Source organism: Cnephaeus nilssonii (assembly GCF_951640355.1).
Source record: "Cnephaeus nilssonii genome assembly, contig: SUPER_18_unloc_1, whole genome shotgun sequence".
Taxonomy (NCBI): Eukaryota; Metazoa; Chordata; class Mammalia; order Chiroptera; family Vespertilionidae; genus Cnephaeus; species Cnephaeus nilssonii.
This window is the reverse complement of record NW_027645572.1, coordinates 27,632-153,173: the sequence shown is the minus strand read 5'-3', so window position 1 is coordinate 153,173 and position 125,542 is coordinate 27,632. Positions and strand designations below refer to the sequence as shown.

The 125,542-nt window shown below is 45.4% G+C and overlaps 3 protein-coding genes across 5 annotated transcripts; all 3 read right to left on the bottom strand.

Annotated features, from left to right (window-relative positions):
- Positions 1-6: 6 nt before the first annotated feature.
- On the bottom strand, positions 7-2,351 carry LOC307114381 (TERF1-interacting nuclear factor 2-like). Its single transcript, XM_079800976.1, is given in 7 exon segments — positions 7-278; positions 281-591; positions 775-871; positions 957-1,064; positions 1,144-1,245; positions 1,326-1,433; positions 1,586-2,351. Coding segments are annotated over 7 exon segments (1,080 nt in total). The 5' UTR covers positions 1,778-2,351; the 3' UTR covers positions 7-116.
- Positions 2,352-4,062: 1,711 nt separating this feature from the next.
- Positions 4,063-27,319, bottom strand: LOC307114379 (cytoplasmic FMR1-interacting protein 1-like; the record flags this gene model as incomplete). The annotated part of the gene is made up of 10 exons (XM_079800972.1): positions 4,063-4,714; positions 5,389-5,536; positions 6,144-6,382; positions 7,075-7,169; positions 7,573-7,645; positions 8,296-8,426; positions 8,659-8,749; positions 9,831-9,880; positions 25,165-25,249; positions 27,296-27,319. The coding sequence occupies 10 exons, from the start codon at positions 27,317-27,319 to the stop codon at positions 4,550-4,552; spliced, it is 1,101 nt and encodes a 366-aa protein (XP_079657098.1). The 3' UTR covers positions 4,063-4,549.
- An 8,732-nt stretch (positions 27,320-36,051) lies between these two features.
- Positions 36,052-115,975, bottom strand: LOC307114380 (recQ-like DNA helicase BLM). Of its 3 annotated transcripts, none has more exons than XM_079800974.1 (22): positions 115,881-115,975; positions 103,807-103,908; positions 102,731-102,963; positions 101,524-101,686; positions 97,794-97,918; positions 93,543-93,675; positions 92,322-93,001; positions 87,987-88,178; positions 85,411-85,529; positions 84,110-84,223; positions 81,328-81,426; positions 80,949-81,097; positions 66,178-66,284; positions 64,535-64,695; positions 58,495-58,690; positions 57,658-57,848; positions 53,331-53,478; positions 47,372-47,571; positions 46,491-46,683; positions 43,462-43,584; positions 40,446-40,647; positions 36,052-36,377 (listed from the first exon to the last, which is right to left on the bottom strand). In XM_079800974.1, the coding sequence occupies exons 2-22, from the start codon at positions 103,902-103,904 to the stop codon at positions 36,200-36,202; spliced, it is 3,804 nt and encodes a 1,267-aa protein (XP_079657100.1). In that variant the 5' UTR covers positions 103,905-103,908; positions 115,881-115,975; the 3' UTR covers positions 36,052-36,199. The 3 variants fall into 3 exon arrangements, with proteins under 3 accessions (XP_079657100.1, XP_079657099.1, XP_079657101.1); XM_079800973.1 differs by lacking the exon at positions 115,881-115,975 and adding an exon at positions 105,285-105,688; XM_079800975.1 differs by lacking the exons at positions 97,794-97,918; positions 102,731-102,963; positions 103,807-103,908; positions 115,881-115,975 and having other exon boundaries at positions 101,524-101,628.
- Between the last annotated feature and the right edge of the window lie 9,567 nt (positions 115,976-125,542).

Genomic DNA, 125,542 nt, shown 5'->3' with positions numbered 1-125,542 from the left:
ATAAAAAGCACTGTATTACTAATAAAAGTTGCCAGAGCTTCTCGAGAGTTCTGGACCTCCTGACCCCGCTGTTGTTTCTCTTATTCTTTCTATTTCTCAATTCCCACCTCCCTACCTCAGCCCGGTTCAATCGTCAGGCTGGACCTGACAACGTCACCTGGGTTCTCCTTCACAGTCCTTCCGCCCAGGGTCTGGGACGGACTCCTGGACTTCCCAGTGGAGGCTGCTTCTGTGCCTCCATCACCTGCTGGAACTGCTATGCGTGTCCCTTGTTCTTTCCTGTTCTTGGTTGACAGATTACCTGGGTGGGTGAACTCAGATTCCGAAAGGTGAACAGCATGACTGTGAGGGGCTCCACATGGCCTACCCTCCTGGATGCCCACGGGGCCTGGGTTCTTCGCTGGCCCAGAGGGCCCAGATTGAAGTGGTGGCCAGCCAGAGGTTCTGGGTGCTTTCTTGAGGCTGGTCCCTGAGGAAGGGGTGGGGCGGGGCTGGTTTTTGGCGCAGGTTGATGGTGTGCTGGTCTTGGTTGCTGAGGAGGACTGGGTTCCATGGGCTCTGACATGTTCATTGGGTTAGTAACAGAGCACTCTAAAAAGAAAAGAATGTTCCTTATAAAGAGAACAGACAGTAACACATAAACTCAGTCTGGAAAAATCAGGAATTTTGGGGTCTCAAGCCCATGTAATCCTTCTAGTGGGCTGGCTGTCTCAAAAGATCTCAGGCTACATATTCCACCCCCAAATTCCTAATTTTTCCAGATGGTCCTGGTACCTGGAAGTGGCCACCCCATGTCCACACTATATTGGCTCAAAGCAAAGGAAGACGTGATAGACATCCAAGGCTGCATCCAGCTCAGCACATCCTGAAGCTGTGGGCAAGGAGAGAGCATGAAGACCACAGTCCTGGATCCAACCACCCCACTCTCTGCCCTCTGTGCTTTGCCCTAGGAAAACCTGCTGTGTCTGTGGGGTAGGCAGCGCTTTTTCCAGCCGACACAGGTATTCAAAAAACAGCTTTTCTATAGCAGCCAGAAAGGGCTCCCCATACTCTTGTTCAAGTTCCTGCAGACAGAAAAAAGCTGGTCAGAAAAGGACTAGAAAAGAAAGCCACATCACAGCTTCCAAAATTAGTTAGTCTCACCAGCAACTTCCAATCCAAATCCTCAGGGGCCTCTGCCAGCAGCTTTACCTGCCGGTGAAAGGCTTCCTGTGCCTCTGAGATGATCTTCAGATCCTGCTCTGTCTGTGGAAGGCAAAGAAGGCAGACAAATTAGGGGCACCAAGGATTAACCGTGGGTGGGGACTGTTCCAGGGATTACTCACAGCTTTGGGGTCCCGCACGACAGCAGGTCCAGACACTGGAAAGTGGAGATACAAGGCATTCAGGACTTGGGCCCAACGCTGGCCCTGAAGGATCAGCTCCACCACCACCTGGAAAGGCGGCTGAGCTCAGAATTCCCACTTCGGAGCGGGCTTCCCTTTCGCAGCCGCTCCCACCCCACAAGCGGCTTTTTTCCCCCAGTCGGATCCTTGCACCCCGCCCCTTCCCCTCGGCGCGTTCCCGGTCCCAGTGGCTCTAACACCTTGGCCTTCAGGCCCATACACAGGCGCTCGTGGTGGCGGTAGGGAACCAAGCCAGGAGCAGCAGCGCGCAGGGTCCGCAGAAACTCCAACACTTGCGGGAAATACTCCACGTGGCGTCCGCGCACGACACTCCAGCTGGCAGCGGCAGCCAAGCGCAGGGCGGCGGAGCCTGCGCCCGGGGACTCAGCCATGGCGGGAGCGGGACTTCGGTTGTTTCCTCCGAGAGGCGCTCTGGCCCCGAGGCGCGGGCGTCGTAAGCTTCGCGGTCCTCAGCGCCCTTCTATAGGCCGCCAGGACTTTGTAGGGTTTTTTCCAATTTGGGCCGGAGCCCGGGTGAAGAACCTAGCGGCTCCTATGGTACCAGGATGCTCGCTCTCCCTTAAACGGCGCCGTTGTCTCGAACCCGAGGGCTACCGCGCTTCCGCTTCCGGCCGTGCCACCAGTTTTTCTTGCCCCGGAAAAGGGCGATAATGGAAAACCAATGGGTCCCCCCGGAGGCGGGGGAACGTGAGCGCGCGTCCGGAAGCCCCGCCCCGGCGGCCGGCCCTGCGGCTCTTGGCGAACGTGCATAGAAGTCACGTCCCTCTCTTGGGAGGCTTGACTTTCTCTTCTGTACAGCGGGATCATACGGCTTGTCCTCTCCACCATCATCATCACCCACGGAAATTCCTTAAATCCCAGACCTCCACCCGGAGCTGCATCTCCCGGAACTGAATGGCTGCCTCATTAATGGCGGCCTTCAGGGTACGGACTGCCTCAATAATGGCCGCCTCCAGGCCACTGGTTGCCTCATAATTGCGCCCTCCAGGGTACTGGCTGCCTCAATAATGCTCGCCCCCAAGGCATCGGCGGCCTCAATACTTGGCGGCCTGCAGGTTACTGGCTGCCTCATTAAGAGCGTCCTGTTTGGTACTGGCCGCTTTCGTTAGCGGCGGCTTCCCCCGTGCGGAACACTTCAATAATGGCGGCTTCCGTGTTACGGCATGCCCCCAAAATGGCGGCCTCTCGCGAGGACGCTGAGTCTCGCGACACTCCCAGCACCTCGCTGTACGGACTGGCTGCCTCAATAATGGCGGCCTCCGAGGTACTGACGGCAGACTCTAGGTTACGGACTGACATCGCGAACGCAGCTTCCTGATGTCAGTGCAGCAGCCAAGGCTCCCTTTGTAGGGCTGGGGCGGGAAGGGGTGCACAATCCAGACCCGTGGCTTCAGTCCAATCATAAATAAATAAAAATGATTGCCGCCCTGGACAGCCTCGATGATTTTGTGGGTGGTTTTTTTTTTTTTCCTTTCCCACCCCGCCCCTTCCCCCCTCCCCCCCGGTAGAATTTTTCGTCGTGTTCACAGGTCAATAGCTGGGGTTTCAGCACCACGGACAGAAGCACAAGGTGTCATTCCTTGAATGGCCGCAAGAGGGTAGCAGAGGACCGTGTTTGCAAAGGAATTGGCTGAGGTTTGTGTAGTAAGTACAGGGCACATCCCCGGTGGGAGGTGTGCAGGAGGCAGCCGATGGATGTTTCTCTCTCATTGATGTTTCTAACTCTATCCCTCTCCCTTTTTCTCTGTAAAAAATCAATAAAATATATTTTAAAAAATTTTATCTTTGGATTTGTGTCTCTTATTACACCTTCTATTCTGTTCCATTAATTTTTCTATTGGGCCCTGCCAGTGTGGCTCAGTGGTTGAGCATCAACCTATAACCAGGAGGTTCAATTAGCATCTTAGAGCACTTGTGTTTTCCCTAAGTGATTACTACCTTTGGTTTGGTTTCTAACACTGCTAAAACGCAGGAATCTGAGTTAGGTCATGATCACAGTCATTTTTTCATGAGATTCTAGCCTTTCACTATGCGCTGAGGACAGATACTGCCTCCATCAGAATGCGGGTCGGTCCCAAGGTTAGCAGTTCACATCGAGAAAACACTTCCATGTCGAGCGGCACAGGGAACATCTCACCTTGCATTTCCAGTAGCACGTGCCTTGTTCCTGGAGTCGGTGCTGTGTTCACAGACACAGATAACTTGCTCCTTCTCCCAGGCCATGGTGGCCGAGACTCAGACTCCAAGGGCCCAGGTAAGCAGACAAAGTGGCTTGTCCAAGCCCACACACACAGGTGGTCACAGCACATGAAGGAAAGCAAGGAGATTCCATTCCTTTCATTTCTACATCCTTTAAATCAGGGGTCCTCAAACTTTTTAAACAGGGGGTCAGTTCACTGTCCTTCAGACCGTTGGAGGGCCGGACTATAGTTAAAAAACAAAACAAAACTATGAACAAATTCCTATGCACACTGCACATATCTTATTTTGAAGTAAAAAAACAAAACGGCAAAAATACCCGCATGTGGCCTGCGGGCCGTAGTTTGAGGACGTCTGCTTTAAATCATCCCTCGCAAATTAGACGTTGTTACCAGTGGATTTAGTAGAAACAAGGAGTCAGGTTCACTATTTTCTTAAAGAATTGACACAAATAGAGAAGGAAAGAATGACTTTAATTCATAAAAGACCATTAGCAAAAGGCCTAACAAAAGCTAAAGAATCATTAACTTCCATTCTAATTGGTAACGACTTTTATTACAATTAGCTATCCACGTTCCCTTGCTGAAGTTCATGAATCTTTCCCTGAACGTCTCTGACCCCTTGCCGAGGAATACGGGGATGACCCCGGCGGCACTTGGACATTACACAGGAAAACAGAAAATAAATGTAAGAATGGGAAGGCAGCAATCGGCAGCCGACAGTCTCAGACTTCCTAATTACCAAAAGCATAGACAATTTTAGGCTAGAAAAATAAGTCGATTTTATAAATTTAGGTTTTCTGATCGAAAAGTGCCCTTACACAGGTACAAGGACACCGGCAAATAGTCCCTACAAATCTCACTGGCTTGTGACAAGAAAAACATGCCCTGCAGTTACAAACGCAGCCGGGCCCGGGACTCCCAACGCAGGCCACAGGCGCGTCCTCAGCTGCTGGCCAGCGACTGGTGGATCGGGGGCCGGAAGCAGCGCACGTGCTCCACGGGCGTGCTCTCCCCATCGCTCGACTTCAGGTACTTGTCCAAGACGGTGATGATCTCGTCGTTCAGGATCTGGAACTTGCGAATTCTCTCCACCATCTTCTTCAAAGGCTGCAACAGGGAAATGAGATAGATACTTAGATAAATAGATAATGTCTGAGTGTTTTCGAGAATTTAATGACAAACATTTCAGAAAATGAAAAAGACAAAAAGATCTAAAGAGCAGCCAAAAAGCACACGCCGACGACCACAAAGCAAGCCAGGAGACCCGGCGGGAGGCCAAGGGCATGAGCGCAGGTCCCAGGAGGCTCCACATTGAGACACAGACCCAAGAACCCCGAAGAGGATAAAAATGGGCGACTTGGCATTTTCACGGTCAGACTGCTCGACTCTACAATTTCATGACGATGCATTTTTAAAAAAAATATACATTTTATTGATTTTTTACAGAGAGGAAGGGAGAGAGACAGTTAGAAACATCGATGAGAGAGAAACATCGACCAGCTGCCTCCTGCACACCCCCCACTGGGGACGTGCCCGCAACCAAGGTACATGCCCTTGACCGGAATCGGACCTGGGACCCTTCAGTCCGCAGGCCAACGCTCTATCCACTGAGCCAAACTGGTTTCGGCATGACGATGCATTTTGAGAATGAAAGGGAAGCTTCACTCGGCGGCACCTTATGTGCTGGGATGGAAAACATCGCCCGAGGAAGAAGCTGTCATAGACAGAAAGCATTTTACCGTGAAACTTCACCGCAGGACACAGGGCTTTCGTCCACGTACCACGTTTTTGATAATCTCGTCTTTGCCATCGTGTTTCTGGACTTTAAGCAGATGGTAGCAGAAATCCAGGACAGCAAAGCGCCGCTGCTGCCCGAGGAGAACGATGATCATGCAGCCGGCCCAGTGCAGTCCATCGCCAAAGCACTGCCTGCAAACAAGAAGCCGTAAGCACCCGGCCGGTGTGGCTCGGTGGTTGAGGACCGATCTGTGAACCAGGAGGTCAGGGTTCGATTCCCGCCAGGTCACATGCCAGGGTTGCAGGCTCGATCCCCACTGAGGGGTTCGCAGGAGGCAGCCGATCAACGATTCTCTCCTTGTTGATGTTTCTCTCTCTCTCTCAATTTCCCTTCCACTCTCTCTAAAATGAATGGAAAAATATCAAGTGAGGACTAAAAAACAAGAAGCCCTGAGCAGAATGGGCGACCAATGAAAGTCTTTCCTGCATCTGACTGTCTCCAGACGTCCACGATCCAGCCACCTGCTGGGGAAACTGGGCAGGCGGCGGCGTGTCCATTTCTGGTGAAGACCCCTCCGGGTTCCTCTGGCACCCCATTTCCTAACCCATTTTTAGATCGCAGACCCTCCTGGAAGGACTTCATGAGGCTGGGGCCCTGGCTGGAGGAATGCACACCCACGTGCCAAAGTTTCCAGGGTCGACCCCCAGAGGCCGAGCCCCGAGCCACGCGAGAACCTGCACCGAAGTAGCTTTAAAGCAGCTCAGCACCCACCTCCCCGTGCCCAGAGCGCACACTTACTCGACCGTGAACTCGTGCGTGCCCACGGGGATGCAGTACACAAACTGCATGGCGCTCCACAGCCTGTGGAACTCGACACACTCGTCCACGTGCATGACCCCGTTGCTGGGCAGAGGCCCGCGCCAGATGGGGTCGTCCAGGAAGGTCCGGATCCGCGTCAGGATGACCTCGAACATGGACAGGCCGCAGCACAGACGCTCCTTGGTCAGCAGGTCCCCCTCTTTCGCTATGGCGATTTGCTGCGGGAAGGACAGCACGCCATGGGGCCCCACGGGAGGTCGTGGGCTGAACCCACGAGCCCCGTTTTCCTTCTGACTTCGTGGAAAACGATCTTCACTCGCAGAAGCATCAGACAAGAGAAAGGTCAGGATTCCCCGTCTTACAAGATTCAGTGGGGTGCCCGGTGGAGGACAGAACGATGGCGCCTGCAGAGCACCGTGGCCACGTGTGCAGACACGTTCCTCGCCACCACACGGGGCGAGTCTAGGGGCGGCTTGCGGGCAGAGGCCAGGGACACGGCGTCACAGCCGACAAGTCACGGGAAAGCCCCACAACAAAGCACCGTCTGGTCCGAAAGGGTGACGTGCTGAGACCAAGGACCGTGGACCAGCGGAGAATGCCCCCCCCCCCCCCGCCTGTTCTTAAACGCCCGGGACCAAGCCTTCGTCACGAGAGATGGACCCCGGAGCGGGCGACCCCTCTGCAGGCGTCTCACCTGCCGGGAGGGGTTCTACACCCATTCCAGACGCAGCGATTCGAAATGCCCCGGGGCCAGGTCCTGTGACGGACCCGCTGGAGACCCTGGGCCGAGTGGAGCCATCCAGCCGCCTGCAGATGCCTCCTGGTCCAGGCCCCCGGAGCCTGCCCACCCACCTCACCCAGGCCCGGCGTGGACGCCCCATGAACAACAGCGGCTGCCGACCCAGATTACCTGGGGGGTCCCCAGCCTCTCAATCAGAGGGACGAGGTGCAGGGGCGCGTACTTGGCTTCCAGCCGCTTCATCTTGGCATCGAGTCGCTCGCCCTCTGCAGCGGGAAAAGCGGCGGACACTCTGTCCGTGTGTGAAAAGCGGTCACGGCGGTCACAGTTTACACACACAGACCCGGGAAGGTTGTGAAAGGGACACGGCACATGCAGGTTATCGCTGGAAATGCACGCACAGAACCGACCCCTTCGCTGTTTTAATTCACAGCGGCAGGAATGAGTTTCTGTGCAACCTTCACTTTTGGAAATTTACTGAAAAATACAAATGTAAGAAACAGCAAAGCCCAGGAGAGGGACCTTCTGCATCTCCAACTCCAGTCACGCTGGGCTCACACCCCGCACCCAGCCCGTCTGCTCTGAAGCCCGCGGAAGAGATCACATCACAGAGAGCCTGGCACGCTTCCGTGTTCCACACTCACGTCACTGCGCGGTGTCCCAGCTCACCTTTCACGTGGACCCGCGGCAGGATGTTCTGGAAGGGGGCTGCGTGCAGCAGGTCACACACTTCTTCTAGAGACTGGGACGGAGGAGAAGGTGGCGTGAGGGGGTCAGTTCGCAGGAGACGGGCAGAGCCGTCGGGGGCTGGTGGCGGGGGGGGGGGGGGTGGTGGGCGCTGATCGGGTGTGAGCGACGCGGTCTGCTGACACGCAGACTTCTCCGCGGAGACGCCCAGTTCACACCCATGTTGAGGGTCAGCTCCATATATGGGGGCCCTGTGTTGCTGTTCACCATGCTCACGCACTAAAACGTTCTCACGCGCACTACACGGCACTTTGGGGTTTCCAGGGCAGGAACGTAATTAAAATGAGAGTCTAAAGCAGGGGTCCTCCAACTTTTTAAACAGGGGCCAGCTCACTGTCCCTCAGACCGTTGGAGGGCCGGACTATAGTTTAAAAAAAACTAAGAACAAATCCCTATGCACGCTGCACATATCTTATTTTGAAGTAAAAAAACAAAACGGCAAAAACACCCGCATGTGGCCTGCGGGCCGTAGTTTGAGGACGCCTGGTCTAAAGCGTTGTGAATAAGAGGGTGCTGTCCTGCCTTCCCCCCGAATGACCCCATAGACGAAGCCTCTCCCAACGCCCTCTGTCCCCCTGGGGGTGACGGCCGTGCTGGGGGGGGGGTGACGGCCGTGCTGGGGGGGGGGGGGGCGCGTTCGCTCACCAGGCTCTGCTCGATGAGCAGGCAGAAGAGGACGGCGTTGCCCACCTCCCGCAGGTTCTGGAAGCACACGGTCTTCAGCTCCGCGTACTCCACGATGTCCTTCAGCTGGTGGTGGAAGAACTCCAGGATGCCTGGGGGCGAGGGGGGCAGGTTAGGGGGTGTTGGAGGGGCCGAACCCCCCACGGCACAGCTGGGCCCACAGAGCGCCCTCTGGCACCGCCCCCAGGCCCGGGAAGGAGACGCCGCTGCCCCGACACCAACCTCTCCCGCAGGGGGGGTCCGTGTAGGCCGGGCACCGCCCCTGGGCTCCACAGCCTCTCTCCCCATCCACCCCACGCCTTCCAGGGAGACGCCCGCACTCACCCGGGGAGCCGTACTCGTGCTGGGGCAGGCGGCAGATCTTGGGCATCACCTCCATCAGCGTCTTCACGTACTGCAGGATGGTGCCCTGCAGCTGCGGAGACAGGGGCTGTGTCCGCCACGGGCTGGGCCTGTCCCCAAGGGGGGACAGCCCACGGGACCCGTGACACGGGGTCTAAGACGCAGGGCGATGCGAAGGACTGACAGCCCTCCGCGCTGTGAAACTGGGGAGGGCAGGGCGCGAGGAAGCGGCACCCACCAGGCCCGTGTCTGGATTCCTCAGCTAAGACCAGAGACCGGGTCACCTTGGGCCCCAACCACCTGCCAAGGGACACAGCTTTGAGAGAGGCCACACGGGAGTCCTGGTGGGGGTCTGTCATGGGTCACGGCTGAGGCCAGCGACCCCGCTCATCTGTATTCTAACTGCTTCTGGGTCCTGACCCACATAGCTTAGATTCTGTCATCTTAGAATTCCATCTGCTTCTGCGTTAACAACTGTAATTACATGGTCAGAAACAGAGCATCAAGCTTCCTCTTGGTTAGTTTATAACACATGCATGTCTAGTTGTTAGTATGTGCTTGGTGCAGTTGTTGTGCTAATATAGGTAGGGTGTGCCAGTGCCTCCTATCTCACTGTCCTGCCACCTATCCTGAACTCCCTACATTTTCTAGGTGTTGCTTCCTGCTGTGCAACTGTGTGGAAAGCTTGTCGTATCATGTGGGCTTTGTCCTCTTTATAGCTGTATCAACTTGAATGATCCCCTCCCCATACTATTTTCCCGTTGGCGAGCTGTCAGTGCTGCCCCTGTGTTGTTACTGCCGCAAGCCTGACATGTGTGCTGATTTTCAGACCTTAGGTATCCTGCCATGGAGTGCCCTGTCTCATGGGGAGCTTTTCCTGGACTATGGACTCTAGCAGGCTAGAATCTGGAGTTAAAAGTGCTGCGTTAGAAAGTAGCAGTATCCATAATGGCAGCAGCCTTTTCCTCCCCTCCCTGAAGAGTATCATCCCAGCTGCATGTTTGGTGTCGTCATGCTCACCTGCGGCATCATGGGCTCCCCTCCCCACCAAACAAACCCTTTTGTGTGCCATCTGATTTCTGTGGCTTAGTTTAAACAACCTTGCAGTCCCTCCAGGTTCCCACTATCCTTTATTCCAGGGGAGAATGACTCACCTCTGATTGTTTTCCTGCATGTCCATTACCAGCGGGTACAGCGTTCTCCACTCACTATGATCCTGCCAAAAGGATTGGACCATTCTCAAAGCACTGATAGTTCCGCTTGCACGATGCAGGAAGTTCCCACCATGATTCTACACCCATTGTGTGATCCTTAGTCTGGTAGAGAAGGCCCCCCTCTCAGTCTTTTCGGCATGCATGTTTCATTCTCCTTTCTCTTACAGAGGTCCCACCCGAGTCCTCACTTTTTTCCTTCAATACTCTTAGTGGTGGTCTGTTCCTGCTTTCACATTATGCTTTTTTTTTTAATATATTTTATTGATTTTTACAGAGATGAAGGGAGAGGGATAGAGAGTTAGAAACATCAATCAGCTGCCTCCTGCACACCCCTTACTGGGGATGTGTCCACAACCAAGGTACATGCCCTTGACCGGAATCGAACCTGGAACCCTTTAGTCCACAGGCCGACTCTCTATCCACTGAGCCAAACCGGTTAGGGCCCTTTCTTTCTCTTTAAAATATATTTTTATTGATTTCAGAGAGGAAGGAATAGGGAGAGACAGATAAAAACATCAACGATGAGAGAGAATCATGGATCAGCTGCCTCCTGCACATCCTCCACTGGGGATGGAGCCCGCAACCTGGGCATGTGCCCTGACCATGAATCAAACCGGGACCTCCTGGTTCACCGGTCGACGCTCCACCACTGAGCTGTGCCAGCTGGGCTCTCTCTCTCTCTCTCTTTCTGAGCCCGCCCACCATGCTGTGAGGAAGCCCAGCACACATGGCCGAGCCCCATGGAGCATTCCAGCCGATGCCCAGCTGCTGCTGAATCATCCCCTGCGAGTAAAGGCACCTTCAGGATTGCAGCCCCCGGCTTTCAAGGCTTCCAGCTGAGGCCCCAGATGTCGCGGAGCCAACACAAGCTGTTCGTTCTGGGCCCTGTCCCGATGCTTGGCCCACAGAGCCTGTGAGCCGAGTAACAGTTGTTTCGCTCCCCGGAAAAGGAGAACACGACGAGTTTGGACTTAGCGTCGGGAGCGCTGAGAGCTGCTGGGCGCTTCTGGGTAGGGAGCGGTGTGACCACGGCGCTGGGCTAAGAAAGCCTCTCTGCTCATGTGCAGAGTAGAGAAGAAGCGGGGTGGTCAAAGGAGGCTGCTGCACCAGTCCAGGCCTTTGGGAGGAGGGGCCACAGCACCAGGAGGAGGGGGGAAAGGGAGTAATAGAAAGGAAACAGAGTCAGCCCGGCCGGCGTGGCTCAGTGGTTGAGCGTCGACCTAAGAACCAGGAGGTCACGGTTCCATTCCCAGCGGAGGTACGTGCCGGAGTTGCGGGCTCGATCCCCAGCGTGGGGCGTGCAGGAGGCAGCTGATCCATTCGCTCTCATCATGGATGTTTCTAGCTCCCTCTCCCTCTCTGAAATCAATAAAAATATTTTTTTAAAAAGTAAGAAAGGAGATAGAATCGCTTCTCAGCTTGAGCACCAGTACGGCAAGTCATTCTCCTTCTTGGAGCTTACCTTTGCCACCTGGGAAATGAGTGAGGCAAAAATAAATAAATGGTGGTGTTTCTTTGAGCAAAAATTCTCCCCCAGTGGTAAGCCCTTTCAGGCGTGGGGCGGCGGGGTGCGGGGAGGGCAGGGGGCAGGGGGCGGGATGGTTGTCTCCTCTCTCTTCCCAAAGGCTCTCTGGTCTTGCCACCTTTGCACACATGTCCTAGTTGAACTTGACTACTCACCTTTTTTTTTTAAAAATTGATTTTTTACAGAGAGGAGGAGAGAGGGAGAGAGAGTCAGAAACATCGATGAGAGAGAAACATTGATCAGTTGCCTCCTGCACACTCCCCACTGGGGATGTGCCTGCAACCAAGGTACATGCCCTTGACCGGAATCGAACCTGGGACCCTTGAGTCCGCAGGCTGACGCTCTATCCACTGAGCCAAACCAGTTAGGGCTTGAGTACTCACTTTTATTGTGTTTAACCGCCAGGCCATCTCCATTGCATGACTGTGACCGAATCAGAATTCAGCGATGTGTCCAGTTTCCCTCCAGCTGCACTCATGCGAGAGTCGGTACCTGGAGAAAGAAGACCTGAGTCACAGATACGCTCACTTCCAATCTGGCAAGATGCCACCTTGTACCACTCCCAAGTGGCTTTACCAATCCACTCCACCCACCGTGTTTAAGGCTGGAGTCCACATGTGGTGGCATCAACTTTTTTTTTTTTTTGGTCAATCTGGTGAATAAGACATAATCTCTCGTTGTTCTTTTAATTTACATTTCTCTGATACCTCTTCTTACATGATTACTAGAGGCCCAGTGCACGAATTCGTGCACCAGTGGGGTCCCTCGGCCTGGCCTGTGGGATCGGGCCGAAACCAGCTCTCCGACATCCCCCAAGGGGTCCCAGGTTGCGAGAGATCACAAGCCAATCTAAGGGACCCCACCGGTGCACGATCGGGGCCAGGGAGGGATGCGGGAGGTTGGTCAGCTGGGGAGGGGTTGCGGGAGGGCTCCAGGGCAAGTCTGGCCCGTCTTGCTCAGTCCCGATCGGCCAGACCCCAGCAGCAAGCTAACCTACCAGTCAGAGCGTCTGCGCCCTGGTGGTCAGTGCATGTCATAGCGAGCAGTTGAGCGGCCTTAGCATATCATTAGCATATTATGCTTTGATTGGTTGAACGGACAACCAGACGACTGGACACTTAGCATATTAGGCTTTTATTATATAGGATTGGCCATCTGGGTTTCTTTTTTTAAAATTTATTTTTATTGATTTCAGAAAGGAAGGGAGAGGGAGAGATAGAAACATCAATGATGAGAGAGAATCACGGATCAGCTGCCTCCTGCATGCCCTCCACTGGAGATGGAGCCGCAACTTGGGCATATGCCCTTGACTGGAATCGAACCCGGGACCCTTCAGTTTGCAGGCTGATTCTCAATCCACTGAGCCAAACTGGCTAGGGCCCTCCGGGTTTCTTTTTCTATGAGGTGCTTGTTCACAACTTACGCTGAATTGGCTTTTGGGTCCTTTGTCTTTCTTCTTGATTTGCAGAAGTTCTTTACATATTCTGGAAACTAAACTCCTGCTGGTGGTATGTCTTGCATTTGGATTCTCTTTCCAGATTGTGAAATTTTACTGAGCTGCACACTTATGACATGCATTTTTGTTGTGCCTATTGTAACTAACAAGAAATTTATTTAAAAATCATTCCTTATCCCGAGGCCACAAAGATATTCTCCTGGATTTTCTTCTCAATGTGTTAAATTTTGTTATTCACATGTAAGCCTGGAGTGCACCTGGAGATGTGTGTGGGCGTAGTTGGGATCTAATTTTACTTTCTCCATATGGATCGCCGCTTGTTTTCATACCGTTTATACGAGTCGGTCTTTTCCTCACTGGTTGGTGATGACTGTCATGTAGCAAGTTCTCATCTGTGCACAGTTCTGCCTCTGGGCCATTCCTCTGTCCATCTCATCTCTTTATCGCCGGATGCCAAAGTGGGTCTGCTTGATTTCTTTAAAAAGTTTCATTCTTTGGGCCCGGCTGGCATGGCTCAGTGGTTAAGCACTAATCTATGAACCAGGAGGTCACGGTTCGATTCCCGGTCAGGGCACATGCCCGGGTTGTGGGCTCAATCTCTGCAGGAGGCAGCCAATCGATGATTCTCTCTCATCATTGATGTTTCTCTCTCTCTCTCCCTCTCCCTTCCTCTCTCAAATCAATATAGAAGGTAAACAAATCCAAGCGGCAGCCACGGATCCAGCAGGAGGCTTGGCTCCGCTCCAGGCTACAAAGTTTCAATTGTAGAAGGTAAATAAATTCCAGATACCAGGGCCTCTGCTTGGGTCACCAGCAGCTTGGCTGGCCTGCAAACCACCACAGGCCCCTTGCTCAGGCCTCTCCACGCCCCAAGGGAACCCCCACCCTGATCTAGGACACCCTTCAGGGCAAACCAGCTGGCCCCCACCCGTGCACCAGGCCTCTGTCCTCCTATCTAATAAAAGAGTAATATGCAGATTGACCATCAACCCAACACACAATATGGCTGCCCCCATGTGGTCAAAGATCCTGTCCCTATGTGGACACAAGATGGCCAGCAGGGGAGGGCAGTTGGGAGGCACCAGGCCTGCAAGGGAGGGCAGTTGGAGGCAATCAACCCTGCAGGGGAGGGCAGTTAGGGGTGACCAGGCCGGCAGAGGAGGGAAGTTGGGGGCAAACAGGCTGGCAGGGGAGCAGTTAGACATCAATCAGGCTGGCATGGGAGTGGTTAGGGGGTGATCAGGCTGGCAGGCAGAAGTGATTTAGGGGCAATCAGGAAGGCAGGCAGGCGAGCAGTTGGGAGCCAGCAGTCCTGGATTGTGAGAGGGATGTCCGACTGCCTGTTTAGGCCCGATCCCCAGTGGGAATCGGGCCTAAACGGGCGGTTGAACATCTCTCTAGGGGTCCCAGATTGGAGAGGATGTAGGCTGGGCTGAGGGACACCCCCCTTCCGTGCACGAATTTCGTGCACTGGGCCTCTAGTATATATATATGTATATATGTGTATATATATATATATTTTTTTTTTTAAAAATATATTTTATTGATTTTTTACAGAGAGGAAGAGAGAGGGATAAAGAGTTAGAAACCTCGATGAGGAAGAAACATCGATCAGCTGCCTTCTGCACACCCCCTACTGGGGATGTGCCCTCAACCAAGGTACATGCCCTTGACCGGAATCAAACTTGGGACCTTTCAGTCCGAAGGCCGACGCTCTATCCACTGAGCCAAACCGGTTTCGGCAATAAAAATATATTTTTAAAAAGTTTCATTATTTGGTAAGATTCAATGGAGGACTCGAAGACAGGAAATAGAGTTAGAATGATGACAAGGCAACTCTGATGACTTGGAGATGGGTTTCAGAGGCCAAGGCCAAAGGTCAAGAGTCCAGTTGGTGGCTGCTGCAGTGTCCAAGCGAGAGGTGAGAGCCGGCCGCGGTGGAGGCTGAGAAGTGGGCTGATGTTGGGTGTGTGGTGGAGGCAAAGCAGACTGGATTTGCTGATGGGGTCAGGAAAAATGGCGATCAAAGATGACTCCTTGGGTTTTTGCTCAAACTAGCTGGGAGGATGGTGATGCCATTTGCTGAGATGAGAAAGCCTGGGGTGAAGCGGGCAGGTCGGCCCCTAGAAAATGCCCAATAAAGGACTGAAAGGGTGAATGAGGAGTGGGGGGCGGGTGGTGGTGAGTGAGGGCGCTGCCGCCCACTCCCCGCAGCCCTGACTTCTGAGTCTTCAGGTAGGATAAAGCACCACCCTTCTTGTTTCACAACATTAGCTCTTTCGGCGCATCTGTGTCATGGTCCCCAAGGATGACTGTCATTGATGTGGGGGGGGGGGGGCATCTTCCCTGCCTGGGTGGGGCGCTGGGTGAGCCTGTGTTTATCCTGCGGACAGCCTCAGGTGGCCTGGCAGGCCCACTCAAGGCCCAGAACACTGGCTTCCTTCCTTCATGCGTGGGATCAATCCTGACTTTAAGCCCCTTTTCGGTGTTTTGAGAGTGGAGCCCTGTCATGGCTGAAGAGGAGGGACCCCTGGGTTCTCACATCCCCAGATACCTGAGGGAGTACACAGAGGGTGAGGCATGAGGAAGAGGAGGCAGAGGAGGGAAGGGTGGACCTCAGCTGGGATGGAAGTCAGGTTTAGCCTACGTCTTGCCCTGCCCAACCACCTGGGAGCCTTGGCCTCAAGCACTGTCCATCCACCTTAGCCCTGGCCAGAGGTGACCCTCAGATGGGGGCCCGCATGACTGTTGGCTGGAAGGGAAGGAGGGAGAAGGGCAGGATGGAAAAAATACAGTCTTTATTCAGCTACCTCCTTCATGCCAAGCCCTCAGCTAGCTTGTTCTCAGGGCCTTGAGTCTGGTCCAAGAACTTGGGCCATTTGCCGGCTCTAAGGCCTCGGGCCAGGGACTTCGCCTCCAAAGGTTCCTATCCTCCTCTGCCTCATCTTCCTCCCCCGGCCTCAGGGTTGTGGCGAGGGTCAAGCAAGAGGAGGCAGTCAATAAATGGTACCTTGTGCTCTCATGAATAGCGACAGCATGGCTGACATTTATTGAATACACACTGTACCGGGCTCTGTGCTGAGCGTTCCCCTCACAGCAACTCACTGAACCCTCCCAGCAGCATGGAGGCCAGTTCTCTCTCCGGCTCCACGTTGTAGACCCGTGGTCGGCAAACTGCGGCTCGCGAGCCACATGCGGCTCTTTGGCCCCTTGAGTGTGGCTCTTCCACAAAATACCACGGCCTGGGCGAGTCTATGTTGAAGGAGTGGCGTTAGAAGAAGTTTACGTTTAAAAAATGTGGCTCTCCAAAGAAATTTCAATCGTTGTCCTGTTGATATTTGGCTCTGCGGACGAATGAGTTTGCCGACCACTGTTACAGACGAAGACAGTGGGTGGTGGAGACACTAGGGAACTGATCCGAGGCCTCAGGAGTGCTGATGAGGCACACAGCGTCCTGACCTAGGCACTCACAGTGTACGTATTAAGTCAATCAGGCAGGTTGGATGGAATTGGTGTTTCTCAATGTAAATTCTCCAGAACATTCATCTTTGCTCCAATTAAAAAAAAAGCCTGACCACCAGATAAGCTTGGAAAACGCTGGAACGTTGCATTTTCCTTCTGAGAGGTTCACAGGTCACTTTGATACACTGAAGGCTCCCAGGAGTGCTGTAGCTCAAAGGAAAAACAGCAAACAACATGGGTGGGTTCGACCCAGCATGTCCAAGCTCCCTGGCTCTTGGGACCCTCTTTCTGAGGAGCCCTTATTAGGTTCAAGCCTGAAACCTCCACACATGCATGAGGCCCTACTGACCTTCACTGCTGCCTCCCAGTTTCACTGCCTTTGGGGGCACACCATGGACCATCCTAGTTTTAGGAATCCATATTGTTCCTTTGTTCTCTAATTCAGTCAACAAATGTCTTTGAGCCCTGGCCCGGTAGAGCGTTGTCCCAATACAACAAGGTTGTGGGTTCTATCCCTGGTCAGGGCACATTTAAGAATCAACCAGCCCTGACTGGTTTGGCTCAAGTGGATGGAGCATTGGGCTGCGGACGGAAGGGTCCCGGGTTCGATTCCGGTCAAGGGCATGTACCTTGGTTGCGGGCACATCCCCAGTAGGGGGTGTGCAGGAGGCAGCTGATCGATGTTGCTGTCTCATCGATGTTTTTAACTCTCTGTCCCTCTCCCTTCCTCTCTGTAAAAATTAATAAAACGTATTTTTTTAAAAAAAGAATCAACCAATGAACCCTTGCCGGTTTGGCTCAGTGGATAGAGCGTCGGCCTGCGGACGGAAGGGTCCCAGGTTTGATTCTGGTCAAGGGCACATGCCTGGGTTGCGGGCTTGGTCCAATGTGCAGGAGGCAGCCCATCAATGATTCCCTCTCATCATTGATGTTTCTACCTCTCTCTTCCTCTCCCTTCCTCTCTGAAATCAATAAAAATATATTTAACAAACAAAAAAAGAATCAACCAATGAATGCATCAATAAGTGGAACAACAAATCAATGTTTTTCACACTCTCACTCTCTCTTTCAAATCAATACATTTTAAAAAAATATATATATTTTATTGATTTTTTACAGAGAGGAAAGGAGAGGGATAGAGAGCCAGAAACATTGATGAGAGAGAAACATCGATTCAGCTGCCTCTTGCACACTCCCTACTGGGGATGTGCCCGCAACCAAGGTACATGCCCTTGACTGGAATCGAACCTGGGACCCTTCAGTCCGCAGGCCGACGCTCTATCCACTGAGCCAAACCGGCTAGGGCTCAAATCAATACATTTTTTTAAAAAATGTCTTCTCGAGTTTTCACAGGCACAATGAAAGATGGAGAAGACACAGCTGATTTTAAGAATCTCCTAAGTCTGATGGGGAAGACAGAACAGTGATCAGAAGTTCAAGGACTGGGGGAGACCAGTGGGTGTCACCTACCCCAGTCTGGAGCCAGGGAGGATTCCTGGATGAGATGTGGGCTGATGTGGCCAGGCGAAGGACTTCAGTGGTTAGGGTTGTAAGAAAATATTCATATATCTGTGCAAAAGCTATGTGTTATTTCAACTCTGTGGGGCACTCCTGGGATTACCTGATTCTAATCTATGAACTCTGAAGATTGTAGGAATTGCTAGTCATGCCAAACCATTCTTGTCTATAGACTGCAGATTCTGAGCTGTCCTATGGAACACCAACTGACTCTCCCTCCCCAGTTTTGCCTCCATTTGCACATTCATTTCAATATTCCTGATCAAGCCCTGACCGGTTTGGCTCAGTGGATAGAGCGTCGGCCTGCAGACTGAAGGGTCCCAGGTTCGATTCCGGTCAAGGGCATGTGCCTTGGTTGCTGGCACATCCCCATCAGGAGGTGTGCAGGAGGCAACTGATCGATGTTTCTAACTCTCTATTCCTCTCCCTTCCTCTCTGTAAAAAAATCAATAAAATATATTTTAAAAAATATTCCTGATCAATAAATGTGTCTGTTCTTCACATTCGATAATATCTGCTTGATTCTCTCACCAATTTAGGACTATAATAAACTCTTTAACACGTGTTCACTTTATGTATGACAGTCACGATTTTACCCCTCTTTTTAATATATATATTTTTTTATTTCAGAGAGGAAGGGAGATGGAGAGAGAGAAACATCAAAGATGAGAGCGAATCATTGATTGGCTGCCTCCTGCACACCCCACACTGGGGATCGAGCCCGTAACCCGGGCCATGTGCCCTGACTGGAATTGAACCCGGGACCCTTCAGTCCACAGGCCAGCGCTCTGTCCTCTGAGACAAACCAGCTCGGGTGATTTTATCTACTTTTAAAGGATGACAGTGAGAGGCTCCTTGGGCAGAGAAACCACTGTCTTCCTGAAAATGCACTTACACTGAGGTATCAGTGAGATATACAGCTTAAAATGTAGTGGTTCTCAACTCTGGCTGTTTGGAACAATCATCTGAGGAGTGTGTGTGTGTGTGTGTGTGTGTGTGTGTGTGTGTGTGTATGAAAGCAGTGAACATTGTTTTTATAAAAATGATACATGCTCAATTCTCAAAAAAAAAACAAGCAATATAGGAAAGTACAAAGAAGGAAGCAACATATACCTCCCTCTTTAGAAAGCCGCTTCCTGAGGTAGGATTTTTATCTGTTCTGTTCTCTGCCGTCTTCCCAGCACCTCGGCCTCCTTGGCACAGAGTAGATGCTTCATACGGCCTATCACGCAGACTGTCATTTACACAGAGCACTTTGGAGAGGAAAAGAGGTATAGGTAGAGAGAAAGGTAAGTAGGTCCAAATATTATTAAAAGATGGGATTGTTGCCAAAACCGGTGTTGCTCAGTGGATAGAGCATCGGCCTGCAGACTGAAAGGTCCCGGGTTCGATTCCGGTCAAGGGCATGTACCTTGGTTGCGGGCACATCCCCAGTGGGGGATGTGTAGGAGGCGGCTGATCGATGTTTCTCTCTCATCGATGTTTCTAACTCTCTGTCCCTCTCTCTTCCTCTCTGTAAAAAAAAATCAAAATATGTTAAAAAAAAAAAAAAGATGGGATTGTACCACATCTACGATATTTTAAGCTAAAAGTATTTAATTTTTCTTGAGTTTAACAGGGAAGAAAATCTTGAAAAATTGCTGAATTTTAGATAAATTTTTACTTTCTACAAAAGAGATTAGTTCATAATGAATTTCTCTGATGTTAAGAAAAAATGATTATGAAAATCATTACGAGAATGGAGTCTTAGGGAAGACGAAGAATTGCTTCACTTGGGGCAGGCTCAATCATTTCTTGAGGTGAAAAGGTCAAACTCCTGATTTTGATTCTAATATGTTCACTTGGTCAAGGCTTATAACACTTCTACTCTGTTCTGCAACCATAATTCTCCTAGCATTTCATCTTAGTCCTGTATTTAAGCAGATTCCATTGCATTTTTAATTTTATTTTTTGTTGTTAATCCTCACCTGAGGATATTTTTTCTGTTGATTTTTAGGGAGTACAAGGGAGAGAGACAGAGGAAGAGAAACACCGATGTAAGAGAGACACATCGATTTTTTGCCTCCCACACGCCCCCCAACCAGGGCTGGGGATCCAGCCTGCAACTGGGTCCATGTCCCTGACCGGAATCGAAGCCAGGACCCTTCCTTGGGCCGATGCTCATCCACTGAGCCAAACCAGCTCGGGTGATTCCATTGCATTTTTAAAGCACGTTTTGTCCCTGAGTTTTGCATTTGGAGTCATCTCTTTTTTTTTTTTTAATATATATTTTATTGATTTTTCAGAGAGGAAAGGAGAGGGAGAGAGAGTTAGAAACATCGATGAGAGAGAAACGTCGATCAGCTGCCTCCTGCACAGCTCCTACTGGGGATGTGCCCGCAACCAAGGTACATACCCTTGACCGGAATCGAACCTGGGACCTTTCAGTTAGGGCTGGAGTTATCTCCTGTGCAACAGGAAAAACTGGACTGACTTTGAAATGGACCAAAAAAGACTCCTGGGTGTGCTCTTTATTTAGGGCCCCATGCCTTTAATGATTGTTTTTGGTCTTTGAGCAAATCTAAGTTGTAAAAAACTTATTGCAATGCAAATTATTCCTGTCCATAGAAACGCCAATGACTTTTGTCCAGTGGAATGCAACTGATGGTTGCCCTGTGATTACTGATCCGTGTTGACATTCCTTATCCACCTGTGTATGTGTGTTGTTCCAATTTCCTTTGAACCACTTGGAACATACTACTTGTTCCCTAATTATTTGACTAGTTAAATAAAAATTTTGATATGTATTAATTTCATACTGTATGAGAGTCATGATTTTGCCTTTTAAAAAACTGACCCTTGCCCTAGTCCAGTGGTCGGCAAACCGCGGCTCGCGAGCCACATGCGGCTCTTTGGCCCCTTGAGTGTGGCTCGGCGTTAGAACCACTTCTTCAAAACAGACTCGCCCAGGCTGAAAACCGACTTCTGCGCATGGGCCACGAAGTTTCAATCGCACTGTACGTGCGCGCCCGCGCGTGGTATTTTGTGGAAGAGCCACACTCAAGGGGCCAAAGAGCCGCATGTGGCTCGCGAGCCGCGGTTTGCCGACCACTGCCCTAGCCAGTTTTGCTCAGTATATACAGCATCGGCCTGAGGACTGAAGGGTCCCAGGTTTGATTCCCATCAAGGGCACATGCTCACCCACTGAGCCAAACCAGCTGGCTTGATCCCCAGTAGGGGCCGTGCAGGAGGCAGCCAATCAATGATTCTCTCTCATCATTGATGTTTCTCTCTCTCTCTCTCTCCCCCTCTTCCTTCCGCTCTGAAATAAATAAAAATATATTAAAAAATAAAAAACTGGCCGAAACCGGTTTGGCTCAGTGGATAGAGCGTTGGTCTGTGGACTGACAGGTCCCAGGTTTGATTCCGGTCAAGGGCATGTACATTGGTTGCGGGCACATTCCCGGTGTGGGGTGTGCAGGAGGCAGCTGATCGATGTATCTCTCTCATCGATGTTTCTAGCTCTCTATCCTTCTCCCTTTCTCTCTGTGAAAAATCAATAAAATATATTTAAAAAAAAAAACTGACCCTTTTCCTCACCTGGGGCACCATGCCAAGAATCAAACAGTGGTGCCCTACCTGGTTTGGTTCAGTGGATAAAGCGTTGGCCTGTGGACTGAAAGGTCCCGGGTTCGATTCCGGTCAAGGGCACATGCCCAGGTTGTGGGCTCGATCCTCAGTCGGGGGCATGCAGGAGGCAGCCGATCCATGATTCTCTCTCATCATTGATATTTCTATCTCTCTCTCCCTCTCTCTTCCGCTCTGAAATCAATTAAAAATATATGCATATTAAAAAAAAAAAAAAAAAAGAACCACACAGTGGGAAGACCTGAAATCCGTGCTTCCCAGGGACTTCCTGTAGAAACAAACAAACAGGAAAAGACTAAGACAACTCTGGGAGCACAGACCTACATGTGACTTCCAGGAAGGAGAAGGGTGAGTGCTGGCGGGGAAATGGCGCCATCGGCTCCAGCAGCGGAGGACAGTTCAAGGCCTGCCGTACGGAAAAGACTCTGCTTCCCCCTCTCTTTCTGGGGACTCACATCTCAACACCGCGGCTATCCAGGGTGTCCCAAAAGTCAACACACTTAAACCGCTGATAGTTCAATTGTGAAAATGAAATGTATTTTAATAAACACCGCCTTTATAATTTAATATATTTTATTGATTTTTTACAGAGAGGAAGGGAGAGGAGGGATAGAGAGCTAGAAACACCGATGAGAGAGAAACATCGATCAGCTGCCTCCTGCACACCCCCCACTGGGGATGTGCCCGCAACCAAGGTACATGCCCTTGACCGGAATCGAACCCGGGACCCTTGAGTCTGCAGGCCGACGCTCTATCCACTGAGCCAAACCAGCCAGGGCTGCCTTTATAATTAAAAAACAAAACAAAACAAAAAACACAACAAAACACCACAAAACACCTGACCCTGGTAATGGTCAGATAGATTTCACTGGTCGGTAATTTCATTTTGGAAAAGGCTCCTCGGTGCTATTTTCCCTGACCTTTTCCACATTGTCTATAGATTGGAACCTCTCTGGGTGTAATAGTCTTGGTTTCCCCTTTTCCACACAACTCTGAAGACTCAGCTCCCTTGTCTTCCGGTATTGACTGTTGCTGTGGGAAAACCTGACGCCAGATTGATTTTTCTTCCCTTGCTGGTGACTTGGTGTTTCCTTCTGGTGCCTGAAGAGGTGTTTTCTTTTCTTTTCTTTTTTTAATATAACTTTTTATTGATTTCAGAGAGGAAGGGAGGGAGAGAGAGAGAAACATCAATGATGAGAGAGAATCATTGATTGGCTGCCTCCTGCATGCCCCACGCTGGGGATCAAGCCCGCAACCTGAGCATGTGCCCTTGACCGGAATCGAACCTGGGACCCTCCAGTCCGCAGGCCGATGCTCTCTCCACTGAGTCAAATCAGCTAGGGCGAGGTGTTTTCTTTATCTTCACATTTAGTAACTCAGCCGGATTCAGTCTGTTCCTGATGTTGATCACTCTTCTGTACCTCTCAGTCCATACACTGGGTCCTTCCTTTGTTTCAGGGAGAGGCTCTCCAACTATTCTTCTGCTTTAGCTGCTGGTCAAGCTACTTCAGGGACTCCAACCCCTTGCATGCTGGAAGGTCTGGGTCCCACGGTCATCTTCTCTCACACTGTTTGATTGTATTTGTCCCTTTTCTCTGAATTCATTGTGATCATTTCTAGTTTCTCTCCATGTCATTAATTTGCTTTTCAGACGTGTGCACCACGTTGTAACTCAGTTTTTATTTTTATTTATTTTATTTATTTTTTAAAAAATATATTTTATTGATTCTTTACAGAGAGGAAGAGAGAGGGATAGAGAGTTAGAAACATCCATCAGCTGCCTCTTGCACACCCCCTACTGGGGATGTGCCCGCAACCAAGGTACATGCCCTTGACCGGAATCGAACCTGGGACCTTTCAGTCCGCAGGCCGACGCTCTATCCACTGAGCCAAACTGGTTTCGGCGTAACTCAGTTTTTAGATGTGCAATGGTCCTGTTTTGGTCCTCAATGTGTGTCCTTCCTCTGCAAGTTCTCTTTGCATCTCCTGATGTTATTATTATTTTTAAAAAATTTTGTTGTTGTTGTTTATTCTTATCAGAAGATATTTTTCCATTGATTTTTAGGGAGAGTGGAAGAGAGAGGGCAAGACAGAGAGAAACATCGACGTGAGAGAAAGACATCGATTGGCTGCCTCCTGCACGAGCCCCAACCAGGGCCCGGGCCGGGGAGGAGCCTGCAATCAAGGTCCATGCCCTTGACTGGAATCGAACCCGGGACCCTTTGGTCTGCAGGCCGACGCTCTATCCACTAAGCCAAACCGGCCAGGGCCTGATGTTATTTTTCAAACTGTCTCTTCCTAGGTCTAAGTCATACTCGTGTTAACTTGTCTCTACCCTGAAGCCATTAGTTTCGAGGAAGCTGCTTTTGATCCCTTTCAACTCATGCCCTCATGTGATTTCCTTTCCTTTCCTGGCAGTTGGCGGGGTGGCCTTGCACGTCCTTTCCATCTTGCTCAGTTAATTTAGCAACTCCTGCAGGCACTCTACTCATTCTAATACAGGAACCAGACTTCATTCCCCTCGAATGTACCGGAGGAGGGGAGAGGAGAGCCACCCACGGAGGCCACCCTTGTGTGGTCTACGTGTCTTCTCTTTCCTGCCATCCCCGACACGCTCCGCACCCCAGGCCCCCTGTCCAGCGGGCGGCGTGTCCTGCTCGCGCACAGTGCGGCCAGGACCGGGCGGATGGAGGGCCCCGGAGGCCACTGCTGTGGAAATGGTCTCTTGGTTCATTAGCACATTCTTTTCATAAACAATTTATCATTGTGACTCGCTGTGGCAGGTACTGAGATAGGGAGAGCATGTTCTCCCCTCACTCTGCCTTCTCAAGTCTGTACCCCTCTGCTAGGCGGCCTCTTACAAATGCACATCCCGCCCGAGCTGGTTTGGCTCAGTAGACAGAGCACCGGCCTGCGGGCTGAAGGGTCCCGGGTTTGATTCTGGTCAAGGGCATGTGCCCAGGGTTGTGGGCTCGATCCCCAGTAGGGGGCGTGCAGGAGGCAGCCGATGAATGATTCTCTGTCATCACTGATGTTTCTGTATCTCTCCCCCTCTCCCTTCCTCTCTGAAGTCAATAAAAATATATTTAAAAACAAAACAAACAAAAAACCAAATGCACATCTTCAGGTGCTGCTCACCCAGAGGCCCAGAGAGATTCTGATCTTGTGGTTCTGGGTGGGGCCTGTCCCTCCACACCCAGAGCAATGTGGGTGTGCAGGCTTGGGGCTGGGGACTGCTGAGTCATCTACCAGAGCCATTTGCATTTTTGTCCAATTAAAGGAATGCGGCTCTGATTACGTAAAAGGACATGACTCTGAACATCTCACAGTTCTGGAATGTCCCGGTGGGTGGGCAAATGGGACCATTCATCCTACTGGTGAGGCACAGAGAGGGGAAGTGACTTGCCCAAGATCACACAGCGAATTAGCGACAGACAGGCTTGAAAAGTTGGAAATGCCAACCCCAGAGCTAGAGACTGGGGATCAGCGTACCCTAAGCCCGAGGGCAGGAAGAGCTCTGTCCATGGCATGAAGACCTCTCATCTCTGGGTCTCCAAGAGAGGAAACAGTTGTAGCCCTGCCCCTAGGGAATTCTGAGCCCCACTGGGGTGTGGCCAGACAGGAGGCAACCACTAAGCTCAACCCTCCCCGGAAGAATGACCCCCTTCCCCTCATGCCTGCCTCACCCCATTCACCCACTGCCTGGCAGCCCTGCTCTGAGCACGAGGAGGGCCTGGCGATGACCTCGGGCCAGGTGGCAATGGAGCCATCCTGTTGAGAAAGCAGCATCAGAAAAGTGGGGGAGGGAGCCCGGTCAGCGTGGCTCAGAGGTTGAGCGTCAACCTATGAACCAGGAGGTCACGGTTCGATTACCGGTCAAGGGCACATGCCCTGGTTACAGGCTCGATCCCCAGTGTGGGGCATGCAGGAGGCAGCCAATCAATGATTCTCTCTCATCACTGATGTTTCTCTCTCTCTCTCTCCCTCTCCTTTCCTCTATGAAATCAATAGAAATATATTAAAAAAAGAAAAAGAAAAGTGGGGGATGTGGGGTTAGCACTGGAGAGGGGTTGGGTCAGGGAGGGCCCCCATCTCCCCAGGGAAGGGGCTGCAGAGCAGTTGGGGCCGTGACTGGGCAGTGAAGATTGATCCTCTGATGAGAGGACTGGGCTGGGGCCCTCACGCCATTGGGCCAGGCTGCTGGGGGTGTCCTGGGTATTGTCAGCCCCTGGCTGTGTCCTCATTCTGCCCCATTAGCCTGGTGACAGATACCAGGAAGCCCAGAACAACCCCTTAATGGGTCCATCTCTCACTCATTTCAGGGCCCTCCACGCCCCAGCTACCTCAAGAAAAATAAAGGGCTCTCTCCACAGGTTGCGGTGAGGACTATTTCCTGGAAAGGCATGCAAGCAGCACCAGCGCTCAGTAACGGAGGCACTGGGATCAGAACAGATCCATTCCGCTAGGTACGGGGAAAGAGTTCATTGGAGATTTTTGTGAGGGGTTGAGAAGAGGAACCTCACCATTGCCACAAAGCTGCGATTTCATTTCTCTCTGGGACATCTCTTTCCCCGCTAACTTTCCCCTCTTCAGCCTCTCCCGCCCCACCTGTCCCCAGAGGCACTTCTATTGGCCAATCCCAGCCCTCCGTTTGTACAGCATCTGCCAAAAGAGGGCAGACAGAGCCCCCCAAAGTGTGTCCTGGGAGTGAGTAAATCCTGACGATGGCTACGGCTTGTGTGGTGCACCGGGAAGTGCTCGAAGCCACCTTGAGGCAGGGACTCACCTGACCCGTCAGAGACGGTGCAGCCAGGGAGGAAGTACGAACTCTGGACTTTCCTCAGGCCACTTCTGCAGCAGACACTGAACACATCGCCCAGGTTCACGGGCTTCCTGGCTCTTCACAGCATCCTGGGGAGGGAGACAGGCCACATGGCCACCAATGTCCCAGGATCCCTAATGGGTCCACTTCTTGATATGATCCTTTGAGGACTCCTAGACACAGGGGCAAGGCTGCCTGGCCAGTGTGGCTCAGAGGTTGAGCATTGACCTATGAACCAGGAGGTCGAGGTTCGATTCCTGGTCAGGGCACATGCCCAGATTGTAAGCTTGATCCCTAGTGTGGGGTGTGCAGGAGGCAGCCAATCTGTGATTCTCTCTCATCATTAATGTTTCAATTTCTCTCCCTTTTCTTTCTTCACTGAAATCAATAAAATATATATCTACACTAATAAAAGAAAAAGATGCAAATTGACCATACCTTCATGACACCCACCAGCCAATCAGGAGTGAGTATGCAAATTAACCCAACAAACATTGGCCATGGCGACGACGCAGGCGTTCCGCACCACCCCAGCCACTCCGGGCCTCTGGGCAGAGTGGGAAAGCAGAAAGGTGGTTCCGGCCAGAGCGAAGGTGGTGTGGGCAGCCAGGGGAAGGAAGGCCCATTCATGTATCGGGCCTCTAGTACATATATATATATATATATATATATATATATATATATATATATATATTTAAATATATTTTATTGATTTTTTACAGAGAGGAAGAGAGAGGGACAGAGAGTCAGAAACATCGATGAGAGAGAAGAGAAACATCGATCAGCTGCCTCCTGCACACCCCCCACTGGGGATGTGCCTGCAACCAAGGTACATGCCCTTGACCGGAATCGAACCTGGGACCCCTGAGTCCGCAGGCCGACGCTCTATCCACTGAGCCAAACTGGTTTCGGCAGTACATATATATTAAAAAGAAAGAAAGGCTAAGAGAAGCTAAGGGCTCATGTGCCTGAGGAGCGACAGAGCCGGGACTCACCCATTCTGCCAGTCCTTTGGCCATTTTTGCAGAAGCTGCACCATGGACTCCACACGCCCTTCCAGGTCCGATTCTTGGCCTCTGTGGCCACCCCGCCCTGCACTCCCTTCGCTGGGTCTGCGTTGGGGCAGGTCTGCTCACTGATCCACGAGTCTTATCTCCCTGACAACATTGCAGACGGTTTGTTATTATGGCTAATTGTCATCACATTTTTGCCAGAGGCTTTACACTTCCTAATTTGCTCTCACTGTTTTCTTGTGTTAAGTTCTCTCCTCACTTTGGAGAAAGCCTTGCCCCCTCATGGGAGGAGATGCAGATCTGAGCTGCTCCCGGCTTTGGCTCAGTGTCTTGGTTTTGGAAAGGCCCTGGTATTTGTGGGCGTGGCTGCACTGTCCAGGGAACCTGATGGGGCCAGTTTAATGAAAGCCGTGGCCCCTCTTCCAGAAACCTGCATAGACACACAAAACCAGTGCATACAATTTAAGGGTTTAGACACCCTCTCATGCCTATCTTTTGATCACCCAGGGGTCTGGATCAAGACCTCCTAGGTTATGGGGTATCATTTGCCAATCTCTGGAATCCAGATGCTTATGATGGTTTGATAGCTGGATGTGACCATGCCTGAAGGAGGCTTCTTTTTCTAAGAGAGATCTTATAAAAGGATGAATTCGAGAATGGTGAACCCACTAAGTGAAAACTATGTCCAGTTCACTCACCAGTCAACTTCTGCACAAATACGTGCAACCAACAACTAATATGTAGAGTGGGTCTACGCCAGTGGTCAGCAAACTCATTAGTCAACAGAGCCAAATACCAACAGGACAACGATTGAAATTTCTTTTGAGAGCCACATTTTTTAAACTTAAACTTCTTCTAACACCACTTCTTCAAAATAGACTCGCCCAGGCCGTGGTATTTTGTGGAAGAGCCACACTCAAGGGACCAAAGAGCCGCATGTGGCTCGCGAGCCGCAGTTTGCTGACCACGGATCTACGCTATAACAACAGCTCATGCTCAGAGAGTGGCAGGCACTGTGCTACATGCTGACCACTCAGTGTCTTGCTTAAAACCAATGCCATAGGGTTATGCTATTATGATCTCTGAGGAACAGAGAAGTTAAGTAACTTACTCAAGGTCACACAGTAAGTCGACTCCCCTGGCCTTTACCCTCAAGCACTCTGACTGCAGAGCCATAGTCCTTCTGCCTATGAACTGGGGGCACTCACAGCTCGGGGAGGCTGGCCCCATGCTGTTCTGAGACTTTGTTCCCAGTTGGGCAGCTGGGTCCTATTGGATCTAGGTAAAGGGCAGGCTTTAAGTAAACACAAAAAAGATGTTTTTCCAGCCTTAGATGGTATGGCTCAGTGGAGAGTGTAGGCCTGCAGACCAAAGGGTCCTGGGTTCGATTCCAGTCAAGGGTACATACCTCGGTTTCAGGGTCCTCCCAGGCCTGGGTCCTAGTTAGGGCGTGTGCAGGAGACAACCAATTGATGTGTTTCTCTCAAATGGATGTTTCTCTCTGTCTTTCCCTCTCTCTTCCACTCTCTCTAAAAATCAAATATCCTTGGGTGAGGATTAAAAAAAAAAAAAAAAAGATGTTTTTCTGGAAAGCCTCTATAACACATTGGCACCCCACGCCCCCTGTCAGGGAGTCCTCAAAGGATCATATCATGATGTGGCATTTGCCTGGCCTGGCAGGGAGAGAGAACTCCACTCTCAGGCAAATTTGGGGGGGTAATATGACCCCATTTGACCCCACAGGCTGGCGAGGCCTGGGAAATGTCAGCTTATACTCATTCCTGCCCCTCCTGCCTCCGGTTCGCTCAGCAAAGCGCCTGCTGGGAGGGGAGGCTCTGCTTCCATTCCTGTGGCCGTGTCCCTTTAAGATGCACTCGGCTGCTGGAAGCGGCTTTGGAGCCCCGGCTCTCTCGTGACACCAGACCCTTTCCTGCTAATGGCTCCCACCGAGCGAGGCTGTTCCACATCCTTAAACACCTTGCACACAGCTCCGTCTCGCCGACCGCAGAGGGAGGCAGCTTAGCCGTCCCGGGAAACCAGGGACGAAGGAGAGGACACCTTCCCAAGGCCCAAAGCGAAAATTCCCAGAAGCCGAGGTTTGCACTCACCCCGGGGGCTGACACCAGGTTCCCTTTCTCTGCGGACGCCAGTGGTTCTGAACACGGGGGCCGAGGTGGCGCGGGCAGCAGCACCAGCAGGAGCCTGTCAGGAGCACAGGCCCTCGGGCCCCACCGCAGACCCGCTGCCTCCAAAGCTGGGTTTTACGGGCCCTCCTGTCACGCCGAAGCTGTTAAACCTGCTGCCTGGGCCTCTGCCCTCTCGGCTGGGAATGTGAAGCTCTGCACGGGTAGGAACGGTAGGAACGACTGAAGTTTGAGTCCCCCCCACCCCCCCGGCATGCATCTTGGTCCCCCCAAAGCCTTCCCCCCACAGGAGTGGACGCCAGGCACAAAGGAGACCAGGGAGCTGGAAAAAACCAAAGCTGGTGATTGTGCAGGTCTTAGCACCTCCAAGTGAATAAATGGGGAAACTGGCATTTCTGAGAGTAAGACAGTAATAAGCCAAAACATCAACACACACACACACACACACACACACACACACACACACACACACACACACACATCTAAGTGAATACTGAGGCCCCGTTCACTTGTCTGGGGAAAGCCAACTTAAGTGGTGATGGGGCGAAGCCTTCAATGACCAGCCTGCCACCGTGCTCCACAGGCCTGGCACTGCCACGTGGGCTGCGAGTCTAAGGTCCAGCAGGCCCCAGGCGCTGCCCCATCCCCCCCTGGGGAGGACAGTCTAGGCCAGTGGTCGGCAAACTCATGAGTCCACAGAGCCAAATATCAACAGCACAACGATGGAAATTTCTTTGGAGAGCCACAATGTTTAAACTTAAACTTCTTCTAACGCCACTTCTTCAACATAGACTCGCCCAGGCCGTGGTGTTTTGTGGAAGAGCCACACTCAAGGGGCCAAAGAGCCGCATGGGGCTCGCGAGCCGCAGTTTGCCGACCATGGGTCTAGGCGGATGCCTTCAGGGGTTTTCTCCGTTTACCCAGCCACCCAACAAATGCAGTCTGGCACTGCTGTGAGGCAGGCCCTCCCGGCCCCAGTGCGGAGAGGGGCAGAGCGCAGACTTCAGCTCAGGCCAGTGGAGGAAGTGCAGGACCTGTGGGGGGGGCGGGGGAGGTGAGGAGTCCTTGGAGGCTGGCTGGCCCCCCTTCCCCTGTGCAGCACCCTCTTCTTTAGCCAGGGCTCCTACTGTGCTCCCCAGTGTCCCTGGGCAGGTGACCCAGCCCAGGACACTTGTCCCCTCAAAGTGAGGAGGGTGGCCAACTGGCTGTCCCCCGGCTTTATTCTGATTATAAAAATGACAGAGCTTGTTGTGAAAAGTTAAGCCATTCAGAAAAGTAAAAATCACCACTGTTAATATTTCAGTGAGCAATATCTCCCTCTCTCCCCCCTCCACAAACACACACATAGATAAAGTCACAAATAAAATCTTTACTAGCCATGCTGTCTGTAGCCTGCTTTTTTCTTTTTTTTAAGGAGCTGTCTTTTAGGAGACATAGAACTGCTGATCACCGTGTGTGCACGGCCCTCCCTGCAGCCCAGGTGGGGACCAGGGTCCGGGGCTGGGCTGCATGGCAGCAGTAGGACAGTGGCATGTCCTGCTCAGCCACACGCTGTGGGTGACTGCCCAGGTCAGTAAGCAGCGCAGTCATCACATGCTCTTAAGTAAAAAATAAGCTGTTACAGAGTTAGCTTTGGGGAGTGTGTGGGGGAAGTGTGCAGTTGAGAAATTACTTGCCAAGCATGGAGGCAGTGAGTGCGTACACGTGCACTCCATACGTTGTAGGAGATCCTCTGTCTGGGGGGCTGAAATAGGACCTGGAGCAGAGGCCCCCAAATGGACCACTCAGGCAACATAGCGTTCTCCTGACTGGGAGGGACAGGGACTGCTGGTCTCACTGATGAGGAACATCATCTCTTGGGGTGTCTTCAAAGCATGAGACAGCCCCACCCTCCCCCTTATCCCCTCCATGGCCAGAGGGATCTGTCCATTCCTGTCACCTGTTACCCTGAAGGCTGCTGGGACTCTCGCTGGACAAATGAGAGCCTGCTGCCCGCTTGCAGGTGTCCAGCCCCACCCTCTTCAATTCCTTTGCGACCCTGGGTCAGAGCAATTTTTCTAATTGCTCCGATCAGACCTTGTCTCTCCTGTTTTGGGGCCTCCCCTGGGGACCAGTCCACATTCCTCAGCGGGGACCAATTCCGCAGGCTCATCTGCCCCCTCCGGCCTGTCCTGAGCCCTAGGCGGTCCCCTCATGGGCCCTGCTCCCTCCTACCTCCAGCCCTTTACCTCTGCACTTCCCTTTCGCCCGAAGTCTCCTCTTGTTCTCAACTCCTCCCCATTCTTCAAGGCTCCAACTTCACTTCTTGTGACTCCCAGACTGGACTGGGTCTCAGCTGGGGGCTCCCACTGCACCCCAACTCCCCAAATACTGCTTCTCTTCTTCTCCCGGGGTGTTAGAGCATTGGCCGTTGCCCTCGCTGACTGTGACCTCACCGAGGACCAGGGCTATGCCTGGGTCTCCGTGTCCTGGCCACCAAATGTTGATGGAGTATCTGACCACGAGAGTGCCCACAACCACTTTGGGAGGCAGGGACCTGGCATGATGTTCATTGTACGGATGAGACATGGAGGCTCAGAGAGGCCTGAGCTTGCAAAGATCACTCAGCTAGTTCGGAAGGAGCAGGGCCGCTGGGCTGGGTGCTGGGAACGTTGGGGACAGACGGCGCGTGGTCTCTGCTCACAGAGCGCGTGCAGTCATGCAGGCGGCGAGTCGCAGTGGGGCTCACGTGGGCGGCCTTGTGTCTGGCACGAACTGTTAAACCACGGCCGCCGCAGACACTCACGCTTCTGTCTTGAGGTTAGCAGGGTTACTGCCTCCCAGGTCACGAAAGGCTCACGGCCGCTCACTGAGAAGGCCTGAGGGTGCTGGGTGCGAGCAAGACTCCAACCATAGGTCTGTTTCTCAATCCTCCCAGGTTGAGATTTCTTTAAAAAAAAATTGTGTGTTTTTTTTAAAATTGATTTCAGAGAGGGAGAGATAGAAACATCAATGATGAGAGAGAATCGATCAGCTGCCTCCTGCACGCCCCACTCTGAGGCTCGAGCCTGAAACCTGGGCATGTGCCCTCGACTGGAATTGAATCTGAGACCCTTCAGTCCGCAGGCCGACGCTTTAGTCACTGAGTCAAACCAGCCAGGGCAGGTGGAGATTTCAAAGTCTGTTAGCAGAAGCTTTTCATATCCTTCCTGACTGCAGTGAAGGTCACCACTGAGGCTCATGGCTGTTCTCTGTCCCACGAAGGGTCCCCATGGGAGGCAGCAGGGACCAGTGAGCTCCCCCAGGATCTGACCATTGCGCAGCCTGGAGGCTCCTGGCAGAGACTGAGTACATGGGGCCAGGACAGGCTGCGGGATGCCTGCGGCCTGGGTGGGGACCCACAGGGACAGACATCTGGGCTGAACTGCATCCTGAACAGGGCTAGGCCTAGGGGCCATCAGGTCACTGAATCTTCTGTGGGAGGCAGAACCATGCTGTGATGACGCCAACACCCCATGTGTCACACCTGCAGGCCACAGGGACCCAGCCTCTGGCCCTCAGCCCTGCCTGGGGGGTGCCTCCTCTCCTGGGGGTTCTGTCTACCTTCTTGTCCTGTCCTCTCTGCAGCGACCAGAACAGGGGCCCATTCCCTGGGAATTTGTTCCCTCCCTCCCTCCTTCCTCTTCTGCCAACAGAGAACACGGGTCTTGGAGAGGGAAGAACAGGGAAATGAGGGCTTTCTAAAGGCTAACTTTATCCTAGAGATTCTGGTGGTGCCCTGCCCAGATGCAGAAATGGAATCCTTGCCTCGAAGCAACCGAGGGCTGAGCCCGTGGACTGAAGCCCCTAGCGGGACCGGCTCAGCGAGTGGGTCTCCGGGGACATCCCACTAGCCCGCCGCTCTGAACCCTGTGAGGCCACACGGAGGCCATGGCTGCTGCAGCATCTAGTGGATTCTACCCTGGCCTCCATGGAGGGCCCACAGGCCATTGTCCTCTGCCAAGGCAGGAGCCTGGGGTTTGGTGAACCCCAGGGCTGCTGCTTCGAGCTGGAGAGTCCGGGCTGGGACTCTGGGAGCCTCCCAAAGACAGGGCGGGCCTCTGAGCACCCCCAGCTGTGGGAGGAGCAGCAGCAGTTTCTTATGAAGACCAAGGGGACCTGGACCACAGCCCCCGCTTCCTCTTCTGGGGAAAAACCGCAGCTCAGCTGGGCTGCAGAATTCTGAAGCTTGCCCCAGGGGCCTACAGTGCTGAGCAGGGAGTCCCTGGGGCTCTGGATGGAAAACTGGGGGTGGGAGAGGAGGTTGGATTGTCCAGAGAAAGAGCACAGACTTGGATTCCTTATCTTGTCCAAACTGAGGACTTCTGAGAATGAAAAGGCACTGTTTTAACTATTACACCAGGACAGCAGATGTAAACCGGGGCTCTTCAGGGCAAACGGGGATGTAGGTTACCCTACTTACTACCGCTTCCTAGCTGTGTGGGTATGGGCAATTACATAACCTCTCTGAACTGGTTTTTTTTTTTGGGAAAAAAAAAAAAAAGAGGCCAATATCCTGTGCTTGCCTCCCAGGGCTATTGGGGCAGGGGGGAGAGGGGGGCAGGGAGAGAAAAAGAGTAAATTATGTGCAATTCCTGGGAACAGCCCTTGGCATGGAGTAGGCTCTCCGTGTTTCTCCTCTTCCCGTGAGGCAGTGGGTCCCCTGTCCCTAAGGGTAAAAGCAAGGACCTGTCAGCTCTCGAGAGTGAGTTCCTGTGGTGGGAGAAGGTGTATAGAGCTGGAGTCAAATTCCAGTCCTCCCAGGGAATTCCAGAGGGGGATGACGAGGGTGGGTCAGTGAACCGTCCTAGGCTGGAAGCCCCTGGTGGACTTGGCCCCTCCCCTCTTCCCAGGCGGTGACCTCTGCACCCACAGAGGGCCCTGGAGCGGCTTTGCGGTCACCATCTCTGTGGCTGCCAGAGACCCCAGTTTTGGTCAGGGCAAGTCAGTACGCTTCGGTCTTCCTGCGATCGCCCCGAGTGGGCGCAGCCACGTGATCTGTGTTCTCTGTGCCTGCAGGAATCCAAGAGCCTGTTCCAACCCAGCAATTTTGAAAAAGAGCTGGGTGCTGGGCTTGGCTCTGCCATCTGATCCTGGTCAAAGGTCTCCAGGCCTCGGATTCCTACCGGAGGGTGGGGATGAGCTGGCTCTGTCCTGGGGGATGGGATGAAAGATGTAGGTGACAGTGCTGGCTGCTCAAAGCCTCTACACTCCCATCACTTGGGGCTCCCACTGCACTGCCTTTACCCATCTTCCCCTTGCCTGGGAGCCCCTCGAGGCAGAGTGGACACTCCTGAGGGGATAGCAGTCTCCACTGTCCAGGCAGATGAGGTCCTTAATCCAGGAATGAGTGAGGTCCGAGCCGGGAAGTGACTCAACATCTGTGACGGGGCTGACCCTGACCCCTCGAAGCCAGCACTGCTGTCGGCGGAAGGCTCTGACCTCCTGCCAGATGTCCTCGGGCACTGCCAACTCTGGAAGGTGACCTCACACGGGGGACATTATCCCAGCAGCCTCATCTACTGGCGACTTTGCCCTCCATTTCCTTTCCTCACTCCAAGAAGGTTCTTCTGGCCACTGGCCAGGACTTGCTGGAAGGTTGGTTTCTCGAAAACTGTCAGCTGTGGGAGGCATCCTGAGGCAACAGTGCACAGCCCTCAGCGGACTCCCGTCCAGCCAGTCTCCTCCGTCAAATGGGTCAAACGCAGGTCCCGTGTGGCAGTCAGTAGGTGTGCAGCTCCAAGGGCGGTCCCTTAGAGTGGGTGCAGGGTCTACCCCAATCCTGAGTCTCCAGGCAGAGGCCACAGGCTCCCAGTCACTCTGGCCTTAACATCTTTGGTCCAGTCAGGACCTCCCCACCTCTATGCTCTTGACTCCGGTCAAGAAGTGGGACACTCAAGTTACCTACAGCTCAGGAACAAGATTTCTCCAAAAATGGGGTACTGGAGCTCCGATGAGAGGTGCCCAATTCCACTTTAAGACTTTCTGGCCAACCAGCCTATTCATGAAGGGTCTTATAAGGTAAGGCCCCCTAATACCGAAGGACTACGCCGACATTTAACGTATTCTCACCAGCAGAATGTCTGACCATTTTCTTGTTGTTCCCAGGTTTTGGGGTATTATTCAGTGCTAACAATTCCATGGGCAAAAGAAATGGCAACTTATTGTGCTACTTTATATTTTTTAACTAGGCAGATTGAGCATTTCCCAGATATTTGTGGGTCGTTTTTATTTCTTCTTCTGAGGAGAGCCTACTCACCCTTTTTTCTACTGGTCTGTCTTTTCTTAATGATTTAGAGGTGCTCTTTGTATATTGCAGATATTACTCCTTTGTCATATTTTTTTTCCCTATTTTCTCTGTCTTCTCATTTTGTTTACGTCTTCTACAGAAAGTTTCACAGTTTTACAACGTCCCATGCGTGTCTTTTCCTTCAGCTTCTGTGTTTCACGCGTGCTTCGAATTTCTCTCACTGAGATGATTCAGCTGCTGCCTCAGAGGTTCTCCGAATCAGCAGCCACAAGGCTTGCAGCGGCAGCAAATCATGCTTATTCAAAAGAAAATGTTTACTGTAAAAATAGAACTGTCACCCCAAGCATTTATTGAAACATTAATAGATACGGGTAAAAATTATACATGGCATAACAAAAGTAACAGCTTTATATTCACAGATGGTCAGATGCTGACAAACCAGAAACAAGATCTCTGTACATTGAGATTTGGTTGTTAGGAAAAGGCATACGTCGGCCTGAGGAAGAATCTATTCACAGGCTTTGGTGGAGCCATAATCCCCAGTTTTCTACTGATTCCTGCTGCCATCTGAGAACCACGTGCAGTTGATGCCGGCCCGGGGATGCTGGAGGATTTAGTCTTAGGAGATACCTTTCTGCATGTGGTGGATCTCCTAAAATATGACAAAGAAAATGGAAATGTTATATAAACCCCCCCAAAACAGTCTTTTTTTTCTCTTAACCTGAAAGAGCTACATAACCCATGGTTTTCTTTGGTCTTACGGGTCTCTCTGCCGGTAACCCCCCGGGTAAGGTCAGTTTCCTTTACAATTCAAGGAGGAAAGGACGCTGCTGTTCTTCAGACAAATTTATCTCCCTAAAATGTCAAGGACTGTTTCTGAATTCTGTGACTTGAGGCCAAATCATGTGCCTTCTCTCCACCTACACCTTTCATAGCTGATAATCAGGCCCCTCCCTTGGGACAACAGAGCCCAGATCCATTCTGATCATATAAGAAAAGTACGGGGACCTTGTTTTAAGGCCCCAAATGCTGGACAATACACTCTGGAATTGCCCGGTCCAGAGAAAGGTGGCTGGGTGCATGGAGATGGGGCAGAGCAGAGCAGAGCTGAGCCGAGCCTCTTCCTGCCCAGCCCCCGCCAGATGTGGTTCCCTGGGGAGGCCTGTGAGGGCTCGGGTCTGGCACGTCGCTGTCACCACCACGTCGCCAGCAGCTCGCTGGATCGCCTGCACTCCCAGATCTGTGTTCTTGTACCTCCCACTCGCTGCCTTTACAGTCAAGGAAGCAGCCCTGGCCACAGCCTATTACAAAGTCCTTCAAGCACCTCACTTCTCTGAAGATAATAGCGATTCTTTCCTCCTCCCTCCCACCCCCAATAAAATGTAAAATAAATAAATTAATTAAAAAAAAACCCACAGGGCCGTATGTTTACAAGGATAACAGCAGGCAGCATTCTCTATAGAAGCCTTTTTCTTACACAAGTATTTCCTGCCGCTTTGTTACCCGGCTGAATTCATGCCCACCACGAATTCCACAGCATCATCGGGGGCTGGCAAGTGGCCTCCCACCTCTGAATTCGGGGGCTGCCGGTCTGTGGTAATGACATTCTGGTGGGACTAGGTGAAGAGTGGTTTTGCAACATCTTCCACTCTTGCTCCAGGCAGTATGACCACAGAACTGGCAAAGATGTGCTAAGCCTGCGGAGCAGCAGCCTGAATTTCCCTATGCAGATTTCCTGCTGAGGTATTAAGTCCAGAGCAAAAACCGGCTGTTTCTGTTCATTTACAGAATGAATCTGCCAACAGCAGCTTCCATCTCGCCCAGCCCATCCATTTTACTCCCACTTAGGGAGCCGGGAACAAAATTCGTTCCTTGTGTGTTCTTCTCAAGTGGTAAAGTTCCGGTAGGGTGGCGAGTTAAGGACCCTGGCAAAGAGCCATGTTTATTCTGCCATTGTGCAGAGACCTTCAACCAGGTGAGCAGTCGAAACGGAGGGAATCTTTCAGAGAGGCTCTGGGGAAATGAGGAGAATGAAGCACAGACACAAAGAGGCTGTGACAAAGGTAAAAGAAAGTAACAAATCGTACTGGTTTTTGGCTCTAGGGATCAAAGAATCCCATCATAGACACACAGGCTAATTAAAAACCAGCATCAAAACTGGGACTGGCTTTGAACTGACTGAGCTTTCCTACTTCTTATTATATATAACTTTTTTTTATTATTGTTTATATTTTACAGAGAGGAAGAGAGAGGGATAGAGAGTTAGAAACATCGATCAGCTGCCTCTTGCACATTCCCTACTGGGGATGTGCCCGCAACCAAGGTACATGCCCTTGATGGGAATTGAACCTGGGACCCTTGAGTCCACAGGCCGACGCTCTATCCACTGAGCCAAATCAGTCAGGGCTTTCCTACTTCTGATTAGATTAGGTTGTAGGCCACAGGGCAAAGTGCTTCACTCTTACAGACCAAAGTTGTGAAAACAGAATAAGGAAGCCAATGGCAATGATCACTTAAAATATGGTTTGCTTTGTTCTAACAAGTAAAAATGAAATCACAACCATTCCTAAGGTCTTCCCAGGTACTCCATGTAGAAATGAAAATGCTCTGGGCCCTAGCTGGTTTGGTGCATTGGATAGAGCGTCGGCCTGAGAACCGAAAGGTCCTGAGTTCGATTCTGGTCAAGGGCACGTACCTCAGTTGCAGACTCCTCTCGGGCCCAGGCCCTGGTCAGGGCTCGTGCAGGAGGCAACCAATTGATGTGTTTCTCTCACATCAATATTTCTTTCTGTCTTTCCCTCTCTATTCCACTCTCTCTAAAAAAAAAAAAAAAAAAAAAAAAAAAAAAAAAAAAAAAAAATCAATGGAAAAATAGCCTCGGGTTAGGATTGAAAAAAAATAAAAAAAAAGCTCTGGGCAAGTGTGGGCGAGCCACTGTCCAGTCCTACCTATAAAATTGAGACCAGGCTGGTACAACCTTGCAGAAGCCTCCCACAGGCCAGGCCTTAGTTTCCTCATCATAAACCCCAGGGGACTGGACCACATGCCTTTTAAGGACTCTTACTCTGTGTGGGCTCCTGAGGAAATGAGTATTTCCCAAAACGAAGGAATAAATGAAGAAAATAAAATGTCCCCACTGAAGAACATCTGCTGGTCACTTGCACATTAAAAACCACAAAATTAAACTAACATTTACTAATGCTTTTAATTTCTGTATCCTGGCAGAATAATTAGCACATGCAAGATGTTTGTTTGTAGACTTAACAAGAAAGTGACAATTTGGTCACATTTGCCTTCCCCTTTCTTCCCTCACTCAAAAAAATTTTTTTTTTATTGCCCAGAAGGAAGAGAGTTACAAAAAACTGCCAAAGAAAAAACACAACAGCTTCCAGAAATTTACCGAGGACTTCTTTCCCTTTTCTGCAAGCATCTCTGTGACAACATGCAGTTATGTGGGAGGCGGCCATCCAGACTGATGGGATGGTCGCGATCCTGCCAGACCTTACTTTCCTGGTGAGGACAGAGAGTGCCCTTGCAGAAGACAGGGAGGGGGTTGTGTGAAGCAGTGCAATTATGAAGAAATCCGAACGCCGCCCAGATCATCACCCAGCACCTGACAATACTACCTTTGTCCCCCATTGGTGTGCTAACAGCGCCCACAGCAGATGAGTCCCCGCCCAGGGGGCAGGCACATGTGGGAAAGGGAGGACGGAGGCCATTCGCGCAGTCTCTCGGAGCCTGGCTTGCCTGACCTTTTGGTTTTCCTGTTGTGGACTCTTCCCTGCTGCCCTGCAGACTGGGAGGCCGGCTTTCCCAGGTATGGATGGATGGCAGGGAGTGTGCAGGGCCTCCAGGTGGAGGCCCGTAGATTCTGCGGCAATATAATATAGCAGTAGAGCAAGTACTGACAGAATCATAAAAGTTTCTGTTTATTCAGCTAGTATATGATTTATAGTATTTTAGGTGGAAAAGACTCTTAAGAAGAGCAATTATAAAATTTTTTTTTCTAAGTTCGAGTCAAAATTGGAGTTTTTGCAAACTAAAAAATTTTAGTGATAATCGACTTAGGAGTAGATTATTTTTATTTATTTATTTAAAAAAAAATTTTCAGATATATTTTATTGATTTTCTACAGAGAGGAAGGGAGAGGAAGAGGGATAGTTAGAAACATTGATGAGAGAGAAACACTGATTCAGCTGCCTCCTGCACACTCCCCACTGGGGATGTGCCCGCAACCAAGGTACATGCCCTTGACTGGAATCGAACCTGGGACCCCTCAGTCCGAAGGCCGACGCTCTATCCACTGAGCCAAGCCGGTTTCGGCAGTAGATTATTTTTAAAAACTAAAGCAGCCCAGCCGGCACGGCTCAGTGGTTAAGTGTTGACCTATGAACCAGGAAGTTGCGATTGGATTCCCAGTCAGGGCACATACCCCAGTTGCAGGCTTGATCCCCAGTGTGGGGCATGCAGGAGGCAGCTGATCCATGATTCTCTCACAACATTGATGTTTCTATATCTCTCTCCCTCTCCCTTCCTCTCTGAAATCAATAAAAATATGTTAAAAAATAAATAAAGAAAATGAAAGCTAAAGCAAATGTTGGATCAGGCGACATTTACTAATGGCTTATTTTACTAAATGCTTCAAAGGACCCCAAAGCAGCTGCACTTTTGTACCTTCCTCCCTTACACCCTGGGTTGCAGAATGTGTTGCAGAACTTACCCTCTTGCCTTGAAATCACCAAAACCAGATTTTCTCCTTTCAGACCTTTGGCAGGCTGGCATCCTTTTCCTCTTTCTTTCATTTTTGGTTTGATTTGCAAAGTAATGAGAAGATATCGGTGTCTCCTCATCGCACTCCTCCGAGCCATTTCTAGCAGCGCTTCTGCTGCTGGATGGGCTCACTGGTGGGGAGCTGTCCTCAACTGCAAATGGACAACACAGACATTTACCGCTGACGCCTGCTGGGCCCAGTGTCATTCGTCACAACACACACAGTTCAGCTGACACCTACCTGCGTTCCTGGTGTCTTGCCACATGGGTTTGACAATTCCGCAGGAACTGAACATTTCTTTTTCTTTAATTTCACAAAGCCCCAAAGTGCTCAATGGCAATTTATTTTTTTTAAAGGCAGAGGATAAGCATTCATTTAAAAAAATCTGTAAGCCTGGCCAGCGTGGCTCAGTGGTTGAGCATCAACCTATGAACCAGGAGGTCACTGTTCGATTCCCGGTCGGGGCACATGCCCAGGTTGCAAGCTTGATCCCTAGTGTGGGGCGTGCAGGAGGCAGCTGATCAATGATCATCTCTCATCATTGATGTTTCTCTCTTTCTCTCTCCCTCTCCTTTCCTCTCTGAAATCAATAAAAATATATATTTTAAAAAAAAATCTGTGATACTCTTTAACTCAACTAGAGACCTCCGGTTTAGCTCCTACTCTGTGTGTATGACCTACACCTGTTACTATTTGGGCAGCTAATCCTGTTAAGCTCTTTTAAAAGTATGATGTGCTATATAAAAGATAAATCTTATTTATCAACTTACATATGCTGAAAATATAACCCAATATAAGAGAAACAAATTATGCTCTGTACCTCACTTCTGAACAACAGTTACTTAGTGAGTGAGTGTCAGAAACTTCCAGGCCATATTTTGCTCTTCAAAGACAAAACACCTCTTTGTTTTTGGGAACATTTCACACACCATGCAGCAAATGGGTCTGTATGGAAGCACACACTTAAAGAAATGGTAACTTCCACAGGTATTGGCACCCCAACACACGGAAAGAACATGAAACCTCCGCAGATAAATTCATTCCTCCATTTTCTGAAGGAAGGTATTTCCTGGCTGGTTTGGCTGGTTCACCCTCAGGCTACCTCGCTGCCCAATAAAAGGACAGGTCGGGCCTTGTCCCTCCAACACTGGTTCCCACAGAAAGGCCCTGTAGCTGGGGCCAAGAGCGCTGTCAGCCCAGCTGTGGGATTTGGAGATATGAAAAGGCCTCACCCATTTCCACCTGTAAAATGGGTGTTGAGAGGACTGAGGGATACAAAACAGACAAAGCTCTTGGCACAGTGCCCGTCCCTCAATAGTGGCAGCAATTCTCACCAGGCTGGCTGCTTCCACAGAGCAGCCCTGTCTCACGTGGGAAAAACCCTTCCAAACAAGTTACTATAGTAAACAAGCATGAAGTTCCCACCAAGGACTGCCCCTATTGTCAAAGCAAGGCCTTTAATGACGATACTGAGGAATGTATGAAACCCTTCTTCTGCAGCATTTTCTTAATGAGTCAAAAACAATTAGGAACAGACAGAACTTGAAACACATGCTCACTCATTTCTCAGCCTGTTTACTATTTCCATTAGCCTGGAAAAGAAACCCCTACCGAGATCCCTTACAGAAACAGGAAAAACATTGCACTTGGCCTGCCTGCTGTGTCCTATCACATGGCAGTCTGTTAGAGGAGGCCATAAGACTTCTGCATGTGTCCTGTCTCCTACACATTCCTTTGCTCTCCGTTTCCTCTTAGCCAGTGCCTTCTACAGCTCAGTAGTGATGGGGTTCGTCAGGAGAGATGCTTTGTGACAGGCCTAATGTAACCTTTGGGAACACCTGCTAATGAGGCACCGACTTGGGCAGATTCTTTAATAGCTAACAATCCTACATAATACCAGACAAATATGCAAATTGACCGCAACTTCGCTACGACCAAGCCACGCCCACCAACCAATCAGGACAAGTATGCAAATCACCCCAACAAAGATGGTGGTTAATTTGCATATCAAGACAGCGTAGAAAGAAGCCAAGAGCTGCAGAAGGGAGCAAAGCTTCGGAGAAGCAAGCAAGCCGGGGGGAGGAGAAGGGAGGAACGGAGGCGGGGCCGGGGGAGGGGAGAAGGGAAAAGCCGGCAGGCTGGTGGAGAAGGCGGGCAGGCCAGGGGACAAGGGAGGAGAGCAGGCAGGGCGGGGTAGAGTGCAGCAGGAAACCCTATTGCAGGATTTTTCCTGCAACAGGAACGCTAGTAATAAGATAATCTAGCACTACAATTCCATGGTCATTTTCCCAAAATATTTAAACTCCACTCTTCCATTTTACCTGTAGACATGCTTTTCAGATAACATATTCCCTCCTCAGATAAGGAAACTGCAGCACAAGGAGGTTATTTGTGGCCTGCCAAGGAGCTCAGAGCGAGATGGTGGCAGGCCTGGGAGCTGCACTAGCCCAGTGGTCGGCAAACTCATTCGTCAACAGAGCCAAATATCAACAGTACAACAATTGAAATTTCTTTTGAGAGCCAAATTATTTAAACTTAAACTTCTTCTAACGCCACTTCTTCAAAATAGACTCGCCCAGGCTGTGGTATTTGTGGAAGAGCCACACTCAAGGGGCCGAAGAGCCGCATGTGGCTCGCGAGCCGCAGTTTGCCGACCACGGCGACTAGCCCTAAGGGTCCCCCAGGTATTTGCCTGAACAGAACCAGCAACTTCTGGGCTCAAAGGTCCTCCTTTGGGTCCTGTAGCAGGTTTGGTAGCTGGCACCCCGCAGGGGGTCTAAGCACTTGTGTCCTGGAAGCGGTGCCTGGCACACCACTGAAGGGTGCCCTGAGCACTTGAGCGCCAGGGTGACAAGGTGTTGGAAGCGTGAACAACCCGGAAACCACAGAGATTTAATCCAGTGAGATGCATCGCTTAACATTAAGTCAGGCTTTCAGAAAACACATATTTGGCTGTATACTGAACCTGGCAGTGTCCACTCGGAGTATTTCTGTAATACTGGAATCACTTCTGCACCGTATTTTTCCAGTTTATCTTCAGTAACACCATCAATTTGAAGCAAAACCTCAGGATCAGAAGATAACGATTCTGTGCGTGAACATAAAAGCAGGAACTTAAATTACCACCAAGAGAAAACCCACTGGATTTGTGCTCATCCACCCATTCAGCACATGCTTGTTAAGTGCCAACCAAGGGCGGAGCACTGGGCACATGGGCCAATTTTCTGCAACGCAGTTGGTGCCAACAGAGGCAGCAGATAGGCCCAGAGGGTAGGAGCCCATCATCCAATTCCAGCAGCAAAGGCGAGTTACGTCAGGGCTGAGAGGGAGGGAGAGCAAAGGACACGGGGTAGCCGGAGAGGACCTGTGCGCTGTGCCTCAGAGTTTAAGCAGACTTTGCTATCTTCTCACATTCAGGTTATTTAGGAGAATGCCCACATTCATGTTTCCAGCTCTGACTTCTCCCCTGCACTCCAGACTTGTATATCCAACTCAAAAAGACCGTAACTGAATTCTTTTTAAAAAAATAAGAATTAAAATATATATTTTTATTGATTTCAGAGAGGAAGGGAAAGGGAGAGATAGAAACATCAATGATGAGAGAGAATCATTGATCAGCTGCCTCCTGCATGCCTCCTACTAGGGATCAAGCCCTCAACCCGGGCATATGTCCTTGACCAGAATCGAACCCGGGACCCTTCAGTCCGCAAGCCAATGCTCTATCCACTGAGCCAAACCAGCCAGGGCCCGTAACTGAATTCTTACATGCCCCCAACCCAAACCCATTCTTCCTCCAGTCTTTCTGTCTGTGGGATGAAGCGGGTAATCTGACTTTAACAAGTAGGCTGCTGAGTCCTCTGCACACAGATGCTACATCGGTCCCGTAGCCGGACAAGCCTGTCATTTTAAAGATCACTCTAGCTGCTGTATGGAAAATGGATTATAAGGGGAAGAGCAGAAACTAGGAGCCCGGTGGGAGCCACTGAGAAGGAAGCGAGGATGTCGCGAATTAGGATGTAGCGGTAGAGATGAAGAGATGGATTTGGATGCATCTGGGAGGCTGGTCTGTAGGAGTCATTGATGCACTGGCTATGGGGAGTGAGGGAGTAATAATTCCTACGTAGACTTCAGCAAAGGGTGGATTTCAAATCTTCGATTTTCACATCATTTCTATGTTTAGAGGAAGAGGAACAGACCTTTGGGACAGACTAGGTTTATGGAGGGCGTTAGTGGGAGACGAAGTGGGAAAGGCAAGTAGAAATGCAGATCCTTGATAGACTTGGTACTTCATCTGGAGAGCTGTTGGCGTTTTAACAGAGGTTTTGGAAGATTAAAATGTACATCATGTTCATATCTGGAGGTAAGGAGACCAGTTAGAAGACTACACTAAGAGCCTAGGAACAAAAGATTGTATTTCATCAACTCTAAGACACTTATTCACCGTTTGACTTTCCTGAGGTCAAGGTTGGTCTTACAAGTGCTGACGGCTGAATGGTAGCTGTGCTGCGGCGGCGGCTGCCTGTGCACGTGAGGACGTAGTCACAGCCATTAGCACTGCTGGCACGGCCACGGCGTGACTGCGGGGCCGGTTCCTCACGTGCCACAGAAAATGTCTACAAAACAACTAGGCTGTGATTAGACTGAAAAAGTGATTGTGAATGCAGAAAACCTCAGAAACGGAGTAATAGGGGATAAATTTGGCATTGATAAAGCCAATATCTCTTTCTGAGAAAATGACCACAAGTTCAGAGTTTCTTGCATGCTACGACCAATGCTTTCCACGACTGAAAAAGATGCCTAAAGTGGATGAAGCAGTGTTACCTTTGTGCCAATGAGGATGTCAAGAAAACACGACCACCAAACCAGAATGAGTGATGGGAAAATAGTGGAACACACTGAAAAAGGTTGCTGTCACTAACATTCTCAATGACACACGGGAAAACAAAGATATGGAAAACGGACTCAAAATAATTTGGAAGCCCTGGCCGGTGTGGTTCAGTGGGTAGAGCGTCGGCCTGCGGACTGAAGGGTCCCGGGTTTGATTCCCGGTCAAGGGCACATGCCCGGGTTGTGGGCTCGATCCCCAGTAGGGGGCGTGCAGGAGGCAGCCGATCCATGATTCTCTCCCCTCATGAATGTTTCTCTCTCTCCCTCTCCCTTCCTCTCTGAAATAAAAAAAAATATACACTGAGTGGCCAGATTGTGAAAAAAAAAAAAAATGGAAGTCAGGCTTTGAATGTGAATATTTACAAGTACCTAAATCACCTCACTTTAATTTTATGCATTTTTCATGTACAAGCAGAATAAGTCAAAATAATTTTCAACAAAAGCACTATGTTACTGTTTAATTAGCAGAATTTTTTCTTTCTCAATAGTTCATAAAATAGCAGTGTCTAAAGTAGATGGCATCTTAGAGTTGATGAAGTACTATAATGGCCTATGGTGCTGGGAATGGGAATGGAGAAGAGAGAAGGTGATGATGATGGGACTTCAGGAAGGTAATGTACACTACTAGTTAGTCACTGATGTAACACCTTATTTTCCAAGGCCTTTACTATTAGAATTCTGGTTGAGCTATCTGAAGCTTTGGCAATAACTCAGGGCATTTATTAACTGAAGACACAGAAGAGTGCTTGATCCGGATTCAAAGAAGCATAACACATCATCTCTTTTCATAAGGAACTTAGCTCCTCATTGCAAAGACATCGTTATAATAACATAGCTAAATTTCATAAAGACAGGCACAAATGGACACATAATCATAAGGAACATCTGGTATTAGAGACTGCAATTATCCATATTCTAACATCCAGCACTGGAAGAAAGTATCTCAAGAATAAGTTTAAATGGCTTCTCTGAGCTTTCAATTTAGAGATTAAATAAGAATAATACAAAAGCCTGAGATACATTTATGCACTTAAAAAAGTTCCTTAGCAAGACTAACCTTGGGCTTATTAATTGATGCCACGGAACAGAAGGCTCAGACACACCTACCTGCAAGCTTCTTGAGAGTGACAGTGTTGAAGATATTAAAGTAATGGACACCAAAAACTTTCCCCAGAGATTTGCACACTTCTGTAAGTTCTCCAAGACATTTCTTAACAACCTCTTCCCTCTGGGAAACCTTCGTCACTAAGGCTTTTTGTTTTTTTATACGGCTGGAATTTTCCGTCTCCATAAAGTCAACCTTTGAGTGAGAGGGGAGAGAGAGAGAAATCATAGGAGTGTGTGTGTGTGCATCAACATAGGGGTTTTATTTAATGCCTCATTGCATTTTTGGGGGGATACTTTTTTTTAAAAATATATTTTATTGATTTTCTACAGAGAGGAGGGGAGAGGGACAGAGAGCCAGAAACATCGATGAGAGAGAAACATCGATCAGCTGCCTCCTGCACACCCCCCACTGGGGATACGCCCGCAACCAAGGTACATGCCCTTGACCGGAACCGAACCCGGGACCCTTCAGTCCGCAGGCCGACGCTCTATCCAATGAGCCAAACCGGCCAGGGCGGGGGGGATACTTCTTTTATGCCAAGTGTATAGTAAGCCCTTTGGGAACAGGGGCTGTGCATTCTCCATCTTTGTATCCCCAGTGCCTAGCACAGAACTACTTCTTGACAAATGTTAGTTTAGTAAATACGTGGTGATATAGTGATCTGATAACCCATTAAGGTCACTTTGGTAGGTATTGCATTACTTGGGTTCCATTTTAAGGTCTCTTTGCAAATTAAGAGGAACATAATATGTTCATATAAGATAGTAGAAATAAATTCAGTACCCATAAGCTTTGGAAAAGAGAGTTTAATTTGCAGTAATATGTTTTTGTCTACTCACTGTGAAATAATAAAATGAAATCAACATTTAAAATGCCGTACCTTTAAATGCCCATTTAGTAAAGCTTGCGCTTTAGTTCCGAGCATCACATAGGCAATGGGTTGGTCATTGGCATTGATAAATAAGTCTTCATCCAAGATCTTGTCGAGTATCAGCTTTTTAAAAAGTCTTTCAGCATTGTGTCGTGAATATGTAGATCCCTTTCCAAATATCCCCGACTGAATTTTTGCACTCTTACTCCCTGGTGAGAAGGGAAAAAAAGTTAGATTAGTAAATGTAGGCACATCATAATGCTCTACTAGAGGTCATTTGTGGGCAGGTCTGGATAAATGGAATAAAATACATCATTACCATGACAAAATATAAATTATTAAAAATTACTTTAAAATAAAAAATAAGAAAATGCTTACATATTATTATATAAAAGTGTTAAATTATATGTACAATATGATAAATATGTGATTGTGAGCAAACACATTAAAATATTAGATTTCTCTGGAGTTATTTGTATTTTTTCAGTTTTCTACATATTACAATGTAGTGATCATGTATAACTCTTACAATAAATTGTTTTATCTGCAATCCTTTGTTCCCCTGAAAAAGGTCCAAACTAGGAGAAGGCAAGAATCCTGAAAGGGAAGACTTAGCACTGAAGCTGCTTCTGTCCTGAGGAAGGAGCCGGTCCAGAGGAAAAAGCTGAGAAGCTGAGCAAATCCTGCTCCTACTCCAATCCAGGCTATTGATTTTTTTAAAATGAAGGAACCTCTTAATTGTTTATATATTCAATTAATGTGATACCTGGGAAAAAGAGACTACAGTCCAGAAGGGTTTATAATTAAAGGCAACATTCCTCTGCCCCACCCTCCCCTCCCGTCTCACTTCCCTTCTCTAAGGCATTCACTTTCTAAACAGCTTTTGTTTTCAGCTCTTGTGGTTACCTCCTCCGGAACCCTAACCCTTGCTGTCGTTCCTCTAGCCCAGGGGTGGGGAACATCTGGCCTGCTCCGTATAAGGCACACAGAGTCATTTGGTCTGGCCCTGCCAAGGCATTAGGGTGAGTTAATTAAATGTTGGCCCAAATAGAGCAGGCTAATTTTTAAGCTGATAATTTTGAACGGCCCTCAAATGATGTTATAAATATCCAAACGGCCCTTGGCAGAAAAAGGGTCCCCCCACCCCTGCTCTAGCCAGTCACCACCTGACATTTACCTAATGAACACCCAACTATGAAAGAGAGGCTTCAGCCGAAACTGGTTTGGCTCAGTGGACAGAGTGTCGGTCTGCGGACTGGAAGGTCCCAGGTTCGATTCCGGTCAAGGGCATGTACCTTGGTTGCGGGCACATCCCCAGTGGGGAGTGTGCAGGGGGCAACTGTCTCTCTCTCATCGATGTTTCTAGCTCTCTATCCCTCTCCCTTCCTTTCTGTGAAAAATCAATAAAATATATTTTTTAAAAAATAAAAAAATAAAAGAGAGGCTTCATCTCATTTATGCCACTCCCTTCACTCTATCTTGCCCCAAATTTTGCTATAATACTGGTTCACCTATTTAATATTTCTGTAACTTTAGATAGAACTTTTGACCACTCCCCTCTATGTAAATTAGCATCTCAAACCTTCTGTGTACTCTTCTTTTATTTTTATTTACTTATGTACTTTACTTTTATATCAAGATGAACATATACATCCTGTCCTGTTCTCTAACCATATTTAAGTCTATATGTTGATGCCAAGTGTTGTAGCTAATCAACAGTTAATAAGTTTCCTTCCCCACTTGGAATGCTGTGACTCTTGTGCAATCCTAAGGAGGATGTTTACCGCATTCAGGCAAATGGATTATTTTTTTTGGTAGATTTTATCAATTACTCAAAATCATGTGACAATTTCCTTTGTTTTACATATAACCTTAGCTCTCCTGTATAATCTTTCCCCTGGAGTTTCTAAGCCCCTTTCTCCCTTTTTGGTTGGGAAGTAACATTTGTGTTTTTCACTGTCATCAATAAAATATTTCATTTCTACCCTGGCCAGTGCTGCTAAGTGGTTAGAGTGTTGGCCCCGCACACCAAAAGGTATCGGGGCCAAGGGTGTGTACCAGGATTGCAAGTTCGATCCCTGGCCCTGGTTGGGCACATGTAGGAGGCAACCAGTTGATGTGTCTCTTTCACATTGATATTTCTCTCTTTCTTTCTCACCCTCTGCCACCTAGGCTCCGCACCCCTCTCTTAAAAAAAAAACCACAACACAAACACACACACACAAAAAAACAGAGTCCTAGCTGGTTTGGCTCAGTGGATAGAGTATCAGCATGCAGACTGAAGTGTCCCAGGTTCGATTCCAGTCAAGGGCACATGCTCAGGTTGTGGGCTCCATCCCCAGTGGGGGGATGTGCAGGAGGCAGCCAATCAATGATCCTCTCTCATCATTGATGCTTCTCTCTCCCTCTCCCTTCCTCTCTGAAATAAATAAAAACATATTTAAAAAATAAATAAATATCCTCAGGTGAAGATTAAAATAAATGAATGAATATATTTTAAAAAGCCAAGCCAGTGTGGTTCAGTGGTTGAGCACTGTTCTATGAACTAGAAGGTCAAAGCTCAATTCCTGGTCAGGGCATTGCCCAGATTGCAGGCTCCATCCCCAGTAGTGGGAAGGCAGGAGGCAGCTGATCAAATGATTCTCATCATTTATGTTTCTATCTCTCTTTACATCTGAAGTCAATAAAAATATATTTTAAAAAATATTTAATTTCTTATTCTTTATACTAGAGACCCAGTGCACAAAATTCATGCACGGGTGTGTGTGTGTGTGTTTGTGTGTGTGTGTGTCCCTCAGCCCAGCCTGTACCGTCTCCAATCTGGGATCCCTCTCACAATCCAGGACTGCTGGCTCCCAACTGTTCACCTGCCTACCTGCCTGATTGTCCCTAACTGCTTCTGCCCGCCAGCCTGATCACCCCCTAACCACTCCCTTGCCAGCCCAATCACCCCTAACTGCCCTCCCCTGCAGGCCTGGTCACTCCCAACTACCCTCCCCTGCAGGCCCGGTCACCCCTAACTGCCCTCCCTTGCCAGCCTGGTTGCCCCTAACTGCCCTCCCCTGCAGGCCTGGTCCCCCCCCCAACTGCCCTCCCCTGCTGGCCTGATCGCCCACAACTACCCTCCCCTGTCGGCCATCTTGTGTCCACAGGGGGTGGCCATATTGTGTGTTGGAGTGATGGTCAATTTGCATATTACCCCTTTATTAGATAGGATTATTGGGGACCGATTTTTCTTGACCTTGTTACAATGGGCACAAACTGCTTACTGGACGTGCTGCATAGCTGTGTTTCTGGGATTTCTTCTCACCGGACCCTCAGTCAGTTCCTTTGTTTATGGTATCATATGATGTGCACTCACTTTCTTTGCCTTCTAGTCTCCAGAGTTGCTGATATTAATCTGATGCTAGTTTGGTTTTGGTTTCTGATTTTACTTACCAAAACTTTCAGGACCATCAATAAAGAGGTCCAGAATAAGCCACTGTGACATAAAAATTATTGAGCAGAAGAAATCTCAAGCACAGACCCCCCCAAGGAATTCAATCAACTGTCATAAATCCCCTCCCAGGGATGACTGATCTTATCATCAAAGATCCACATCTAAACAGACACTGTCACAAAAAACGATATCTTCCTCCCATCTGTTCTCCTAAGAGCCTATTTACCTTTCCAAAAAAATCTTCTCTTTTCCTTAAGTGGTCTTTCTCCCCCTCCCCTTCCCTTCAGGTGGTATTTAAGCCCCAAAGCCTAACCAACCCTTAAGAGTTACATTTTTTCCGTGAACTCTCTTACACACATGATTAAATCTGTCTTTTGACAGTTTAATTTGCAGGCCCCCTCCACTACTAAACCTAACAGGGTAGAGAAAATTTTTCCTCTCTAATATTTCTTTACTCTTGGTATTCTTTTTTATTTTTCTTACTCTTGGTATTCTTTTTTCATTCTTTTTACTTTTGTTTTTCTTTTCTTTCTTATTCTTGGTATTACATCTCATAAAGCATTTGATTTGGCATTCAGTGGGCATTTTAATCTGAAGGCCTTTTCCTTTTCCGCTCTGGGAAATTTCCTTTATCATTGGTTTAATAATTCCCTCTATTTCCTATTTCAAAAATTTTGTCAGATTTCATATCTCCTAAGAATAGGTCTATATTTTTTCCATTTATTTTTTGCTCAGGTATTAGAAGATTTTCTAGACTTCGTCTTCCAACCTTTCCACTAAATTTACTGTCAACCATTTTAAAAATGTTATAGTGCTTTCTCAGTCGTTTTTTTCTTTTCCAAAACATTCTATTATTATTGAAGTCTTTGTGAAGATACTAATTAAGAGTGTCCTCTCCTTTCTCCCCAAAGCTATTGCCTACTTACTTAGCTATCTCTGTCCCCAGGGTCAAATACTCTATTTGGTCTTTCTCTTGATGTCCATTTATACTTAATCTTCAGGACCAGGTTAAACTATTTAGTGGACTTCCTCTGTTATTTTATATCTAGGTCTATGTCCCCCCAAATTCCTTCCCTGAATGGGGATATTCAGTCATTAGGTTTGCTTTAGAATAAGTAGGTAGGACCAGACTTTAGGTGGGTTGGGTTCCCCACCCACCATGCTAACTCAGCTGCTTTTCTTTTCTCTCTTTCTCTCTCTTTTCTTTCTTCTTCCTTTCTTTCTTCTTCCTTCCTTTCTCTCTCTCTCTCTCTCTCTCTCTCTCTCTCTCTCTTTCTTTCTTCTCTCTGTTCCTTTCCTTCCCTCCTCTCTCCCTTCCTTCCTTTTCTTCCTTTCTTTCTCTCTCCCTCTCTCTTTATTTCTTCCTTAAATTATTTTTTAAAAATATATTTTTACTGATTTCAGAGAGGGAGGAAGAGAGAGAGATAGAAACATCAATGATGAGAATCATTGATCGGCTGCCTCCTGCATGCCCCCAACTGGGGATCGAGCTCGCAACCCAGGCATGTGCCCTTGACCAGAATCGAACCTGGGACCCCCTCAGTCCACAGGCCCAGGCTCCATCCACACAACCAAACCGACTAGAGCTCAGCCGCCTTTCTAGTCCTCAGGCAGTTCATTTATTTTTTATTTTAGAATCAGGCTGGTATTTGATGCAGTTCTTTGGTGGGCAGACTCTTTTTAACTGCCCCCTCCTATTTTTCCTATTTTGGGCTCCCCTGATTTCACTCCCAGTCCCTGGGTCCAGACTTCAGGCCTGAGGCCTACTGATAAGGGGTTTTGCCTGGTTGATAGTCCCTCCCTTGCTTTAACTCTCTCCTACAATTAATTTACCATCGTGGTTTATTGCGCTTCATTCCATTTGTCAATAGGCTTCCATCCATTTCCTCAATCTAATGATGGTCTCTCTCTGGTTTTCTATGCCATTGCAGATTTAATTCCTCAGTTTATTTCCTTACTATTATTTTAACAGAGTGTCAAGCAAAAAAGGAAGAAAGATACTTATGCTCAGGCTACCATCTTGAACTGAAAGTCAGCTAACGGGTAATTCTCTAAGCAAGTTATATTCCACTCAGACGAAACTGTATAAGCTTTATTTTATTTTTTTGTATGAGAACTCCTTATCTTAGTGACTTATAAATTCTATAAAAATAATTAGGATAGCCCTGGCCAGTGTGGCTATGGTTGAGCACTGTCCCATGCACTGAAAAGCCGGTTTGAATCCAGATTGTGGGCTCGATCCCCAGTCGGGGTTGCATGCAGGAGGCAGTGATCTATGTTTCTCTCTCACATTGATGTTTCTCTCTTTCTCCCTTCCTCTCTAAAACTCAATTTTAAAAACACACATCATAAAGTGTTTCTTTCTGGAAAAAAAAAATCGGCATAATTTATAAAAACCGATTTTCTTTTGTTAGTCGAAAAAGGTTTTATCCTGAAGCCCTTCACTTCTATAAGAAAATAGACAAGAGAATTCTTTAGATGTTCAACTTCAACTGATATAACGCAAACTAAAAAAAACAGATCACTTACCCAAGAAAATGTCAACCAGCATATTCATGGTAAATCTCCCACAAGGACCTACATGTTTTCTATTTCCCATTCCTTGAGATGAACTATGTTCTTGGACAAATCTTACAATATTTTTCACATCGTCAGTCACATCTCGTGTCTTATAATCCTATGAATAAAAAGAGATTACCTTTTATGATAATTACGATGAGACCTAGATTGCTAAGGTTTACTAACTAGTAGTGTCATGAATCAACCGTTTCCACACCAAAATCTAAGTAAGTTTCACATGTTCATTCTTTCCTAAGTTCTTATATTGACCTTGTGTCTAGAACAATTAGCACTCTACTATATCTATTTTATTACTGCTTTGAAGACATACATCTTGTCTTTCAATGACCTGACAGTACTCTACAGGTAATATTCTTAGAAAACAAAATACCCTTCATCACCCCTAGAACAGTGGTCTGTTATGTACTGGCTGGTGACTTCTGAGATGAAAAACGTGCCAATTGATGAGTTTCCAATCTCTTTTGGGTCTTTGGTGCCACAATCTCTCTTTTTTATTATCTCCTGTCAGTTCCCTTTCTCATATTCCCCTTGGCTGACTCCAAACGCTGCCTATTTTCTAAAGCCTCCATTACCATATGCTCTTTCCGCTAGTTCTCCAAACTACCGTATTTTCCGGCGTATAAGACTACTGGGAGTATAAGGTTTTCCTGGGTTAAAAAGTCATCTTATACGCCGGAAAATACGGTAGTCCAATATATCTAATCCATTATATCTAATCCCATCAATATAGCCCAATATACCGTATTTTCCGGCATATAAAACGACTTTTTAACCCAGGAAAATCTTATACGCCCAGTCGTCTTATACGCCGGAAAGTACGGTAGCAATCTAGCCACCTGTGCATCCCCAAAGCTGGGTCCTGCTTCTGCTTCTGTGCCTCTGTACATGCAGCTCCCCGTCTCCTAATCCTTGTTCATCTGCCACATTGCAACAACCTGAGGATCAACAGGATTCTCGTCTTCCACGAGCATTTGGCAGTGATTTGGAGGCTCCATCTAGAATCATCAGGACAGAGGGCCTTGTCACTCTCTCCAACATCTTCTCGTCTTGCTTCTTGGTGACTAGGACAGAGGCGACCCTCCCGCACCTTGGCCTTCAGCGTCCTGATCTCCTCTGCTCCAGTGAGCCTGTCCTCCACGTACGTCAGCAGCTCACTCCCATGGTCACACCTCCTACCTTTCCAGCTCACATCATCTGGCATCCAACAATCCTCATCCTCAGATGTTTGCCTAACTCGGCTTGAATTCCACAGACCCGTGGTCGGCAAACTGCGGCTCGCAAGCCACATGCGGCTCTTTGGCCCCTTGAGTGTGGCTCTTCCACAAAATACCACGGCCTGGGAGAGTCTATTTTGAAGAAGTGGCATTAGAAGAAGTTTAAGTTTAAAAAATTGGGCTCTCAAAAGAAATTTCAATCGTTGTACTGTTGATATTTGGCTCTGTTGACTAATAAGTTTGCCGACCACTGCCATAGACCATCACTATCATACTACCTTTCATACACCCTCAACTCCTTTGCCCTTAGGCCACGTCATCACATTGCCTGACAGGACACATCAGATGATTATATGCAGCGCTCCACCATCCATGTCTGCACTTCTGTAGCTGAACTTGGCTGGAGAAACACTTACACTGACAACCATGTTGACTGTTGGCACTTTCAATACATGGCCACAGACCTCAACTGGACGCTTAACGCTGCCAGGTCATCTCCATACATCCTTAGTCCATCACTCCTCCATTCTCTTAGAACCGTAGTCAGCAAACTCCAGTCCATGAGCTATATGCCTGCTTTTGTAAATCAAATTTTACTGGAACACAGCCATGGAAAACCAATGCATTTATTGCTTATGTCTGCTTTGGGCTAAAAATAGCAGAGTTGAGTAGTAGTTGTGACAGAGGCCGTGATTCTAAGGCCCAAAAGCTTAAAATATTTACTCTGGCCTTTTAAGATAAAGTTTACTGACCCCTGTCTTAGATGACTATTTTACTCTCTCCTTTCTGTTCAGTCCCTTCTCTTATCCTGTCAGCTGACGACCTTGCTTCCTACTTGAGAAAACTGAAGCAACCAGGAAAGATTGCACAAACTTCCTCCACTACAGCTACTGTCAGCACCTGCCGCACATTTTCTCATCCTTCCGCCTGTTATTACAGATGAACTACCCAAGCTCCCGTCTGAAGCCAATCTCTCTACTTACACTCTAGATCCCATCCCCTCTGCCTACTCAAGAACATTGCTTCAGCAATTCTCCCCCATCCTTACATACCAAATTGTCATCCTCTGGAGGCAAATTCCTATCCGCACACAAATGTTTATTTCTCCTGTCTTTTCTTGACTCCACTTCCCCTGCCAGCTACTGTTTCATTTCTCTGTTCATCTTTCAAACAAAACTGGAAAAAGTCCTATATATTCACTGCCTCCAATTTTGCGCCACTCTACTGAAACTAGTCAAGTCACAGTCACCAAGGTTTCTGCAGGGCCAATGGTGAAGTCTAAAGTCCTAATCCAATGGTGAATTCTCAGTCCTAACTGTCCTTGGCTTAGCAGCAGCATCTGATCACTGCTTAAGCACTCCCTCCTCCCTGAAATACTTAGTTTCTTTGGTTTTCCTCTTATCTCACTTGTTCTTTCTTGGTCTTCTTTCCTAGTTCTGCTTCTCAATCTCTTAATGTCCCGGGACTCAATCTTTGGTTTTCTTCTCTTCTGTCTATAAACTTATATCCCTGAAGATTTCACCTGCTCTTATGTCTTTAAATAACATCTATAAGTTAAACACCCCTAAATTTATATGCATCACCAGCCTCTTCTCAGAATTTCTGGATCTAATGGACATATCTAACCCAATACACCCCAAACGGAATTCCTGATCCTTCCTGCCAGACTGCCTTATCCAAACATCTTCGCTGAGGATCACTCCATACTTTGAGTTACGCAGCTCTCCAGCTGCTGCTCTGGCCTGCCACGACCTCTTTCCTGACTCATATCCCTGCTCACCACGTGGGCTCCTTTTTTATCCCTCAAACGCACAAGCCTGCCCCTACCTGAGGGCTGTTGTTCTTGGCTTCAGCCAGGAATGCCCACATCCAGAGAGCTGCTCAGCTAACTCTCTTCTTCAAAGTTTTGCTCAGACGTCATCTTTACAATAGGACTTCTCTGGGCCACCTTATCTAATACTGCATCCTGCATCCCATCCACTAGTCCTGACTCCTTATCATGCTGTGCATTTCACCACAGCCCTTACCCCTTAACATGTGCTTGTTATGTGTCTTGTTTGTACTCAGCCTCCTTCTGCTAGAATGTAAGGGCAGGGACCTTTATATTTTGTTCTGTGATGTATCCCAAACTCCTACAACAGCGTCTGTCACAGAGTAGGCACTCAACAAATATTTGTTGAATAAGTGCCCTGATTAGCAATGTCTACAGAGTTGGGTGCGGTGGGCGGCGATGGCCATGAATCCAGATTGCACCCCAAGAGAGACTCAGTCACCTCTGCTCTGGCTAGTGCTGCATGTCTAGTTGTAACCGCTCTGATCACATATAGGTTTATCTCCCCTCCAGTCTATGAACGGGCCCCACCATGCTAAATTGTGAATCCCCAGCAACTTACCCAGACATTGAAAGTAACATATCAAATGAGAAAATGCTCTGTAAACTGTAGACATTAAAACATAGCATTACCATAATAGGTACAATCAAGTACTTGAATTTGACAATCTCCCAAGGTTATTTTTAGGACAAATGATAGCAAACTCAACTAGAAGTTATTGCCACTATTCTTCATAGTTTTTTAAAAATCAATTTATAGAGTCATCTAATTGATCTGAATTCACACACACAGGACTCCAGTTATCACAACTCTTTTGAGAATGAGATCTTTAAATATAGATTAGAGTTGAATTGAAAATATTCTACCTGCTCATTTTGGATTTTTTGTATAATGATATTTCTAAAGTATCCTATAATTACTAGTGCACGTATATAATAACCCCAGTATTTTGGATAGGCCCAGTATATTTTTAAGGGCTTCGAATTCTAAAGATATTCCATAGAATATTAAAATGTTTCCATTCCAAATTACTATGGGAAGGAAGCAATCTTTCCCTTGTTTAATTCCTTAGGGGCCACTATTTTCATCTAACTTTTTTTTTTTTTGGTAGCAAAGACAGTTTTATTGATTGAGAAGGCTCATCTCAAGAAGATGGGAAAAGTAATTCTTAAATCCATCTTTCAGCTAACTTTCCTATATCAAGAGGAGAGAAATGTTTTTCCATTTTACCTTTGTTTGACAGCAATTATCACAAGAAACTTCTGAGTGTTTCTTACAAAAATCAGGATTAAATCCAATTTCACCAAAGTAAGCCAAAAGCTGTATTCGCCTGCATTCTGTTATATTTTCACAGTAATGTACCATACTATACAAATTATTAAAGTGAGTCTCTCTTGTATGATGGTTTCCATCTTTTTCCACTAAAAGAGGAAGAACATAGCAAAAAAGACTTATTAGAGTAGAAAAACAAAAGAGAATATCACAGAAATAGTTATAATACATTCATGTTACTTTAAATATTAAATGAAATAATTATTAATAGCATTATATATCAACATGACATTCTATATTATAATTAATGGAATATTTATGGGCATCCCTTAAGATATTAGTTTTATAGGTATAAATGTAGATGGTCAGGAGTAGCTGAAAATATTTTGCAAATCTTCATTATTCTCAATGATGATTTGCATGATATGCACATGATATTAAAAACTCCCATATTGAGCCGAAACCGGTTTGGCTCAGTGGATAGAGCGTCGGTCTGCGGACTGAAAGGTCCCAGGTTCGATTCCGGTCAAGGGCATGTACATTGGTTGTGGGCACATCCCCGGTAGGGGGTGTGCAAGAGGCAGCTGGTCGATGTTTCTCTCTCATCGATGTTTCTAGCTCTCTGTCCCTCTCCTTTCCTCTCTGTAAAAAGTCAATAAAGTATATTAAAAAAAAAAAAACAACAACAAAAACCCCCAAATTGATATAAGCATTTCTATTTTTCTGTAACTACACCAAAAGTACCACAATGCCACAAGTAGGGTACCACTATCACGAGACTGCAGGGGGACTTACTCAGTATAAGTCTCTTCAGTCTGGTCACATCATAATAGGTATAGAAAAGCAGGCAGTGAGATATTTCCCCGTCTCTTCCAGCTCGGCCAGATTCTTGATAGTAACCCTCCACGGATTTAGGGAGACATGCGTGGATCACAAATCGCACGTCAGGTTTGTCAATCCCCATTCCAAATGCAATTGTCGCACAGATAACCTGATGTAAGAGCAAAAGCCTATCAGCCTCATAATGCATTAAAACCGTCATTTTAATAACAGATGCTCCTAAAAGCTTTCTCTTCTATTTTGTTTTCAAATGTACTCTATACAACAATCTGGTATCTTAACTTGGTCCCATTATTTAGCACAACTAACAGGAGATTTCCATATTGGCAATTTGCAGTTTTATTAAGACCCGAGAAGGTCAAGAGACGCTCGGTGGGGCGGGCATTTTCTTGTGTGGCTTGGTATTGTCACCTGAGGGAGCCGGCATCAATAGCAGCCACCTCTCAACGTGCTGTCACTGGTTGATCTCTTAAGTTTTTGATAAGGTGGTGTGAGTGCCGCACACACTGCCAGGGTGTCCCGGCCAGTGATCAGAAACGTGCTGCTCAGCAGCTCAGGTGGTTCCCAGGGCTTGAGCGTCGAGGTCACTGCTGCTAGCTTCTCTGATGATTCACCTGTTCAGTGTATACCATCCGTTCTCCCAGTGACAGCAGCTGATCATACAGCGGCTTTTTTTATTCATCAGTGAGTTTCAGTCAAAGCGTGAGGTTTTTATCGAAACTCATGTGAGTAAAAGTCTGAGTTGCTTATACCAGGGAAAAAAGACTGGAGACCCTCGATCTTGGCCTATGCAAATTACTTAGTGGAAGCAAGGCGATAGTTAAATTTCAGGAGCTTGACAAATCAGTGTTTAGTAAAAAATCACCTTCAAGAATATTCATTTCCTTTGCAAATTTAAGGCCTATTTAACCCAGGCAAAAACATTGTATCTCCAGGCAAAATTACATTATATAAATAAAGCTATTTTTAAAAAATTAATTGCTCCTGCAAAAACGCTATTTCAAAAGCAAATGAACTATCTGGCAGCCAGACTGAGGCTAATGACACGATCTCAGTAACCAGAGAAGGGAACTGCAACCTATGGAGCACGCGGATGGCAAATGGGGACAAGGACATCCATCAGTGCTGGGAACGGCAGCAGCCTGCAGTCTAGGTCCGTGGTCCATCTAAATTTATGGCACTTTGATCAAAGGCAAATATCCTTAGAAAGAGGAAGTGTACCGTAGCCTCTAGTGGTGGAGAGCAGGTAGAGAGACTTCAGAGCAAGATGTCCCAGCCCACAAGCCCACAGGGTGTGGTCCACAAGGTTCCAAGAACCCTGGTTGGGCGGATACATGACTCAAGGCCACAGATGACAGCCAACTCTTTCCGAAAGCCTTTACCTGGGAAATTGGCTTTGTTTAGTTGTTACTTCCTTCTTATTTCTGTAGTGCTTTTAAAACTTCAGGCTATAATCGTTTCTTTGTGAAGAAAAACAACCAAGTTTTATTCTAATTCACAAATCCAACAAGACCAAGGCTGTCCAGTTGGTTGTACCCTGACTGTAAGGATTAGCTCGTCTGAGAGTAGAAAACAATTAGATTAAAAAAGAATTTTAACCAATTTTTTAAAACCATATTTTTATCAAAGTGTTTTATATTTATTATATATACTAGAGGCCCGGTGCATGAAATTCGTGCATGGGGACGAGGGGGGGGGGTTCCTCAGCTTAGACTGCACCCTCTCACAATCCAGGACCCCTCAGGGTATGTCTGACTACCGGTTTAGGCCCAGTCCCTGTGGGATCAGGCCTAAACCGGCAGACATCCCTCTTGCAATCTGGGACCGCTGGCTCCTAACTGCTCGCCTGCCTGCCTGCCTGCCTGATCGCCCCTAACCCCTCTGCATGCCTGCCCGATTGGCCCTAACCACTTGCCTGCCTGCCTGATCACCCCTAACCGCCTCTGCCTCGGCCCCCGCTGCGCGGCTTCATCCGGAAGGACGTCCAGAATGATGTCCAGAAGGTCATTTGGCTGTCTGGTCTAATTAGCATATTACACTTTTATTATTATAGATATATGCATGTATATTGTAGAGTATTTATACTATGTATATATTTATTTATATTTAAAAAAATATTTTATTGATTTTTTTACAGAGAGGAAGGGAGAGGGTTAGTGAGAATCATCAATCAGCTGACTCCTGCACACTCCCTACTGGGGATGTGTCTGCAACCAAGGTACATGCCCATGACTGGAATCGAACCTGGGTCCCTTCAGTCCACAGGCCGACACTCTATCCACTGAGCCAAACCGGTTAGGGCCTATATATATATATATTTTTAAATCCTCACCTGAGGACATTTTTTCCATTGATTTCTAGAGAGTGGAAGGGAGCGGGAAGCAGGGGGGGGGGGAGAAAGAGAGGGAGAGAAAGAGAACAAAAAACATCTATGTGAGAGAGTGTGCCTCCCTACCGGGGCTGGGAAACCTGCAACCAAGGCAAGTAATTACCCTTGACTAGGAATCGAACCCCTCTGGTCTGAGGGCCGACGCTCTAAACACTGAACCAAACCAAACTGGCCAGGGCTATATATAAAGATTTAAAGAAGTTTAAAAAAATTGGTTTCTTTTTTTCTTGTCTATTTTTTTATTCAATCTTTGTTGCAGTTGAGATTACACACAGTTGAATTTTATTTTTCACTATCTTTCTCCATCATGAACATTTTCATTATATTAAAAAACTAGAGGCCCATTGCAGGAAGATTCCTGCAAGAATAGGGCTTCCTGTGGCCAGTCGGAGCGAAGCAGAGAAGGGAGCGAGGGTTTCGCTCCCATCTCCGCTGCCTCGCTCTGCTCCCTCCCTTCTCCGCCGCTGCAGCACTTGGCTTCCTTCTACGCTGTTTTCAGTCTTCTCTTCTTCGCTCCATGCCTGTGTATGCAAATTAACCACCATCTTTGGTGGTTTAATTTGCATACTCACTCCTGATTGGCTGGTGGGCGTAGCAGAGGGATGGTCAATTTGCATGTTTCTCTTTTATTAGTGTAGATTTTTCATAAACCATTTTTAATGGCATTAATGTAGTGCCATAAGGTTCCCAATCATTCTCTCAGGACATTTAGACTCTTTAGTAGTAAAGTTATTAGGGTATTTATCATTAAAGATCACATTGATGTCAGTTTCATGCTCAAAATTCAGATTTGAGGCTCTTGATAAGAGCCCACCATATTGTTTTCCAGAAAGGCTGTCATGAACACTGTAGGGACCTGCCTCTTCCAGCACTCTCCCCAACAGTTAGTAAAAGTTTGTGCAAGAGGTGAAAATGATCTCTCACTATTTTAAATTTGAATATTAGCAAAGTTGCACTTTAAAGAAGCATTTGAATTTAGCCTTTTAGTTTTTCCTATCCAGTAGTCTCTTTAAAAAATATATATATGTGTGTGTATATATATATATATATATATATATATATATATATATATATATATACACACATATATTTTTTAATTGATTTCAGAGAGGCAAGGAGAAGGAGAGATAGAAACATCATTGATCAATTGCCTCCGCACGCCCTCTACTAGGGATGGAGCTTACAACTTGGGTATGTGCCCTCGAACAGAATCGAACCCAGGACCCTTCAGTCCGCAGGCCAACGCTCTATCCAGGTGAGCCAAACCAGCTAGGGTTCCAATAGTCTCTTGATGGCCTATAGGGCAATTTATTAAGACTCATGTTTTTCTTATCAAATTTTTACAAGCTCTATTTTGTTTTATTTGCTGAAAATATAATTCCTAGTTTGTTGTTGCTTATAATTTTATTGATATAGAAGCACTGAGCTCTTTAGGTATCATTTCTGTGATTACTTAGTTTTGGGCTATTTTTAAGCGTAGGTTCTCTTCTACTCAGAATTCATTTAAAAATACCAACATCTTTATTTACCTGTAATTAATTCTGATACAAGGATCCAAAATGATATCAGTAGAATAATCTTCCCTTTCTCATTAATTTTTAATGTATTCTTTATTATATACTAATTTTATATGTTTTCCGGTCTGTTTCTGGATTTGTTTCATTGATCTGTCTATAATGTTCTTATATAGCCAGTGTTTACGTGTTATTATTTTCTTGCCAAATTCTTTTAGTTATCTTCACTTGAATATTCTTCTAGGCAAACTTTAGAAAAAGTTTATTAAAGGAAAAAAAATACTAGAAATTTGATTAAATAAATAAATTGATTTGAGAAGATTGACATCTGTATTTTAGTGAAGATAAATCAGTGATCTATTTTCTGAATGTTTACATATGTGAAAATGCCTTCTTGTTGTTTTCAACATAAATGATATTGAGCTGGGTATGAAATTCTCTGGTCCCAGTCTTCCCACTTCTGATTCTAAAGAGTCTACTCCTCTGTTTTTTTAAATGTATTTAGTGAGACATTCTCAGGCATGTCTGTTTTCTGTTCTTTGTAGAGTAAATCTTGATGAATATAATTTTTTAGGTTTGTAAATCAAAGTGGTGAACTATATCGACATATAAGTTTTCCCCCAGTGATTTTTGTCTTTTAAATTTGTTATATATTTACTTATAGTACATCTTAACTATCTTGATTTCTTCCTTGGGTACATTTATTATTTGTAAGCTAAACCCCTATTCCCTGTCACCAACAAGTATCATATTTTTTCTTTTCAATTTCCATCTGTTTTCTTTTTCTTTCACATTCTCAAGTTATTTACAACATCACTGATTCAAATGTCTGCACTGAGTCAGATCATTTACATCTTAGACCACTTCTTTCTGAGGATACTAGGCTGATATCCTCTAAGATATTCTTCTGTTCCCCCTTAGAAAATAATTTTGAGAGATATTTCTCCTCCATATCTTGAGGGTAACGGTTTCTTTTCCTGAGAGCTGAAAAATTCATAGGCTACAAAAAAAGCATTAGTCATTTTCCTGAGATTCACTCTTGCATGGATACAGTGAAAAAGACAGGTAATACTAAGTGTTGATGAGGAAGCAGAGACATTGGAACCTCATAGATTTCTGATGGGAATGTAAAATTCTATAGTTGACATTCCCATCCATTCAAACAAAATCTAACACACACATTTATTCACAATAGTCTACCAACTGATGAATGCCTAGCAAACTGGTAAATTCATACAATGGAATATTATCTGGCGACAAACATGAATGAAGCACTGATACATGCTATAATATCGGTAAACCTTGAGAACATATAAGTGGGTGGATGGGGGAAGGGGACAATGAGGGACATCTGTAATAGTGTCAACAATAAAAAAACACATTATGATAAGTAAAAGAAATGAGTCACAAAGAACACATTCTGGCGCTGGCCGGTTTGGCTCAGTGGATGGAGCGTCAGCCTGGGGACTGAAGGATCCTGGGTTTGATTCTAGTCAAGGGCACATGCCTGGGTTGCAGGCTCGATCCCCAGTAGAAGGCATGCAAGAGGCAGCGGATCAATGATTCTCTCTCATCATGATGCTTCTATCTCTCTCCCTCTCTCTTCCTGTCTGAAATCAATAAAAATATATTTTTTAAAAAAGAACACAGTCTGTATGATTCCATTTATATGAAATGTCCAGAATAGGAAAATCTATAGAGACAGATTAGCAGTAGCTGGTAGATTAATGGCTACCAGGGAATGGAGGGTTGGGGGAGTAAGGGGTGGCTGCTAATGGGTATGGGGTTTCTTTTTAGGATGATGAAGTATTCTAGAATTAGTGGTGATGGCTGCATAACCTTGTGACTATACTAAAACCACTGACTTGTAAACTTTTTTGAAAGGGTGAATTTTATGGTCTTGAGTTAATCTCAATAAAAATTGTTTTTTTATTTAAGAAAGAAAGCAACTTTAGAAGTCTTTAAAAATATTTTTTTCTATTTCAGTCTTATTTTGATGTCTACTACTTATGATAAAAACAATTTTCATTTACGTAAGCAAGTTTGCTTATATACTATAAAAAAATTACTTGTTTATCTTTAAAAATGTCACCTGACAGCCATCCTGGTTGATCCACTTGTGCTGTACTTCGTCTCTGGCAGAATCACTGAGGCCAGCATGATAAGCAAGAGCGGGGAGACCATTCTTCTGTAAGGTGTCAGCCATCGTGTCACATTCTCGCCTGGAGAGGCAGTAAATTATCCCTGAATCATCTGTCAAGAAATGAAGATTTGTAACATAAATAACAGCACAATCTATATTATGTTCTTTGAAACATATGAAACATAAATAGACCTCCATAGTCTTCTTAAAGTAGGTAGAAGAGTGCAAGCAAGGAGAACTCACATGCACTGAAAGTGTCAGGATTTGACCTTTAATCCCGTCCCTGCAATGACTCCTGAGGTGGACCTGGACAAACCCCGGGCACTATTTCACACTGGCTAGAAAATGGGAAGACACCCTTACACCAACTTTGTAGAAAACATATGGCAATATGTATCACAGAGCCCCAGGAATGCTTCTATCTTTTGACTCAGTTTCCTTTTATAAGTACCGCGCGCTAACCGATTGCGCCACTGGAGCTCCTGACTCAGTTTCCTTTTAGAAAATGAATCTAGAAAATAAAGTGGTACAAGGACTTATGCAAAAAGTTTTATTCGAATTTGAAAAATTAGAAAAATTTTAATGGCCAAAACTAGGTGGCCTATTAAGACATGAAATTATAAAATAATATACAGTACAATTATCAAGTATTTTCTATGTTTTTAAAAAGTCATGAGAAAATGCTCAAGATATAAAACAGATTAAGGGTAGAAACACAATACACACACACACACACACACTACTATATAGTATGCTAATGGACAGAAAAATGCACTCAAAAATTAATGGAAGAAAACAAACCAAAACAATAACAGTGACTTGTCTTGAGGTGAGGTTTGTCTTTTGCTTCCTTCTTCTTTTTGTTGTTATCTAAATGTTCTTCAATGAGCATGTATTACATTTATTGTTGTTTTTATGTATTTATTTTTAAAATCAGAAAATAAAGGTATTAAGAAAAAGTCATTTCTCTGTGTCAGAGCCAAAGGTATTTACACACTATTATGCTATTTATACTAGCTGCCAGGGAGAGGAGGGCCTGGAAAGGGAAATTACTGACTTTTTTCATGGTCCATCACTGCACTGTTTGATTTCTTCGAACCAATATGTATATTAAGATTTAAAAAATGAAATAAAGATGTTTAACAAAAAACTTCTCCATGGAAAGTGGGTTAACATGGGAAACGACCATGAATCTCAGAATCTCATTTATTTTAATTATTATAGTTTAAAGGCAGACACACTTGGGAGAACACACTGAAACAAAGACCTGCATAATTCATACACAGATAGAAGCCAGAGTTAAGGCACTGAAACCATAAATTACAAACTAGAGATGTAGGAGGAAGTATTTAATATTTTTTTGTTAGGGTTTTTTAAAAACGTATTTTTTATTGTTAGGGTTTATTGTTATCAAACCGAATGAGATTTCACAATATGCAGAACTGAGGGAGTTGAGATATTCTGCTCTATAAATAGCAAATCAGTGCTATCATGAGAAATGTTTAATATGCAATTTTATATATTCTACTGTGGTACTAAAAAGACATGTATTGATTACTTCTAGACATAATCCATCACATGGCTGTACTCACGTGGGTGATGCTTCCTGATCCATTCTAAGCAATCAAATGCTACCTTTTTAGGCTTTTTTGGGAGCACGTAGTATTTCAGATTATGTCTGTTAAAGCTCATGGTAAACCTAAAAGAAGTCCCAAACATAAAATTTTGTTACTATGAGAAAATATAGTTTTAGCCACCTTCAAAAATTAAATGCTGATTTTCCACAAAGCAAACCTAATTACTGAGTTGTGTTAAATTGAATATTGCCGCTAGCAGCTTACATCATAGAACAGAGCAATGGGAGGTGGGTTAGGGGGTCAACGAAATGAATGGTGACAGGGAGGGAGTGTCTACGGGACTAGATGACAGGGAGTTAGAAGGACTGTGGAAGAGAACACAGGCAGGTAAGCCGAGAGCCCAGTCTCCACGATGAAGATGACTAAGAGCAGAGGACTAAAACATTATTTAAAAGATTAAGAAAATCAGCTCAGCCAGTGTGGCTCCGTGGTTGAGCATCGACCTATAAACCAGGAGGTCGTGGTTCGATTCCTGGTCACAGCACATGCCCGGGTTGCAGGCTTGATCCCCAGTGGGGGGCATTCAGGAGGTAGCCAATCCATGTTGATTCTCTCATCATTGATGTTTCTATCTCTCCCTTTCCCTTCCTCTTTGAAATAAGAATAATTAAGAAAAAATATATACTAGAGGCCCAGTGCATGAAATTCGTGCACGGGGGGGGGGGGTATGGGGGGTGGCCCCCTGAGCCCAGCCTGCACCCTCTCCAATCCAGGACCCCTTGGAGGACATCCCTCTCACAATCCTGAACCACTGGCTCCTAATTGCTCACATGCCTGCCGGCCTGATGGCCCCTAACTGCCCCCTGCTGCCGGCCAGGTCGCTCCTAACTGCCCCCCCCCCCCCCCGCTGGCCTGGTCCCCCCTTACGCCCCCCCCCTCCAGCCTGGTCTCCCCCAACTGCTCCACACCCCCCCCCCCGCTGGCCTAGTTGCCCCTCACTGCCCATCCTGCCATCCTGGTCACCCCCAACTGTCCCCCCTGCCAGCCTGGTCACCCCTCACAGCCCCCTCACCGGTCTGGTCACCCCACGCAGCCTGCTTGTTCAGTTTTTGGTCGTCCCTCACTAACCTCCCTGCTAGCCTGGTTGCCCCTCATTAATGCCCCTGCCGGCCTGGTCGTAGGCAGCCATCTTGTGAGGGTGTAAGGGTTAATTTACATATTACCTCTTTATTTTATATATTATATATATATATATATGTGTGTGTGTGTGTGTGTGTGTGTGTGTGTGTGTGTATATATATATATATATATATATATATATATATATATATATAGACTAGCGTTCCCGTTGCAGGAAAAATCCTGCAATAGGGTTTCCTGCTGCACTCTACCCCACCCTGCCTGCTCTCCTCCCTTGTCCCCTGCCCCGCGATCTCCGCCAGCCCCCCTGCTTTTCTAACTTCTCCACCAGCCCGCTCTCCTTCCTTCTTCCCTGGCCCCGCCTCCGCTCCTCCCTTCTCCCCCCGCCCGCCTTCTCTGCCAGCCCGCCTGCTTTTCCCTTATCCCCCGGCCCCGCCTCCGCTCTTCCCTTTTCCCCGGCCCTGCCTCCGCTCCTCCCTACTCCCCCGGCCCCGCCTCCGTTCCTCCCTTCTCCCCCGGCCCCACCTCCGCTCCTCCCTTCTCCCCCGGCCCGCCTTCTCTGCCAGCCCGCTCTCCTTCCTTCTCCCCCCGGCCCCGCCTCCGCTCCTCCCTTCTCCCCCGGCCCGCCTTCTCTGCCAGCCCGCTCTCCTTCCTTCTCCCCCCGGCCCCACCTCCGCTCCTCCATTCTCCCCCGGCCCCGCCTCCGCTCCTCCCTTCTCCCCCGGCCCCACCTCCGCTCCTCCCTTCTCCCCTGGCCCCGCCTCCGCTCCTCCCTTCTCCCATGGCCCCGCCCCTTCTCCCCGGCCCCGCCTACTCAACTTCCTTCTCCCCCGGCCCCGCCTCCGCTCCTCCCTTCTCCTCCCCCTGGCTTGCTTGCTTCTCTGCAGCTTTGCTCCCTTCTGCAGCTCTTGGATTCTTTCTACACTGTCGCAATATGCAAATTAGCCGCCATCTTTGTTGGGGTAATTTGCATATCCGTCCTGATTGGTTGGTGGGCGTGGCTTGGCTGGTGGGCGTGGCTTTGGCATAGCGAAGGTGCGGTCAATTTGCATATTTGTCTATTATTAGATTAGATAATCATAAGAGAAAACATATACATTTTCAGGCCACCACTGTTCCCAAATTTTGACTGTGTACATGAGGAGCTAATTGCCGGGCAACAAAAGGAGCGTGGACCATTGCACTTTGGCTCTGCGCCCCGGAGAATGTGGGTGATGCTGAGAAGATGTGCTCTTCTCTCTCTGGTCTTTTGCCCTGGGTGTCCCACTTCCTCAGGAAGCTCTTCCTCTCCGTTACCTCCTCTCTTGTACTTCAGTCTCTTCTGTGAACTCTTCTCTTTTTTCTCTGAATACGTCCTAAGATCACCAATCCTAAAAACAACAAAAGCTTCCCCTGACCCAGTACCGCACTGCTGCCGGCACCCACCTTTCTTTCCCTCCAGTGTCAAGACACTGAGGCTCCCAGCCGACGAACCACACACTCAGCTTCTTCTCATCACTTCCATCCTGGCTTTCCCGTTACCCTTCTACCAAAATTGTTTTTGTCAAAGCTTTTACCACTAAAGAACTGTTATAGGATCCATGACCTGCAGGGACCCTCCACTGCCCCAGGTTCCAACATCTCCGCAGGAAGGACACGTTGAATTTCGAGCACAAAGCCCTCCCAGTGCCTAGGCTGATGGGGAGGAGGCTGCTATTCAAGGGTGTGGAGGTCAGAGGGAGGCAACCACTGACTTTCTGTTTTTGTATCTAAATCCAAGCTAGCTGGGTCCAGGATTTGTTGCCATTGGTGGGATAAACGTGTTTAGTTTTAGAACTGAAGAATGCCTTGCTGGTGGAGGGCAGCCACACCGCTGAAGGGACTGCTGTTCAGCTAAGAAGGCCACGCAGGAGGCAGTAGTAGCCTTCACCGACATCTGTTTTTTTGCGTTGGTTTTCCAGACTGCGTCCTCTCTGACCTCTCCGTCACGCCACATTGGCTATCCTTGTTGAAAGCCCATTAGCTCTTACAATTTCACATTCCCTTCACCTCTCTGATCCCCCCATCTCCATCTTTTCTTCCTTCGCTCACTCCCTAAGTGACAATCACCCCCGAAATGCTAGGCTCTCCTCTTCTTCCCCTGCATTTTCTTCAGGGACCACACTTTCTTTAGACTGCATCCAAATACCATTCCCACCACTCCCAACTTTTGCCTCCAGCTTAGACCTTTCTTCAGATTTCCAACCCATAATCCAACTCCTTTTCACACAAATGGTCTAAAACTGGGCATGCATGCCCCCCCAGGGAGGGGTCACAAAGACTTTCTAAAAGCACAAGAGCAAAGACGATTTTTAAGGAATCGATTTCCAGGTCCTCCCTTCTCCATTTTCACATGTCACTTTTGCTAAAAGACTCATCTGAGAATGCGCCTGCAGTCGAGGCATCCTGCTGGTTTCTCCTGCCCCCATATTTTTTTTCTTTTACAATTGTCCTCTCACTTTCTAAAAATAAACAAACGAACCGAACCCTACTTTTGACTCCTTCTGAACTTTACTACCGTGCACTGCTCCAGGTGCAAACACCTCCAGGACATTTAAAAAAAAAAAAAGTCTAGTATGGGTATAGGTAAAACTTTCTTTAGTCAAAGAAACAGAAACCGTTGGAAGCTTCACGTTTGTTAAGTGTTTTACATATTTCTGTTAAGGGTAGGGTATGACATCAGGAATGAAGTATTTCAGCCTCTATTGGAATGCTCTGGTTTCAGATAGAGAGGAAGGTGGTGGGAGTGAAGATGATTTTTACTTTATGACCATGCTTCTTCCTTCATCCCTGAAAACTGTCAGAGAATGCATTACTCTGAGTCAAAACCATCCCTCTTCTATCACTTGTACAAGACACTCAGAGCTTTCTTTTTTTATTATTTTTTAAAATATATTTTATTGATTTTTTACAGAGAGGAAGGGAGAGGGATAGAGAGCCAGAAACATCGATGAGAGAGAAACATCGATCAGCTGCCTCCTGCACACCCCCTACTGGGGATGTGCCCGCAACCAATGTACATGCCCTTGACCGGAATAGAACCTGGGGCCTTTCAGTCCGCAGACCGACGCTCTACCCACTGAGCCAAACCGGTTTCGGCCAGAGCTTTCTTTTAGTGCTTGAAATGGCAGAGCATATGTAGCAAGCAGATTGTGGCAAAGAAGGGGGCAGATAAAAGTCTGATATATTCAAGGACTGATTTGATTGTTTTCAGTTCATTACTTACAATCATTGCCACAGCAAAAGAAACTGCAGTCTTGATAGAATTAAGGCATTAAAAAAAATTGCTCAGGCCTGGCCAGTATGGCCTAGTGGTTTGAGCATCATCCCATGCACCAGGAGGTCACTGGTTTGATACCTGGCCAGGGAAAAAGCCCAGGTTGCTGGCTCAATCCCCAGTGGGGGCCATGCAGGCAGCCAATCAATGTTCCTCTTTCATCGATGTTTCTCTCTCCCCCTCTCCCTTCCTCTCTCTCTAAAAATCAATAAAAACATCTATATATATAAAAGCCTAAGCAACTGGCCAACTGTCCGGTAGCTATGACGCACACTGACCACCAGGGGGCAGGCGCTCAATACACAGGCATGGAAACATGGAACAGATTGATGAATTACAGAGGGAAGGGGGAGGGGGAGGGAGAGGGAGAGGGTGGGGAGAGATTAACCAAAGGTCTTATATGCATACTAGAGGCCCGGTGCATGGATTCGTGTACTGGTGAGTCCCTCGGCCTGCCCTGTGGGGAATGGGCCGAAATCAGCTCTCTGACATTCCCCAGGGGTCCCAGATTGCGAGAGGGTGCAGGCCAGGCCCAGGGACCCCACCCGTGCATGAATCCATGCACTGGGCCTCTAGTATTTTAATAAAAAAGAATGGCCTTATTGCCTTTTCCTACATTTTACACCACACTTCCCAGGAACCAAGAGGTCACTGGTTCGATTCCTGGTCACGGCACATGCCAGGTTGAAGGCTCGATCCCCAGTAGCAGGAGGCAGCCAATCGATGATTCTCTCTCATCACTGATGTTTCTATCTCTGTCTCCCTTCTCCCTTCCTCTCTCTGAAATCAATAAAAACATATTTTAAAAAAGCTGAGTCAAAAAAGAAGACAGTAGCAATGCTGGTGGGAATGTAAAATGGGCAGGCACTTTGGGAAATAGTCTGGCAGTTCTCAAAAGGTAGAAAATAGAGTTAGCACACAACCCAACAATTCCATTCCTGCGTCTATATCCGAGAGTCAGGAAAACACAGGTCCGCATAAAAACTTGTATGTGAATGTTCATAACAGCATTACTCATAATAGCCAAAAAAGGTAAACAACCCCAGTGTTGACCAATCTACACTAATAAAAGGGTAATATGCTAATTAGACCGGGAGACCTTCCAAAGCCATGGTGGCCGGACTGAGGCAAAGGCGGTTAGGAGAGAGCAGGCCAGCGGAGGGGGGAAGGGGGGCACTTGGAGATAAGAAGGCCGGCAAGGGGGGGGGGTTCCCCCAGTTGGGGGCAAGCAGGCTGGGGGGGGGGCAGTTGGGGGCGAGCAGGCCAGGGGGGTGGGGGGAGACAGTTGGAACAAGCAGGCAGGCAGTCAGGTGAACGGTTAGGAGCCAGTGGTCCTGGATTGTGAGAGGGATCCCAGATTGGAGAGAGTGCAGGCTGGGCTGAGGGACACTCCCTTTCCCCCACCCCACCCCGTGCACGAATTTCGTGTACCGGGCCACTAGTGAATAAATAAAATGTGATATACCCCTAACAATGGAATATTCTTCACCAATAAACTTTGAAAACATTATGCTAAGTGAAAGAAGCCATATTGGATGATTCTCTTTATATGCGACTAGAGGTCCCTGGTTGCCTGTAGCCACCCACCCCCGGTTCCCAGGCTGGGGGCAGACCCCTGGTGGTCAGTGCACATCATAGCCAACTGGTCGTTCCGCCGCCTGGTCGATTTGCATATTATGCTTTTATATACATATATATAGAGAGAGATATCCAGAATAGGCAAATCTCAAGACAGAAGGTAGATTGGTGCTTGCCTCAGGCTGTCAGGGGGTATGAGGGGAAAGTGGGATTGACTACTAATGGATATGGGTGCTTTTGCAGGGTGAGGAAAACATTTTAAAATTGATTGTGGTAATGGCTGCACAACTCTGACTACTAAAAACCACTGAATGATACACTTTAAATAGGTGAATTGAATGGTATGTGTATTATATCTCAATAAAGCTGATATATTCAAAACATTGGGCATAAAATCTGAAATTTTTATTTGTGGCATAGAGAAATGTTTACTAATTTAGTCAAACAGACTACTTTTACTAAAAATAAGAAAATGACATCGTATCAGGACAGAAAGCTGTAGATCCCAAATCCAATTAAAGCCAAAACAAGTATCTCTACAGCAAATAGACGCTAAACTCCAGCAGATGGGCCGCTAACTAAAAGCAGCATTCCCACAATTTGTTAGAATGAAAAAGATAAGTCTCTCTGATTTTATTACAGAGAACAAATCTGACGTGGCCTGCTGGAAAGCAGTATGTTTGGAATTACCAGATATTGTAATTAGAGGCAGTGCTCATCAATTGATAAATGGGTAACGGAAACGTGGAATGCCCCCAAAATGGAAGATTATTCAGCCATAAAAATGAATGAAGGATTGACACAGGCTACAACATGGACGTCCCTTGAGAACATTATGCTAAGTGATGGGGAGTGACTGCTTAGAAGCGCTGAGGTTTCTTTTTTGGATGATGAAAACGTTCTGAACTTAGATTTGGGGGATGATTGAACAATTCTGTGAACATTCAAAAAACCCAACTAAATATTTTTAAAAATATATTTTATTGATTTTTTACAGAGAGGAAGGGAGAGGGATAGAGAGTTAGAAACATCGATGAGAAACATCGATCAGCTGCCTCCTGCACACCCGCTACTGGGGATGTGACCACAACCAAGGTACATGCCCTTGACCGGAATCAAACCTGGGACCTTTCAGTCCGCAGGCCGACGCTGTATCCACTGAGCCAAACCGGTTAGGGCAAATACAACTAAATTTTAACCTTTAAATGGGTGGATTTTATGGCGTGTCAATTACATCTTAATAAATATATGATTTTTTAAAAAAAAAGAAGTTTGGATTTGATTGTATTTCACTAAGGGAGTTGTTGCCATTAAAATAAAAAATATTATCAGGTCCAGGGTGTCAAACTCATGTGATTTTAAGTGATGTGGTAGGAAATGGAATCAATTTGTGCTCAGCTCTTGTTGCTTTTGGAACTTAAATACTTGTCTTGAGGATATGTACTAGTTTATGTGAATTATAAACAGTCAAAATTTTCTTTTTTTATATATAAGAAAATAAGTCTAATGCGGCTGATTGGTTTGGCAATGAAAACTGGATTTGCCAATCAGGTTACGTGGTAGTCATTTCCCATTATTTGAAAGAACTAATCAGTAGACACAAAGTTTTGACAAGACTAATTTAAAAGCATATCACAGAATAAAAAGAAATATGTCAAAAATAGATTAGGAAAGGTCTTCAGAATAAATTGGATATAAGGTTTATTTATGTGAAACAGCAATTGGGTAAGTCTTGGTAAGGCATTTTTTAGGGTATATTTCCCAGAAAAAGTGAAGTGAGTAACTAATGATCGGACTTATTTTGCCAGTCACATGGTTTATAAATCTTTGCTTTCAACAAAATTTGGAGGACTTAATTGAGTTGTTGGTTGAAATATCATTAAAAATAATTTTTCATGACAGATCATTACGTAATGTTGGCATATGTGTCAGAAGGAATTCAAATAATTGAGTGTTATTACTACAATAAAATGCTTTCCATTGCCATCCACGTTTTTGTGAGCAGTGTTTCTCAATGCTTACATCTATAAAAGAAATTGAAGCCACCGGCCAGTATGGCTCAGTAGTTGAGCATCGATCTATGAACCAGGAGGTTCAGTTCCCAGAGTACATGCCCAGGTTGCGGGTTCAGTGCCCAGGGTGGGGCTTGTAGGAGGCAGCCAATCAATGATTCTCTCTCATCAATGATGTTTCTCTCTCTCTCACTCTTTCTTCCTCTCTGAAATCAATTATATAAATAAACTGGAGCCAACTGAATTCACCCACAGATATATGAACTAACTGGGGGATGGGGGAGTCCTATCTTTATTAAGTTACACATTCTCAATCAAAATTTATGCTTAAGAAATTTTAAAAATATATTTGAACTGTGCTCACAGCCATCGCCACGCTGCCATCGTTAATGCCAGCCAGCCTCTAGCACCTGGGTTCCAGTCCAAGGAGAAGGGGGGCTAAGTAAGGAGTTCTCTATACCATGGCTCTTACAAAGTGGGCTGCCCACAAATCAACCCGTGGTAACGTACCATGGAAGCAACTGGCTACCAAAGCCACTCGCAAGAGTGTGCCCTGTACAGGAGGGGTAAAGAAACCTGATCGTTACAGGCCTGGCACTGTGGCACTCTGTGAAATTAGACCTTCTCCGAAGTCCACTGAACTTCTGAGTCACAAACTTCCCTTCCAGCGTCTGGTGGGAGAAATTGCTCAGGACTTCAAAACAGACGTGTGCTTCCAGCGTGCAGCTATTTGGTGCTCCGCAGGAGGCAGGAGGCCTATCTGGTTGGCCTTTTGGAAGACACCAACCTATCCATGCCAAATGTGCAACAATTATGCCAAAGGACACCCACCCAACACACTGCAAACGTGGAGAATGTGCTTAAGAACCCACTATGATGGGAACTATTTTGTTCTTTTTTTAAAAAAAATATATTTGTATTGATTTCAGAGGAAGGAGAGGGAGAGAGAGAAACATCCATGATGAGAATCATGGATCGGCTGCCTCCTGCAAGTCCCCCAATGGGGATCGAGCCTACAACCCAGGCATGTGCCCTTGACCGGAATCAGACCTGGGACCTTTCAGTTCATAGGCCACGCTCTATCCGCTGAGCTAAACCAGCTAGGGCTATTTCATTCTTTAAAAAAAATTCTCCTCTTCCTGTTATTAGTAGTTCTGAATGTTAGATATTTTCTTTCCATGGGGTTAAAAGGTACCTAAGTATATGACTACAAGTGGAAAATAGGGGACAGAAATTGGGTATTGGCAGTTTTTCCATTTTCATTTGTGTGTAAATTTTTTTAATGTAAATGCTGGGACATAAAGCATTCATGCAAGTGAAAATGTTTCAGCGAACAAGTTTCAGCAGTTCAACTTTTTTAATTTTTCTGGCCAACGCCAACATTTGGATTTTTTAAAAACAAGTAAATTTCTTATTGATGGCAACTAAATGGTGTTTGTAGCATTTTTATAATAAAGTAGATTGCATCCATTCACTCTACTTTTCTAACCAAGTTTTCTACATGCAAGCACATGTTTTAAATGTGGTCTGTGTTCAATGCTGTTCCTATAAGTCTGCTATTAAAATACAGTAAACTGTAAAATATATACATACTTGTAAACTATTCCGATCAGTTATGTGCTACTAATAATTACAGTAACTCAATTTGGAAAAAAATTTTGGTATAAGAAATTTAAAAGCAATTCTTAATATACAAACATATTTTTTGCATATAAGTATGATACAGTAAGTAACAAGACTTCATGCATGCCCTAGCCAGTTTGGCTCAGTGGATAGAGTGTCAGCCTGGGGACCAAAGGGTCCTGGGTTTGATTCCGGCCAAGGGCACATGCCCAGGTTGAGGGTTCAATCCCCAGTAAGGGGCGTGCAGGAGGCAGCCGATCAATGATTCTCTCTCATCATTGATGTTTCTATCTCTCTATCCTTCTCCTTTCCTCTCTGAAATCAATAAAAATATATTTTTTTAAAAAAAAGACCATGCATAAAAATACATTGCCTTAGAATAGAATTCTGTAGGAAACAGAAATAAGTGCTCAAAGAGAAAAAGGAAAAATGTGAAATATCTGTTAAAGAGGTAAAAATTTTTTAATGTGTTTTGCAAGTGGATAATGTAGGTACAGAACTGCTCTCATACGTATATTAATATTATACGGAATACATTTTAAAAGGCTGGGTTACAATTTTGTTTTAAAATGTTTTAACAGACCACATTCTCTTTATTTAAATTCATGTTGAAAAATTTCAGGTGCCAGGTTAAAAATGTACAAGTAGTACAGCTTTTCAAAATTCTTTTAGGAGGCACATGTCCGAAGAAAGCATGAAGACACCATGATCTAAAATTAAATTCATTATCCATTCCTTCCAACCTGCCACCCTCCTGCATTTCCACGTATCATTCATGGAGCCAGTCACCCGCACCAGAAACGGGTATAAACTTTCACTACGTCCATATTTCTAACCCCATCAGCTGCCAGTCTTGTTGATTCTACTGTTTTTTCTCTTGACTGTCCCCACCTTCCTTTTCTACTGTTGCCACCATCATCATCTCTCTCTTAAAGGGCTGCAATAGGGTTCCTAAAGGGCTATCCTGCCTCTAAACTTTTGTTCCTCCACTCCATCTTCATCCACTGCCAGGGTTATCATTCTACCAAACAGTTCCGATCAAGCCACCTTCCAGGTGGATGTGCCGATAGGACAAATCCCAATACTTGAGCAGTATGATATGTAAGACCCTCTGGATCTGGCCTCAAGCCACCTTCCCCGGGTTATCCCTTCTCTTTATTTCTCCACTTATCCTATGCATTATTCACCATTCCTTGGGCCTGACCTGTATTTTCTTTTTTTTTTTCCTTTTCTTTTCTCTTTAAATATATATTCTTATTGGTTTCAGAGAGGGAGAAGGAGAAACATCAATGATGAGAGAGAATCACTGATCGGCTGCCACCTGCACACCCCTCACTGGGGATCGAGCCCGCAACCCGGGCATGTGCCCTCAACTGGAATCGAACACCAGACCCTTCAGTCCACAGGCCGGCGCTCTATTCACTGAGCAAAACCAGCTAGGGCCTGGCCCATATTTTCACACCAAAAACTTCAGCCCTGAATTCTCTCTTCATCTGTTAAAATGCCACTCACTTACCACTTCACATCCAGTAGGATGAATACAGTAAAAAAGACATACGGTAACAAGTGTTGGTGTGGATGTGGAAAAACTGCAACCCGCACACACTGCTGAAGGTAATACAAAATGGTGCAGATGCTTTGAAAATTAACCTGGTAGTTCTCTAAAAGGTCAAATGGCCGAACAATTCTTCCCCTAGATATATGTTCCAGAGAAATAAAAACACATGTCCACATGACAACTTATACACAAATGCTCACAGTATTATTCCTAATAGCCAAAAAATGGAAACAACTCAAATATTCACCCCATGACGAATAAATAAAATGCAGATTATCCATACAATGCGATAGCTGTCAATAAGAAAGAATGAAGTACTGATACATGCTACAACATGGATGAACCTTGAAAACATGATGGTAAGGGCAAAAGGGCACTCACAAAGGCCACAGAGTATATGATTCTATTTAAATGAAATGTCCAGGATAGGCAAAAATCTAGATAGAAAGCAGATAAGTGGTCGTCTAGAGCTGGGGAGGTGGAGGATAGTGGCAATTAACTGATAATGTGCATGGAGTTTCTTTTAAGGGAGACAAAAATGTTCTAAAATTAGATAGTGGTGGGACTGCAAAACCCTGTGAATAAACTAAAAATAATAAAAAAAATCACAGAATTATATACTTTAAATAGGTGAATTTTTAGGTATAGACATTATAACTCAATTCAGATATTTAAAATTTTTTAAAGACCACTCATCCTACAAAACCCACTTCCTTTATAAAACTCTGTCTGACCCCTCTTCACTAATAGTTGTTACTTTGGGTTACAGTTAATCTTGCCTTTCTGAGTTCCTGCAGTAATAATTTACACTTCTAATCACCACTTACTTCATTCTGCAATTTGGAGAGAATTTAAAGGGTGCTGAAAACAGATTGTTTGGGTTTAAGTCCTTACTCCAGCACTTGCTAGGTATGTGGCCTTGTTCAAGTTATTTAACTGCTGTGCCTCCGTTTCCTCATCCATAAAGTGAGGAAAATGGGAGGACCTACTTTATAAGACTTTTGTGTGGACGAGTTAATACACATAAAATGCCAATATTAGTGCCCTGCACATTGTATAGGCTAGATATGTAAAAGTGTTAGCTGTTATTACTGTTGTATTGTCACGTTATTATTATATTAACTGTCCATATGTCTGTCTCTTTCTCAGTTCATATTTCTCAGGTCTTAAGGGAAAGGGAAAATTTATTATCCATCCTTGTATTTCCCCAAGAGGAAGAATAATATCACAGACCAGCATGAGGAGAGGAGCATGGGGCCCTGGCTCCAAACCTTTAGATAACTGCCTTCTTCAGGGTGATGACACATCAGCAGTTGGGCAAATTTAATGCAAACAAAGGGCTTATTGGTAGAAAAGAAGAGCAGGAAAAAATGTGTCAGAAAGTGTTCATTAAAATTTTTTACTTCCACTAAGAGATTTAAACCTTCCCAAATATAGACGTACCAAATATATTAAAGAGTCAACAGACTTGCCCAAATTTCCACATTTTATCCACATTTACCCAAATTCCTCCTCCATATGTTTCATTTATTCATTCTTAACAAGTGCCAATTATGCACCGGGCACCACATGCTAGACTCAGAAAATGTATTATCTATTGCTTTTGTAAGGAGATCTCCTCACACTACTAGGAAAGGATACTAAAGGTGTCTGCTTCTAAATATATTTGTGCAATGTTTACTCAAGCAAAACGACCAATTTATACTTAACAAAATATTATTCAAAAGGTGAATTGAGCCCAGCCGCAGTGGCTCAGTGGTTGAGGATCGACCTATGAACCAGGAGGTCACAGTTCGATTCCCTGTCAGGGCACATGCCTAGGTTGCAGGCTTGATCCACACAGTGTGGGGCGTGCAGGAGGCAGCCAATCAATGATTCTCTCTCATCATTGATGTTTCTATCTCTCTCTCCCTCTCCCTTCCTCTCTGACATCAATATATATATTAGAAAAGGTGAATTAAACTGAACTTACATAATTTAACTGTCGGGCATCTGGAAAATTAATATTACTGATCAAAAAGAACAGACTGCTTCTGGCATAAATTGAGGGGAAAAAGCTAAAAATATTGCCTATCTAAAAAAAGAAAAAGCTTTCACAGACCAATGTAGTATTTGTAGAAGCAAATTTCTAGTATGTAGGTTATTCACTAAAACCTAAAGTCTGACACCTTAACTATCATGTAATGTTTATCAATTATGGAAGCAAAATATATTTCTCCCCAATTTTATACAAACTCCCCTCTGCAAGTGAAATCACACACAAAAAACTCTTGAGTACTTGGAAATTCTCGCACTCAAGAATACCAGTTTAGCCCTGGCCCGGTTGTTCAATGGTTAGAGCGTCAGCCCACGGACCGAAAGGTCCAGGTTCAATTCCCAGTCAAGGGCATGTATGTGGGTTGCAGGCCCAATCCCGGCCACATTGATGTTTTCTCTCTCTATCCCCCCTCCTTCCCTCCCTTCTACTCTCTTGAAAAATCAATGGGGGTGAAAAATATCCACGGGTGAGGATTAACAAAAACAAACACGTCAGTTTAATCTGCAAAGGTCTTTGTAGCTACTTTAATCTCATGATCCCTCATATCCTTCATGTGGCACTCCAGTTCTCATAACCCGCTGAGAGATGCTGCTATTGTTTTTACTGATTACCATATTTATTGAGCCAGCTTATTCTCTTTATTTCCAAATGAACAAAAGCTATACTTAAAAACAAACAAACAAACAAAAAAACCCCACCCCAATATATTAGTCATTCCTTCAGGCTTTCCTCAAACTCAAACACCCATTAACAAATTGGAAAGAAAATACATTTTAACCTTGGTCCACAATAGCTGTTAAGTAAATATTTGCTGAGTGAATGAACCTATCAGAGAATGCACCCATGTCTACAAACTCACGCAGAGATACAAACTAATCCAGTACAACCTATATATGTGGGGCATTTTACTATTGTTGTTTTTCTTATTGAATAATTATGGATTTGGTACCAATAAGAAGCCCTTTGCTGTTGAGATGGAAACAAAGTAAAAAAGCTGTTATACATAGTTTCCGGACTATTTTCAACATTGTGGGTGTCACTGGGATTTCAGAGAAAAGGACAAAGCAGGGTCATTGGTTCATTTCATGATGTATATTCTAGGATGTATGGGAGCCAAAATTAGGCAAATAAAAGCTAATTTATTACTGGGACGAGACCAGGGCTAACAGGAACAGCATGCACTTTATCCCTACTTACAAAATAGGTAACGAGAGAAAGTTTTCATTTCAGTAAGTGAAGAAATTAGGGCCCTGGTTCCCAAATTTTGCTATCTATTGTAATCACCTGGGGATTTTCTTTTTTAAAGGCGTTAGCAGTACTGCCCTCACTACACGCTAATTGGACAGTAACACCACCCCAAGAAAAGGATGGTTCACTTGGGGATTTTAAAAAACTTACTGGCTCCCAGCCCCAAAATTCTGAGCTAATTGGCATCAGGCACAACCTGGGCATTGGGATTTTCAAAGCTCCGCAGATTATAATGTGTAGCTCACTGAGAACCACTGCCCCAGGGTTTGAAATGCAGGACTTTCAACAACTTACACCTGAGGCCTGAGAATCTTCAGCTGAGTGAGGATGTCCTTCTGCACCCTGGGATTCGCTGTGGCAGTGAGAGCCATCACCGGAACAGAGGGAAACTTCTGGCGAAGCATATTCATTCTTTTGTAATCCTGACGAAAATCATGTCCCCACTAGTTGAGAAAAAAAAACACAAAACCCGCTTTTCAGACCATTTGAATCTTTCGTGTATACAAAGCAAATACTGCTCTCCACATTCAGAACCACCTTCAGTGAAATAGAATATTCTTCAGTGAAACAGAATAATGCACTCAATGTTTTTTCTCTCTTTGGTTCTGAAAATATATATACTGTTGGTGGTACATATTTATCAATATTTCAAGACGTAAAAAATAGTACTTACCTGATTGACACAATGTGCTTCATCAATAACAAACCGTGCCAGGAGCTTCCTCTCATACAGATTCTCCAGAGTAGAAATCAGCCTGTTGCTTGCACAGACCTAGGCCAGAAATGGATCAATGAGACACATTTAAACATCACATCGCCTCAAGGATTCTGCTGTCTTTAAGTTGCACTACAACTTAAGCTCCATTAAAACCTTCAGAGAAAACTGGTTCTTATTCCATTATATGAAGAGAATTAGCAGAAGTGATAGAAAATAGAGACATTTCAGAATGTTTAGCAAACAGTTATGTATCAGGTCAGTGGTCGTAAAACTTTGGACCTCAGTATACCTGAGGGCCATGCTTACACTGGGAACAGTGCTATGGATACGTTACTTGTACTTGCATGCTTGTTACTTGGGGAGGGGGATATACACACACATATATACACATATTTGTATGTATGTATGTTTGTATGTATGTATGTATGTATGTATGTATGTATGTATGTATTTCATAGCTCTGTCCATGACAGAGCCTAAAAGCAATGATATCCTAGTGTTAACGACCACATCTGGCACCCACACTTAACAGACATGTCAAAAGGACACAGAGGCCAGTGTGATGAAGGTCTCCCACTGGCCAAATTAGAACATTAAATTATATAACAAAAATAGATGCTAGCCTACTATATGAGTTAAAATTCCATAAGTTCATATTAATGTAAGTAACTATGTAGGTAAAAGGGAAACCTCTTTGTTATAGTAAAATGCCAACTGATTAGAAAAATCATCTGGCAGCCATTATAGTAATAGCTAAAGGGGAATCATCAATGGATGATAAAACTATTGGGTAGACGTCTGATGAATCAACAGGATATTTACACAGTTTCAGAGTATCCCACAACAAGTATCTACTATTACAAAGGCAGAAAATAACCAAAAACACTTACATTTATGACCAAAAAAGAGAAAAAAGTAATTTTACAGTGAAGAAGTCTGGCAGACATCACCTTACCTAGGTGATTAGGTTAACTAACATCACCAATAATGGAATGAACTGACATCAAATGCCTCCTGATAGGATGCCCTGAGAACTTATCACAACTTCTGAAGTTCCTGCCAAGATGAATAACTAACTAATCACGAGGAATCATAAGATAAACTCAAGTTGAGGGACGGTTCTCAAAATAACTGGCCTTCACTCTTCAACTGTCAAAATCACCCTAGCTGGTTTGGCTCAGTGGACAGAGCGACAACCTGCGGACTAAAGCGTCCCAGTCAGGGATGCCCGGGTTGCGGGCTCGATCCCCAGTGGAGAGCGTGCAGGAGGCAGCCAATCAATGATTCTCTCTCATCATTGATGTTTCTATCTCTCTCTCCCTCTTCCTTCCTCTCTGAAATAAATAAAAATATATTGAAAAAAAAAGTGTCAAAATCATGAAAGACAGACAAATTATTTAAAGAGACATGACAACTAAATGCAATGCATAATCTAGGAATTTCTTTTGCTATAATGGACATTATTAGGACAACGGGTGAAACTGAAGTTCATAGACTAAATAATAGTGTATCAATGAAAACTTTCTGATTCTGATCACTATACTGGTATGCAAGAGAATTCCTTGTTTTTAGGAAATGCATGGCGAAGTATTTAAGGTTAAAAGAATATATCATGTCTACAACTTACTTTCAAATATTAAGAAAAATAGAATGATAAAGCAATCACAGTAAAAGTTACATTTGGAGTTTCTGGGTGAAAGTCATACAGGAATTCTTGCACTATACTATATATCAGAAATATGTCAAAATTGAAAAATGTACGTATTCTAGAGAGCTCTTAGGAGATAATGAAAAAATATATTGGTCTCCACCCCAGTGTCTGGCAGAGCTCCTGAAATCCTTGCCATTTCCTGAGTGATAAGAGCGCTAGGAGCATCTTTTTACTCTAGAGTCGAGTCTGGGGGGATCCTGGATGGGGGCTGGTCACCACAAAGACCAAGCCATTAGAACCTTGGAATTTGCATCACCACCCCCCATCCTCCAGACAGGGGAGAGGGGCTAGAAATAGACTTAATAATTGATCGTGCCTACATGGGGAAGCCTAAATCAAATCCCCAAAGTATGGGATTCAGAGTTTCCAGGTTGGCAAACACATCCACACCAGGAGGGTGAGACCCCCAACTGCATGAGGGCAGAAGCTCCTGTGCTCTGGACCTCCCCAGACCTCACCCAGCATTTTTCTTCATCTGGCTGTTTGTCTGTATCTTTATCATGTCCTTTAGTAAACTGGTAAACTTAAACACGGCCCTGAGTTCTACGGGCCGCTATAGCAAATGAATGGGAACTGAGAAGGGAGTCATAAGAACTTCTGATTTATAGTCAAATCAGAGAGATGTTATGGGTGACCTGGATGGGGACCAACTACTTATGATCGGCATCTGAAGTGGGATGGGAACAATAGTGTTGGACTGAGCCCTGAACCTGTGGGATTTGACACTATCTCTGAGTAGGCAATGTCAGAATTGAGTTAAATTACAGGACAATCGGCCGGTGTCGCAAGAATTGCTTGGTGTAAGGAAAAAATGTGCACACACTTGATGAGCAGAAGAAAGTATTCTATAGTATATAAGTAATAGTATTAGTAATTATACTTATAATATTACTCATGTAGTATGAGTAATAAAGGAGAGAAACAGAGGAGGGAAAGACTGAGTTTTCCATACTCAAGAGGGAGAACTGAATTGTTTTACTAACACAGCTCTAATGTCATATTTTAAAATAATGATAAAATACAAACCTTCTCTGGAGTAACATACAGAAGTTTTATAATTGGGTCTTTTTTTGATAACTGGAGGTAAATACTTGTAGCTTCTGAGTCAGTCTTATCACCTGTCAGATATGTAGCTGGAATCTAAGTATTAAAATAGTAAACAATGTATATTTTACACATTAATCTGACTTAATCTTATATTTATTCTTAGCTTTTATAAATATTTTACAAGTTACATGTCAAACCTATCAGAGGAAAGATAATCTCAATGTAATAAAAATAACAATAAGCACATAGGACATTTAAAAAAAACCCTTATTAACTATAATTTAAAATAGTCTTCTCATTATTTACTTCTTTTTTTGCTTTCCTTTACTTCCTTGCTTTTCATGTTTATAAGTAATATAAACATGAACTCAGTATCCAAAAGATCCAGTCCTAATGTATAGCTGCATTCTCTTTTAGGTAAATGTGTATTCAGGGTTTTAATGTGTAACAATGATGCAAGGGCCATAACATCAGGACTGACTTAACAATGGCTATCATCACTGCACTAAGACATTCTTTGGAAGGAAAATCAAACCAGCGGTCTTGTTGAAAAAGGTAGTGACGCCCTAGCCAGTTTGGCTTAGTGGATAGACCTTCAGCCTGCAGACTGAAGGGTCCCAGGTTCAATTCTGGTCAAGGGCACATGCCTGGGTTGCTGGCTCGATCCCCAGTAGTACAGGAGGCAACTGATTAAAGATTCTCATCATTGATGTTTCTATCTCTCTTCCTCTCTGCAATTAAAAAAAAAGAAATCCAACATAAAAAAGAAAAAACAGAAAAAGGTAGTGGCTGATTAACCCTGAAAATAATTCTGTTTGATCCCAATATGCAGGATTAAGTAGAATGAATTCATATACAATTATAATCTCAGCCAGGAGGAAAAAGGATACCTGTGTGGTCACATGCATGTGTATGCATTTTAAGATGTTAAGGGAGTAAGATAAGAACTATGCTGATCTGGCAGTAATAAAAAAACAAACAAAAAAAACTCCTTTCATATTAAATAAAAATTTTTTATATCAGGAAAGTACAAGTTAAAAGTTCTTACTAAAATACATTCTCCTAGAATAAAATCAGATGGAACCACAGAAGGTTATCTGTATGAGAATTTCCAGACTTGAGCTTAAATGGACAACTTAATGTAATAGCTGTACTTCATTCTTATAATTCACAAACTATTAAGTAAAAAGGCAGCCCAGAGCACTAAAACATAATTATTTTTAAGTTATATTTTTATTAGCATTTTTATTGTACTTGGAAGAATTCGGTTTTTAACTTACATCCAATGAAGTCAGCTTCTGGACTTGATCTACGATAAGTGACCTCAAGGGGGAAATGACAATAGTGACCCCGGGAGAAACACAGGCAGGGAGCTGGTAACACAGACTTTTCCCACCTCCTGAAAGAGAAATGACAAAGCAATATCTGTCAGGTCCTATCTTGAGAGCATGAAGGCAAAAGTTACAAAGTAAACCACACACAATATTTAAGATAATTAATTAATAGAATGCCAAGTGATATTCCCCCTGGTGCCAACAACTTGCCATATTCAAATGAGCCGAAATACTTAGATAATTTATATGTGTAAGGATTATCTTTCAGGACATCTCATGTAGGTACATATGATAGCAAAAGCAAAAATCAGGGTGGAAAACTTAAATGCAATAGAATTGCTTTAAGTCTACTTGGGAAATCCAAATGCAGTACAAGAGGCACTCTAGTTATGATACTAGGATTAAAATAATTATTTTATATAATACTAGAGGCCCCATGCACGAAATTCGTGCAAGAGTAGGCCTTCCTTCCCCTGGCTGCCGGCACCGCTTCCCTCTGGCACCCAGGACCCAGGCTTATCTCTGGCCGCCGGCAGGCACCTGGGACCCAGGCTTCCCTCGTAGCCCTGGCTTCGTCCGGAAGGTTGTCTGGACGGTCGTTCTGCTGTTTAGTCTAATTAGCATATTAGCTCTTTATTATATAGGATTTCATTTTAAAGAGTTAAAATGTGATAAAATATAGAACACTAAAACCCACAGTTAACATGGTTTAGTATTTCTTTGATGATCCAGAGGGCACTTCTAGAATCTCAGTTTTGTTAAATCACTAGTATGAATACTCCCTGTACTCTTATCCATAGGGTAATATTCCCAATCTCCCTTTGAAGTAAAGGGTAGAACTATATTTGTGTGCATTAACAGAGGACGAAGAGAAATAAATTTCTTTTGAGACCACAGGGTGGGGTGGGTGGAATCTCTCTCCATTCAAATTCAAAATGGCAAGACAATCAGTACACATTCAATGGTAACTGAAATGATTAATCCCTAATTTTCAACTTCATCAGCCCACTGATAATAAAAATTTGTGCCAGGCAGTTTCTAGGACTTCGATTTTTATTTATTTAAATAAAACAGTCCATCTTTTCTGCAAGTGTAGTAAGTAAATTTCTCTTTGGTATGTATGTGTAAATGTCAAGGCAAGACCAGGAAGCTGAGTTCTAGTTTCGGTTCTACCCCTCAATAGGTTATGTGACTTAGACATGCCAGTTAACGTTATCACGACTCAACTTCACATCCTCCAAAATTTACTAGATCAGTAGCTTACAAATTTTGTTGAAAATAAACCACACGCGCACACACACACACACACACACACACACACACACAATATCAAGAGGTTAAATTGGAGTGGAAGGACACATAAAAACACCCCATCGAGCCCTGGCCAGTGTTGCTTAGTGGTTAGAGTGTTGGGCCTCACACTGAAGGGTTGAGTGTTCGATTTCTAGTCAAGGGCACATGCCTAGGTTGCAGGTTCGATTCTAGACCCGGTTGGGGGGTGTGCAGGAGGCAACCAATCGATGTGTTTCTCTCCCTTCCATTCTCTATAAAAACCAATGAAAAAAATATCCTTGGGTGAGGATTAACAACAACAACAACAACCAACACCCCCTCGAAACCTCAAAGGACCATGGAAAGCCCCCCAAAACCAGTGGACGACCCAGGGTCCTTTCCTGCTTTAGTTTTGGAGCACCAACTTGGAGTTGACACAGAGCACAGATTAAACAAGTTAATGAAACAGTAAATGGTTATTAATCAAACATCACCTAAATTTTAAAACCAGTTTGAAAAAATTCAGATAGCCAGATAATACTATTAAACAATGATGGCAATAAGACGGCCCAGGGAAGACTGCATGTGCAAGTACTGAAACTCCAAACTCCCCCTGGTTCTTATCCTAACTGCTTATTTAATACTCTGCCTTGGATGACTATAAATCATTGAACAGCTGTTATAAACATTTATAGCACAATGAAAAGTCCTGGATCTCTTCAAAGCAGGCCAAGAAAGAACTATGCTAAATGCTTTTCATTTAATTCTCATAACACTCTGTGAGGCAGGTTATTATTATCCCCACTGCACATGTGGGGTCCAAGGAATGAAGTGCCTGGCTCAAGGTCACACCGCTAAAAAACTCCGGAGCTGATGGTTTTAACCACCCTAGAAAACTAGACTGTAACAAATAAACTGCCAGAAATGGTCACATCTCTATTCCAGTCCTACATTTTTATTCATGTTCCAGACTAATTTAGATTAGAAAAGGAAAAATTCCCAAAGAGAAATTCTATATCAGTTAAACACAACCAGCTTTGAGTTGAAAATCTTAAAGGGCTATAAATGTCATCATGTCAACAACTAGAACAGAGGGTATGAGGTAATACACTTTCTTACTATGGCATGGGAGGGTTAGAGGCCCATAAATGATAGAAATACTGTGTCGATGTTCTTTTTATTTCTATTAAAGGGCTTTCATTTCACATCTGCCAATGGATTCCTGCCAATTCATATCTAAAAATACATACCAGTGGGCATTAAGATAAAACAGTCTTCACCAAGCAGTGCAGCATTGATCGCCTCTAGCTGATTAGTTCGAAAATGATGTAGACCAAATTTTTTATGAAAAATCTTCATCATTTCTTTTGTATGAGGAAAATTAAGACTTTGGAAATGCTCGTGATTCAGATTTCTGGATGGTAAATTTTGCGTCGACTGGTCTAAGAAAATAATCAATGTTAAGAAAAAGCAGTGCATTAATGTCACAAGTCAGTTTTAGTGTTTACCCTTTGCCCTGCATGATCACTGACATCCCTTTCCCTACAGCCAATTCCTTCTTTAACCATGTACCGAATTTCCTTCCATACAAGTGTCAAAGCCACCAAAGACTTCCTAAGGGCCAAATTCAAGTCTTTCCTTGATTTTTCTACAACACTAACTCTACTCTATTGCCTCTTTCCTCTTCTCTCTTGACTGACCTTCAAGGCAACTGTGGATTTAAATTCCCTCTCTTGGTTCCACTTCCTCCACCTGCCCCTGAAATTTGGGAGTCTTTCAGACACTTGGGGCTGGGCTCTTTTCTGGAATTTTCCTAGTCCTAGGATCTTCAGCATCACCTATGTGCACAGAAGGCATAAGAACTGACTGATCCATTCCTAAATTCTAGTCCTATATGCATCTTCAGTTGTCTGCAAGACATTTCTACCTAGCCCTGGCCGGTTTGGCTCAGTGGATAGAGCGTCGGCCTGCGGACTAAAGGGTCCCAGGTTCGATTCCAGTGAAGGGCATGTACCTTGGTTGCGGGCACATCCCCAGTGGGGGCGTGCAGGAGGCAGCTGATCAATGTTTCTCTCTCATCGATGTTTCTAACTCCCTATCACTCTCTCTTCCTCTCTGTAAAAAAATCAATAAAATATATTTAAAAAAAAAGACATTTCTATCTAAATGACTTACCAAAACTGTAAGCTCAACAAGTCTTGAAATAGCCCTCCTCAGCTTTTCTCCAAGTCTTCCTATCTCCTGACTCCCCTATTTCTGTTAATGGTGTCATACTTTCCCAATCACCCAGTCAGAAACCTCAGTCATCTTAGCTTCCTGATTCTTCTTCCACAATGTCACTCACATCTGCCCCCTGCTCTCCATCCGTACTGTCGCAACTTTGGTTCAACTCAGAGAATTAGAGCTCACGCCAGCTTTGGCAGTTACTCCAACCCCAACGCTCAACTATCTCAAGATAATTGCGAACGTCAAGTATGACACATTCTAACAGCATACAAAAATAAATCCATTAAAGGTTATTTTAAAGGTCAACAGTGTAACTATAAGAACAACCTTCATGGTATTAAGTCATCAATAACAAAAATAGAGAAGGCTGTGCTTTATAGAATGTTGTACATCTAAACTTGTTTCAGTAAAACAAAACACTTTGTTATAACTTTATAGGATTGATGTAAGGTTTTAAAATTAATTTTGGCTCTTCTCTGCAGCCATTTTTTTTCTTTTTATTTTATTTTATTTTAATGAATCTTTATTGTTCAGATTACAATTGTTTCTCCTTTTTCCCCCCATATCTCCCCACCACCCAGTTCCCACCCCCCCTCTGCCCTTACCTCCCCCGTGCTGTCCTTATCCATAGGTGTATGATTTTTGTCCAGTCTCTTCCCATACTCCCCACACAGACATCCCTTTCCCCCTGAGAATTATCAATCCACTCCCGTTCTATGCCTCTGATTCTATTAAGTTCACCAGTTTATTCTGTTCCTCAGATTTTTAATTCACTTGACTTTTAGATTCACTTGTTGATAGATATGTATTTGTTGTTCATAATTTTTATCTTTCTTCTTCCTTTTCCTCTTTTTAAAGAATACCTTTCAGCATTTCATATAATCCTGGTTTGGTGGTGATGAACTCCTTTAGCTTTTTCTTATCTGTGAAGCTCTTTATCTGACCTTCAATTCTGAATGATAACTTTGCTGGGTAGAGTAGTCTTGGTTGTAGGTTCCTGCTATTCATCACTTTGAATATTTCTTGCCACTCCCGTCTGGCCTGCATGGTTTCTGTTGAGAAATTAGCTGATAATCGTATGGGAGCTCCCTTGTAGGTAACTAACTGTTTTTCTCTTGCTGCTTGTAAGATTCTCTCTTTGTTTTTTGCCCTTGGCATTTTAATTATGATGTGTCTTGGTGTGGTCCTCTTTGGATTCCTTTTGTTTGGGGTTCTGTGCGCTTCCTGGACTTGTAAGTCTATTTCTTTCATCAGGTGGGGGAAGTTTTCGTTCATTATTTCTTCAAATAGGTTTTCAGCATCTTGCTCTCTCTCTTCTTCTGGTACCCCCATAATTCTGATGTTGGTTCGCTTGAAGTTGTCCCAGAGGCTTCTTACACTATCTTCAACTTTCTGAATTCTCTTCTCTTCATGCTTCTCTGGAGGAGTGTCCTTGGCCTCTTTGTATTCCAAATCTTTGAGTTGATTCTTGCGATCCTCTAGTCTGCGGTTGGGTCTCTGTATAATATTTTTTATCTCAGTCAGTGTATGTTTAATTTCTAGTTGGTCCTTTTTCATATCCTCGAGGGTCTCATTGAATTTATCGGCCTTTTCCATGAAATTCTTGAAAAACCTTATAACCGTGGTTTTGAACTCTATGTCCAGTCGCTTGTTCTCCTCCATTTCTTTGGTCTGTGATCTGTTTCCTTGCCTCCTCATTTTCTCTGCTTCCCTGAATTGGTAGGGTAGTTTTGTGTACTAGATGTCCTATTGGTTCAATGGGTCAGCCTCCCAGTTACTTGAGGTGGACACTCTTGGTGTACCCTTGTGTACTGTGTGTCCCCCAGCAGGAGCTACAGCAAGAACTAGTTTTCTCCTCCTTTGCTTGGGCAGTTTTGGAGCAGTCTGACTGGAGCTGCAGTTAATTTGGTTGAGCTGCCACAGAACAGGCCATTTATATGCAAAAGCCACTGTGTGGAGCCTGGGCGGGTTTGTAGAATGTGCGGGGCGGGGCCTCAGGGCGGGGCGGGGTCTCAGGGCGTCACTAGGCTAGGGCGTGGCCAACGGAGATGGCTGGCGTCAGCCGTCTCTGCCTTTCCACGTTTCCAAGTCCCTGCGCCCCGCGCTCCAGCGCAGTAAACCCTGATTGCTGGGCGCACCTTGGCAAAAAAGTCACTCACTTTCCGACCCGATGGCTGAGAGTCCAGCTTCTCCCCGTAGGTGTCTGGGTCTCCCGAGAATCCCCAGAAACTGGATTTCAGAGTGATCGGGAGCTTGTCTCCCTGCGGGTTGAAGAAAAGCCGCGCACCCAGTCGCCCGCCACCAGCCCGATTCGCGCGCCTCCATACCTCACTCAGTTTTTCAGCGTTTGTGCTCCTTTCTCTCCTTAGTTGTAAATCTGCCACTCATCCAGCTTTCCCGTGGTTCTGGGTGGTAGACGTTTTGTCTTTTAGTTGTATTTTTGAAATTGTTGTGTGAGGCAGCAGATTAGTTGTCTAACTATGCCGCCATCTTGGTTCCTCACAGGGAGGGGTTTTTCTCTCTGCAGCCTTTACAGTGGCTAATTTCATTCCTCCAAAAACTTCCCTCACTAAACTGAGCACCAAGAGGGCAGGAACTATTCATCATTTATCTATTACCAGAACCTAGAGTAGAACATGCACATAGTGGGCACTCAATAAATATTTGTTGAATTAATTAAAAGGAGTCTAGGCCAAAAGAAATAATTTGATTGATTTAAGAAATGTGACTTCACACAATTTACAATAGCTAAGATCTGGAAACACAGCCCATCAGTAGACAAGTGGATAAAAAAGATGTGGTACATCTACACCATGGAATACTATGCAGGAGTCAAAAAGAAGAATCTCTACCCTTTGAGACAGCATGGAGGGACCTGGAGAGTATCATGCTAAGTGAAATAAGTCAGTCAGAGAAAGACAAGTATCACATGATCTCACTCATATGTGGAATCTAATGAACAAAATAAACTGACGAATTGAGTGGATCCAGAGACATGGAAGCATGGAACAGAGGGCAGAATCTCGAAGGGAAGACGGGGGAGGGTGAGTGGGTGGAAGGTAATAAATAAACCAAAGACCTTGTGTGAATATATGCATAACCCATGGACACAGACAACAGGCTGGTGAAGGCCTGGGGCAGGGGGCGGCAGGCTGGAGGGAGTCAATAGGGAGAAGAAGGGGGGAAGGAGACACATGTAATACTTTCAACATTAAAGTTTAAAAAAATAAATTTTAAAAAATGTGGCTTCAAATCTGTCTTCAACTGCCCTGTATTTTAATATTTTGAGACATAAACATTTCTCTACTTGATAAACTGATCAGTTCTCATCAAGTCAGAATTCTAAAATATGCACTTACATTTTTGAAATGACTCTGAGAAGTTTCTATTTTGAGCAGTAGATGTCACAGGAAGGCCGTTTGTCTTGGTTGGAGAAATTCTTCCTGATACTGATTTAACGGGCCGACCTTCCTTAATAGGTGGATAGGCAGCTGTGGAAGATTTGTTCGTTGCCAAGTCCTGCATTATATTTTCCCACTCATCATCATCATCCAAGTCATCTATGTCAAAATGATCAATCTCGCAGGAGGCCTGGATTTCTCTTTCTACGTCACCTGTTGAAGCAGTATGTTTATTCTGATCTTTCACAGCGGTGCTTGTAAGAAAACTTCCTGGAAAATGAGAGCTTTCATTTCTTTTTTCTATCCTTGGTGTTTTAGCCCAGTTGCTACTCACAAAGGACTTCTGTAAATGGGAATTGAATAATGGTCTTTCAAAGAGATTCTTCTTGGTGACCGAGAATCCTGTCTTTCCTGGGGTAGTCATCAAACACCCCCCAGAAGAAATGGAATTTGAGGGAAAATTTAACTCATCAGAACTCCCTGTAAGGCAGGAATCGCTCTTTGAAAATGTATAAGGCAAGGAAACAGATGCCATGTCCTCCATGGGGTTACCAAGGGCATCAGGCCTGCACCTCCACATTGAGCCAAGAACACTGGCATCACTTGGGTTAAAATCTGCTTCAGCCAGGAGTTTCCTTCTGAAGAGAAAACACACAACACCATAGTAAGTGGGAGTAGTTACCACGGTAGGCCACACAAGTAGTTCTCATCCCAAGTTGTGGCAAAATACATTCCCTTTTTTCCAATTTCAAAAATTTGGATAAAATCGCCGAAACCGGTTTGGCTCAGTGGATAGAGCGTCAGCCTGCGGACTGAAGGGTCCCAGGTTCGATTCCGGTCAAGGGCATGTACCTTGGTTGCGGGCACATTCCCAGTGGGGGGTGTGCAGGGCACATTCCCAGTGGGGGGTGTGCAGGAGGCAGCTGATCGATGTTTCTCTCTCATCGATGTTTCTAACTCTCTATCCCTCTCCCTTCCTCTCTGTAAAAAATCAATAAAATGTATTTTTAAAAAATTTTGGATAAAATACTAAAGGAACATTTTGAAAAAGTAAATAAATTTAAAACATAGTGACAATCTATCCTACTCGGAATGCTAACCATTTTGCCCTGTACATTTCTGATATGGAGTGGTGGCGATGCAGTCAGATACACTCCAGACGGAGAAAAATCAAGGTACCTTATGTTTCGCTGCTGAAGCAGATCGTTCCCACAATTCAGAGCTTTCAGTTCATCATCAGGAATAGCATCAACTAAGTTACAAATGCGGTCCATCACTTGAATGAGCTGCTGCTGCGCACTTATCTGTCTACCTGTAAAGTAATTATGGTGTTAGTATTGTACCTTGAAAACAAGAGAGACAAGTTTTTCAAAGTCATGCATGTAAAACCTGAAGTAATTTAAAAACAAAATTATAAACAACTTTATACTGTCATTATCTGCCCGTGAAATATGAAATCAGATTGTCTCTAATTCTCTATCATGAGAATCTGCAATGATGTTATTTAATTCCATGTTAATTCTTAATATTTCTCTTAGGGTAACCAAGGTCATTGGAAGATAAAGTTTTATCAATTTACTATGATTTTTTTTACTAATTTCAGGTGTAAATCTCACCATGCCCACACAAAGTATATTATAAAGGGCTGCACAGGCAAGGACTCCTCACCCCAATCCCCCACCCCCCCCCACCCCCGCCACCACCATTTCCCAACTCATTCTCACACAGATGCTTCTTCCCACATTGCTCTGTACACCCCTAATCTGTTCTCTCTTCCTCTTCTTTCTGCCCGTCAGACCCTTTAACTGACTGCGCCTGGTCAGCAATTTCCCAGTAGCCTCATTCTCTCCTTTGAACATTTTCTTTCCCTTATTCTCTGATTGTCTCCTGTTTTCTCTGCAGCCCACAAACCGCTTTTTCTCCTGAGTACCTTGGGCCCTAAGGGTAGAGTAGTATCTTACTTGTTTCCCTAACCCATTTTTCCCCCCAATTGATTTTAGAGGGAGAGGAAGGGAGAAGGATAAAGAGATAAAAACTTGAATGAGACAGAAACATCAATTGGCTGCCTCCTGCACGCCCCCCACCCCCTACTGGTGATTGAGCCTGCAACCCAGGCATGTGCCCTGACCAGGATTCGAACCAGGGACCTCTTGGTTCATGGGTCGATGCTCACCACTGAGCCCCACCCGCCGGACCCAAGCTTCCTTTGGATGGTAACACCATAGCACCCAGACTTTCTTTTTGGAGACCATCCCTGCCCCACTCCCTCAGTGGGCACCTGAGGTAAGTCAGCTCAATGAGAATCAGGTCAAGTTCTTTGGCTGGCCGGAAAAGAGGGCCTCTCTTTTCAACAAGCTGGACAGGCTGCTGGTGGCCCTCTCTTCCACCGCAGAGGGAAACACACCTTGGAAAGAAGACTAATACAGGGGAAAGCAGAAAACAGAGATAGAAAGAAATGGAGGATTGAGATGGAGAGATGAGGCAGGACAGAGTCGTCAGAGAAGGCAGGTGTGAGAGAAATTCCTGATAACAATAGTTGGGTATCTGAATCCAGCCCTGCCACTCCACATTCTGTATAACCTATGTAACTAAGAAATAGAATGTCAAAGAAGGTGAGTCTTTTCATGAAGGAAACAAATGGGTTAGGGAAGCAAGTGAGATGCCTACTCTACCCTTAGGGCCCAAGGTACGCAGGAGAAAAAGCAGCTGATGGGCTGCAGAGCAAACAGGAGACAATCAGAGAAATAAAGGAAAGAAAATGTTCAAAGGAGAGAATGAGGCTACTGGGAAATGGCTGACCAGGCGCAGTCAGTTAAAGGGTCTGACGGGCAGAAAGGAGAGGACGAGAGAACAGATTAGGGGTGTACAGAGCAATGTGGGAAGAAGCATCTGTGTGAGAATGAGTTGGGAAATGTGGACTCTTACTAATGACTGATGGACACAGGAACATGAGGTATGAGATGGTAAAAGTGGAATTGCTGAATTCCTACTTTCTTCTGTGTTCTCTGCAGGGAGAACGGGCATGAGATTGGAAAGAGGAAAATAAATAATGGTCTGAAGGAAATGAAAGCCAAGACAGGCTCAGAGAGAGGGACAGCCATCGGAAAGAAGCTCAAGTCTTCTTGTCAAGGCAGATGACACTTCAGAATACAAAGGAAACTGCACACAAGATTTCGATGATATCCGAAGCATCTAGTTGATGGAAGAGTGAAGACAAGCAAACATTGTTCTAATTTTCAAAAAAAAACCTGTAAAGTGAGTGCCAAAACCGACAAGCTGATGACCTTGATATTGATTTAATACAAAATTCTAGAACACGTTATCAAACAGCTGCTTTGTGAGCTCTAAGGAGAGGAAACAATTATAGAGTTAGCAAGAGTTATAAAAATAAACCAGCCATCTTAATGCTCTAAGTTCTTTGAAAGGATTACTAGACTGGCAGATAACAATAGCTACCATTTATTGAAGGCCTACAGTGTACTTTACTTGACAACTACTCAGCAAGTTAAATATTATTTTCACCGTTTTATAGAAACTGAGTCCAGAGAAGCTTAACTGATTTGCCAAAGCACACAGGCGGACTGAAAGGTCCCAGGTTCGATTCCGGTCAAGGGCATGTACCTTGGTTGCGGGCACATCCCCAGTAGGGGGTGTGCAGGAAGCGGCTGATTGATGTTTCTCTCTCATTGATGTTTCTAACTCTCTATCCCTCTCCCTTCCTCTCTGTAAAAAAATCAATAAAATATATTATAAAAAAAAAAAAAAGAAGAAGTGATGATGAATGGACTGATGTCAGCTGACAGGGAGGCCTCTAACAACATTCTGTAGGGCTGTTCTTGCCCCTGTCCTTGCCAATCATTCTGAAACTTGATGCAGAAACATTACAGTGCAGAGGCCATCAGTGTAAACTCAAGAGCTTCAAGGCTGCTGGGTTCAAATCTTAGCTCTGCTGCTGTCTACTTCTAAGACCATGTGTCATCACTCCTGCATCTCAGTTTCCTTATTTGTAAAACTAGAGGATCAATGCACGAAATTCGTGCAAGAGCAGGCCTTCCTTCCCCCGGCTGCTGGCACTGGCTTCCCTCTGACACCCGGGACCCAGGCTTTCCTCCGGCCACTGGCAGGCACCCGGGACCTGGGCTTCCCTCGCAGCCCTGACTTCGTCCAGAAGGTCGTCCAGAAGGACGTCTGGTCTAATTAGCATATTACACTTTTATTATTATAGATGGGGATAATAGAAACTAACTTAAAGATCCTTTGTAAGGATTAAATCAGTTAATATTGTAAAGCACTTAAATAAACCAAAAGAAATTTGGAGCAAACAGAAACAACACAGAGACCTCTAGGCACACCGCATGTACAACATCCATCAAAGAAGAATAGAATATGTCCCAGAAATATTCAGAGAAGAAAAAGAGCTCTTGGAAATGGATTTGATAAAAATGAAAAACTCCACAGAAGAGTTAAAGATAAAATTGAGGAAATCTCCCAGAAAGCAAGAAATGGAAAACAGGAAAATAGGTAATGGAACCCTAACATCCAAATAAGAGAAGTCCAGGAAGAGTGAAAGAAAAAAGTAGAAAATAAAAGGAAATGCCAGAAAACCTTCCAGAATAGGACACAAATTTCTAGACTGAAGGAACCTCTGGGAAGTAGAATTAGGAGAAAGGAGACTGCTGTTTTTCAATCTTATAGTACTACTGGGGGCCCAGCGCGCGAAATCACATGGGACCCAGAGTTAAGTCCCGCTGACGCGGCAGGACGCAGCGTCAAGTCACCTCCTGGTGACCAGTCTTTGGTTGCTACAGCGTTACGAACACTGGGTTTTTGTTATATAGATTGGGTTATTTCTACTAGATACTTGATAGAAAACATTTTAATGAATTAAGAAACAAATCCAACAACCAAAAAAGTATTAAACTTTAAGACCCAAACCCAGAGTCTTTACCAGGAGAACTAGGAGGATGTCTAGAAACCAGTATTTATAGATAAGAGTTAAAAGACCTAATAATATGTAGCCTTAAAAAACACACAAAAAACTTCTGGGAGCTTCAGACTTACTTCACAAGGACTAACCCTTTGCACTCGCTTGCTTTTTTCTCGATTCCTTTATTCTAATGCTAACCGTGTCGAGTCACACTCGACATCCGAGTGCAAAAGGTTAACTTCTGGGAAAGCAAATTTTGGTTTAATATAAGAAAATTTTCTAACAAGTAGCGTTTTCAAATTAAAGAATGAATTACCTTGTGAGAACATGAGTTTACAAGTTGTCTGAGCACATGCTGGCTAACCAATGAGCAGGGATGATTCTCTATAAGGAACTATAACTTGCCATCTTATGCTATACAGTCACAGGTAAAAATACAATCTTGCTTGGTTTTCGAAAGTAAGCAATTAAAATACATGACATGTCTAAAAGACTTTTTGTACCGCCACAGTCTCTGCTAGTCTCTTGGTTAGATGGCTGAGGAGGCACTTTCTCTGGTTTTGACAAGTCCTCTGGTGTGGTTAGCCCATCCTTCTTTCTGTCACAGGTGTCAAGCTCCTTTAACATACTACAAGTTTAAAAACATACAACCAATCAATATATAGAATACATAATTTCCCCTCTAATATTTCTGCACAGCTGGTCAGACAATATAGAACAGAAAAGAGAAACATATTTTTGTATCTTCTCTATTCTAAAACCTCTTTAGCTGGCCCTCAAAGTCATTCATCTTCTGGCCCAGGAGACCTTCTCAACTTTGTCTCCAATTGTGTCCTTTCCATAACCCCAGGCTCCAATCACAGTGCATGACTTACATTCTTCACATAAGTCCTGTGTTGGCTATTTCAGAAGTTCAGCCTCTGCTCGTCTATGAAAAACCCACCATTCCAATCTCTTCCTATCCAAATCACACCTGTTCTTCTAGGCCCAGCTCAAGTGCTATTTTTCTGATTTCTCCAGCAAGTGGTTTTTAACATCTCTCTCTTCTGAGATTCCAAAGCATTTTATCCATATCTACGTGTATATGTGTATCTGCACATATAACTAACTTATACAGATCATACAAATATATATTAACACATATAAACATGGTCAGTCTGACTAGATATAAAATATACTTTAAAAGTAACAAAACAAGTACTAATTGTTAAAGAGAAGGTACTGTGGTAATCCAAAGAAAGATAACACTTTCTGGAACTTGAGAAAGCTTTGCAAAGGGGGTAGATTTGGAGGAAACCTTGAAAGATGGATATGAGAAGTGAGAGACTATGAAGAGATAGAAAAGACAATTCTATTCAGTTAGTATCCAAGAATCAACTGTACTTTTCTAAAACAGGACTTTGGAATGCAATCTTCTAACTAAACCAAACACTGATGAATAAAACTATCCTATCTAATAAAAGAGTAATATGAAAATTGACCATCACTCCAACATACAAGATGTCTTCCCCCATGTGGTCAAAGATGGCTATCCCCAAGTGGACACAATATGGCCACCACAAGATGGCCTGCAAGGGAGGGAGGTTGTGGGCAATCAAGCCTGCAGGGGAGGGCAGTTAGAGGTGACCAGGCTGGCAGTGGAGGAAAGTTGGGGGCAACCAGGCCTGCAGGGAAGGGCAGTTGGGAGGGACCCAGGCCTGCAGGGGAGAGCAGCTGGGGAGGACCAGGCCTGCATGGGGGGGGGGCAGTTAGGGGTGACCAGGACTGCAGGGGAGGGCAGTTAGGGATGACCAGGCCTGCAGGGGAGGGCAGTTTGGGGCAAACAGGCTGGCAGGGGAGCAGTTAGGCATCAATCAGTCTGGCAGGGGAGTGGTTAGGGGGTGATCAGGCTGCCAGGCAGAAGCAGTTAGGGGCAATCAGGAATGCAGGCAGGTGAGCAATTGGGAGCCAGCAGTCCTGGATTGTGAGGGGGATGTCCGACTGCCCTAATCCTACTGGGATCAGGCCTAAAAGGGCAGTCAGACATCCCTCGAGGGGTCCCATATTGGAGAGGGTGCAGGCTGGGCTGAGGGACACACACCCCCGTGCACGAATTTCGTGCACCGGGCCTCTAGTGTTTTATAAAATGATATTACATTTAAAGAAAGGGCCTTACATTTTAGCAGGGTTTTCCAATTCGTCTAATGAGGCTCACTGGACCTTAAGGTTATTGTAAGAGCATTACTAGCGATAAAACTGGAAGGTAAATTGGGGCCTGAAGATGGAGGATTCTGAGGGCCAGCTCAAGAGGTTTACAAATACAAGAGGCTACCAAAACATGTTTCTCTTTTCTGTTATATATTACCTGACCATTACACTTCTGAAACTAATTCAGAAGTTATAACCAGCACTTTAAAACACAATAAAAGGCAATAAAATTTAAGTGTCCTTTGCATATAAAGCATGATTTGTGAAAATTCTATTTGTTTTTTAATATACACAAATGTGTATATGAGGTTGCAATGGAAAATGTACAGAGAGAATCTACCTTGGAAATAAACATTTTCCAAGTACTGAAGATCTAGGTAAAGTTAATTATGGTATGAAAACTCAATAAATTATATAGCCATTAAATGGAATAAGAATAAAGACTACATAACAATATAGAAAATATTTTTAAAATACTACTAAGAGAAAAGAAGCAGAGGCCTTGGCTGGGTAGCTCAGTTGGTTAGAGAGTTGTCCCCATAGGCTAAGGTTGCAGGTTTGATCCCAGGTCAGGGCACATACAAGTATCAACCAATGAATGCATAAATAAGTGGAACAAGCCCAGCTGGTGTGGCTCAGTGGTTGAGCACTGACCTATGAACAAGGAGGTCACGGTCCAATTCCCAGTCAGGGCACATGCCCGGGCTGCGAGCTCAATCCCTAGTGGGGGGCGTGCAGAAGGCAGTCAGTCAACGATTCTCTCTCATCATTGATGTTTCTATCTCTCTCTCCCTCTCCCTTCCTCTCTGAAATCAATAAAAATATGTATTTTAAAAAAATGGAACAAATCAATGTTTCTCCCTCTCTCAAATCAATAAATTTAAAAAAAATCAGAATAAAAAGTATAGTTAGATGTTGATTACAGCAAAGCAAAAATCATACACATGCAGAAAAAGGTCAAAACCAAACACGAATAAAGAAAATGTTTGGTTTGTTCAGATGTTGAGATTACAAGAATCCTGATAAGTGGTTACAGTGTTATTTGTGCAATATACACTTTATAAATAAACAAAAAGCCAGGCAATAGCAGTATGCTGGATCTTCATCCACTGCCATTAATTTTACCCTCCTGGGCCATCCCCTGCTCCTCCCTGGGCCTCAGCTGCTTCACCTGCTAAATGATGCTACTGATTTAGAATCCAGACTCCATATGAACTCCTGATCAGTTTCTTACTTTGTGCAATTCTGTCTGAATTCCTATTGGCAGGGAGAGGAGGAGAGGGCAGCTGATACAGTTTTTTAGTTTTGTCATCAAATAATAATCGTGCTTCAACCTTTCCTGCCTCTTTAAACATCCCAACACACCTGTTAAAACACATACCCGGAGAAACTCGATTATGCACACAAACACCTCCTTCCTGTCTTCCTTCTGTAATTAAGCTAATACACTATAGAGATCTAGTTCTTATCAAAATATTGGTTAAAAATGTAGTATATAATCCACCACTTAACTGGTCTATGATTTAGACTGGGATGAGGATGGAGGTAACAATGATTATTAATTTGTATTTTAAGCTATTGATGATCTGTGTGGCCTATGTATTTTTCCCCATAACACTACCAATTAACCACAATCATGTCCCTAATTTAATAAAATTCAGTGAGTGTCAAATACAATAGTCAATTCTATCCTGTAGGATTAAAAGAAAAAAGGGGGGGGGGGGTGTAACATATCACTAAGTAACTGTCCAAATAAGGAGTGAGCTTTGTGTCATATATTCCTCATGTTAAAATTAACTTCATAAAATTGTTTGAAGGTCTCATGTAATTACAATTTTGGTAATATGCTAAAGCTGGAACTTTATAGCTTTAGCGTACCACCAACTAAATAAAATGTACCAATAGGAATTTTTTGAAGTTTTCATTTAGATATAAAATAAACTGTGCAGAGCATGAAATTATACAAAAATGATAGTGCATCACTAAATTAAAATATTTCAGATACCTCATATGAAAACACTAATGCTTATCAATCAGCTATTTTACCTAAAGCATTTTAGAGAGGAAGAAGAGGCAGAATTCGTTATTTCTTCCAGAGAAGGTGGAATAAAATCGATGTCATAATCATCTTCATCAAGCTCAACACATGGAGATTTCTCCATTGACTGGAATTCCGTTTCTTCCAAGTGTTTTGCCTTCTCACTATTATCTAAAGTAGACAGTTGATAACATAGGTTATTTTCATCATTAATGAGACAGAAAGAACAGGGTCTGAGCACTGAAAAGTAAGTGCTTCAGGCAAGTCATAAACACTAGCACCACGCAGTGAGCCCTCTCATTTCCCACCTTAATGTCAGCTTGTTTTTTCATAAATTATTATTGAGTCAATTGGAGTAAGTCCAATGAATACTGGATTGAGGCCAAAGATCTGCTTAAGGATTTTCATGACTGTCTCGTTCAATTATGCAACTCCTACTTGGCACTAGCACTTTTGTTTTTCTATTTTTTACTCATATTTAAATAATGAGTCTGATAATTTTACAAACACTATTGTTTGTACAAACTATTTTTACTTTATCACAAAGGCTTCCTAGTGATTTAAGTCTACCAGATTCAATCTCTCTCCTGACTACGAGGAAAAACACAATGCCCAATTGTTACTCTTTAGTTTACATTTTACCAAATTTTCTCTTCATAAACAGCAACACATTTGATTAGACTATAGTTCTGTTTATTATCAATCACTTTCTGGTCCTCTCTCACCCTACAGGATTCAGGTGTTTAAAAATTTTAGTCTCACATTTGCAGCTATTTCATAAGGTAGGTACTTCCATATATGGCTAATCTTAGCTATAACTATGAGACCTAAGCAGAAAATAATTTGAATGCAATTTATACTTTAATAGCACGATCAGATATTATACAGCAATATTCGGTGGCAGCAGGCCATAAAGGAATTATAATAGAAAGGCTTAATTCACTTCCCAATTCTACCACTTACCAGCCAATAGACCATTTAACCCTCTATGGACCTTATTTTTTTCATATGTAAAAATCAGAGATTATTAGCAGAATAAAATCTTTCATTTCATCAGTATATTCTGCCTCAAGCATGTGGCCAACAGATTGTTCAATCAACACCTCTAAAGATCTGAAGGGCAAAAGCTATATCACATTTGCTACTGTTCCAAGACCTAGCTTTGAATGAACGAATACAATCAATATACTGAAATGAAAATAAAATAATTTTTACCTCTTTCCTCTCCCAAATGAGTTTTTAAAGAGTGACTATTCTGAGTAACTTCATTTGTAAGCTCTCCGGAACTGGGGCCATCGTCAATACAAATCACACTGCTACTTTCACTGGAGGAAAAGTCCTCAGTAACATTAACATCTTTATCACTTAATACAGGTGTTTTTGCTACGGACACACAAGTCACAGACACATTGTTGGCTGAAGGTATTTTCTTTTTAAAAGTGAAACAGCTGGAAAAAGGAAATACTTGAATTAGATAAGTTGTTAACAAGCCCAGTAATTTTTTACTAATTTATATAACTTACCTTCTATCCCCCTCTCCGATTTTAAAATTTATAAGGCAAGTTAAAGTATACTTTGTATGCTCTGATCATTCCTATTCAGGGCTAATTATTCAGTTTTGAGAGTATCCAGGCCATTCCCACTACTTTATTTCTCAGGCTTGTAGTTTTTAGTCATCCAGAGGGAGGGGATGGCATAAGTGAAAAAGAGAAAAGATTCAAATGCGGCTACTTGTTGCTACTCTGATCAAAGTTTTATGGGGGGAAATGTAAAAAACTGCTCACTATACTGAGATTTGGAGAAGTAAGAATCCTGGATACCTCTTAGCGATATAAGGTTAGTGACTTTAACGCCAAGCACCCAGAACTTGGTAAGGGTACAATAAGGAATATAAATTATTAGATATCATTAGGAGTTTGGAGTATATCTTAGAGGAAAGAACAGAACCAGAGGGCTATAGTTTCTTTATAAGTTGTTTTTGGAAAAGATATAAAATTATATGAGAATATATAAAAAATATCTATTTGCCTAAATTTACAAAAAGATTCATTATTAATTCATTCAACAAATATTTACTGAGCAAAGTGTTATGTGCCAGGAACTGTGCAAAAGTGCTGAACAATTTATTACTTGGTGCTGCTAACACATGTTCTACTATTAACTTGCAAAGTGGGAAAAATCATTGACCTCACAGCTTCATTTCCCCATCTATTCAATGAAAGGGTTGAAAGAGCAGATATCTCATTTGTATGATACTGTATGTATAACAACAAAACAGCCAAAATACTTACGAAGGTTTTGGTTTTGAAAGATTTAATTTGTTGTTAAGTTTTCTGGCTGAATGACGCTCCAGTTGCTCCTGTAGATTATTTTGAGGAACAGCGGCCATGATCCTAAAAAGAGAGGAAAAAGATATCAGTACAGTTATGCACTTTGCATGAATCACAATATTTTTGGGGGACAGAGGGGATGGAGCACTGTTCCAACTGTGCCCAAAGTAATGAGGCTTTTTTTGGTCAATAAACTGTTTTGACATTTACAACTGGTTACATTTGAACTATATAATCTTTAACTAACTGACGCTCACTTGAATAGCAAAATGACCTGGTTTCCCCCAATGCTAAAATAAGCACAAAGGACATTAAGGGAAGGGATTATTAGGAAAGGGCTTGCAGGAAAAGGACACCTGGTCTGGGCTTGAAGAATAAATAGAAACTAGACAGAGAGTGTGGTAGGAGAAAATAATCAAAGCGTTCTGAAAACCCAAAGAACAGATGAATAACTGAATCCTATGTCCAAGGGGTAAACTGGGAAAAGAAGGAAGAGCACCACCAATGAGCGCAATGGTTCCCCAGCACGACACCACGTTTCATAATTATCCACTTTCAAGCTGAAAGAATACTTTTACCAAGCATAAAAGTATTCTTGTAGAGTACCTTGTAGAACCGAAACTGGTTTGGCTCAGTGGATAGAGCGTCAGCCTGCGGACTGAAAGGTCCCAGGTTCGATTCCGGTCAAGGGCATGTACCTTGGTTGCGGGCACATCCCCAGTAGGAGGTGTGCAGAAGGCAGCTGATCGATGTTTCTCTCTCATCGATGTTTCTCTCTATCTCTCTCCCTTCCTCTCTGTAAAAAATCAATAAAATATATTATAAAAAAAAAAAAAGAATACCTTGTAGAACAAACTGTGATATTTGCTGAGCTATTGCCTGAGATAATGTACAGCTTGAGCCACCTTCAAGTTACGGGGGTACAAGAAGACAGGACAGCCAAAATCTATGGATAGCAAAAAATTTTCATTTTAGCTGATAGTTATAACTCCTTTCCCATTCTATCTTCTTTAAAAAAAAATACTTTTATTGATTTCAGAGAAGGGAGAGATAGAAATATCAATGATGAGAGAGAATAATTGATTGGCTGCCTCCTGCACATCCCCCACTGGGGATTGAGCCCACAACCCGGGCATGTGCCCTGACCAGGAATCAAACCGTGACCTCCTGGTTCATAGGTCAACGCCCAACCACTGAGTCACTCTGGCGGGGCTATCTTTCTTTTTCAAATCAATGGGAATAAAGTAGAGTGACAAAAAGCCCAAACTATATTTAATTTGCATGGCCCAAACTCTTTAAAATGCAAGGAAAAATAATACAAAGAAGCAGAATTGTAAGAAGAACAGTATCACTTGACCAACAGAAATGAGAAATGTACTAAGAACTCAGATTCTTTGGTCAATTCTGCCACTGTAAGACCCCCAAAAGGAGACCCTTACTCTGTCCCACGAACCGACAGCATCCCCAATCATCCACAGGAGGCGTCACTTGATGCAAACCGCAAGAGGTTTTATTCCAGCGCGCTGGGGCCCAACTCGTAACTCACGCAGGAGCAGAGGAGTTGAACGTCCAATGCAGAGTCTTACAAGCTTATAAAGGGAAAACTATAACCTGGGGCGGGGTACAATGTAATTCGGGGAATTTTTAAAGAGGAATTGGGCTTGTTTGCAGTAAGTTTTACAATAGACCTCCTGACTTAGTCAATTGTTCTTATCTGATAACCTTACCTCCTATTTTTCTTAATTGTTAGCACCTGTTTGCTCAGAGCTGTTTCCTGGAACAGTTTAAGACTTTTGTTCCCAGTACTGGAAAAAGGGGGTTTGTTTAGAGCTTCTGTTTTGTTCTATCACCACAAATTCACTGTGTGGCTTTGAGAAATTCATTGACTCTCGCCAGTGTCCTCATTTCTAAAATAAGAAGGTTGGGTTAGAAAATTTCCATGTTTCCTTCTAAAACAAATAGGTATTTGGCAGGGATAAAATGAGAAAGATATAATGTCTTTTAAAAATGTTGCTGAGAATAAAAACTGTCATAAAGAAAAATATAATATATACAAAGAAGTAGAGATTTTAAACAGTGGAGATTTTCAAAGTGGAGGCACAAGTTAATAAAACAAATTAGTAAGAGAAATATAAGCAAAATTTAGAAAGTTTAAAATATGATCTTAATAAAACTGGAGTGGAGGAATAAAAACACCAACATTATAAAATGAAACTATTTTTAAAGTGATAATTAAAATACCACACATTGAACTGTTTGTTAGTTGGCAGTGGTTCTTAGCAATGTGGGTCAGATTCTGGTCACAATCTAAAGAAAGTGATGATCTCCACTCCCTCTGGCTTCTACCCTGATCACAATGCTAAAACCCTTAATGGGAGGGGGAGGGGTCACTAATGATTGATCTCCATGTTACTTATTACAATACCCCTTTTCAATCAATTCTCTTTCCTGATGGCTTAGCATATGATGAAGTTGATTATATGCTAAGCATATGACGAAGTTGATTATATGTTCTTAAAACACAAGCCTTCTTTCAGACTCTCTTAACAATTTATTCCTACTCATCTTCCATCCTCCAATGGTCGATCTAACCATTACTTCCTTAAGGAAAACTCCATATTTAGGTAGTCACATAAAAGTGGTTAAGAGCAAACAAAATACATGGATTTGTAGCCTGGCTCTATCACTTATTAGCTAAATGCTCTTGGACATATTATTTAACCTCTCTATCTCAGATTCCTCATCTATACAATGCCTACCCACCTCATATGTAAAGTGCTTAGAATAATAGTATCTGGCAGATAGTCGGCAATATATAAGTGTTTGATAAAGAAAATATACCCCAATAATATACTCTTATAATAAGAAATGCCTCTCAATTGCAGTTTTTATCGTAGTTGCAATTCTATTCACTTTTGTAATTATTTAGTTGGCATTTCTTCCACTAGATTGTAAACACTGCAAAAATGGGCCATTATGGGTTTTATAACCCATAGCATGTCTAAGCACCTAGCATTAAATATTTATTAAATGAAAGAATAAAAACGTTAAATAACATATGTCTCAACTATGACTAATCACGGAAATGTAAAGCTGGTTTAACATTAAGTGAAACCACTAATATGATGTATCATCTTTACAGTTTAAGCAGTAAAAATCAATGTAATCTGATCAATAAATTTTAAAAACATTTCTATCAGGGTAAAGCACAGTAGCAATAAAGTACACTAATCTTAAGTAAATGGCTCAATATGGTTTCACTTAATGTGTCTAACTATGTAAACAACATCCAAATCAAGGTATAGAACATTTCTGGCACCCCAGGATGCTTTCTTGTGCCCTTTCCCAGTTAATATACCCCAGATGTAACCACTACCTGACTTTATCACTATAGATTAGTTTTGCCTATTTGCGAACTTTTTAAAAAAAAAAAAAACTTTTCTTTTATGATTTTAGAAGGAGGGAGGGAAATAACATCAATGTGAGAAAAACTGATTGGTTGCCTCCCACATGCGCCCCGACCAGCGACTGAATCTGCAACCTGGGTATGCAACCTGACCAGGAATCAAACCTGCCACCTTTTGGTGTACAGGACAACACTCCAACCAATTGAGCCACACCAGCCAGGGCCTCTTCTTGAACCTCTTGATATTTGTATACATGGAATCACACAGTATATATTATCAATGCATTTTTGAAAAAACATCTGATGAAACTCAAACCATTTCTAATAGATACCTAACAGACACAATACAGTATCTTACATTTTACAATAGGGGTGAATCTATTAAATATATAGGCAAAAACAATATTGTTCTTTTATTTTCACTCTCATATTGAACATTCTTGCTGGTGCAAAAATATTAAAAAAGGAAAATACTAGAAAAGAAGAAACATGAGTATCATGACTTGTAGACAATTAGGTTACCAATACAATCCAGTCATAACAATAGATAATTAAAACTTTAGTAAAGTGGTTAAATAAAATATAAACCCACAAAAGTTAAATGCATTCTCATGTGGTAGTAATAACTAACTAGAAAATACAATTTTAAAAAATATATATTTTATTGATTTTTTACAGAGAGGAAGGGAGAGGGATAGAGAGTTAGAAACATCGATGAGAGAGAAACATCGATCAGCTGCCTCTTGCACACTCCCTACTTGGGATGTGCCTGCAACCAAGTTACATGCCCTTGACCGGAATTGAACCTGGGACCCTTCAGTCCGCAGGCCGATGCTCTATCCACTGAGCCAAACCAGTTAGGGCAGAAAATACAATTTTTAAAAGGCATTCAGGAGAAACCAAGATGGTGGCATAGGTAAACACCTGAACTTGCTGCCTCGCACAACAACTTCAAAACTACAACTAAAAGACAAAACGGACATCATCCAGAACCACAGGAAGGCTGGCTGAGTGGAAATTCTACAACTAGAAGGAAAGAGAAAAGCACACTGAGACTCAGAGGAGCTGCGGAAGCAAAGTGCAGAGGTACGGAGGAGGCACATGCGTGGAAAGGGGCTGGCAACTGAAAATGTGGTTGTCTTTCTCAATCGGGAGGGAGACACAAGCCCCCGACTGCTCTGAACTCCAGTTCCGGGAGAGACTCTGGGGACCCAGACTCATACAGGAAGAAACTGGACTGTCTGGCATCGGGCAGAACTTGAGGGCGGCTTTCTCTCAGAGGTGCTTGCAGCGATTACCAAGGGATAGAAACTAAGACCCGGGGGCCTCTTAGGGCAGGGCTGATGGGAAGCCATTGCTGTTTTCTCCGCCCTGAGACTCCGCCCCCTCCAAGCTGTGCGCAGAGGCTTTTGCATATGAATGGCCTGGTCCTTTGAAATCTAAACTTACCTAACAAACTGCAGCTGAGTCAGAGAGACCCAGAACATCCAAAAGAAGGCCCAAGGCCCCACAGCAGCTTGCATTGCTTCACAGCTGGGCTCATCTGGGCAACTCCAAAACCCAAACTAAGAAGAGGAATCTGCAGATCTCTCTGTAGTTCCTGCTGGGTGGCCTCAGGCAGAGGCTAAATTAGCACCTCCTTGGAGATCCAAGAGCCAGTGTACCCAGGGGTCAGAGTAGGACCATCCAGATTACAACTCCTCAGATCCATAAGGGACACACTCAGGAGGCAGACTCAGTGAGCACCAAAGCCCCACTGAAGCAAGTACTACTACCCCATAAGGGTGTCTCCAGCACAGAAGTTCTCCCAGCATAGACACAGCTGATCCTCACAGCCAATTGGCCTGGAGGTCAATTCCTCCCAGTGATACCAACAACAATCAAGGCTTAACTACAACAAGACTGTGCACACAGCCCACAAAGGGGTGCACCAAGAGTGTCCACCTCAGGTAACTGGGGAGGCTGAGCCACTGGGCTCTATAGGACACCTAGCACACAAAGCCACTCTATCAACTCAGCGAAGCAGCCAAAATGCAGAGACAAAGAAACAGGTCACAAATGAAAGAAATGGAGGAAAGCAAACTACTGGATATAGAGTTCAAAACCACGGTTATAAGGTTTTTCAAGAATTTTCTAGAAAAGGCCGATAAATTTAGTGAGACCCTCGAGGATATGAAAAGGGACCAACTAGAAATTAAGCATACACTGACTGATATAAAAAATAATATACAGAGATCCAACAGCAGACTAGAGGATCACAAGAATCAAGTCAAAGATTTGAAATACAAAGAAGCAAAAAACACCCAACTGGAAAAGCAAAAAGAAGAAAGAATCAAAACATATTAAAGATAGTGTAAGGAGACTCTGGGACAACTTCAAGCGTACCAACATCAGAATTATGGGGGTCCCAGAAGAAGAGAGAGAACAAGATATTGAAAACCTATTTGAAGAAATAATGACAGAAAACTTCCCCCACGTGGTGAAAGAAATAGACTTACAAGTCCAGGAAGCGCACAGAAAGCCAAACAAAAGGAATCCAAAGAGGATCACACCAAGACACATCATAATTAAAATGCCAAGAGCAAAAGACAAAGAGAGAATATAAAACAGCTAGAGAAAAACAGTTAGTTACCTACAAGGGAGCACCCACACGATTGTCAGTTGATTTCTCAACAGAAACTATACAGGCCAGACGGGAGTGGCAAGAAATATTCAAAGTGATGAATAGCAAGAACCTACAACCAAGATTATTCTACCCAGCAAAGCTATCATTCAGAATTGAAGGTCAGACAAAGAGCTTCACAGATAAGAAAAAGCTAAAGGAGTTCATCACCACCAAACCAGTATTATATGAAATGCTGAAAGGTATTCTTTAAGAAGAGGAAGAAGAAGAAAAAGGTAAAGATAAAAATTATGAACAAATACATATCTATCAACAAGTGAATCTAAAAATCAAGTGAATAAAAAATCTGATGAACAGAATAAACTGGTGAATATAATAGAATCAGGGGCATAGAAAGGGAGTGGACTGACAATTCTCGGGGGAACAGGCTGTGGGGGGTGCGGGAAGAGACTGGACAAAAATCGTACCCCTATGGATGAGGACAGTGGGGGGCGGTAAGGGCAGAGGGTGGGGTGGGAACCAGGTGGAGGGGAGCTATAGGGGGAAAAACGAGGAACAATTGTAATAATCTGAACAATAAAGATTTAATAAAATAAAATAAAAGTCATTCAATTAACAGTAACAATGAAAAATATTAAACAACTACCAATTAACCTAGCAAAGGCATACATCTTCATGATATGACAAAAATGACCAAGTGTTACTGAGAGAAATTAAAAAAAAAATTGGATAAATATATCATGCTCTTAAATGAAAGGTTTGAATATCATAAAGACAACAGTTTTTTGAAAATTAATTTATGAGTTTAACAAAATTCCAACTGGAACACCAGAAGAATATTTCACAAAACTCAACAAAAATGCTTCGGAAATTAATTGACAAAAGCACAATACAAAAATCTTATCTAATAATAGACAAACATGTAAATTGACCATACCTCCGCTACTCCCACAGCCAATCAGAGTGAGTATGCAAATTAGAAGGCCAAAGATGGTGGAGTGGCCAGGCGGGGCAGGACGCCTGCTATGAGAGGGAGGGCAGGGGGTGAAGGGATCTACAGGAGTGGAGTACCGCAGTGAAGACAAGACTGCAGACTCCAGCCTGAGTCTGCAGCAAAGACAAAGAAGGCAGAATCTGGCCGGAGTGAAGGCCTGGGTCCCGGGTGCCGGAGGAAAACCGGTGCTGGAAGCCAAGGGAAGGAAAGCCTATTGTACAAATCTCTTCGTGCAACGGGCCTCTAGTACTAAATAACACTGCAGTGGGAACTAGCATTTAGAATTATAATCTTATTAAATGCATAATAATTTAAATGAAAACCTGTGGGGGGGGGTAGTAGGGGCTGGGAGGAGGGGGGATAAAAGGGGGAAATGGGAGATATCTGTAATACTATCAACAATAAAAATTATATTAAAAAAAGAAATGCCTAGTCTCCAAAACATGTTTAATGTGTAAGGACAGAAACAACAAAATAGGGCAAAGAATCAATATTTAACAAATGCTCATAAGTAAGCCATATACTCTAGGGTCAGTAAGTGGCAAACGATGACATGAGCCAAATCTGGCCTGCAGCCTGTGCTTGTAAATAAAGTTTTACTGAAACACAGCTATGCCCATTTGTTCATATACTGCCCTTGGCTACCTCAGCACCACAGATGAGTAGTTATGACAGAGAATGTTGAGTCTGCAAAACCTAAAATATTTACTATCTAGCCCTTTACAGAAAAGGATTGTTGACAGTTGCTCTAGAGCAGTGGTCGGCAAACCGCGGCTCACAAGCCACATGCGGCTCTTTGGCCCCTTGAGTGTGGCTCTTCCACAAAATACCACGGCCTGGGAGAGTCTATTTTGAAGAAGTGGCGTTAGAAGAAGTTAAGTTTAAAAAATTTGGCTCTCTGGGGGGATGAGGACAAATATGTGATACCTTAATCAATAAAGAAATTAATTTAAAAAATATTACATGTTCTAAACTGAGACTTAACTCCTCAAATGTGTTCATTTTACTTGTCCCAAAATAATAACCACAAATATAAAACTTTAAATAATAAATTGTTATTTTTCCCACTGTAAGAATCTTTAATGTGAAATGTTTTCTGTGGGGGAAAAAATATGTTTAAGTAAAATCCTGTGAAATAAATAAATAAAGTTAAAAAAAATTTTGGCTCTCAAAAGAAATTTCAATCGTTGTACTGTTGATATTTGGCTCTGTTGACTAATGAGTTTGCCGACCACTGCTCTAGAGTATTGCTGGATAAAACAGAAAATTATTAAGTACATCAAATCTCTGACAAAAAACTTAAAAAATGATCAGGTCAAAATCTAAATCAAAGTGGGAACCCAGAAAGTAAGGAGAGCACTGAAGTTCCTTTTCTCCCGAGGGCAGCTGTCTAATCCTGAGAATCTGAGCATCAGTTTTGATAACCTTGGAGGAAAGAATGCTCTGAATCAAAGTTAGGGACCACCAAACGTGGGAAGTATTCATTCCCTGTAAAACTAGCACCACAGTCCTGGCCGGTGTGGCTCAGTTGGTTGAACACTGTCCCGTGCACCAAAAGGTCACAGATTTGATTCCTGGTCAGGGCACATGCCCAACTTGTGGGCACCATCCCCAGTAGGGAGCATGCAGGAGGCAGCCAATCAGTTTCTTTTTCACATCTATATTTCTCTCTCTCCCTTCCTCTCTCTCAAGTCAATAAAAGCATATCATAAAAATAAAACTAGCACCAAAAAGAACTATATCGTTTAGGAAAAGGTAGACCCAAATTAACCCCCCACTTCCATCCCCAGGTGTCTGTGTATAAGTAAAGTTACCAGTTGCTGAGGGATTAAATGGGACAGACCCTGAAACTACAAGCCCAAGAAACTTTTCAACCCAATTTTTATACCTGCGTCATTAACACACACACACCCCTCAAGCCATGAATTTAGATTATAGTGATCCTAATTCCTAGGCACTTGGCAGAGGCAAATGCAAAAATACCTCTGGAAGAACACACCTTTATACAAGGCCTTAAATAATGTCTAAAATTTTTCAAGACAGTGTACCAAACACAGACAAAAACAGCCAAACACACAAGGAAACAAGAATGAGAACTAGCCCTGGCTGGTTGGGCTCAGAGGTCAGAGCATCAGCCAGTGCACTGGAAGGTCGCAGACTCGATTCCAGTCAAGAGCATGTACCTCAATTGCAGGCTCGATTCCTGGCTGGTTGGGGTGGGTGCAATAGATGTGTCTCCCCCAAAACTATGTCTCTCTCTCTCCCCTTCCTTCCACTCTAAAAATCAATGGAAAAATATCCTCAGGTGAGGACTAAAAAAAAAAAGAAGAAGAAGAAAGAGAACTGGTTGTATCAGAAGCAAACAGCATCAAGCCTAAGAGTACAAAGCAATTAAACTTATTACGTTTAGAAATATAAAAGAAGCTTGAAACAAGCAGAACTTCCCAAGCAGGGTGGAAGGGTAGTCTATGCACCATTTGTGCAACAGACTTGTGCAATGATTGGTATCAGGCAATGAAGACCCACAGTGGCTTTCAGCATTTAGTACCCAAAAAGTAGTTTGCAATTTCTCTGAACCTCTTTGTTCTAGCTTTTCTTCCCATAAAAGAAACATATCAAAAAAATAAAGAATACATACGTACTAAAATTAATATATAATTAATGTAATTCTATTTAACATATCCTATATAATAAAATCCTAATATGCAAATCAACCGTACGGTGGAACAACCAGTTGCTATGACGTGCACTGACCACCAGGGGGAAGACACTCAATGCAGGAACTGCCCCCTGGTGTTCAGTGTGCTCCCACAGGGGGAGCGCCACTCAGCCAGAAGCCGGGACTGATGGCTGGCGGGTGCAGCAGCGGTGGTGGGAGCCTCTCCCGCCTCCTCAGCTGGGCTAAGGACCCCTTGGGGGATGTCCGTCTGCCGGCTTGTCCTCCAAGGGGGTCCCGGATTGCGAGAGGGCGCAGGCTGGGCTGAGGGACACTCCTCCCCCCCCCCCCCCCCCAGTGCACGAATGTCATGCACCAGGCCTCTAGTGTATTTATGTTTATTTATACCATATATTTAAAGTTTTAAATATTTCAAACATACAGAAAATAGAATAACCATGTAACTACCAACCAAATTTAAGAAGTTAATTTTTATCCTATTTCTCTCTTTTAAAGTATAAAACATTTCAAATATATTATTTATCTATTTTATTTTAATCCTTACCCACGGGTAATTTTCCCACTGAATTCTAAAGAGTGCAAGGGAGGAATGAGGGTGGAGAGAGACATGGAAATGAGAGACACATCGACTGGTTGCCTCCAGCACACGCTCCTACCCAGGCTGGGGAACCCGCAACTCGGGTATGTGCCCTCGACCCTTCCGTCTGCAGGAAGATGCTCTAACCACTAAGCAACCCAGCCAGGGCTCAAGTATATTTAAAATTTCACTCACTCCCCTTATCCTGTTCCCTTCCCTCCCTTCTCATAGATCATCCTGACTATTCTAAAGTGGATGTAGTTTCCCTGCATGTTGTTACTTTATGACACACCTAACACTAGGATCTTGAACCAGCATTTTAACTCTGGGTTTCCTCATCAGCACAACGAAGGCAACAGCCACCTCTCCAGAAATTCTCCTCCCAGTGGACTACAAACCACTTCCTGACAGCCGCCCAGCTAACAACATGGCGGTGCATTTTCCTTCTATTTGCTATTCCCCACACAGAATACCCGCCTCCCCTTCGCAATGTCTGACCGATCCCTCACGCAGTCTCTCCCAGGACTGCTCCTCGGACCTGACAGGGGCACCGGAGTGCCATCTACCCAGGTGGCACGGGGAGCTGGCAGGCGCCTTCTCCATCTCGGGACTTCAGGTGGCCAAAGTTTTTTTGTGTTTTTTTTTTTAAAGTATGTGTGTTTTTGTTGTTGTTGTTGTTGTTGTTTTTTTCCTTTTTCTTTTCTTTTTTTAAATATATTTTATTGATTTTTTTACAGAGAGGAAGGGAGAGGGATAGGGAGTTAGAAACATCGATGAGAGAAACATCGATCAGCTGCCTCCTGCACACCTCCTACTGGGGATGTGCCCACAACCCAGGTACATGCCCTTGACCGGGATCGAACCTGGGACCCTTCAGTCCGCAGGCCGGCGCTCTATCCACCGAGCCACACCGGTTAGGGCTGGCCCAAGTTTTGAGAAACCCAAGGGCCCCATGTTGAGGAAGATGCTTTGGAGTCAAAGTCAACCCTTGGTTCAAATTCTCTCCAAAAGCCCTCGGAGCAGGAACAACCTTTGCGCTTCCGGTGCTCGGGGAGGGCAATGTGCCCCACTTCTCCGAGTCACGCAAATAGAACGCTTGCTGTGTACCAGATACTCCCGGAGGCATTTACCGCACAGACGAAATCACTGAATCCTGACCCAAAACAAAACCATCTGGAAGGGATCCTTTCCCGCACAGGACGGACGGAAACCGAGGCACAAAGTTGAAGTAACAGCGGAATCACGGAGCTGGGACGTGACAGAGCCGGGACGCGAACCCGGGCACCTGACCCGCCTCCCTGGGCTGGGGTTTTGCGAAGCGACAATCGTAAGACAACGGGTGCCACGCACGGGGCACACGGCGGACACTCAAAACACGGCAGCGGACTGGAGGCTTGGAAGACCACAGGACAGAGCAGCGTTTTTGCTTTTTCCTCAGGAGGAAAATGGGGCCGGGCCTAGCCGGTGACTCAGCCGAGGCAGACACCACGGTGGGCACGGGTCTCCCCGCAACGAGAACACAATGGGCGCTGGGCCGGCTCGGCCCCAACACCCTGGGCCACCCCGGCACAGCTCGCCTCCGCCCCGGGCCTGTTTCTCTCAGGGAACCGTCTGGGTCTAGGATCTCGCCCAGGCTGCCCGCGAAACGACAGGGCTCAGCGGACCGAGCAACGGAGGAGCCCGCGGGGCTTTCCCCTCCAGCAGGGCCGGGAAGCCGAGCCGGGGCGGGCCGGCCCTGGGTCCGCGCGCCGCACTCACCTCTCCCTCAGGCTCGGAGCTGGAGGAACCACGGTCCAAACTCCCCGCGCCGGCTCCTCAGCCCGTGCGCCGCACGCCAGCTCACTTCGCGCCAGAAGTCGGCCGGCTCCGATTGGATGCGTCCCGAGAAAGCCGACCAATGCCGTCGCGCCGTGGTACCTGGCCCCGCCCCCGTGCGCTTCCGGGGCAGAGCCGCCGCGCAGGTGCTGAGGAATCACGTGTCCCCCACGCCCAATCATAACTCGGAATGTCAGGTCAGGTGACTACGGTTAAAACCCCGGCTTCCGGGGCTGGCGGGTGCTCTGTTTTTGTTGTGTTTCCTGGTGTTGGTAAAGGCTCTTCGCCCAAAACAGGCGACGGGACCGCGGACTGCGGTGGGATTGGGAGCCCCGGGTTGGAGGAGGGCCTGAGACTTGCCAGTTCCCACAGGCAGAGGTTCTGATCCTCCATCTGAGCCTCGGATGCTCTCTCCTCTCCACTCCCTTAGTAACGCGGGCGCTGCCCCACCGCAACTGTAAGTTGTCATTGACAGGAAAAGGGGTCGCAAACTCAGATGTCTCCAAGGACATGTACAGTCCCTGAGTGAGAAGCCAAGCTGTGGTTCCCGCTGATGGTGGCCACGCGAGAATGTGGCCCTGGGATGCCAGAGCTTCTGCCTTTTGTTTATTAAAATCCTTTATTTCTTTCTCTTTTTTAAAAATATATTTTATTGATTTTTTACAGAGAGGAAGAGAGAGGGATAGAGAGTTAGAAACATCCATGAGAGAGAAACATCAATCAGCTGCCTCCTGCACACCCCCCACTGGGGATGTGCCTGCAACCAAGGTACATGCCCTTGACCGGAATCGAACCCGGGACCCTTGAGTCCACAGGCCGACGCTCTATCCACTGAGCCAAACCGGTTTTGGCTATTTCTTTCTCTTTTTAAGAAAAACTGAAAATGTTTCTTTTTTATGCGTGAAGTGTGCCAGTTTTTAAATTTTACCCCAAAAATGCGGCCAAACAAAACACGCTGAGTTATAGAATAAAGCAAAAAGCAGAGTAACTTAAGCAGATTTTTTTTTATTTCTTAAAAAATTAGCTATTTATTGATTTGAGAGAGGAAGGGAGAGTGAGAGAAACATCGATGGTCTGCCTCCCACACGCCCCCTACTGGGATCTAGCCTACAACCCAGGGATGTGCCCGGACCAGGAATCCAATCTTGGTTCATAGGTTGACGCTCAACCACTGAGCCGCGCTGGCCGGGCTCCGCAGATTTTTAATAGCAAAATGGCCAAATAGGAAGCAGGATAGAGACAAGGTACAAGCTATGAACAATCTCCCAAAAGAATAAAGGCATTAACACTTAGACTTAAAAGGATACCACTTAGAACATTAAGTAGGACCCTCTCAGAATTCAACCAGGTGTGGATAAAAAGGGGCCACATACTAACCTGACAAGCTCAGGGGAGGCCTGCAGGGCTGCCTTGCACACTCTGGACCTAAAATAACCACAAAGGATGGTCTGAAATTAAAACTTTTAAACTAAAAGCAGTTTACGGCAGGTAGTCATGTCCTAGGCCAGAATCTTCCCTGATAAAAGTCAATCTTTACCGTAATTAAGCCTGGCTATTGTCTTTTTTTTTTGCACCTACCATAACATACCTTTGGAATGTCAGGATAACTCCTTTTCCAGACCCCTCTGGACACAACCAATGCACCCGAGTGGAGACCATAAATCCTCTCATTATTAGTACGTTAATTGTTAACTATTCTGTATCCACCTATGTAAAAGATGTCTCTGTCATATTACTTTTTATCCAACCCCAGAAGTTGCCACTTGGCTTTCTCCCGCCTCCTTAATCTATCCCCATTGAATTTCTATAACCCACTTAAGTCTTCTCTTTTGATTGTAATGTATAAAAATAAGGTGCAAAAGTGCCATTATTTCAATCTGTTGAGATTTTGCTTCCCGGCAGTTGTGGACAGTTTGGCTCAAATAAACTCACAAAAATTCTTTACAGATTTAAATGTTTCTTACATTGACAGAGGGATGACACTCAGCTGAAATTGCCTGCTCCACACACTGCCCAAACACTCTGTTTGCCTTTTTCTTCTCTGTCCTTCAGCTTTGTTCCCTTCTCTACTGCCAGGCATTGTGCTAGACACTGGAGAACTTCCTAATGGGGTATACAGTGGGTTAGACATCTGTGAAAGAGGCAGACACTTGTACACTAATAATGACAACATAAGCCATTGGAAAGAGGACGGGTATTATGGGAGCACCCAGGACGGGTATTATGGGAGCACACATGGGCTCCAGAAGGTGTCCTTACACCTGAGAGATGAGTCAGTAACTTTAATATTGGATACTGGGTATTGCCAGGGTTCTGGTCCCAGCCTTACAAAGGCTTCAGCATTCTGGAGAAAGGGGCTGCACGTAGATTCAAGAAGGCGTCCAAAGAAGAAAGATAGTTTTTTGTTGTTGTTGTTATAATTGTCCTATTTTATTATTTTATTGTTGTTAGTCTCTTACTGTGCTTAATTTTATTTTATTTTATTTATTTTTTAATTTCTTTATTGATTAAGGTGTCACATATTTGTCCTCATCCCCCCATTCCCATCCCACACCCCTCCCCACGGATGCCCCAATCCCCTGTTGAACTTAACCATTGGTTAGGCTCATATGCATGCACACAAGTCCTTTGGTTGATCTCTCCCCCCTCTCCCCACTCTCCCCTACCCTCCCTCTGAGGCCCGATAGTCCGATCGATGCCTCCTTGTTTCTGGCTCTGTTCTTGTTCATCAGTCTATGTTGTTCATCATTTCCCCTAGATGAGCGAGATCATGTGTCACTAGAGATATACTTATAAGAACTGAATGTGAGACGAGCAATAATATTTATGCTGACAGGCAAATGAATCAGTCTGCAGTGAGTTTCTTTCTGGACCAACAGTTCTTTTGAGACCCAATATCAATGTCCACCAGTTCCTTATGTGTGCATGTCGGCACTGACCCCCCAGCTCTGGATGGTGGACAAATGGTGGCAATGCAGGTCCGACTCCCTCTGGTTTGGTCTCGGCCGGACCCAGGGGTACGGCTTCACCCGGACTCAGGGGCACGTGGCCTCACTCGGACCCAGGGGGCGCATGGCCTCACCTGGACCCAGGTGCGCGCGGCCTCACCCAAACCCAGGACCCAGCCGAGACTTGGGTCTCCGCGAGGGAGGCGGGGGTCGACCAGATGCCCGTGCCGGGACTTGGTCTCCGCGGGGGAGGCGGGGGTCGACCAGATGCCCTTGCCGGGACTTGGGTCTCCGCGGGGGAGGCGGGGGTCGACCAGATGCCCGTGCCGGGACTCCTTGGTCTCTGGCAGTGGATTAGCGTGATTGGGTTGACCAGTTGTCTGTGCAGATGAGAGGAGCGATTAAAGATAAGGTGTTGGCGGTGGGGGTGGAGCAAGATGAGATGAGTGGTTGAAGACAAGGGGCGGAACCACAGGAAATAAAGATTGCATTTATGCATTTATTTATTTATTCATTCATTCATTCATTCACTTAGTTGTTCGTGCGTTGGTTCCTTCATTCGTTTATTCATTTTAATGTACAGCTCGCATATAATAGTACATTCTTATCATGATTCCACATTTACATAGCTTACAATGCACTGGTGAAGTTGCAAGCTTATCACAGCATTATGCATTTATCTGTCTCTAAAAGGCACAAAACCCCAGAAAACACGTTGCAATGCTTACTGTTCCTATTTCTATTACTATCTACCCTTTAGGGATGTTTCCAGGCGGCGTTGGCGTTGGCGTTGGCGTTGGCGTTGGCGTTGGCGGCGGCCCAGTGAGGGCCGTGTTCGCTTCAAGGAAATTCCTAACCGACAGCCCTTCAGCCGCATCATGGAAGTCTGTCCTTCTTGAATTCTAGGGGAGAGAGAGAGAGAGAGAGAGAGAGAGAGAGAGAGAGAGAGAGAGAGAAGCTTTTAAAGCCCTCCCTGACCCCTACCCCAGCGGCCGACCGACCCTACGTTCCTGCCACCCTGGCGGCGGTGACGACGATGACACCCGACACCCGTTCTTGTCATGCACCACCTGACTGGCAACCGCTTTTCTAACCCTCAAACAAATCGAGGGGGGCCCACCCCCAACAGACCCCCCTACACTTTGTTCCAAGGCAGGGGGTCCGGGGAGGCGCGGGGCGCGGGGCGCGGGGGGTGGGGGGTGGGGAGCAAATATGCTCCACCTCGTGCAATACAGTGGACTATGTCACACACCCCTCCTCCTTTCACTCCAGCTTTCCCGCTCCTCCCCTTGCCTCAGGTTTCAGTCTCTGCCAAGTGCAAGCGGCGGGCGACCTACTACAGAGCCTTGCAGTCAATCAGTACTCCTTATTCTTGTGTGGGTGATCTGATTTTAACTTCACACAGGTTGTTTTCTGCGTAGGTGGCATTCGAGGAAAACAGGCAAAAAAAAAACCACACAAAACCAAAAAAACCCCAACTCAGAATAATACCCATGCCTGGTGTCATTAACTAATGACATTTTGGCATTCTCTCTTCCCCTGCTTCCCTCCCTCCCTCCCTCCCTCCCTCCCTCCCTCCCTCCCTCCCTCCCTCTCTCCTTTCCTCCTTCTCTCCCTTCCTGTTGCTCCCCCTCCTCTACTCCATCCTTGGGCTCACTCACAGTATACATACATACATACATACATACATACATACATACATACATCTGTCCTACACCTGAATATCAACCAAAAACTTGGAAACAACAGCCCTCTGCTGCTGCCAGAGGGGGGGGGGGGGGAAGGAGGAGGAGGAGGAGGAGGAGGAGGAGGAGACTCAAGAAGTAATGCGGTTCCAGAGTAAACATGAATTCATTGTGTACATGCTGTGAAAGGAAAAGCGGCCGTGCCTTTTCAATGACAGCACCCACCCCACACCCACCCCCTTACTGTCATGGATGCTTTTCATGATCCCCTGAGAGGAAGAAAATATCCCCTGTTGCCGAACCCTGGCTCATCACACTGCAGATGACCCTCTTGGACAGATGCAGGAACTGTCTCACTCCCAGTCCAAGAGAGGGTGTTTTGACCTTTGATCTCTTTCTTGGTTTGTTTTCTTTTAATGGTGGTAAGCACAGACCTCCTTTGAACCTCTGATAAGCCTACAGTTTACATTCACACTCCTTTAGCTTGATTTTTAACACAACTCCCTCCCGGGGGTCGGGATCAGGACTTTAGAGTCAACAAGGTTTGCCCAATGAGAGGACAAGCTCAGGGGAGGCCATGCGTGGTGGCCTTACAGACTAAAATCAGTTTGGGGTGGGTGATCCGGTCCTAGGCCGGCATCTTCCCTGACAGAGCCTGCCTATCGCTTTCCTTCTTTCTGGAATCCATGATCACACGTCTTTGAAATGTCAAAGGGATTTTCCATCTTTTCCAGACCCCTGGAATCACAGGCACGGCTCTGTGAATATCACAGATCCCGTCATGATTACTGAGTTCATGATTGACTATGAACTAGCCTACACCCACCTACCTACAAGAAGTATTTGTCCATCATTTGACTTTGCTTTCTCCCGCTCCCCTAGAATATCACCAGTGGATTTCATGTCACCCACGTACGGTCTCCACTTTGGATTGGAGTGTATATAAAATAAGGTGCGGGGGTGCGGGGGGGGGGCGACATTGCCATTCTTTGGAACATTATCTGCAACCATTGAGATTGTGCTTCCCGGCGTGCGTGTGTGCGTACGTGCGTGCGAGCGAGCGACATTTGTGGACAGTTTGGCTCCAGACACTCAGAAAAATTCTTCACAGGTTGGAATATTTCTTACGTTGTTGACAAATGCCACACACGCACACATACATGTGCGCGCACTTCATTCACAGTTGCTGCCTGTGGGGCTCAAACAGGTTTGTCCATTTTTCTTCCTCTTTTTCATGGGGAGGAGGCAGCGAGTGAAATGACCAGTGAATGTGTGATATGAGATTGAGGATTTCCCGTGGAAATCGGGTGGGTGGGTGGGCGGGCGGGCGGGCGGAGGGAGGGAGGGAGGAAGGGAGGGAGCGTTAATCCAATATACTGAGAATCTGCTTCCCTCCCAGCAATTGCCTCAAATGAACTCACAGAAACTCTCCACAGATTTGAATGTTTTTGGATGTTAACATATCCATCCAACATATCCATCCATCCATCCACCCACCCACCCACCCACCCACCCAACCATTAAAGATGAATATAAAAGGGTGTCTGTCGTGAATGGCACACTTGGAACGGTGTGGGAGGGAGGGTGTGGGGGGGGGGGGGCCCCCGCGGGGCGGGGGTGGGGGGTGGATGGATGACAAAAACCGGCAACTGGAGCAGACTGTGCTGGCCGGTCAGTGAGTGACCCGGGGTTATTGAATCAAATCATCCCTTACCAGGCCTCCCGGGACACTCATTGCTCCACTCCTACCTATGTCTCTCCTCCTTGGGAATCTAAAGACACCGAGATCTACTGTTTACCTTCGCCTTGGACCCTGGACTCATGCCCCCCAAACCCCTCCCTCCCGCTCCCCACCCCCTCGCGTGATTCCCAAACGGGTGAGGTGAGGGCTGGTTTCTGGGTTTGCAGATGGAGGGCACTCTTCTCCACCCGGACAGGCCGGTTTCTCAAACATCCTCCCTCCCTGAAGTTGGTGAGCTGCGGCCTGAGGGTGGGGGAGTCAGAGAAGCCCGAGGCGAGGTCCGAGGCCCTGATGTCACCGGAGAGCTTTCTGCATTTGAATGAAGCCTTGGAGTGAGATCCATTGGAATGAATCGCCGGGCCCGCCCTGACCTGACCTCCTCTCCTCCAGCTTGTTCCCTACCCCACCCCCTACTCCCCATCCCCCGCCCCCAGCTCCCTTCCTCTCATCCCTCAGGTGAAGGGATTTCATTCTAAGTGCTGACCTGGGCCTCTGGGACTGGGGCCGGGGGGCGGGGGGTGGGGGGGGAAGAGGGGATAAAGGGGGACTAGGGGGGAATCACGCAGGCAGGTGGGAAGCTGACTCGATTCCTGTGAGTGTATTTGAGACAAATATGAACAGTCAACAATGATAAGGATAACAAGGAGTCTGGTCCTGCCCAGAGGGGCCTGGAAACACGGGCGTGCCCCTGACATTCCAAAGGAATACAGTTGTCCTATTGGGCAAAAGACAATAGACGGGCTCAGTGAAGATAAAGGTTGACTTTTGTCAAGGTGGGGAAGATTCTAGCCTAGGAAATGGCTACCTGCCAGCCACTGCTTTTAGTGACAGAGTTTTCATTTCAGACCATCTTTGGCGGTTACTTTGTCCCCACACACACACACACACACACACACACACTCCGGCGGCGCCCCTCCCCCCTCCCCTTCGCCGCCGCCGCCGCCCCCCCACCGCCCGCCTAATTAGGTGCTTTTCCACAATCGCCCCTCTCTGCTCAACCCAGCACATCGGGAGAGTTGAGGCGGTAAGAAGATGTGTTGCGCTTTGATATTCTGGAGCCACACACCTCCGACCCTGTACCGACCGCGTCGTCAAAGGGGGACAGTGCTGTTTTAAGTCCTCGAGGACTGGCGAGCGTTGACAATGGGCTAACGAGTCCGTTCGCCTGTTCTGGAGATGTGTCCTTCTATCTGAGCATGTTTTTCTCTGAGGCTCTGCAGCCATTACAGAGCGATCTAGTTTGCAGGGAGCCTAGAGCTCAGGAGGGTCATTTCTGAGAGTCGTAAGGGCTCACGTGTATGCAAAAAGACACACGGATCTGAGAAGGCCTCATTCTCCATTCACTTCCCTGGGAATGGGAAAACGGGTCTAGCTGCAGGCAGGCAGGGTAGCATGCAACCCCGTGGTGCCAGGGACTGGCCAGACCTCTCCATCGTCCGCTTTACAGCCGGCCCCGGTCTCTCCGAGAGCTTCAGTACCTTCACCTCTTAGGGTCATTTTCATTTTTTTCCGAAAGCAGTATGAGTGAGGAGAGGGGAAGATACCCTCTCACAGTCCTCGGAGCATCCCTATGCTCGACTCTGTCTGTTTCCTCTTTGTAAATCCCATTTGGGTTTTTCTACACTCTTCCTAAGGGTGATCTGGCTTTTGACAGCAAAAACAGACTCCTCTACAGTTTCACAGCAGACCTCATGGACTGATTCTGTTGCCTCGCCCTCAGAAACCAGCAGGTGTACACGTCGTGTTCACGTAAAAACATTCAAACCTGTAGAGAACTTTTATGACTTTACTTGAGCCAAACTGTCCACGCTGGCCGGGAAGCAGAATCTCAAGGGGTTGGGACAATGCTCCGGAGAATGGCTGTTTTTCACTTTGTTTTATTCATTCTTTTTTTTTTTTTTTATATATTTAGTACATTTTCATTGATTTCCGAGAGAAAGGGAGCGGGAGAGAGAGAGAGAGAGAGAGAGAGAGAGAGAGAGAGAGAGAGAGAGACACAGAAACATCATTGGTGAGGCGCCAGGACAGAGACCATAGATTCCTTCATTGTTATTGCTTATCATGTGTGTTGTTGCCTGTTAACTATCTATCCTGCACCCACCTAAGTAAAAGAAGTAGGTGTGACCCTGGCCGGTGTGGCTCAGTCAGTGGGTAGAGCCGACGTCGGCCTGCGGACCTTAGGGTCCCCGGGTTCGATTCCGGTCAAGGGCACCTGCCTGGGTTGTGGGCTCGATCCCCAGTAGAGGACGTGGAAGAGACAGCCGATCCATGATTCTCTCTCGTCATCGTGGATGTTTCTATCTCTCCCTCTCCCTTCCTGATTGATTCTGAAGTCAATAAAAATATATATTACACAAAAAGAAAAAAGAAGGGAGTTTAGGCAGCCGCCATTTTAGCTCCAGTGACTTGGCAGCCGCCATTTTGAAATGGCTAAGGTCAACCCCTCCCTTTCATCCTCCTCCCCATCGCCCCCACCCCACCCAACCCCACAACACCCCACCCCACCCCACCCCCGTTTTCATTTCACTGTTTTAACAACACGAAATACAGATACAAAACATTGTACAAGTATACTTTTTACTACATAAAGGTGGAATAATACATTTGTGTTGTTGTTGGTTTTTTTAATATATCTTTATTGATTTTAGAGAGGAAGGAAGGAAGAGGGAGAAAGGGATAGAGACATCCACGATGAGAGAGAATCACCGGTGGGCTGCCTCCTGCACACCCCCTACTGGGGATCGAGCCCGCAACCCGGGCATGTGCCCTTGACCGGAATCAAACCCGGGACCCTCGGTCCGCAAGCTGACGCTCTAACCACTGAGCCAAACCGGCTAGGGTCATTTGTTTGTTTGTTTGTTTAAAGAGAGAGTGGAAGGGAGAGGAGGAGGAGAGATAGGGAGAGGGGGGGGGGCGGGGAGAGAGAGAGAGTTGTTGTTCCACTTGTTTATTCATTCGTCCCTAGCTTTTAAATATATAAAATATATATGTATATATGGATGTGTGTGTGTGTGTGTGTGTGTGTGTGTGTGTGTGTGTATATATACATATACATATATATGTGTGTGTGTATATATATATATAATGTATGTGTGTGTGTGTATATGTATGTATGTGTGTGTGTGTGTGTGTGTGTGTGTATATATATATATATATATATATATATATATATATATATATGTTTTTGCCCTAGCCTGTTTGAGAGAAACACCTATCAGTTGCCTCCAATAT

Coding starts and splice junctions, on each gene's coding strand:
- LOC307114380 (XM_079800973.1), bottom strand. CDS start 105,307: ATGCTGTCGGTTCGTGGGACAGA. Junction 101,687..102,730: donor TCATTTGGGAGAGGAAAGAG/GTAAAAATTATT, acceptor TGTCTACTTTAG/ATAATAGTGAGAAGGCAAAA. Junction 66,285..80,948: donor AAGATTCTCAGGCCTCAGGT/GTAAGTTGTTGA, acceptor GACTTCTTTTAG/GTTTACCATGAGCTTTAACA.